The sequence below is a fragment of the Oreochromis niloticus genome, linkage group LG18 (genome assembly GCF_001858045.2).
Source record: "Oreochromis niloticus isolate F11D_XX linkage group LG18, O_niloticus_UMD_NMBU, whole genome shotgun sequence".
NCBI classification, from domain to species: domain Eukaryota; kingdom Metazoa; phylum Chordata; class Actinopteri; order Cichliformes; family Cichlidae; genus Oreochromis; species Oreochromis niloticus.
Window position 1 is genome coordinate 22,149,211 of NC_031982.2, and position 143,537 is coordinate 22,292,747.

The following is a 143,537-nucleotide window of genomic DNA, read 5'->3' on the forward strand; positions in this document are numbered from 1 at the left end:
TTTACTTACTTTGATAACCTTTATTTTGCTTAAGTATAATTTCTTGTGAGAACATGATGTGCCTGCAACCTACAGATTAAGGAACAGAAGCATGCGTAAGGAAGTTACAAAGTCACACACGCTCAGGCAGAGACAGTTCCAACCTGAAGCTGATATGACAAAAGATACTAGTTCCTCTTGTCTTATGGATAACGGCCACTCATGCGATAACCATATCTAGAGATGTTTTTCTATTACATATGCTCCACCTAGAGATGCTGTGTAATCTATTCTCTGCTATAAAATAAAGAACGGACTGAGGCTCTGCGCGACTTGCTTGTGTCTTGCCACGCAGTAAGCTTTGCCGGTGTACACAAAATAAACTGAGTTTGTGTTTCTTGCTCTCCTTCCAGGTTTTCCTTTGACAACTCATCAAACAGAAGTTTGTCCAGGACAGAAAGGATCTCACTGAGCTGATCAGCTGTGAGTTGACTCAGACTGATATTTGAAAGTGGAAGACTGCATTTCACTGAGAGGATTTCAAGAAACTCATTACCGTCACTGCCTGATTCATAGCTGGCTTCAAACTCATCCAGATGCCATATTAGAATATCTCGCTTGGACTCACATTCATCTGAGATGTGGCCACTCTGTTGTTTCTCAAGCTGCTCTTTAGCTTGTTGGTGAGATTCTTTTAGTCTTTGATTCAGTTTTTCTTTCTGTTGCTCCTCTTCTCTTCTCCTCTCCTCCTCTCTTCTCTTCCTCTCCTCCTCTCTTCTCTTCTCTTCTCTTCTCTTCTCTTCTCCTCCTCTCTTCTCTTCCTCTCCTCCTCTCTTCTCTTCTCTTCTCTTCTCTTCTCTCCTCCTCTCTTCTCTTCCTCTCCTCCTCTCTTCTCTTCCTCTCCTCTTCTCTTCTCTTCTCCTCTCCTCTCCTCCTCTCCTCTTTTCTTTTCTTTTCCTCTCCTCTTCTCTTCTCCTCTCCTCCTCTCTTCTCTTCCTCTCCTCTTCTCTTCCCCTCTCCTCTTGATCTCTGATTGGCTTATCGGCTTATCTCGACCTTCGCCATCTAATGGAGAAGGTCGGGATTGCATTCAGGTCATGTTTTTATGGCTGATGTTTAACTAAAAATGTTTGAAAATTACATTTCAGGAATTGATTGTTTCTCCAAAAATAGTTTTTATTTTAGTTGTTACTTCATAGCCTGAAAGGATGCTTAGAAATAACTAAAATGCTGTTTTCTTAAAATGAATGTATTTATATTGTATTACAGGTAATTTTTACTTCACAGCTTAAAAATGAATTGAAAAATAAGTCAGTAAACAAAACAGTATAGCACAACGTCATAAAAGTGCACTGATATCAGTCTGTCCGGTCAGCTAGCATAAACCATTGTGAATCCCTTTCATCTGCTTTGGTGTAAATGAAAGTAACAACAGGTGCACTGAAGAGGCAATAATCTTTCTATATAAGAGAAATCCTGTGTCTCTATGATCTTTCCGCTCCGTTACATGTACAGGGAAATGGCCCCCTCTGCCTTGGTCATGGATACTTCTTTAAGACACTGTGGCTAGCCTGGTCACGCCCCACAGCTTACATATAAAACAGCTGTTAAGACGTGAAACCGGTGGTGGTTTGATTGGAGGACAGTGCTTCTGTGCGTCTTACACATTAACTGTTACGCAGAGATTTCAGGATGAAGCAATAGGCTGTAATAATGCAGACCTTCTCTGGATGAGTCATGTGCTCTTCCTTCACGGTCAGATTTATCCAGACCACGTGGATTTATGCACACACAACCCACAGCAGTTATTAATAGGATCAGTTTTCCTGATATCAAAAACATGTTGATTTTCCTAAATTGTAATGCCATTTTTGAAGAGAAACATGTATAAAACCTGCACACACTGTATTATTAGTCACTCAGACTATTATCTAGTCATTGATATTTATTGAAAGAAATATGTGTTTAAAAAACGTCCATTGTTAGTATAACACTCTTCTCACATTGGCACATTGCTGGGAGTGCATCATTTCAAAATTTACCCTACTAGCCAAATATGACCCTTACACTTCACAGTAGTGACACCATAAAGTAGTGCTGGCAGTGCAATTTTTTTGTCAGTTCAGCTCCCCATGGCATTATACAGGATTTCGTTAGAAAAGAGAAGTGAAAACGGCTTCACTGAATTTCAGCAACAGTTTATTTTTTACACAAAACAGTGTGAATGCAAAGGAATGCAGTGAAATGCACATATGTTGTTGCTTTTTTTAACTGGATCAGTGAAAAACTCAAAAATAGATATTATGTAAAAGCATTTACAAATCAAATCAATATGTAAATTTAAGAAAGATTGTTTAATGGATAGTCATGCAGGTCCTCGTTGACAGCAGTACTTTGTTCTGTGAAAACAACTTTCTGGCTAATAGTTGTGTTCTGACCAGTGTCTCTCTCTCTGTTCTTCCTGCACACATTTTCACAGCGCAAAAGATTCAACAGATGCTTTCGCATCTTCTGTGAGATCATATACAGCAGAGGGTTCATACAGCAATGAGAATAGGCAAGCATTTCACAAATACAAGACATAATAGCCAACCGTTCCTGTGTCTTACAACCTTTGGGTGTATAGAGAGAATTGATTAAAAGCATAATATGGTATGGCCCCCAGCAAATGAAAAATGCTGCAACAATACACAACAGCACAACTACAGCCCTGTGCTTCTTTCTGTTTAAAGCTTGTAAAACCTTCTTGAGGATGGCAGAATAGCAGAAAATAACAATGGCAAATGGGAGGAAGAATAGCAGTGACACTTGGAGGTGTTGTCCGAGGATGTCTTCAGATGCCAGACAGTAGGTATAATTCTCCCAGTTTCCCACCTTTGTATTCACGGCTTCACTCACGGATGCAGAGATGCTGATGACCCAGGCAGCTACACAAGCACCAATTGTGTACTTCGTTCTGTCTAGTTTGTTCAGCCGGTTGTGCAGCACCACAGTAATGAAACGATCCACTGTCATTGCAGTCAGCAGAATGACACTGCTGTACAGACCAACAAAGAATGCGGCAGAAATCAATTTGCAGAAAAAGTCTCCAAAGACCCAGTGGTGTAAATGATCAACAGCCCAGAATGGAAGTGTGATGGTGAAGATCAAATCAGAGCAAGCCAGGTTCAGGATGAAAATATTTGTGATACTTTTCAGGTTCTCGTAGATGAAAAGGACACATAAGAGGAGACTGTTGCATATGACACTGAGGATGAAGATCAAGATGAACAAATTGCCAGTAAAGGTTGAAAAGTTAACCTCACATAGATAATGTTCTTCTTCAGTTGTGTAGCTGCTTTCCATTGTCAAGTTTCTATAAAACACAAACACAAAACTAGATTTTTAAAATGTAATTAAACACATTAACTGAGCAGTTTTCTTTTTGACAACTTTTTTTTTAGACTTTTTTTTTTTTAGATTTTAGTTTTTGTATGATCTGTCAACACAGAGAGTAATAAAGCACCAAATTAGGAGAACAGGCATAGCAAGCACTGATCAACTTACCCCAAGCATCAGCCGTCAATTTCTTGTGATTGAAAGGTTTTGATGTTCTTAAGTAAACTAATAGTTCCTCTTTTTAAGTTAGTCAGAGCACTGCCTTAAAGGAAAGCGCACGTTTTTTTTTTTTACATTGTTTGTCATACTTTTTTCTGACAAGCATCCTGCATCAATCATAGCAGACAGCAGAATATAATATAACCTATAAAATCTGACAAGAGCTGTGTTGAAACTTTAAAGGTTATCATTTTGAAAGCTCCAGTTTTTATTTTGCTTTTTTGTTTAGTTTTTTCACTGTTGTTGTGTTATACTATTTGTAAGGTAAACCATGAGTAGCCAGTATTAAACTGCAGTGCATAAACATTTAATATTTTAAGATGTTTAAATATTTCTCCAGCATATCAGTATATCTTATTTAAGTGTTATGTCTTCAACATTAGTCAAGAAAAATATAATGTAAATTTAAGTAAAAGGAATGAAAGTCAGACGGTGTTGACCTGACTCTCAAAATGGACTGTTTCAAATGAAATGTGTTTAAGCACAATCATACGACACCTTGTTCTGATGTCAATCTATTAGACCTACGAATAACACATAAAGCAAGTCATTGCAAGTTATTGTGAGTCAGCAAAAACAAATGCTTTTGAATCCAAAGGAAGTCTGCAGAGTCAAATTTGAGATAAACAAAAGTTCACCCTTTATTGTAGCTTAATGGCGATTAAGAATAACAAAGTCCAAAGTCACAGGTACAGCATAAAACACTCGAGGGGCAACAAATTACGAAGAAAGTTCAACAAAGTCAGGCTTTCTTTTTGTTAGCTGCCTCAACAAAACCTAAAAGAGAGATGAACAGATACCCGTCAGAGATAACAGGTATGGATGCATATCAGCTTTCTCTTTTAGACTTTCTACTTGTGATTCTGTGCACACTCACAAAAAGGGGCACTTTGTGGATCATGTGACTCTTCTTCTGTACAAAATGATCCCCATGAGCGCTACCTATTCCAAACTGGAGACATCGTCATCATCATTAAAAAAAAATGGCAGTAAAAGGCAACTTGGCTGCAAATAAGACTAAAATAAACAATTCAAGCTAATAATTTCTATTTGTAAGACAATGTAGGCTCTGAAACTATGAATATGTTTAAGCATTAAAGTTTACATCTATAAAGGAAACATCAAAATCACTTTAGTTTGTGGGCAATAAATTAATATTAATATTATATAGCAGCAGATTAGAAACATAAAAACATTTACACATTTTCTGCTTCATTAAATCAGTATCAGTATATTTCAGTGGCAATGACATGCACAGGCTGTGTTGCTGTAACGTTACAGCTGGGCTTCATTCAGTGAGTGTAGTAAGGAACGCTTTATACGGCAGAGAAGCTATATACATACAAAAAAAAAATCAGTAATCATGTGGCACCTCCAGCCAATTTTAAATCAATACTTAGAAACTTATAAAATAAACTATTCCCAACTAGGTTATGTATTCAGCATAGGCTACCAGACTTTAGGGCGGTGTTCATGCCCTTTACTCAAAGTTCAGTGCTGAGCTGAGTTGTTGCGGTGTTGTTTTTCCTCATTTAAAAAAAGAGTAGCAGATTTTTTTCCATTTCTGGTCTAGCACAGTTTAGCAAAGAAAACCACGTAAATAAGTAAAATATTACAATATTCTGACATTACCGACCTCTAGAAGTTTAGATGGAGAAAACAGTCAGTGTCACAATGTCGATATGAAGTGAAACTAAATTCTCCCGAGACATTATGCCTACCAGGACTGTTTCATGTGTGCTATCTGGGTTATTTTCTTTATTTAAAAAGAACCAACCTTGATGACACAAAATAATAGTAATGGCCTGTTTTTCCTCAAATGTAACCATTATGAACACAAACAACAAACATTGTAGATTCACTGTATGTTGAATTAGTTGCTATGTGGCGTGAGGCAAGCAATGCATTTTGAGGAAGCCAGCATATTTCTGGGTGATAAATTTAAATACCACAGTAATGCTGCTTCTACTGAAACACCGTCAGACATGGATTTCCATGTATTACAACGTCATCGGGTATATGTGTGAGACCATTACACTCTAAATTTATTCTGTGTGCTTTTAAAATGTTGCGCTGTGTTCTAGGAAAGTCAGGTTTTTTTTGTCTGTTCTAAATAAAGACGTTTGGGGGTTTTTTTTCAGTTGCTATGCAGTTTAGTAAGAATTGTCTCATGGCAAGGTTTTGAGGGTTGAAAAGTGGAGAATGTAAAGAGTGCAATTTTTTAGATGACTACCCTCACAACCACTATAGATCCAGGGGGGGAACAAGAGGGAACGAGATAAGACTTAGCTGATTATAGGGTGATAGTCAAGAAAGGCCAAAAATCAACTGTAGGCTTTCTTGTTGCCTGTCCCGTTCGGCACTGTAGCAATCAGAATTATTGTCTGAAGACCAACAAAAAATGGATTTATTTTTCCAAGTGGATTGTTATGGCTTTGTCATACTGGTCCACTTGATTGCTCTTTATTATTGTTATTTATTTATTTAAACTTTAGAGTTATTACAAATGGAACAGACATGACTGGGGGATAGGAAAGGGAAAGACATAGATAAGAGAAGTTCAAGAAAACAAGAGGGAAAGAAAAACAGAGGTAAGAGGGACAGTGAGAAAAGACACTAAAAATCCGCTGGATCACCTGCTGGAAGGGGGGAGGGGAAGGAAAACAAGCAAAAACAGAACAACAGAGTAGGGAGACCACAGCAACAACCTAGATAAGTATAAGTAACAGTAAATAATAAATATTGAATGTTACTGAGCAGCACGTAAGTCTGTGAGCTGGTGAGAGTGTCCAGGTGATACATATTGAGGGAAGATGAGAACATAGCAGGTTAATTGCATGCATGCTTACAATACACATATTAATCTAGTAGCAGGCCTGAGCGAAGGCCCCAGTGTCTTCTGCTTCTTTTTGAGACCTGCTGCAATTTAGTCTACTTAGTGATCAGGCACGTGCAGGGGGGGGGCGGAAGGGGCTTGAGCACCCGCCCCTTTCCTGATGGGTGCCCAAAGTGCCCTTTTGTTGAGGCAATTTTTAAAAAAAAATTTTAATAATTTTTTTAAAAATGTGTGTGTGCGTGTGGAGTCCTGTCTGTGCCCCTCAACAATAATATTTAACTATTAATCACATTTTTGCTAAATAAAAGGATCTGGCTTGCATCAGTCACATGATCACCATTAACCAATGATCGGCAGAACGCGCTGGTTACGAGCCGGGAACGAGCTCACAAAGTGCACGCGCATTTTTTACGGTCCGGAGCTGTAGGAGAAACACAAATTAACTCAGAGACAGACTGATGCGACAAAACCAGTAAGTAGGTCTACAGCGCACACTGTAGTCTAAAGCACACAGGAGTATTAGCTTATCACGTACACGTTGGTAAGCTGTCTTGTGGCAACTGACGAACTGAAACAAATGAGCGTGCTGTGCGTGCAACAGCGCGACAAACTTTACCTTTTATTAACTGCACAAGTAGTGCTGGTCATAGCTGCTGGCTCACTGGGTAAGGCTGTCATGGGTCTGTAGCTCTGTCCACCGTTTTAGGGAACATATTTAGTTTTAAAGTAAGTTACAGGGCTTTTCCTGCCTTTCTGGGGGGGTTATATTTCACTTAAAACGATCTAATATGCATGTCCACATAATAATGGATTATTATAATTATAATATTTTAAAAAACACGCTGTATTTTAAAGAACATACATTAAGACACAGATTATAGTAGATTTATATTTTAAAATGCTGATTTTACAGCAGCAAAATTATTGTATCTCTACAGTTTAAAAATGTAATAAGCTTTCTGCCTGCACAGAGTGGATAGTGAAACAAATGGAATCATCATAAATACATTATTATAAATTTATTACTTTTTTTCCCTCATTGCTTTATTATTGTAGCTCTAGTAATAAATAATAAGGGAAGGATTCTGGATCAGCACCATGATGGAAACTTGTGCCCACAGTATATACAGTATTCTGAAGAAGGTCTAAAATGTCACTGTGTGTGCATGCATGTGTGTGTTTTATGTATATGGATTTTTAAATTATTACTCATAATATAACATTGTCCAGACATGGCTGGTAAGGACATGAGGAGGAAACAGTAGGAGCTGTGTGAGGCTACTAAAGGCAGTGGATCCCTCAGCAGCTGGATTACAAAGAGCACAGGTAACACATGTACCAGTTGTTGGAGAGGTATTCCAGTATAAAAATAATAATAAGCACAACTGAAATGTTTTGCTTCTATAACATTTTTCTGTCATCATTTTATTATAGATTAAGTGTAAGAGTTGTTAAGTGTGGATAATTAATAGTTTATTGCAATAGCAAGTTGTGTCTTGTTCTCAGATGGACAGCAAGTGGAGAGTGATAGATGAGATGATCGGATGGAAGGAGGAAGAGAGGCAAAGAGTGATTCACAGGCAGGGTCTAGTTTATTTCTCAGTTTTTTGTTGCCTTATGGTTCCAAGTGCTGTCACCAATCTTTGCATTTTGTTATTATCTCATGACACTTGTTTAATCAGCTACCATCTCTCCTATGGACTTTTAATGTCTACAGTCTCAGATCAACACAGCCCTGCCCTCCAGCACTATCAGCAGCAGGAGCAGCAGCAACCCCTCAACAGCAACATTGTACCCATCAGGTAAAACATAGGCTACGTTTGCTTTGCCTCACAACAGTGATATAGTATGATGCGATCCCATATTAGATTCTTGTATGAATGTGTGTTGTTGTTATTCAGCCTGGTTCAATGTGCCCCTTTTTAGCTTTGAGCACCCGCCCCTATAAACGTCTCTGCACGGCCCTGTTAGTGATTGATGACGAGGGTCAATTATTAGCCCTTAGAGACCCTGAAGCTTGAAGTTTATTACCTTAAAAGGAAGGTGTTATAGAAAAGAGAAGTTACATGTCTGTTTATAGTTATTAGAGATGTACATGATGTACCCTTGTCTGTAAACAATGTATTTTTGACCTGTGTTGACGTGTATGTGTGGGCGTTAATTTTCTATGCTATAAAACCAGCATTCAATGTATTTTTGTCAGAGGAAGACATATGCTGATGGTTCCTCTCCTGTGTTAATAAACTCATCGTTTGATTGCACTTGTCTGGTGCCTCCGTCGTTTGTTGTCTGGTCTGCAGTTGATTGATCTCGCTTCAACCTGTGTGCACACAGGTGTATACGCAGACACAAACATGCATTCCCACCCTCATGCACACATATACAAATAGTCAGCATTCACCCAGTGTGGAGACAAACAGAAATGAACACTGTACACACACTCACGCTCCCCAAACATACTCTATACCCCCAGGTCCGGGTACCATCACCCCCAGAGGGGCAATCCACCCCCAGACCCAGGAGATGTTTCCCCTGGCCCTGTGGTGGAGACAAGCAGACCACCCCTGGTCCTGCAGCAGCATGGAGGCCCAGCAACCCAGACCCCAACCAGACTGCTGACTCCTCCTCCTGCTAGTTGCTCAACAGTCCTGGGTCTTCTGTGTTGTATTTTTCATTTCATTCAATGTTCCCAGTTGGTGAAAAGTTTGGACTGCAAGCATGCAGGCCGGTTCAGTAGGAAGGACTCATTGTGTGCTGTAATAGATGCAATATGCATTTTAACATAGTCAAAAGACATCATCTGGTTGTGAGCATGTTACTCTAAAACTAAAATATGATAACCTGCATTTTACGATGGCGAAATGAACTGTGTTCATAGACCGTTGCAAAATATTGAAAAAATTATTGTCTCACACATCAAAATCATTTTCAGGTGTTCAAATCAATTCCACATTTCCACAAGTTCAAATCACCTCCACAGATGTGGAAAATCAAACATTCAATATATTTTATATCTTCTTTAGGTTTCTGAAAAAATATGGACTTATGGGATTTGTATGTCATCACATTCTGATTTTATTTATATATTCAACCTGTAATATCACAGATTTTTAGGCATTTTGTTTGTTATAATATGTGGCATATTATTAGTGAAATAAGTGGTAATGAATCAGCATACTCAAATAAATGCATAACTCATACTAGTCCCACGAGTGGGTTGCTTTGTCCTTTTCTCAGTTGCACAATCTTGCGCCATCCAACGGGAAAGGTTGGAGCTGCGTGGATGACCTGGTGCATTCACTTGTTCCCCGTAATCGTGAAACTTCAATGCAGACAAGATAAGATAAGATAAGATAAGAAAGATCTTTATTGTCAGTGTTACCAGAAACACAGTTTGGCATCTCTCCATGCAGGTGTAGGTTTTTGCAACATTCTTTGGATAGAAGAGTGAGATAGACAAGGATACTCAAGTTGTTATTAACGTGAATGTAGGTGCAGGTGCAAATAGAGCAAACTCTGATAATGTCTTCTAACATTTAGAAATTTGAGTGTATGGTTGAGTTAAGTTACATCCTGGCAGTGTGTGTGATTTCTTTTGCTCTTTATCTCTGCAAGACGATTATGATATGGGACACTTTAGTCTTAATTTCGGTGCTGTTGGTTACTTTATAATACTCATGCATGCATGGATTTTTATGTATTTTTCAAACGTAATTGCAGAATTGTGCACTGTGCACATCACAGGTGAACACAGTCACAGGAATGATATAGTTAGTAGTCTAAGCCTAAGTTTTCTGTCAGTACTCTGTCTGGTTGAGATGCACAGATTTTTTTTCAAAAACATTTAGATTTATTCAAATAAAATTCAGACAAATAAAAACAAATAATTAAATTAAATCAATGAAATTACGTTTAAGATGCTGATCAATACGACAGTACCTGAATGCAACGTTTCGTGCAGCGTTGAAGTTGTTGCAGACTGAACTGATGCACAGAAGGCTTGCTGATGATGAACACCGATGGAGTTGGACATAAATATCTAACTTTGCTTCGTCTGCTTTTTCTTTTCTTTCTTTCTTTCTTTCTTTCTTTCTTTCTTTTCTCTTCAAAACACTGGACTGCATTTGTCTTTTTAAATCGAAAACTGCCACCAGTGAAAAAGTGAAGAATCTGTTGGGATAATTAATGAGCTTCTCTGCGCTCAGAAACTGGAGCCACAGGAACGATGGCGACGACAAAGACGGTTTATCTCGTCAGATGTCTGGTCTTTGTTCTCCAGCTTGAAATCAGCTTCGTGAGGCTAAAATCCGCCTACGGTGAGTCATAAAAATGTTATTGACACCAGCTACAAACATCACAGGCCCACATCGTAAAATAATTTATTAATTATATTATTCATTTTATTTAGACAATTTTTAAATCACGTTTTTTTTTTCACTTTTTAATATTTATTTGTTGTCATTAGGCTAATAATGGGTTGGCTGTCACAACGTGTAACCTTTATCTATTAATACTGTGCAATGATTTCGCCTTCAGACTCCTTGTTTAAAATATTTAAAATGTTCTGAATATGCTTATTACAGTGTCCATGTATTCCTTACCATATAGCACTGACACCCCGATGGCCTTTCAGTTATTTTAGTACCAAATCACAAATTTAACCTCCTGCTTTGAAAGCAGTGATTTATTTATTATTTTAAGACAGCAAGCTAATGAAATGTTTAATCACGCTGTTTTGTTGCTGCTGCTTTGTGTAATAGAGTTCATGTCTGTAAGAAAATCTAACACATCTTGCGTGGAAGCACCTATTGGCATTTGCTGTGGCGTGTTTTTGAGCCCCGACATTCACCGTGTGACAGATTCATGGACACATCACCCACTGATGTCTGGCCTCACATGCCAGGTCTGGTGTGAAGAATGTGAAGCATGCATTCACTGTCCGCTGTGAAAGGAAAAGTTAGGACACTGTTGTCACTGGAAGGGAAGAGTGACCACATGTTTGCCACATGGCACCCACTGACGAACTGTTTACATCCAGCCGGACATGCGTAAAAGAGCGAGTCTGCTTTCTGACGTTTTAGACATCGTGTTGTCCAGATCTAATCTCTTTAATATCTAATAATCAAAGATTATTTTAATGCTGTTAAACTAATCTTTTAATCAGTTTAAGCCTTTTAGTTTGGGGTGTTTCAGTAAAGCTGATGCACAGCAGCCTCACAGCATACAGACTGTTTTTGGCAAGGTGTTGTTACAGGATGTGATTTGTGCTACTGTCGTTTTTAAAATTTGTTAAAAGGTTCAATCAGATCAGACTTTACAGACTTTAATTAGAAAAGCAAAATAAATTTTAATTAGAAAACAACATTTTTCATTTTAAATTTTGTGTTTGTTTGTTTACTGATTTGGGGAAAATCAGTACATTAATGGAGAGAAGTAAAAGAAAAGCCTCAAGAGATCATATTTGAGAGGTACATTTAATGTTTTCGATTTTATTTAAAACTCTGTCAGTGTGGTATTTTTGTAAGTGCTCAAATTGCAGTAAGTTAGTGATCTGCTGAATATTATATTGTCAGATTTTGCTTCAGGTTTATCTACTACATCTGTTCATTGGACTCTTCAGTGAAATGTTGTCTAAAGCCTTCAGTCAATAGATGTTTAATTAGATTTGTTATGATGTTTACTTAGAACCCCTTTGTCTTTTAGAAGTATAGATTTATAAAAGTATTTTATATCAGAACAAAACAGGAAATTGCAAAAAACCCCAAAAAACCCCCAAAAAACAAAACAACAACAACAAAAACAGCAAAAAGACCGAACTAAAAGCACTGGTTTATAATAAATTAATTTATGATAAGATACCCATGAAGCCCTACAAAATGCTTCATACAACAAATGTATAATTGTTTGTATTTGGCTACATTGTTGTTGTCTCATTAAAAATTCTAATCTAATCAACCTATTTTCTTTGCTCTCATCTGTTTCTCCTTAGGACTCTACCCTGCCAACATGCAGGAGCCGTCTTCTCTCCTCCAGAGGTTATATATAATCTCTGTGAACCACCAGCCCAGAGAACGGAGGTGGGCATCTAGGCCCAGGTCTGAGGCCCCTGACAGGACTGCAGATAAACGGGGCCACTACAGAAACCAACACCAGTCAGAGGAGTCAGATCCAAATGTAATGATGGAGGATGAGCCCAGTAATTCTACACAGATTGTAGTAAGGTTATTCTACTGCAAAGACATTCAACAGCAGATAGAGTTAATGTAATATAAATAATACTGTATTACTTATTTAGTGTTTAAAAAAGAGTACATGCAAAGATGTGATAAGAACATATAATAACATATATAATAAATATCTGCTGTTGTAGGATATGGATCATGTCTACTACACATCTAAAATCTATGCTCCTGGAGATGCAGCTGGTAAAGAGTTGTGGGTCAACATCAGTAAGATGGAGGCGGATCAGCAGAAGGTCCGTGGCTTCCTGTCCAGCACTCACCGACAAGCTGAGGTAAGAGATCAGTCTGTGAAGAAATAACTAAAGTAGGAACATTTCAAATATGTGGTGAGTGAAGTGGTTTATTTTCCAGGTATGATGTCCAGACTGCCTTGTACACCTTTCATATTAGTTTTAGTTTCATCTTCTTCCTAAATAAAGACAAAAAAACCCTTTGTTTTACCTAATTTCCTGCTTTATGTTTCTGTGCCTCCAGAGAGTGAATCTTTCCTTTGACTTTCCTTTTTATGGCCATTTACTCAAAGAAATCACAGTTGCAACTGGAGGTGAGTCTTTAACTTCACTCAGTGTTGTTTCTGTGGAGGTTGTGAGCCCAAAGCTGCACATGTCAGGCAGTTTCAAAGGAAATCCCATCACCTTCTTCAAATCTAACAATAAACACACTTTTGTTAGTTGGAATTCCACCTACTTAATAAGTATATTAGTTTATTAAATGGTAATAAATAATTGTTACTTGCATATTTCTCTCTGACTTACAGGGGGAAATATTAAAAACAAAATATTTTTTTCTATATTTTTCTGTATTGGAAGTTTTATTGGGGCAGTAACAATGCCTGAGCTTTATTGATTCAAAGATCTGACCGTTGCATCGATAGGAACAAAGTACATAAGTTAAATTAATGACTGTGTCTACAAGCAATTTACATGACAGCTGTCAGTGTCAACAGATTATAATGTATAATAAATTACTGATGCCAACAGCTGCACATCTTTTCCTACCAGGTTTTATTTACACTGGAAACATAATCCATCGGATGCTCACAGCCACTCAGTACGTCGCTCCTCTGATGGCCAATTTTGATCCAAGCCTGTCGAAAAACTCATCTGTGTTTTACTTCGATAACGGTAGGAACTGTTGATTTTATTTATTTACTAGACTAAATATTTTTACTGAATATGCGCCCTAACATGTGCTGCACACAGTTGGCAGGGAACATGCAAACATGCGTATAAAACGTTACAGTATTGTGTGTGTCCATGTCCATCCATTAGGCACAGCACTGGTGGTTCAGTGGAACCGCCTTCACCTCCAGGACAACATCAGCGTGGGAGCTTTCACCTTCCAGGCCGCTCTGCACAGTGACGGGCGGATTGTCTTTGCCTACAAACAGGTGGCTTTTCTTCTCTCTTTTGCACCCATCTTATAACACGAAGTAAATTTATTCATGCAGTTTTTACCTCATAGATTCCTATTAGCATCAGCGACATCAGCTCTGAGAATCATCCTGTCAAAGTGGGCTTGTCCGATGCCTTTATGGTGCTTCATGAGCTAGAGCAGATTCCCAGTAAGCTGTAAATATTTCCTGTTAAAATTCCATCAAAATACTTTCTTTAATTATTAGCAGCTTATATGTGACATCTTTATTTTCTATCCGACATGTGTCAGATGTTCGTCGGAGAACCATCTATGAGTATCACAAAGTCGACATTCCACTGTCCAAAATCTCCCGTTTAACAGCTGTGGAGATGCTTCCTCTCCCTAGTAAGTTATTCCTATTTTTAATACTATTTGAACCAGTCAGTATTCAAAGAATGTATAAGCTTTGTGCTACAGGGTATTCTACTATTATGCTGTTTTATCTGCACAAGGCAAAGCAGTTTCTTCCTCCTCACTCTCTCTATGTTTGTCTGTCTTCTCAGCGTGTCTGCAGTTCTCCAGCTGTGGCCCATGTGTCACTTCTCAGATTGGCTTTAACTGCAGCTGGTGCAGTAAGCTACAAAGGTAACCTGGAAAAGCAGTCAAAGAGATCTTACCAGTGACTTTACCACTATTTTAGGAATAGAAAATGTTTCATGGTCTAATGTGGATCCATTAAAATTAGAGATCATTTTTAGTTGAAGGCAGTTACAGTACGATTTGTTTCCAGTGTGAAACTGAGGCATTTCTCACTTTGGATAATTATGAAAAGATAATAACTGCATTACCTCTAATTTTAATAATAATGAATTTAAAGTATTTTGTACATGAGGTCTATTCAACCTCACAGTTTATCCACGAGAGTTTTTTGTTGTTGCCCACAGTTTGTTGAGTTCAGCTCTCAGTCAGTTGCGGTTGCGCGTGCAGGAATACACTCACTCACTCACGCTCAGTAAACTTGATTCATAGGCGGTGCTTCCTGAGACTGTCTCATATCCTGTCACTGTGAGTAAACAGAGCAGGGTCGCAGAGTCATTTGTATGTCATTCACATGCAGTACAGTCAACAGGAAGCCTGCAGGATAGTAACCCCAACTACCCGAATCTGGCCTAGCGACCTTAAGAGATGAATATACAAAGTTCACTGCAGTTAGCAGGAATACGCAGTTGAATCTCCTGTCAAGCACTGAAGAATCTAATAAACTTATCTTTTAAATAAATAATTATAATACATTTAGTGATTTGTGACAATGAAAAGGTTTTTAAGCATCAGTAATGGTGGTTTAAATATTTTGTGATTATTGTCCACATCTCCAATAAATCATTTTAATTTTAATGAAAAACTAAAGCATCAGCTGCCAGCACATGGTGGATAACTTAAATCTGCTTTTGGAAACATTCATCTCCATGAATAAAGCGGGTTGCGCTCTCACAGAGTGAAAATGTAACAGCAGTCATTTCATTCTTTCTCAGATGTTCCAGTGGTTTTGATCGTAAACGGCAGGACTGGGTTGACCTTGGCTGTCCAGAGGAGGTTCTTCTGTTTTTCTACATAAAGAGTGACCACATTAGAGCTTAGCACCATTAGCGTGAGTCTGAACACACTTTTGTTTCCCAGAGGCAGAATCTGCGATGTCCCCGGATGACGGAAGTCACAAACGCCACATCACATCACCTGAGACACCGAACCACTCCAGTTACTGTGTCTGCAGGGCAGCAGAGGACCTCTGGCATCACCTCCACCCCTGAGACTCCCACTGTCACCATCCCCTCAACACACAGCAGCATCAGCAGAGAAACAAAATCACATCCACAGCGTCCCACCAACAAATCTGCAGATGGTAAACTCACAAAGCTTTTTTATCTGCTTTGATAGTTTGTTGTGACTGATTGTCTGCTCACACTCCTCATGCACATGTTTTCACTTGACTCTAATCAGAGAAACAATAAGAATACAAAAACCGGTTTTGAAATATAATTGAAATAATTTCTTTGCCTTGACTACACTTTTATTTTGTTTGCCTTATAAACAAATGTCAGTTTTCTACTAACATAGAGCGGCGTGGATGCCTTTAATGGAATCCTTTTGATTGTTAACATTCAAATAAATCATCTTGAATGTTGAATCATCTGAGATCACTCTGTCGCTGTTTGTGCAGACTGCAGCTCTGCAGCGCAGCCATCATTACAACCCCATGAATGAATGTTTGTTGTTGTTGTCGAGCAGTATCCATGCTTGGTGTGTTGTGGAACATCTGACAGGGTGGGGGTCAAGTGGCCAGCTATTTCCCAGCCCCCTGTTAGCTCATAGCTGAGCATATACAGCGCCATGTTAAATACTGCATGATGTCCTCAGTGTGCTGAAGGATGGCGTGATATACGTTCATCACTCTGGCAGAGTGAGAAGGATTCAATATCCGACTCAAGCGAAGATATTTTTGTTGATTATCACTTTTTTCTTTCTTCTGCAGACTACGTTTTAAGTCAAGTCCACTGAAGTGAAAGCTTAGGAAAAGAAAATGAAGTTTACAGATTGCTCAGAAACCGCCACTTGTGAAATTTAACCAAAATATTTTTTAATGTCATGTCACAACATGTTATGTACTGTGTGGATTTAAAAGTCTTTGGTTTTTCTTTTCTAGATGGTGCAGAGACTGCTTTTCACATCAGTGACACACGTAAGTCATTCACAGTCGAATGAAAGTGTCTCGTGCAGCTCTATTGGACCTGAAACGGTCTCTGCTTTCCAGCTCCTTAGTACAAAGTGTGTGACGTTAAATTGCACCCATGTGAGAATAGTGCACGTAATTTCCTTAACAAATTCACATCCAGTGTGTGTGTGTGTGTGTGTTGAGTCTTGCTTCCTCTGCGCTCTACCCAAGCAGTACCTCCGCCTTAGTCAAACACAGTGTTTCCCCATAGTGAGAATGTGTCTGAGGCAGAAGGCCTCCTATTGTGTTTCATGTGAAAAGGCGCCAATTCACACAATGTCACAACTTAATGAACCTGATATTGTTCAAAGCTGGTAAGATTTTTTATGTCGAGAAAAATGAAAAGTTAACGTGACTGCAGCAGCATTTACATTTAAGTCTATGAGCTGAATCTGACCATCCTCTCTGTACAGCAGGAGAGGAGGCGAGCACCCACACCTACGAAGGATCGCCGATGCGTCTGCTGGTGGGAGTCCTCGTAGTGATGGTCCTGCTGGCAGCAGCCATCCTTACATACATCTACGTGTATAACCACCCCACGTCCAGCGCCAGCATCTTCTTCATGGAGGTGCGTCAACCTAAAATCAGCCAAGGTTTCCGTAACAGACTTCCCTGAAAAAACGGCACTAGTGGTATGGCTTAATTTATTTGAACCTACACTTGCCAACATTATATTTATGCAAAATCCCGAGTTCCTAGATCCTTTTAATTCCCCCCTCTTTAAAATTAAACTTGAAATACAGTGAATTTTAATAAATTATCAGAAGCAAACCTAACACAGTAAACATTTGGTTAGATTTAATTTGGAGGAAACTACTGACATTTACTATGAAACTAGTTACTCAAACTTCCCTTTAAAACATGAGTTTAAATTAATGTCCAGACATTGCTCGACATTTGCAGACGTTACTCATCAGTTATTTCAGTGTGTTTGGAGAAGTGAATCTGCACCAATGAGTCACCTTGTTTTTACTTCCTATTGAACCTACAAGTACATCACTGAGTATGTTTTACACCACATGTGTCAAAGTCGAGGCCCGCGGGCCACATCCGGCCCGGCGTACATTTATATCCGGCCCGCAAGATCATTTTATATAGATGTACTATTATTGTTATGCATGGCCCAGCGATATGAGGCGCTAATAATATACAAACTACAGATCCCATAATGCAGCGCTGCAGCCTCCTTGCTGACCGCTAGGCTAACTGGGAACATTCCCCCGTCAATCAAGTCAAACTTCTGTTATTGCGAAGCTATCCGCTCACAATGGTGGAGAGAAAAGTTGAATCTGAAAGCAGAGCCTTTCAGCACCGGTGGGAGGCTGAATATATGTTTACAGACATTGCTGGTAAACCCGTGTGTCTTATTAGTGGAGCTAATGTGGCTGTAATTAAGAAATTTAATTTAAGACGGCACTACGAGACAACACGTCAGGATAAGCTGAAAAACCTGAATGCAGAGCAGAAACTACAGAAAGTAGAAGAGCTAAAGAAGAATCTGACATTTCAGCAGACGTTTTTCACCAGAGCAAAATCATAAAGTGAAGCTGTTGTGAAAGCAAGTTTAATTGTAGCAGAGGAGCCAAATCAGCCCGGTACCACTCTGAAGAGCTGCATGATGAAGGTGTGCGACGTCTTGTGTCCAGACAAAACGCAGATTTTGGCAAATGTGAGCCTGAGGAGAAATACGATTGCTGATCGGGTTTGTGAGATGGCCACTGATTTAAGAACACAGTTGTGTGAAAGAAGCAAAAACTTTATTGCATACTCTCTTGCTGTGGATGATAGTACAGACATGATGGACATTGCACAGCTGACCATCTTCATCCGTGGAGAGGAAATAATGAACATTAAATGACTGCACATTTTTTAAAACGTATGTCAAAGTGTAACCGACATGAAACTGCCCTGGGACAAACTTGTTGGACTCACAACAGATGGAGCGCCGGTGTTGTGCGGTGAAAAAAACGGACTAGTCAGCAGGATGCGAGTAAAGATGCAGGAGGAGAACCGGTGAGTTAACAGCATATCACTGCATCATACACCAGGAAAGGCTGTTTGGTAAAGTCCTAAAAATGGAGCATGTAATGATCACCGTAACGCAAACCGTAAATTTTATCTGAGCTAAAAGTTTAAATCACCATCAATTTCAGTCTTATGTGGGAAATAGAGTCAGAGTTTGCCGACATTCCTTATCATACAGAGGTCCGTTGGCTGAGTTGGGATAAAAATTCTCAATACAGTTTTTGAGCTCAGCAAGGAAACCTGTCAGTTCATGGACATGTATGATGTGGTGAAGGCATTTCAAGTGAAGCTGTCACTAATGCATCAGTGCAACCTGCCTCGCTTTCCCTGTTGCCAAGTAATGTTGAACCAAGTCAGCGGACTTTGCTGAACTGCACCTGTGCAGATTCAGATGGAGCTGCAGTGTAATGATCCACTCAAGGGAAAGTACGACACTGAATGGCCCGCACAGTTTATTAGTTCCATTCCTGAAGCAATGCCCCAGCTCAGTCTACATGCGGCTCCAACCTTGTGTTTGCTTTCATTTATTTTTTCTGGGGTTTTTGGCAGCATGTTCATATTTCTAACTTGCATAATTTTGACAGGATATATTTTTATGAAGAGCAAAATATTTAAAGTTAAAGTTTATTTTTTTTAAGTTTACTTAATCTGGAATAATGTTCCTGTCTGTTTTTATTCATATTTATGTTTAAAAACATTGTTTTAGTGTGTTCAATAAATGTTTATCTTGTTTGGCCCACGACCTAAAGTGTGCCTTGAGTTTTGGCCCCCTGTGCAATTGAGTTTGACACCCCTGTTTTACACTAATGTACAAAAACATGCAATCATATTCCAAACAGTGTAATTATATAAAATTAAATAATACATATCTTTTGTTTGAATAGATTCTGTCTCAAAACAGTAGTGTTGAAAGGGCTAAGTGGCACTGAGTGATGTTTTTTCGGCTCCAGTGACACAATTAAAATATTAAACTTAAGGCTTGAATACTTTTTTTTCTCGTCTGAAGGAAGAAAATGGATGTTGTAATTTGGTGCTATATAAACAAAATTGAACTGAATTGAATTGAACTGTTTTAGCAACGTGGAAATATTTCCCATTGAGAAAAATACTTGAAGTGAACTTTAACTTTTTATTGTATGGCTCTTATTTTACTTGACATTTGTTGTGAGAGCTCAGCCAGAAATTCTTCCATCAGTTCTTATAATATTCAGTGAAATATGGACTAGACAAGGACTTTACATACATTAAATAAATCTAAATACAAGTCAGTCTGATAAAAATGGGCTCTGTGTTAAAACCGAAATGAACACGTCTAACGTGGAGCATTATGTTTGCTTTAGGTGAAATGTGATGAATGTTTATGTGATCTTCATGAGTGTTTGTTGTTGGACTGTAATGACTGCAGGAAATGGGGGAATAGTATGGGCTCTATTTTTAATAGTTTTTTTCCTTGAACTGTCTGCTAATTGTGCCCCCCCTCCACCAACCCCACAGCGACGCCCAACCCATTGGCCAATCCTAAAGTTCAGGCGAGGCTCGGGTCGTCCTTCCTACGCTGAGGTGGAAGCTCCCGGTCAGGACCGAGACAGCATCGTGGTCATCGATCCCAAAAAGTGTTTTGTGATTTCCGACAGACGAGAGAGCGAACAGAAAGAAGGATTCGTCATTCCTGATCAGAGGGAGCGCTTCCTAAGTTCAGAGAGCTCCTGACCAAAACTACAAATCCCACCATCCTTTGGGAGAGATCTGGTTCTCGATGGACGTCTTCTTCCTTTTTCAGATGTTACAATTTATTTGTATTTAGCTGTTGCACTTCACTTTAAGGACAACAGCTGAGTACTCAGAAACACAAAAACACCAAACCTCTATGAGGAAAGTGTTACGATTATGTTTATGCACCAGTTTTACCTCCTGTTTGTATCCGTTAGGCCAGCCACAGCACTTTTATGAAGCATAAAGGACAAAATAATGAGTTTACTCTGCTCAGGTCATCCGCTCATCTTTACCGCAGCTCCACAGAGAGCGCGAGGTGATGCTGCTGAATGGTTTAAACCACCTCTCAAAGACGGCCTTTATTTTCCACAGCTGTCCTTCCCACACCTTCACAAAGAGGAATGTCATATTTGAGTGTCATTTCCTCATCTCAAAATTACAGACTAAATTCCTCACCGTTACACCCACATCCACCTGAGGTGGAAAACAGGATGCACAGTGTTTTCAGCCCTGTGTAACATTTAAAGACTGCAGCAACTTTTGCTTATTTCTCTTTATTTTCTATATTTAAAAGGCAGAAAACAATGTTTACTGATTGCTTTGCAGATATGTACACTTCAACATACACACTTAAATAAAATACAGGTATACATTGTAAGTTGTTTAAATTTATATTAACTGTAGACATAAAGCAGTATCACAACATTTCTCTAACATGCTATAACTGCTGCTGTGTAAATGTAATCACTGTATTTTCTATATAATGTACAGTGTAAATTGTAGGTTTTATCCAGTAACAGCAGTGAAATGAAGACTGAAACATTTTCTAAATAAAACATTAAGACTTTTTTACACCTGACGTTTAATCATTTCAGATTGCTGTTTCATTGTTTGGGAAATTAAAAAGTAAAATGATTGATTTTTTAATAGTGATCAGTGCTGATAGAAATCTGCTGGATGCATCTGATAGAATGATGCAAATCAACTATTTCCTGCATTATCTGTACATCTCATATTACACATACAGTACTAAAGTCTTATGGGTATTTTAAAATTAAATTAAGGCAAATGGTGTCTAGATGGATTGTTTAAGACTGGCCTGTAGGCTGCAGTGTGGCAAGGCACAGATGTGTTGGAGGTACTACAGATGTTCTGGTCCGGTGACTTATTTGTCTTTGTACTCTAAAACAGAATGAAAGAAAATGAGGAGAAAGACACATTAATTTGTAACCCAGGTACTGCTATAAAATACCAACTACATACACAAATAGGCCTGTTTTACAAAAATATTTTCAATAGCAAAATACACATTAAAAGACCTTCGGGTGTACCTAACCCGAACCCCTAATCCCTAACCCCCCTCCCCATTTGATTCAGTGTCACTGACACAAACTGAGTAGCAATTCTTGCTTCACCTATGCTTTTCCTGGCATGACACAAAATGAACTGCAAAACTTATATAATGTATAATTAATACATATTATTTAGTGTGCAATGAGTATAAAAGTCCATGATGTCCAAAAACAAGTGGAAGTCCTGCTACACCCACTAACACTTTGCAGTATCCAAGCAAGAAACCATCTGCACCAGCTATGCTCCTGGGGGAGGGTCACATATCAAAGTCGTGAAGAAAAAATATGTCCTATACTGGACATAGATTTGAATATTGTCTAAAAGCAGCTGCATGATGCAGTGAAATAAAAAGAATGTAATTTGGAACACAGGGAAGATGAAAAGTTACAAAATAAATAAATATAAATACAGAATCAACGAAGTATTCCTAGAAAATACTCTACGTAAATGCTGTGGTTTTGCATTTAGCTGATATTGGGTCAATATAAATGAAAAAGTCACATATTACATCATAAATCATATTCATATTCATTATGAATAACTAAAACATTTCATATGGTTTATTTTGACATAAACCATATGAAGTGAAATAAACTATTTCAAACTCTCCTGTTTGAAGTAGGACAGTGTTTCTCCACCTTTCAGTGGGGGTGCAGGTAATCGCCTTCTCATCTGTCTCGAGGAGTCCAGGGTGACGGGCTGCAGGGAGATGCGTGTGAGAAATAGTTTTGTGTACGCGTGCAAAGTTTGACTTCCTGTTCTGATGGACTCACTGCAGTGTGTTAGTGTAAACAGATACTGTACCATAACTGGAATAGTCCTGCTCTTGATCAAGCGCGACTGTGTGTCCACATTGAGACCGGCGTTCTTCAGAGCAGCGATCCTTGCTGAGATGTCGCAGATCTACAGCAGATGCAGAGAAAGGATTAAAATATTTTTTGTTTTTTTTTTAACAAACAAATCTGCACTGTTCAATATTTGAATTGTTTTTCATTTTAATCCGTCGGTGTAATTTTTATGTTTTTACAGCCAAATCTTTTTTAAAAGGAAATACCGTCTTCCATCAATCTGTGCATCCAAATCTCTCCTTCTATTTACATTTTACTAGAAATCCAAACCCCAACCTACCTGCAGTTCAGACTGTTGTACCTTGGCAGCTGCTGCTGCCACCTGCTCCTCCAGGAAGGACAGCTCCATGTCAGGCGTGGAGCTGCAGATTCCCCGGGCACACTCCTCCAGGTCACTCAGCTCGGCCTCCAGACTGTACACTGATCCCGCTGCCACGTACACCTGCAGCACATTTTAAAAATCAAGTTTAAGTGCAGTTACCTCATTTGAGCATGTTTTTGAAATCTGCGGATGTTTGAAGCAGAGTAAATGTAAGGGAAAAAGGAAGCAGCCAAAGTAACTTATTATTCAATTGGTTTTGTTTCTTTTTAATGTTTGTTGAAATATTTATGGTAATATTTAATTATACTTAGCGGACCCTTTCAAAGCCTAAATTAAAAAGCTGCATCAGTAACACAAGAGCTAACCGTGCCGCATGTGATGTAGAATATCTTTAAACTGAACTCACGTTTTCCTCCAGTCTGGAAAACTGCTGGTCCAGTTTTTTGGGGTCAGTGTTGGGGGGCAGGGAGGTGGATGGGGGTCGGGTGTTTTCTCCTCCCTCCACACCCTGCAGCAGGTCTTCAGTGGCGTTCAGCACCTTCAGCATCTCAGTAGTGATGCTGCGCAGGGACACGGCTGAGTATCTCTACAACACACAAACAGAGACGGGTGTTACTCTAAATACTGACATCTCCTGGCAGTGTGAAAATAAACATACCTTTATTTTCATTTAAATTTGAAAACTAAGTAGGAGTGCAGTAGAACAACTGTTCATACCCAGCTGACCAAAATATAGGAATTCAGTGTGAAGGATTTTTAAGCTCGCAGTTTGAATTTCCTCCACATCCTGATTTTTTTTTATATCATACTGGGATATTAAAGTTAGCCTGTACTCAGATTAATGAAACGCAGTGCCACTCCACTTACTGCTCTAAATAAAGTTCAAAATAAAAACATCCAGATGCATGAATGAATTAAAATGAATATCAGGAGGAGGGACTTCAGTCACAGTGGACAGTAATCAGCTATAAAAGCTAATAAATCATTAATATTATGGATTTTCTTTCTTGGGGGGTAACGTTGATGACATGTTGAAAAATAAGTTATGCACGACAAACATGGAAAAATATTAAAAAACAAAAACTAATCTAAGTACCCATCTTCAACCAAAACAAAGTTCATTCTCACCTGCTCCAACAGAGTCGACATAAACTCGATTGTTTTGTAGTCTCTACCCTACAGTTCACACAGCGCAGGAGGAAACGAAGCACACAGAGGAGAAAGAAGCATCAGATAGAAGTTAGTTGCATTCAAAAGGATTTTTAGGGAGTTTGCACTGGACTTTAAAGTGAGCCTATGACGTCTGCAGAGCACTGCCATGTTTATATAAATGGAGATTTCAAGAAGTTATTCAAATTCTTTAAATGTATTTAAACAGAATCGGCTGATAAAACATTTCTGGCACTTGTGTGATGCACCTTTCACTTTTTTCCACTTGTTGGAGGTCATTATGTCGTCCTGGCTGACATGTGAGAGGCCTCACAGATGTGCACAGAATCAAGAAATTACAGTTTTTGTCCTGCCAATTAACCTATTTATGAATATACTGCAAGTAAAGGAGACACAGCAGAACCTAAACTCGTAGAGAGTTCTACTGGGGCTCTTACAGCTCTATGATAAACTCTGCATTTCGCATTATCAGTATTATTTTATTATGTTATTACCATCTAGTCCAGCAGCATGAAGCACTATAAGCTGTAATAACACAAATCAAGACTTCTTCTGGCAATGTAATCAAACTCTCAAAACAAGCAAAGTTTGTAAATGAAATTTTAGCACAGGCCTGCTGGACTGAATACAAACACTTGAGCTCAAATGTACAGAAAACTTTCAGGAAGTGAGAGGAAAACAGCGATGAAGCAGGAAGTTATGTAAAGCAGGTTTACACAAACGTTTGTTTTCTTTACGACAGACAGAAAATGCAATAAAGGTTTGGCCAGCCAGGAATTAATCAGGGACCCTGTGGCAAATGAAACACACCATGCAGACTTGTTAGCACGATTATACATTCTTTGGAGGGTCTTTAATAAATCTGGTTATTGGGACAGACTATGTCTGACGCAGGATTATGAGTAATCCTGTCGCACTGATAGAAATAATGAATCCTGTGTTTTATTTCGTATGAACTGACCTTTTCATTTGTAACGGGTGAAATATGCATGTGTGTGTTTGTTTTTTGTAAGGTGCACAGGCTCACTTTACCCAGCAGACTGTTAGTAGGAAATAAGTGTCAGAAAAAAGCTTCTGAAACGGTCTCACAGCTTGAGTGCTTACACTCTGAATCTCCTCTGCTGACAGTAAACCCTCAGGCAGAGACGAAGAACTGCTTTCTTGCATGATGTCTGCACTTTTGTCTTTGACTTCCTTCATGTCTGTCTTCTCCATGTCTGCAGTATCTCCCCATGTCTCCAATGCTTGCCGCTCTGCTGCCAGACTTCCTCTTCCATCCTCTTTTTCCTCCTTGTCCTCTTCAGTTCTTTCACACATCAGGTTAGCTTCACTTGTCTCAAATATCTCGGTAAATGTCAAAGCTGCAGGTTTTTCTTCAACCAAACTTTTTTCACTTTCTTTTAGCTCATTTACATCTCTGCCTGCCTTGTCTGTGCTCTCCCGTTTTGCAGAAATATCTCTTTCAGTTTCCTCACTTCTATTTTCTTCATGATGCTTTCTCACCTCTGACTCAGACCTCTGGTGGCCTCTTTGACTTTGAAACTCCTTTGAAAGATGTCCCGTCTCCTCTGAAGCGTCTGTGCTTTGTCCAACCTTTTCTCCTTTCTCTCCTCCTCGATCACTGCTTTCAAATGTCTCTTCATCCTTTAGCTCTTTGTTTCTTCCTCCAGCATTATCCGTTATTGGTTCTGCGTCCATGTCGCCCAAAGTCATCAACAACATGCTGCTGATTATTCTGTCAAATTCTTCATCGCTGTCCTCTAAAGATTGCCTCTTCCTCTCGCTCTCTTTGCTTTCTTTCTGAAACTTGTCTTCTCTGTCTTGGTCGGGCCACTTTGCCTCGAGCCAATTCTTTTGCTGTAAGTCGCTTCCTTGTGCTTCCACCCCTGTTTTTAACTTAATCTCTTGTCTTTTCTCAGAGTCGTTTTCACTCTCATTTCCTTTCAAAACTTCTACTTTTTCAGCGCCTAAGTGCCCCTTGGCTATTGTTTCGTCCACTGTTACCCTCTCCACTGTGCAATCTTTATTTTCCGCCCTCTCATTTTCATCATGCTGGACAGCCTCGACTTGTATCTGATTAAGAAAAGCATCCTCATGTATTACTTTTCCATCCCTGTCCTCTCTCTTTGTTTTCTCAGTATCAGCCATTAACTCAAACATTTTCACGTCCAGGTCTCCAATGGACTCTGTCCTCTCCCTATCTGCTCTCTCCCAAAGCTCTTCCATCTCAATGCTGTTCTCAGTTTCTCCTTGTTTCATCTCCTCCTCCATTTCTTCCTCATTCAATCCAATTCTATCCAGCTCATCCTCAGTGGAAGAAAACTGAGAAGCCCTCACTAAACTGACCAAATCACGTAGCTGTGCTGCTTCCTCTGCTGGCAGTTTCCACAGATACTCTTCGTCCATCGTCTCCTCTCCTTCTCTGCTCACTCTGTCCAACTCGTCCTCTGTAGATGAAAACTCGGAGGCACTGACTTGATTAACTAATCTGCACACTTTCATCGCCAGCTCCTCCTCCTCCTCGTCCTCTCCCTTTTCTTCTATGCCAATTTTATCCAGTTCGTCCTCTGTGGATGAGAACTGTGAAGCTCTGACTTGTTTTTCCAACTGACATATTTTGTAAGTCAGGCCTTTTGGCTTTTTCTCGTCTTGCTCTTTATCTTCCTCCTCCATATCTTCATCTTTCTCTCTTTCCCACTCTCCTTCACTTTGCCCCGCTCTGTCAAGGTTATCTTCAGTAGACGAAAAGTATGAGAGTCTGGACTGTGCAACAAGTCTGTAAAATCTATATTTCATCTCTTCATCCAGTTCTTTCTCTTCCTCATCATCCATTCTCCTTTCATCCAAATCAATCTCCATTTTCCACAGCCTCTCATCTTCCTCCTCTACATCCTTACTTTCTTGAGTCCTTTTCTTCATCTGTCCATCATCTCCATCTCCATCTTCATCAAGCTTTTCATTTCTTGCGGTCGAGTCAGAAACTCGTGCCACTTGCTGTTGCAGATTTAACTGAAGCTCCTCGTCCACTGGATTGGATTTATTTACGGTGATGTTACCCTCAGAGTCAAACGGTTCAGGGGTCGTGGCTTCAGACGTCAGAGTGTCAGAGGTCACGTCATCAGAAGGATGTGGTGGGACGTTGTCATTTTGATTTAAATCCTGCAAAAAGAAAAAGCGTTTGACTTAGAAAATAGGATTATATTTATCAGTGCTGTTGTGTGTGAAGTGGGTTTGTTGTCTTGAAAAACAGAGACTTGACTGATTGATTTATCAGTTAGCTGAGTAATCATCTCATTTCTTTATCATCATAGCTCCATGCAAACAACTGCAGAAATTAGACAAGTTTCAGAGCAAAAGCTGTCAGCTTTGCATGTTTAATGGTCCTTGAATGACTCAGCTGGATAGTCCAGTGTCCTTTCATCTCTATTTATTTCTTACCGACACGGGAGAAGAAGCCACTGTTTCTTTTTTACTCTTTCTCCTCTTCCGTGACTTCCTCATTTTTGCCACCTTCGTCTCTCCCTGATTCCCTCCTGCTCCCTCCAGGTTAAAGTTCACATCGATGATGTTGGTCCTGTGGGACGACGAAGGTCTCCTGATCTCTGCCGGCACCTTCCGCTTTAAGAGAGCCATGAGAGGTTTTTTAGGTTTCCAGTTCCCCTCAGAGTCTGAAAACAGACCATCTTGGCTGCCTCGCTCGCCCGTTGGCGGTGACGGGATGCTGTCGCCGGCGTCAGGCAGGTGAAAGTTAGAGTCCGTCATCTTCCTGTGGATCTCCTTGAGGACGGCACCCCAGGAGCTGTCAGGCTCTGGTCTGCTTTCGTTGTCTGAGCCCAGACCTTCGTAGGCTGACACCACTCCCGACTCCCTCTCCAAGGCGCTGTAGACTAGGCTCTTCCTTTTAGTGAGTAGGCTGGGACGAGACAGCTGGGCGCTCTGCAGGGCAATCCAGTTCCCGTCGGGGCTCTTCAGCACTGCGGACACACCGACGCATACAAGTATTTACACAGACATGCACATACACACACAAGGACGCAGATATCACGCAGAGAAGCAGAGCAGTGTGCCAAACGAGGCATATAATGATGCAACAAAAACACCCACACAAGTATTACCTGACACACCTTTAACTAGAACTGAGAGCGTGACATTACAGCTCACAGTTCCCCCACAAGGCAGAGAAAATTTGGATATGAAACCAGTTTGTATGAAAACTTTGAAAAGAGATAAAGTATGAATTTTTTTTTAAAAGCATTAAATTTTGATGCAAATGTGGACTGCGTTCCTTAAAATTGCGAGACTGTAGCATTGTTTACCTTTCACTTAAATCATGTTGTTCCAGTTACAGGAGCACGCATGTTGTATATATCATATGTAAATGAACCTGTTCCAACTTTTTATGGCAATACATTCAATCATAATCATCTACAGCTAGCGTTGTTAATAAAGTTGGCTATATAGATAATTACATTAGGTATTAAAGTCAATAAATCTCAATAAATCCATTCAATCTACTAATAAAATATTAGATGGAAAAGATAATTAATGTCAAAAGAATATTAAAATATCAAGTTTTCTCATTAGTTTTTCTCAGTTTCTCAACAGAGCGCCTCAGGAATGATTATGCTTGGTTCAGGGTCCTATAAAGACATGATGGGTAAGGATTTGGATTAACCCTGACTCATCAGCTATGTGCAGGATTTTATTTGAAGTTAGAAATATGAAAACTAGGTTTTAATATACAACAAATCAATTGTAAAAATAAATCCATAAGCAGTTTGAGGAGGCTGAAAAGGTAACTGTGTCTAAATTTTAAGACAATTATAGATTTTTCTGTGACAGTCAAAATGTGAGGAGAAAAATATACATCAAATAAATCAAATTTACAACTGTGAGTTTAACATACTTGTTGAGTCTTTGAGGATCTTACCAGCGTTATCCAGCCGGTCTACACTCTTCCAAGCTGACCCAGCTCCTTCCTTCTGTAATGTCTGCGGGGAGTCTTCTATAAGACCCGGAAGGTCATTGTCCAATAGTGAGAAAGCAGACTGTGACCTCTGAGGAAAAAGATAAAAGTCATTGCATCTTTTATTTCTATAAACTGATGATAAAATAAAGGTTCCTTGTTGAATAGTTCAACCAGCAGAGGTCAGCATGTGGAAACAGAAATGATCATGTCATCCTTTGTTTCAGTGAAAGAAGAACTGATGTCTTACTGTTCAGCTGCTTCAAATGTGCGTGTGAAGAAGAACCTGAAGGTCCAGCAACATTTATTATATGAAGAACAACTTTATTACTTGACTGGCTCATTTTGGCCCATGGCCTTCATCAGGGTCATCACAGAACAGACTCTAAGTACCAAATATTCTTTTTAAAAAACACAGCCTGGGTTGTCTAATTTGTTCTTCATACTACATGTGCTCCTGGAGCTTTAACGTCTTCTAACCAACTGGTTTACTCATTAAGAATGAATACAAATATGAACTTGAATTATTTCCCACTAATTATTGGCAAAGGTAGAGTAAAGTTATTGGATCACAAAACGTGTTTCTGATTTCTTTATTTTTACCCAGAGGCTTGGTTGATGTTTCTGTGAGCTGGACGCTTGATCAGAGGGGGGCTGATGTTGATGATGAAGGTCAGGGTTGCGTTCAAGGGCCAAGTCGTGATCATATTCTGCTCTCATCTCAGCCAGAGTCTTTCTCCTACTAATGATCTTACATAAACAGAGACTAGGATTAGTGCTGCATACAGCTCAGGACTGTGCAGAAAAAAAAAAAAACTTAAATTAAATTAAATAATCAGCTCCTTTCTAATACTTGAAGATTTGAAGAGGCCTTCACATGCAAAATTATTTTTCTTATATGTTTTACTTTTTGCACAATTGTTTTGGCCAGTTCCTCAATGAGCTCTCCTCTGTGCTCCCGCAGATAGCGTGCTTCATTCTGCTTCTCCTGTTGTAAACACAAATAAAAAAGCAAACAAACACTATAAGCTGATTGCTCCTCTGAATATACACTACATATACATGTTTGCTGTGCTGCATCCAAAAGCTTTAGCATACTTTAAGAGATTAGTAAGAAGTAAATCTTTTCTAACATAGCTGTGTTTTTAAAGACGCAGCAGCATCAGAAATCTAAGTTAGAAAGGTCAAGTGACGAATTAAAACATGCACTGCACAAAATAATTCCCCCTATATGAAAAAGTATAAAATGTTAAAGTCTAGCATGTCAATGGGGTTTCTCGTGAACACATGGTGTGAACACTTTTCACCACTGAAAAACAAACAAACATTTAGACTGTATATAAATGATGGCTGTAGCTTGGGAGCCACTGCATTCTTAGACCAACAGGGGGCGCTGACTAAGGCTGGAACAAAGAAATTTAGGGAAAATTTCCCCTCAGCTCTGCTTTCTATGACCTCATTAAAGACCCAACCTCATGAATACAACATGATGTTAATTTTTTTTAATTATGATTCAAGTTAGAATAGAAAAGGATGCGGTTTCATGGCAGTCCCTCCTTGTGACTGACAAGTTATAACCATACAAGGGTCACTCAGCCAAAACACATCATCAAAAGCATTCAGCTGGAGGATTCACATCATGACCTCACTAAACCCTCGGGTTATTTCATGGAGCGCCACATGTTACATACAGTCAGCTATGAGCAAAGACAGCAATCACCCTGCCATTGTCTTATACTGTAGTATTAAACCATCTGGGTTTTGGACTGGAACATAATCCTGGTGGTTTAACTTAATCTGACTGAAAGAAAATAAAAAAACAGAAAAGTCAGATTAAAAAGAAACTTCATGTAAGGTCTCTAGAGGCTATTTATCAAAGTGCAGATTGAGGATAATCCCCAACATAATGTAGCATTTCCAGTAGAAGACTGTATGGGTGGATTAAGGTTCAAACAATAAGTAACTATTTGTATGAGAGGAAAAACATGAATAACCTGATTGGAAGTGTCAAATTCAGCCTTGGAAATGGCCTCGTCTATGGCCTCCTCTGCCACCCGCCTGGCCACAGTGAGCGTCTCCGCCATGCTGTGCTCTAAATACAAAAATAACAATCACATATTTTGTTGTTATTGGAATGACTTTTGAATCAAAAAGTTGTTTACATTGTTTACTCTGCAAAAGTTTATGAAGAAGGCGCAGTTTTTAGTTCAGTTCACTTTTAGGGTTACGTGTATCTGTCTTCATTCAGTCCCAGTTTCTGAGGCACTGCAGACTGAGACATGACCATCAGCCCAGAGCAGCTTTTCATTCATGTTTGGCCTCACTCATCCTGTTAGCGCAGTGAACTAGGCGCGTGATGACAAATGAGAGCAAGGCAGGACACAGAAGAGAACAGACTGACATGGCTGTTTGAGATGCAACTGGGAACCTGCGCCAAAAGATTACAGCTAAGATCATAAAACTACTCAATTCTTCTGCTATAAAGCATTACATGAAAGTCAACATGGGAACAAATATGGATTCATGTGGACTCATGAGAGGATTATTTTTGACCTGGATATTGTGAAATGTTTTTTTCTTATGGAAATTCACTATAACAGGAAATGGATCACCAATCAGGAGAAAAAGGCCAAATGTTCGAGTAGCCAAATCTGCTGTATGGTAAATAGATGGTGAGCATTTCACTGACCGATTTAGGTAAAAGATGGAAAAGCTCTCACATTTGAATGCAATCACTCTCATATTGGTGAAGGTTTGCAAATGTTTGCTGTCTGAGTCTGTCTGCACCAATGAGACCAACCCAGTTGCCATGGGTGTTTTTGCAATAAACGACTCAAACCAACTGTTTGCCGGGTTGTATTCTTATAGTATATAAAAACAAAGTTGCCAAGCGCAATTTTGCCATTAAATTTCTGTATTTCTGGCCAGGCTGGAACTTCATTATTATCATGGAGATAAATAAATAAAACAGGTAGCACCATAACACCTCTGTTTAAGCTATTAAATTCACTCCATAAGAGATTAAATCAAGAAACGTAAAATTAATAGGCCTAAAACTGATGCTCCAGGAAGGGCTAAAAGAAATAGGTCAGCATTGCAATACAATACATATTGGTTTTTTGCAGAGTAACACAAGATGATCATCTGAACTGTGTTAAGTTAACAAAATCCACCTTTGTGCATTTTAATATTCCTTGCAAGAAAGCAAATATTTTCCTGCAAACCCAAATTCAGCTTTAATATTTTCAATATAAAAGTTGACGTTATAATATTGTGCTGCAGATTCTTAAATTTGCATTTGCCCAACCTCAAAAATTAAAGAAAGCAGAGCTACGCTGGGACTTAAACGCAGACAGCTCCAAAGGGCTCACTGATGAGTTACCTGACCCTTGTACTTAAAGTTACTTTGGCACATTTTACAAATACCAAAAGTACAACTAAAACCAATTACATTTATAACTGCAAGCAAAACTTGAATGAAAGCTCTTTTTTTAACTTCATTGCTAACAAACGAAAACTGAAACTAATCTTTATCTTAGCTAGTTACTGGGAGAAAGCTGAACTGGGGAAAATTTGTAACTTTTGTACATTAAACAAAGCATTTATGTCACCACAAGGTGTCATATTTTTGATATGTGAAAATACAAGTGTATTCATGTGTAATTACAGCAGATGTACAGTATAATCAAGCATCAGTGAAGTCTTTATTAAATGTGTCTGCACCTTCAGTTTGTCTGTAAAACGTTGAGTCGCTCCCGCAGACGCTGTCCTCATTGCAGATGCTCTCCTCATAGGCGCTGCCCTCTGCAGACACACACGTGTTTACATGAACATGTAAACAGACTTCCACATTTTTTATCCTGGAACCTGATCACGGGAATAACCTTTAAATAAAATGAAGCACTAAAGAGATGAAGGATCATCTTTTTGGTCACTGTCATTTTTGTAATGTGAGTTATGGAAAATACATTTGTGCAATTATGAAAATTAATTTTGATATTTTATTATGACAAGAACAGTTTTTATTGCAGATACCTAAACCTCAGCTGTCTCCAGTGAGATGTTCTTCCCTGTATGAGAGCCTAATTTTTGATTTATTAAGCGTAACTTTTGATAAAAATGACACTCTACCATGTTTTTTGCTTGGTTTGATTACTTGTTTCCTCACTACATTTGCTGGAAATGCATCTGTGGTGTAAACAGATTTAACTACACACACTTATCAACAGTATCTCTGACAGATATTTGAAATACATAATCTGATTTTAATGTCGGTAACTGCTCAGTAGAGAGCACTCAGTCACTCTCTACATAGTTTCCCCTTGCAGCTCTTGAGCTCTGAGCTCTTTTCACATCATTTAAATATTCATGCAACAATGTGGCCATTTGTGGTTATATAAGTGCATTAGTTTCCTCATGCATGGCATTACCAGCCAACTGGATCTGTGCACAGCAGGGCCTGGTTCAAGGGTACAGCTGAGTACACGGGGTCACTTCAATTCATTTAAAAGGCCAAAGAGCACTTAAGTAATATGAACTGTTCAGATTTTTAAAATGTAGCAAGCACTTTACTCCACTGGTTAAAACTCCAGAGACAAGCTTGATTTCATTAATGTGAAATATCCTGAAATAGAGACAAACTGAGGATCTTTTTTGTGTTCATATGTAGGAAAAGCGATTTTGTTCTAGTGACCCCTGGTGTGTATGTCTGCAGACATCTGTGTCATAACATCTAATGAGTCAGGACACATTTGGCCCCAGCACAGACACATGCAAAAAGATGTATGACCAGAACAGCAGCTGGAGGTCACTGTAACCCTGAAGGCACCATGAATCTCTCGGGAAGGCGAGCTGACAGAGGCATGCATGAGAATATGAACTCTGCAGCAGAAAGTACTTCTCCTGTGTATCATGAATGGCAGAGTATATTCCAGTGATTTGAATAACATAAACCTACATCTATTCTACCTTTAGATCTTACAGAAATCCATAAATTCCTTCAACCACAACTACCAATGAATTTATGAATTCCTTCAAAAATAAAAATTAAACCATTAGAGAGAAAACATTTCTAACCATCTTACAGACTCATTATTATATACAGCTACTTTCAGCACTACTAATATTTACTTAACTTCAATATATACTTCCTCCAAACCCTATTCCTGCAAAACTGCTCATAGAAGTCCTACCATTATTAATTTTTCAATCTTCAGTATGATCAATATATATTAATGGGCTATGATTAAGTAATTAAACCATCATTTAAAAAGCCATCACTCGACCCATCTGTCTTTTGGCCTAATTATATGCCAATCTCAAACCTTCCTTTTATCACTTTCTTGAAAGAGTATTTGTTAAACAGCTAACTGATCATCTGCAGAGGAATGGATTATTTGAAGAGTTTCAGTTATTTTTAATATCTCTTCCACGGTGTGTCTTTTGTCCTGTGTTCGTCTCCTCACCTTCAACTGCTAACGAAAGATTGAGTCCAGTTTTTGTCAGGTTTCTTCCTGTTTAAAGGGAGTTTTTCCTTCCCACTGTCACTAAGTGCTTGGCCATAGGTAGTCATCTGTTTGCTGGGGCTTTCACTGTATTATTGCAGGGTCTTCACCTTATAATATAAAGTGCCTTGAGGCAATGTTGTTGTGATTTGGTGCTTTGTAAATAAAACTTAATTGAAATTGAATTAAAATGAAAATTAAATCAGTACTAAAGCTAACCTATTATTTTACAGTCTTAGATATCTTTAACGTGCTACCAGGGTTTAGAGCTAAATGCTAAAGCTAGCAGAACCCTAAATGTCATCATTATGCCCACAATGTTTTTTGACTTATTAGTGTGCTAATAACTAATCTTTAGCACTGAGGATGCCATTGGTTCTCCATGTTTACAGCAACAAATCAAAAAACTGAAAAATGGAAAAAAGAATTGTTCTTGTGATGGCGCTCCAAGCTACATGTACTTAAAATCCATCCATCAAAATAGCCAGTAACACATAAAATGCCTAGAAAATGTTTGATGTGGTAGTAACTTACACCTCATACACCTACCATCTCTTTGCAACCACAGGATACGCCCTCTGCTGGCCATTAGAAATACTGCAGGTTAAATGCCATGTTTTATCCAGTCTTTGACTAAATGTTTCCTCAGGCTGAAATCTATCTCAGTGAGTCACTCAGATCATATTCATAGATCTGCAACAGTTTCATTAATAAATTGATTAATCAATTGAAAAATGTAAACTTGCCTCAGCCAGCAATAACATATATGAGATGACAATTTCTGATTTTACATGATATATTAACACTTTGATGAACACTAAATTCTTATAGTAAAATCTGTTGATTCCCATATGAATCCATTAACAGTACAGTCTGACAGCAAATTACAAGAACAGTTGTAAAGATTTGTAAATGTATTTATTTTATAATCATAGTTAATTTCATCAGGATTTTGACTGTTAGTAGAAAAAACGTTACAGTAGCCTTTAGGTATTGACTTGTTTCAGAATTCTCAAATGGTGAATCACAACAGTAATCATTAGTTTAGATGATAAAAAATGCCTGTATGTCTGTACTATACAAAGCCTTGAGTAAATTACATATATATGAGTTCGCCTCACTTCCTCTGCTCCTCAGGGCCACTTTGTTCCTTTGCGTCTCTCTTCAGAGGAGAATGTCTCCAAGCTTTGTTGAATCAGTGGACTGTGTTGAAAGGTCTTAAGGGAAAATGTTTCATTGCTGCACAAATCTCACACAAGGTTCAGGATCACACAGCATTTAGTTCTCAAATGTCAGCTCCGCTAGTTCTGATGCTATTCATGTCATTCGCATTATTCATATGCAGAGTAACATCATGAGTCACGCTGAGTCGATCGCATTTTGCAACTGGAACGAGAGTTTAGTTTTCAGTGTCGGTCTGTCATAAAAGTACGAAAACGGAAGAAACAGAGTGCTAAAGAGTGCGTATGCGTGTGCGTGTGTGGAGAATAAAAAAAGCTACCTACATCAGAGGAGCGGCGGCCTGACGCCAGCCCACATCAGTCCTCCTCCCACCAGGGTCAGAGCTCTGCATCATCTGCAGCAGGTGTGACCTCTCCTCCACAAAACACACATAATTCTCTGAAATCCCTCGTCGGTTCAATCAGATCATACTCTGAACCAGTGGCTCACAGATGCTCTGGTGCTTTGTCACTGACTAGACCTAGATGCCTGAGCATATGTCACTATGAACACATTTATTCAAAGCTCTCTGTGTCTGAACCAAAACATTTTCAGTGTGAAAGCTTCTCATTTAGCTGTGAAAACACAAAAAGATTCTTATACACTGACTTTGCTTTCATTAAAGAAAAGCTCAAAGCCTTTTTTTTCTTACTGTGACTGAAATATAAACAGGTTAAAACTGAAAGATCTGGTGTAAAAACAACACTTTGAGGAAAAGATATTGCAACGTTAATAAATAATGAACTTTTTCAAAGAAAATCTTTTGAATCAAATTCCTCTGAGAACAAATTCTTCTAATCTAAAACCAGGTCCATCCCTTAAAAAAGTAAAGGGTTAAAGAGCTGCCGTCTCAAAATAGCTGGACCCAACACTGATATTAGTCATTAGGGCAGGGGAAGTACACTGTTCACAGATGATTTGCTGATGCAGTGCAAAGATTCTGTCTAGCATGACTTTCATCCCTCAGAAATTCAAGCCCACCACAAAGCTGTTGGATCAGTGAGCTGTGCTGAAAGGCTTTTAGAGGAAATGTTTCATTGCTGCACAAATCTCACACAAGCTTCAGGATCACACAGTACAAGGAAAAAACTGACAAAAAGAAGGTACCTAACCATAACTGGCCCTGCGCTAACATCAATTAAAGAAAGTCTACAGTCTGCAATACACATTACACCTATTAATAACATTAATTAAAGACTAAAGATTATAAATATAAAAACTTTGATCACTGCAGCTCTAAATTACACAAATTCTGAGGCCAAAAACAGAAGAAAACAAATTAAAAAGTGATCCACTGATTCGAATCAACATAAACTGTGCTTTTAACAGCACTGTCATGTTCACATCTACGTCTGTAAACACTTTTGAACAGTGGATCATAAAACCTGCATAAATACAGAGTCCCTGCTGAATGAAGATATGAAAGAAGCAAACAAACATTAATAGACTTGAAGTGTAGCAACAGCCTGAGTGATTTGCCAGAGTTATGTGGGATGAAAGCCAAGAGCTTAATCCTGTTTCACCCTCTTCCCAAGTTCATGTTCTCCACTGCTTTGAGATATGAAACAGCAAAAATCAGACAACTTTGAGCAGGCACACTAATTTCTCATCAGAGTAGATTCTCAATCATATGTGGGGTTTTAGTGAAGTAAAAGTTGGGAACTGTTCCCTAACTGAACATCTTAATCATCTAACACAGTAAACGTAGTTTACCTGTTAGCTCTGAAAGCGCACTGTGTTCTGCCAGGTGCTTCCTGTAAAGAGTCTTCAGCACTTTGGCGCTGCCAAACCTCTTGAAGCGTTTCTTCACATTAGTGTAAAACCACTCCAGTGACTGTGTCTTCAACAACCTGAGAAAGAAACACACACACACGCACAACTTAATTTACATTAACATAGATTATGCTAATCATCCTACCAAATGTGAAGAAAACCCAGTCCCAGAGGATAAAGCGTATTTTTTATTATCCACATTTTGGTCAAGCAACATTCAACCAGAATTTCATTAACCAGGTCAAACACAAAAAAGCAAAACCATCAGTCAGTCCTGGTGCCAATCTACATCTGACTCACAGATGAACACAACCAGCTGCTGGCAGCTGTGCAGATTCATTTCCACTATGTCTCTCACATCAATAGCCAAAAACTCTCTGGAGTTGCTTCATAAATCAGGAGGCTGAGAGAGACTCAGCGGGATATGGTTTAATCATTAGTAAAAGGCAGACAGAAGACACATAAGCATGTCACTTTGATGTTTGCAAGACAGCAAGAAATCACACGGGCCGCTATCCACTGAAGTTGGGGTGTCATGGAGGGTAACACAGTGACAACGCTGATTAAATAGCAGGATTGTCGCATTGATTTCATCTTACACCTTACCTAAAGAATAAGTGTTTTTAAAGCTGGAAGTGAGTTGGAAAAACACAGCAGCTGTTATCATTTGTGACGGGTAAGAAGTCACAGCCAACAAATCACAGTGACACCATCTGATCTGTATGAAGAAGGCAGCATTACAGAAACACTTCACACAAATTTAGCAGAGTCTTGCTGGAGTAAAGATAAGAAGCAATCTGTAGATATGAAATCACTGTTTGGTTAACTGTGAAAAGTTTGAACCACCAATAAATCTAAATGCGAAGATGGTTGGGAGCAGTCCGGTGGTGCAGTAATTAGCACTGTCACTTCACAGCAAGAAGGTCCTGGGTTCAAATCTAGCCCGGATCTTTCTGTGTGAAGCTTGAATGTTCTCCCCATGTCTGCGTGGGTTTACTCCGACTTCCTCCCACAGTCCAAAACAAAACCTGTATACCACAGCTCAGAAAGGCTTCAGCCCCTCTACAACCTTGAACTGGAAGAGGAAGACAGATGGACAGACGATAGTTGTGCAGTTATCTTCTACTGAAGACAGTCAGCCAAAAAAAGACTAAAACTAGGTGTTTAATGTCACACATCTTGTAGATACACTGTGCTAACTTTATCATATTAATTGGAGAAAACCCACACAAGCATCTAAGGCCATGCAAACCCCACACAGAAGGGCGTTTATGGACCCAAACCCAGAACACTGCTGCTGTGAACAGTGTTTCAACAATGTTAAACTTAAATGGCTCAATGTGAAGAATTTGAAGATTTCTGTAGACGTATCAGAACGACCTTCGTTAGCGAGGTGACATGAATTAGACTAATGTGAAGGTGACATGTTAGTCTGCAGAATCTGAGTACAAAGTACAAAGAAAATGTATCTCAACTACTAAACAGACCCAGTGTACGATCTAATGTGTGCATGATGTTGTTACTCTAGCTCAGTTACATGCTGCATTACCTTCAAGTATATTTAAGATTAAATTTCCTATCACTGCTGCTTTTACAATAACTGTATAATGACACGTTTATGTTTAATGAGGAACCGTCCAATCTCTGAATGGCTGTAAGTGTGTGTACACAGCGAGTGCTTTGACAGGAAGCAGAAGCAAACCATAAAATGTCACACATCATTACTGCCCTTCTACAGGCTTTGTGAGGTGCCTCCTGGTGTAGACTAAGCAGTCAGGTTTTAACTACCAGCTACTGGCAATGATGCCTCACTGGAAAGAAAGAAATACGTCTACAAAGCACTATTACATTTTTATTACGGTGCAGTTTTTTCTTTATTTTAAATCTGTTTGGATGTTCTACCTTTAGGTTCTCTGACAAAGTTAACGTAGCACCTAAATACATCGTTCAATGCATGACTGGATATCTGCAGTCACCGGTGACCCCACGGCTGATGCTATATTGAATGATCTGGAGGCAGGTGGCAGGTAGGTAAGCTTATCACAGTGATTCCTGACACCAGCACATGTCATGGCTCTCTATTCTCATATTATCTACTGAATTGATTTTGAATGTCTGGGTCAGGCAACAGCACAACCCTGATCCACTGCATACAGAGTGGCATTTAAACCAGCAACTGCTTTAAACGTTTAAAATGTACATCTACAGTGTCTTTGAAGTTTCTGGAATATATTAAAGCTTTTAAAAAGGTGCCATTGTGAAGTATATAACGTAAGCATTTAGCAGGAAAAACAGGCCTTTAATTTGGACTCTGTGCAGCAGACGTGACAGGACATGGTCACTTCAGAGTTTGACTAGAGGCTGCAGAAATACATTCCCACTAAAACCCCATAAATCTGACAGTCTGTAACTTTCAAACACCAACAATCAGAGGGTCATACTCACATGTTTAGAGGTGAGAATGGTGGCTCCATTTTTGTCTTCTACACGCAATCACTTTTGATTAGGAGCCTGTCTAGAAATGTGTTCTCCACACATTTGAATGATTATCACGTCTCGACCTTTTTTATGATTGCTGCATTTTCAGCAGGCCTTACAAGACAGCATTCAATTTGTCATAGAAACTAGTTTTTTTGCTGTGTACCCCTCAGCAATGAGAAAAACATATAACAAGCACAGTCTCGTCCTTTTAAAAGAAAATGTCAACTCCTGAAATGTCAGCGTTTCATGAACAAAGGGAATTTTAATTATGGCACACTTTCAATTTTATCCATAAGGCTTTATGGTTAGGCTTTACAATCTGAGTAAACTGCAAAAAATATAAAATTACACAAAAATATAGTGAAGTACAGCGTGTGGATTAAAAGTTCACATGCTTAATGGAGCGTTTCAGGATTTCTGTAACATTAAACAGACAAGTTGAGTTCAAGAAAAGACCTCTAAAGGGAAAATTTGGGAAAATGTCTTTGAAAATCCATTTTATGTTGCTGCACATCTCCCTACCTCATCTCCTCCTCTGTCATCTTGCATTAGTGCAAACGCTGGGGCCAAAGGAGACTTTATCCTGCACTGTATCTTAGTGTCTATGTTATGTGTAATAAGTGCTAAATCCATCTCTCCAGCAGTGGAGTAAGACCTTAATAACCTTTGACGTCACTCTCGGCCTCTCATCCTCACTTAGTCTCCTTGTATATCGCACACACACAAACACACACACAGATACACACCGCAGCACTTCCAGGCACCACCGCTGACCTTACCTGCTCTTCTGGCAGGCGGAGCAGAGCCAGGTCTTGTCCCGTTTGTTGTACACCCGGCAGGCCTTGCAGACGTTGTAGTGGCAGTCGTGGCACTGGCGTTTGGGGTTGAGCAGGAAGGTGAAGGGCGAACAGCAGCGGATGCAGCAGCGCTGGTTGAAGCAACTCTGCCGTGACAGCAGGAGGCAGCGACTGCCCTCCTCGTCCAGCTCCTGCTTCAGCTCGCTGTGGGGAGGAGGGGGGAGAGAGATAGTGAAACCAGGAATGCGTGTGTGTGTGTGTGTGTGTGTGTGTGTGTGAGTGTGAGAGAGAGAGAGAGAGAGAGAGAGAGAGAGAGAGAGAGAGAGAGATGTATAAAATCTGTTTGAAAAAAGATGCTTATGTGTCAGTGAGTAAGATAAGAAGTATAGTATTCCACAGGGATCATATGAAGTTTCTGTACATGGATAAAGCAGCAGACCAGGGTTTACTGTGTCAAATAGGATGATTATGTGAATGAGGACACAGAGTGCACATAGCCAGATGAACGCACACTGATCCTCTGCGTCCCTTTAATGAAAATGGAGCAGAAATTAAAGTGGTTTCAAAAATTCGGTCAGGTCGTTTCATCATTTTGTAAACAGAAAATAAGTAGACACGGTGAGAATTATGGAGCTACTTCACATGTTTATCGAGATGCTTGTTAACCAGAAAGCCTGTATTAAATAAATAACAGCCGTGGTGACTAAACCACAAATACGTGGGTAAAACACACACAAAGACCCAAGTGTCTTCAGTGCCCTGCATCTTCACTAAGACAAATGAATTCAGTCACTTGTCCTGATAATTAATTAATTTTGATAATTGAACAAGTGTCTTCACTAGTTATGGTGTTAATGAAGGCATGAATATATGAGAACTTGTTGAGCCTTGAAGAGAGAGGTGAAAAATCAGGTAACATTGGACTGAAGGGGGTTCATTTGAGACCCCTGATGTATTTTTTTAGGTTAATATGGATGAAAGTGCAGAAAAAGTGAGAAGAGCTCAAGCCATGGAGATTACTGCAATAATAATTAAATGGTAACTAATGTAATGTAATTTTGTAATTGTGTGCCTGGATATGACTTTTTTTACATGCCGTCTCTACTTTACACGTTTGAATGCATTTATAATGCTTTTGCAAATACAAAGCAGACTTCCAGCAGCCTGCATTTACAACCTGCAAACAGCACTTACATTAAGTGCTTTGAGTGCATCACTATATAAGGACCAGTCCATTTACCATTTTACCATCTGTTTCAGTGCTATACAAAGACAGCAGTCTGCTTCTTTTGTCGTGGAGTTAAATTAATGTTGCTGTTTGACATCATCGGCACAGTGTTTCTGTTTCTGTGCGTTTGTGAGGAAAAAATCTGTTCTGGTCAAACTGGTTAAAGTAATAGAATCAAAACTGTACGCAAATTTATTATTTGTTTTTATTAAAATGAAACGCATTAATTTAGTTACTTATTTATTTATTTACTCATCTAAATTAATTGGACTTGATTTGCACATCTCTCTTCATTTGTGGTGTTACGAGATCACATTTATCTGAATTTACATTGTTATGAATTTGTTTTAAACTGGTTGCTTTCTGCCAGGGAGCTGAATAACTGCCAGCTATTTTTTTCTGTTACATTCAGTAAATGTGACAGCAAACAAACACGGGTAATTGTGTAACAATTTAGCATTCATTTGTTCTTATCATTAGCTTTCCAGCAAAGAAATACAGACAAAAGCAGATGATTTGACAGGAGCTCCAACATGATGGAACATGAAATTAGTCAAACAAATGAAGGCAAAGCAGGAGAGGCAGAGAAAGTGTAACTGTGTAGGTGGCACTAGAAAAAAAATCCATTATTTTCACATCATCACAGCAGGAGCATCAGCCATAACTGAATCATTTATAAATTATTACAGCTCGAAACTGATGGAGTCTGACAAGATGAGGAGAGAGGCAGGAACTGCTTCTGCAGGTATGCAGGTTGGTTTCATTTCAGTTTCTGATGACATGAAATTCAAAATGTAAAGCACCAAAATAAATTCCTCATTCTGCACGTGACAATGTTTTTTAAAGTAAGTTTACAGAATGTGATTTATGGAAAATTAGGGGTTTCTTTAAAAGAGAAAAAGATAATATTATATGTGACAAAAGGTCAAAGCAAAAACTCAGACAACATATGAATATTTTCAGAGTTAAATTATGTGTCAGCTTCTCTGTTAATCAATAGTTTATCCACTGTATGTCAAAAGTAGCCTCAAAGATGTAAAGTTGCCTGTTTAATGGAAACCAGCAAAAAGTCACATCCGCGATGATGAAAAAGATGAACTTTGATTTTTTTTTTTTTTAAAGAACAATTATGATAGCAAGCTTTGGTTCTGTTGGCTAATCACTTCAGCTCTGTAGAGTTATATGACTTAGAAGTCCTTTAAAAAGGGTTAACCACAAATATTTAAATGAAACTTGTAACTTTAAAACCATAAAAATTTTACAGTCTCCCTCAGATGCCCCTCACTGCCTCACCACATCCATTAATAAAGCTCAGTGGACGATATAAATACCTCCCAGACACAACAGCATCAACCAGACTCAGACAGAGACTGTGAGGTAATAACATCAAGAAAGTGAAGAAACATGCACAAACATACCTGAAACATACAGCATCCCATGATACCCAACATAAAATGGCTGTGGACCTTTTTTGGACCTAATAAGACATGTACAGTAATGTTTCGCAGCACTCTGCAGCTTTATCCTCACACACCCTCAGCGAAAGAAGCTTTTGAGCTTCGGTCATTCAAAGAGAACAAACAAGAAGAGGCTCAGGCTGTGTCAGCTGCAGTAATCCTCACATAAAGTCTGCTTCTTGGTGATAAGCTAACTAATGTCTGCTGGCATTTGTCTGAATGGAGCTTAGTTCATTTTTCTTGTGTTTGAAGATTTGAATGGGGATCAGTTATCTTTTGTCATAAGAAGATAAAAAGACGAGTCATGTTGTTCTCTGTAAACAGTGTATCTTACCAAATGAATGTGCCTGCTGTGCTGCTTCTGAACAGCAGGGGACAGCTGTGTTTAAAGATTTAGGATTTGGGTATCTGGTGAATGGAGGTTTTCACTATTCACAATTCCAGGACAGCTAATCTCTCATATATCATCAACTTCTAGGCTGATGCATGGAAACGTCTGATACCTTATTTACATGTTAGCATCTATACGGCAACATTATAACTCATTTATAGTTGTTTTTCTCATCTACTGATCAATTTTAGTTCAGTCATTTCAATTATGGGAACCATGTCTAAGAAAAGCTTTGCAAAATCACCTTTTTTGCAATGTGCATTTAACTTGTCTCTGATCACAGCTGGGATACAATTCAGTTCATTTCTGATGTTGACATGTACAAGATGACTTACTGAAGTTCAAACTGATTATCAGAATGAGGAAGAAACAGGATTTAAGTGACCTTGAATGTGGCGTGGTTGTTGGCTGGTCAGAGTATTTCACAAACTCTCGAGGGTTTACAGAGAAAGCTTTGAAAAACAGTGAGCAGCAGTTCTGTGTGTGAAAATGCCTCATTGATGCCAGAGGTCAGAGGAGAATGTCCAGTATGCTTTCAGCTGATGGGAATAGTAACTCAAATAACCACTCACTACAACCAAGAATGCTTCTAATATTTTTTTCTGTGCTGGTATTTTGGTCCCTTTTCGATCCCTTTATAACCACACGCGATGTCACAAAACTCAAATCATGTCAAAGTAGTTTCTTGAACAGTGAGTTTGCCTCCACAGTCACCAGATGTCAATCCAGCAGAGCACCTTTGGGATGCTCTGCTGGATTGAGAATGGGAGATTTGCATTATGGATGTGCAGCCTACAAATCTGCAGCAACTGTGTCTGAGAAATGTTTCTGCCCTTCCATGCCATGAAGAATTGAGGCAGTTCTGAGGGCACAAAGGAGTCCAACTAAGTATTAGCACTGGGTTAGTGTAAAATCAACAGATGCTGTATTTAGCTTCAGAAATCCCCAGCACACTGCTTTAAAAATAAATCTCATCTGGAGTATTTATTTGTGTTTTTGTGTCTTTCTTCCTTTTCTATTATTATCTAATGAAGTAGTTATGCTTGAACATTCTTGAGAAAAACAGAATAGTATTTTTATCACACATAATATCATCTCAGATCGTTATAAAATACATGTGTGACATTTCAGTTATCCAAATCAGTCCTGAACATCTTAAAGTTCCTCCTTTCGTGAGAAAAACATGCACCAGAGGTCACAAAGAAAGTCAACAGCATCCAGATGTGTTTTCCTGTTCTTCGCTCATCTCTATTCCTTTCCTAACTTCATCTCTGCCCTCTGATTGCTGTTTCAGATGCATGAACACTCCTGGGTTTCATCTCAGGGATGTCGGTGCAGAAATTGAAAAGCAAGATGCATGAAGTGAGAGCCCACGTAACATGTTCGGGAGTGAGGAAGCAGAAAAGTGAACAATCGAAATGACATGACAGATTAAACTCATACGTGTGATGACTGAAAGCAGTACGTGACCTTTTGTGTCAAGTACTTCTGCTAAAGAGGGGATTGGCTGTGGAGATCTTTGGCGACATTTATCAGCTGTTAAAAACTGCAGTATAGATTTATTATTGTTTTGACCAAAGAAATAACTTCACTTTTGGGCAAAAGCATGTCTGTGAACTCAGACAATGTCAACAATGTCTAATCATGCCGGGTAAACAATTACAAGATTAGCTGGTGGTAAGCGCTTTGCTTAGCAACACTTGTTGAAGTTAAGGAATGTAGAAAGCTCACCAAGTAATCACTTCTGGTCATGTCATGTGGGGATTTAACAGAAAAACCACTTTCAGTTGCATATATGATTCAAGTAGAGAAACCGTTGTTGTTTCAGTGGCCTCAGATAGTGATGATGGGCCTTTTTAAACATTAATGCAGGTACAGTGAAGCAAATACACAGATTTTTGAATATGGACACAACATTGGATCGAGACTGTCACAGAGATTTAGATAGAGTTAGAGTTTTGGAGTTGGGAAAATAAGTTAAGGTGAATGTACCAAATATATATATGCAACCGAAGGGTTATAAATTTTAGTTGTATAGTTTAGTTTTTCACTATTTCTACAACTCGTGTCAGTTAAAGTATGGTACGTAACAACCACCTGCCCGTCTAATGTACTAAAGTTCACTTCTTTAAAGCATATTTTTCTTACAGTTATATTATGGTGTCTCTGTTTCCTCAACTTTACAGACACTTTCCTCTAAAATGTAACCGGAAAATAATCTGAAAAAGCATAGATTAAAAGTTTAAAGAAAAGACCACGGGCTGAAAATGTGTTTGCTGGTCCTCAAAGACTGCGTCTGAAGAGATTCAGGGATATTTTATGGTGTTTCATTGATAATTCTGTGGACCCTGTTTCATCTTCAGTATGTGGTAATGAAAAATGCATCCATCTGCTTTTTTTTTAATGTGAATGTAGCTAATGTAGCTAACTAATCTGATAGGTGGCTTATAAAGTAAAACATTTCATATTAAATATGAAATACTTTCAAAACATATGCTTAGTCTGACCTACAGGCTGAAACCTCCTGTCCTCAGTGTGTGGACAGAGTGAGACTGGAGGGTAATAGCAACAACAATAAACAGTTCTTATGGGAAGTTATAATAGACCACTGGGCTGATGAGCACACACTAGACATACTCTTAAGAATATATATATATTTTTTTTAAATCTAGCTGTGAAGTTACATTATCAAACACTACAGATAAAGACTTAATTAATCAAGCCAGATGTCCACATAAAAGGGCTTTTGCTGATAAAAATCTAAAGGAAATCCTGACGATTAGATTCATCTTGTATGTGTGGTCCTTCTCATGGGTTTTCAGACCACTGAAAGCATTTTGGTAAACAGTGGAATAATGCTGTAAGAGGTGAGAGTTTTTCTAAATAAAGCACCAGGACCAGCAAGGACTCTTTTTTTGTTAAACAGGCAAATCATTTTCCACTATTGTGTAACCCTCATTCTGAGGCTACAGGGAATGAAACCCACCTGTTTACCACGTTATTGTGCCTTTGTATCTATATATGTTGAGGTTGGGGTGAAGGAGGAAGCTGGTCTGAGTGCAGCGGAAAAAGGCTTCACTTCCTGGCTACTGTGTTTAGGACACACTTCAGAGCAAAGAGGCGGGAAAGGAAATCTCCACCAAGGTCTAAAAATTCCTCAAATTAAATTGTGCTAAAGAAAAGCAGCCTGAGAAAATTGGTGTAAAAGACCTTAAAGGTATACTGGTTACACAGTGCCTTACTTACTTATATGTTCTTCATTTTGTTTTCATAGCCATACTTTATATTTTCATCAATGGTAGAAATAGTTCATAATCTGAAACACAACATATCTGTCAAACACAGTGGAGGCAATGGTATGACATTGGAACTGGTGGAACTGGGTCATTAGTGTTTATTGATGATGTGACTGTGGATAGAAGAAGCAGTATGAACTCTGAAGTGTACAGGGCTGATCTATCTACTCAGATTCAGCCAAATGCTGCAACTGCAAAAGCAAAGAAATGAGACATAGTTCCCATTCCCAATGGCCAAGTGAGTCACCTGATCTCAGTCCAACAGAGGAGGCTTTTCAATTAATAAATAAAATACAAAACTGGATGCAGAGAAACTCACAAACAAACAGCATCTAAAGGTAACCACAGTAAAGGCCCAGCAGAGCATCTCAGGGAAGGAAACAACATTTTGTGATGTTCATGACTTCTCGGCACACAAGTGCGTCTCCGTGGTCTCTGCACAATTTTAATTTCCACAATCCCTCTTTCTGTCTAGCCCAAGATCTACTCAAATGGAAACCAAAAATAAAAGAATATCTGCAATAATAAATCCTAGGTTCTTGTTTTTTTGCAACACTAAGAACAGAAAAAGTGTACTTTTATAAACCGCTTTGATAAGCTGATTATCCAGCAGTTTCACATTTACTAGCAGACTCAAAGAAATAAGATTTCATCAGAGGTAAGGAAGTTCAAAACTGTCAAACACTCATATGAACAGTGAGAGAAACCAAGCTGCAATAGAAAAACAGCAGGATGGGGGAAAGTCAGTACGGTTCACTTCCTAAACATAAAACACCTGGAGCTCCACTTCTGCTCCATTTACAGGTCAAAACTCACCTGAGTCTCTCCTCCTCCGTCTTGCGCAGCTTCATGTCCCTCTGCACCACCTGCAGCACGTGCTCCGCCTCGTTGTCTGTCAGTCCTGTCAGATCAAGCTTTCGACCCATGGCTGATACCCCACCAGCTCTCTCAGCCTCACCGACTAAACAATCAGCTTGTTGTTTTCATCTGGAAAAGAGAAAAATAGTCAGGCCAAATAAAATACACAAAATACAAACAAAAACACCTGAGAGTGACAAAGTTTACAGCTGGATGGTTTAGTGCAAACTGGTGGAGGAAAAGAAATATATTCACTAAAGAAGAAGTACTTCACTACTTTATAGTACTTTACAGTTATAGTTACGAGTTCTAAGCCTGTGATTTTACACTTAAAAACATGGTATGACCATAAAACACAAACATTAAACTACTGTTAATCAAACATGTTTGAGCCTGATATCCAAGGAGTCATTAATTTTTTTCTCTTGGGTCTTTAATTAAGACATGATTCCTAAAATATATGCTGAGACTCTTTGGAGAGAGTGAACCAGATCCAGCTAACATGTTTTCCATTCAGGCTTCTTTATAATTCTCAGCATGTCACATATCACTCATAGGGACTAATTTATTACAATTAAAGTACTTTTACTCACTTTTGATACATTTTTATTATTAATTATACTTCACTGGGTTTTGTGTAAACTTGTAATCGAGTACTCTGACATAACTTACAGCATTCACAAGAAAAATCAGAGCTACTGACACTTCCTGTAGAAGAAATCTATTTTCTTTCCATCAGACCTGACGCTGCAGCTTACTTTTCTTTTTGTTTTTGAAACCGGAATGCGGACGTGAAACTAATAACGAACTATAACTATTCCAATCAAGTATTTTACTGGAATGTGAAGCAAATAGTACCGATTTTAACGCAAAATACGAACACGAACAGAAATGCGAACATGCAAGTTAATGGTTTTCATTCAGGCTGAAGGTGATAAAGTCATAGTTTGATTACAATAACTTACCAGAATCTGTGGCTGAAATAGAGAAACACCGTTAAAACCGCACTCCGTTTACTTCCAGAGGAAATTATCAGTGAGACGAAGCCAAACGCTTATTGTAATCCAGTGAGTCTGCGATGTTTGTTTCATCGTTTTTTGTTTTGTTTTTTTCGTATGAACGACTGAGGGGGGGAAAGGTGTTTCCAGCCTGATCTGCGCAGCCAGGCCTGGTTTCTGAGAGAAAAGCAGGATAAATCCTGATTAGGGTCTATCCGAGCGTTTCTCCGCTTGCCAAGGCGACGTGGAAGTGATGAAAGCTTGTTTATATCACTTATTGAGAGGAAATGGATTATAATAATAACCTTGGGTTCTGACTGTGTTCAATCGTAAATGAACAATAATCTTGGAGTCATATCTTGATGCTTTGCAGACACTATGTCACGATATTATTCTTAAATCCCTTCAGTAACACGTGCTGTTAACAGTGTTTAATGGGTCTAAATTCCACGGGACTTGCGGCAGAATCAAAAATGTAAAAAGCAGTACATGTTCTAGGGAGTTTTGGGTAAGACCATCTATGAATGCTGTTATAATTACATGAAATTAAAAACGATGAGTTCCATGTTAAAATGTAAAATAATAATGTTTGAAGTTCTTTTAAAAATTCTGTAATTCCTTTTAAAAGTAATACAATATGTTTAATGGGTTTAAAAGAGCATTTGAATTATATATGGTTCATTTTTACAAGCAGAGATGGGCAGTAACGCGTTACTTGTAACGCGTTACTGTAATCTGATTACTTTTTCAAGTAACGAGTAATGTAAGGGATTACTACTGCAAAAACGGTAATTAGATTACCGTTACTTTCACGTAGGAACGCTGCGTTACTGCGTTACTAAAACAGTGATTTTTTGCGAGAATGTCTCATGACAGTGACATAAGCGAGTGCGACGTTCGTGACAACAGCTGTGTGCAGATCATAATATATCAAGTGCGGGAGAGAGTGTAGCATGCAGCAAAGTGTGGAAGTACTGACCTTATTTTGAGTTTGATTCCATAAAAAGTGACAAAAACATTAGTGTCCGTTGTGCGTGGGAAGAAAACTTCTTTTTACAGCGAAAAAACCCCTAAACTTCCAAGCAAGCAGCGAGTGCGCTACGACGTAATGTGAAACTCACAGATAAACTCGCGGATTCTTCCACTGACCGCTGCGGCACACCTGCATCAGGGTAAACCTCCGCCTACCCCAGTCCTGCTTTACAGGTGAAAATAGAGCAACAGGACTGCTAGTCTTTGATTTTATTTATTTTCTGCTGTGTTTTACTTTCATCTATTTGAAAGAGTGAGTGTAAATACAAAAAAATATTTTATTTTATGTGCTGGAATGTGCAGAAAATAGGTTTAAATGTTAAACAAATTTCTTCCAGTCAGAGAATGTTGCATATAATTAAGTTTTTGCTTGATGCATAAAGTTAAAAGATTTAAAGTTTAAAGTTTTAAAAAGAGACGTTTCCATTTGATTACATTTTGTATGATGGATTATGCAGAAAAAGTAGAATTGGGCTGAAAGATCTATCGCTTTATCACCTATTCAGGTTGTAAATCGTCTTTTTAAAAAGTAACTAAGTAACTAAGTAATTAATTACTTTTGAAAATAAGTAATCAGTAAAGTAACGGGATTACTTTTTCAGGGAAGTAATCAGTAATTAGTAACTGATTACTTTTTTCAAGTAACTTGACCAACACTGTTTACAAGTATGCTGCTTTACTGTGATGAGGGAAGTGAATGTGTTTGTGATCAGTAGCTGGATTGAGAGAAGTTGTGACGGAAAGTACAAGAAGTTTGTGTATATGTAAGTGTGTATGTATGAACTGGACCATCTGTTTGACAATCTTTGTTGATGTGCATATTTTGCATATTATGTACAGAAAACATGCCCTCCACCTTTTGGAAACGTGACTACAGAGCCGATAAAAGCAGTATAAAAACATTTGATGTTGAAAAGACATCCACAACGACCACATTTGGACTATAGTTAGCCGGTACACGGAGGTCCTCTGGATGTCAACATTAGACGTTCCGTAGACACACTGCTTGGCGCGTCAGTGAATCAAAATTGTACGTCCAAAAATGAAATAGAAAAGACGTCACTCTGATGTCACTGATCGCAGTGGATCCTTACCAATGACTGTAGAAAAATGCTTCAATGTGAATGATCTCAAGCTTTACCATTCTTTTGTATGATTTTGGTTCACACTTAAATGTTACTCTAATGATATAGGCCTACACAAAGATTAATGAGTTAACAGCTTTATTGCTAAGCTTCTAAAGAAATTAAAAGCAGGTTTAGGAGCAACAACTCAAAACAATAACTTTTCTCAGATAACACACAAAAAAGGAACACAGCTCTGCGGGAGAACACAACAACCCACATAGCAAAATTGGTATGACCCGGATCTGGCCCACACAATGCGCTTACACATGGCCCACATACCGCAAAAAATGATGGCATTTTTCATTAAAACTGTGAATTTAAATGACAAGAGGCCATAAACTATGGTGGTATAATACCTAATTTAACTCAATTTTATTTGGACTTTGCTATAAGAATTGTGCTAACAGCATTTGGCTCTGTTTTTGGAACCAAACTGATTGTGTTACTGTGAAGATGAAACATTTTAATCTGTTCTATGTTTTAGAGAAAAGCCTGAAGCATTGCATTTCTGCAGTTGGCTGCACTGTAGTAGTTTGTTTGCTTATTTTTTGCAGGCTTTTGAATTCCAATTCCCTGACAACTGTAAGAGATGATGCATTCTCAGGCCTGCCACATCTGGAGTACCTGTGAGTTTCTTTGTTGTTGTTGTTTTGTTTTTTTTTAATCAAAGTACTTCGAAGACAAGAACAGAGGCTTCACAGCATGATGAAGTTATGCTGTGAAATTGAAGTTATCATACCTCAATAAAGCTCTACATCAGTTTTGTGAAAAATGATGCTGTTTTAATGGGAATGAGGCTTTTTTGTTGGATGCTGGCATTTTTCCAGTGGGGTAGGCAGTTGTTGGTTACACACCCTCTAGTGGTTCCAGTAAAACTAGAAAACAGTCTTTGTTTCTCTTTTCATTCATCACACCAAAGTACACCAGCTTCTTTACTGGTTACACCTTGTTATTACTCAGACGCCTTTTTGCCTTCAGAACTGCATTAATTATTTCTGGATTAGTTTCAAAGAGGTGCTGGAAACAGATGTTGGTCCATGTTGACATGATAGCTTTGCTGCAGTGGCTGCTGACTTGTTGTTTCACATGATGCAAAAATCCTGTTCTTCCCCCTCCCAAAGATGCTCTGTTGGACTGAGACCTTGTGACTGTGGAGACCATTTGAGAACTGTGAACTTATTGTCATGTTCAAGAAACCAGCTTGAGATCAAGTTCCTGGGTACCACCATCTCCCAGGACCTGAAGTGGGAGACCAACATCAACTTCATCCTCAAAAAGACCCAGCAGAGGATGTACTTCCTGAGACAACTGGGGAAGTACAGTCTTCCACAGGAGCTGCTAATCCAGTTCTACACTGCAGTCACTGAGTCTGTCCTGTGCTCCTCCATCACAGTCTGGTATGGTGCAGCCACTAAACAGGACAGGAGCAGACTGCAGCGGACTGTACGGGCAGCAGAAAGGATCATCGGCACCCCTCTGCCCTCCATCCAGGACCTGTACCTCTCAAGAACCAGGAAACGGGCAGGGAAAATCATCACAGACCCCTCACACCCTGGACACAGACTTTTTGACCCGCTGCCCTCTGGCAGACGGTATAGAAGCCTGCAGACCAGGACCACCCGACATAGGAACAGTTTCTTTCCCCTCGCCATCTCCCTCCTAAACAGTTGACCTGTCGTACTGCTCCCACTGCCAGACTGCAACTGCACCTTATGTACATTCTGTAGTATTCACTCCACCTCATTTCATTTCTGTCATCCTGTATTCTATGTATACAAGTTTAGATTGGTTATTTATAGTTGGTTTACACAGCTTTGTGTATGTATGTGTATGCATGTGTAATGTGTATATATAGACACGTGTGTGTGTGTGTGTGTGTGTGTGTGTGTGTGTGTGTGTGATTTACATTGCTGTGCTTGAGAGTCACCATCTACCGGAACCAAATTCCTTGTATGTGTCTGCACATATAGATGGCCAATAAACACGATTCTGATTCTGATCATTTGAGTTTTGTAACATGGCAAATGCGCATGATCAGCAACAATACTCAGGCAGGCTGTGGTGTTTAAATGATGTGGCCCAAAGTGTGCCAAGAAAATATCCTGAACCATTAATATAAGGCAGGATGGAACCATGTGCTCATCTGCTTACGCCAAATTCTGACACTAGTATCCAAACGTTGCAGCAGAAGGTGAGACTTATCAGACCAGGCATCGTTTTTCCAGTCTTCTGCTGTCCATTTTTTGGTGAGCCCCTGTCATTGTAGCCTCAGTTTCCTGTTCCTCTTAGCTGAAAGAGTGGCACCAGATGTGGTCTTCTGCAGTTGTCCGCTTCAAGGTTCAGCATCTCATGTGTTCAGAGATGGTCTTCTGCACACCTCAGTTTAACCTGTTGTTATTTGAGTTTCTATTGCCTTCCTATCAACATTAAGCAGTCTAGTCATTCTCCTCTGACCTTTGGCAGCAAAAGGGTATTTTTACCCAGAGAACTGCTGCTCACTTGATATTTCCAGGTTTTTTTGAACAGTTCTCTGTAAACCCTAGAAATGATTGTGCTTAGAAATCCCAGAAGATCAGCATTTTCTGAAATACTCCACAACCATGCCACATCGCAGGTCCCTTTCTGCAGGGACCTGCGAGGCAATGCCTTTGAATTTGACTGCAGAGCCAAGTGGCTTATGACGTGGTTAAAGAACACCAATGCCACAGTGTCGGATGTTGTGTGTGCTGGACCAGAGGACATGAAGGGCAAGCGCCTCAATGATATGACCAGCCTGCAGAATGAGTGTGTCTCCACAGGTGAGAAACACCTGAGCCAGCTGCCCTTCTCTCATGTCCAGCTGAGATCAGGATCAGAGAACTCAGCAGAGTCTTTCTAAGAAGTGTAGAGGTTATTCATTTAACGTGGCTTTGTTGGTTTGTGAAAAATATATTTCCCAATGTTCCTTTCCACAGATTTCATCCTTCATCAGTCTGTTGTCTCAGAATCGTTGTCTGTTGACACATTCAGCTATAAGAATGATGTCTACGTGGCCATTTCTGCTCCCAGCACAGAGAGCTGTATGATTTTCCAGTGGGACCACATAGAAATGAACTTCAGGACTTATGATAACATCACAGGTAAAGTTTGATTTCGCCTTCTGCAGGAAATGTGTCCTAACTTACGACATAACTGGAAACCCCTCTTGATTCTGCAGCGCAACCTTCTAACAATTTAAGTCCTTGCAGGCTGTGTCGACCCAACGTGTAGTTACATCTCTGCATGTCAGGTTACGTGGAAGGTTAGGTGGAGGGTTAAAGGGAGTTTCAAGTGACACTGTAAGTTAGGAAGTCTAAATCACACATTAGGCTAACAAACACTCCCAGAATGCTCCCAGTTTCATTCTCACGCGATTCATGTGTTTCTCTGCCCTTTAGCTCAGTCCATTGTGGGGTGCAAATCTGTTATCATCGAAAATGAGGTGTTTGTCATTGTGGCTCAGCTGTTTGGTGGTTCCCACATTTACAAGTTTGATGACGACCAAAGCAGGTTCAATAAGTTCCAGGATATCGAGGTGTCCAAGATCTCTAAGCCCAATGATATTGAGGCCTTCCAGATTGGCTCTGATTGGTTCTTTGTGATTGCTGACAGCTCAAAAGCTGGCCTCTCCACCCTCTACAAGTGGAATGATAATGGCTTTTATTCGTACCAGTCACTGCAGGAGTGGTACTGCGACACGGATGTAGAGTTTCTCGACTTGGATGGGAAAGCTCACATTATTCTAGCGAGCCGCTCACAGGTTCCAGTGATCTACCAGTGGAGCCGGAGCAACCAGAAGTTCATCCTGCAGGGTGAGAACCCCAACATGGAGGATGTAGTGGTTGTGAAACACTTTCAGATCAAGGAGGAGCTCTACCTGGCTATGACGCGGTATATCGGTGATTCCAAAGTTCTGCGTTGGGGCACCAAACAGTTTGCTGAGATCCAAGCTTTGCCCTCTCGAGGCTCCATGATTCTCCAGCCGTTCTCTTTCAAGGAACATTACTATCTGGCTCTGGGAAGCGACTACGCCTTCTCACAGATCTACCTGTGGGATGAGGACAACAAAATGTTTGAACGCTTTAAGGAGGTGTACATCCAAGCCCCACGCTCTTTCACCGTGGTATCTACCGACCGCAGGGACTTTATTTTTTCCTCCAGCTTCAAGGGAAACACGCAGATCTTTGAGCACATCATCATCGACCTGAGCTTGTGAGGGGCTGTGCCTTATCATCCCGTCTGAAATCAAATGTCTTCCACTTGAAAGACAAATTCAAGAAGGAAAAAAAAAAGAGAGAGGACCTTATAAACTGTCAAATATCCACACCTTCATAGTTTTCACTCACAAATTAGAGCGGGGTCAAGATGTATCGTGACTATTTCTGAATGGCCTTGCACTCATGGATCCTCAGACTTTCTGAAGTACTGCCCTTTCATAACTACTACTATTCTCTTAAAAATACCACTGAAGTTCATGACGGGTTAAAAAAAGAGACATTTAATTGAATCTATTTGGATTAATCTTTTTTTTTGTTTAATATCTTTCTCTCAGTAGTTTTATGCAGCTATAAAAATACATCAGGACCTGAATGAACGTAACAAATTTATTCTGATTTGCGGTGACTGTTGATGGATTGAATGATTTTGCCACCTACCTGTATCCTCATACCCTGTGGTAACGTACAGTACCTTGCCTTATCAACACTGGGGTCTTTTGTTTGATGGTTACACAGTTCCTCCTTCTGGCCGTGATGAAGAACCACACCCCTCTGCTCTTTCCATTACAGGTAATGTCTAGAAAGCACAAACCTTTAATTATCATAGCTGAGCTGTTTGTTGGAAGGTGTCTTTGTAGATGCTGTAGATTATAATGCATACAGTAGGAAGCAGTGGTTTGTTGTTACAGTTAGTAAAATATCCAGGACTTGACCTTATACAAATTCATTAACGGAGAATCGCCATTTAGATACAACTTCTAGATCTGCTGTAATATAATGTGGCAAAGTACAGAGAAACTTTATCAGTATTGCAAAGGACCTGTGTTTAGATGATGTCAGGGAAAAAAAACTCCTGATATGTTTAAAAAAAAAACAAAAAACAGTTTTGCCCAATTAACAATATTTTTTTTACTAACATCTGAAGTCAGAAGCATCAGAGGCAGAATTAGTGTGACCAAAAGGAAGGAAAATAAATGTACATGTAAATATATCTTCAAGCTTACTGAATTTTTTTTTTTCAAATTTTTATTCTGCTTTTGGAAATGCTGAATGTTGACAAGCTCCAAAATGTAGATAAACCAAGGATTGTAATGTCACCACCTGTTTGAATGAACCTTTGCACTTACAAAACTCAAATGTTACTGCAGCCTGCAAGAGCATGACATTCAAAAAAGGGTGTTTGCCAAATTCTTTTTAGAAAAACCTAACAAAGATTAAAAGTACTTCTAGGTTAACAATATGCAAGCGTTACAATTCTTTTGTATGATTTTGTTTAAGCCTAATGAATGTTCCTCTTAAAAATATGATGTAATATCAAAATAAATCTGTGAAAACATGACTTCTGAATGTGTTTTGTATTGACTGATAATCAGGATTATGGCTATAATTCAAGTTTATTTGTGTCACTGTAATGATCAATCACTGATACTGATCATTAACAATAAAACTTCCCTTCTTTCCCTAAAAAACCCCAAAACCCAAAAATGGACATTAAGATTGTAAAGTTGCACAAAGAAAGAAGAAACATTCAGTACTGTCTGGTGTTTGAATGGTCACAGATGCAAAAGTGTAAAACCTGATAATGTGCAGTGTGTATGCAATCTAACCAGCATTAAAATCTCACCATTATATTCTGGCGTTCACATGTCAGTATTTCAGACACTCAAACACTTAAACACCTCAAACCCACTGTCAAATATGCTGGTTCAAGTGTGGTGATTTGAGCTTCTTCTGCAGACACAAGCAATAAAGCACCTTGCAGTCAACGAACTCTTCTGTATGCCAAAGTTTTTTAGAGTCAAATGTGAGGCTGTCTGTCCGACAGATAAAGCTTCTTCTAAATTAGGCCATGCAACAGGATAATGACCCCAAGCACAGGAGCAAATCTACATCATGGAAGTCCAGACCTCAACCTGACTGAAATGCTGTGTATAAAGGAATGCTTGCAAATGTCATTGATTTGAAGTTATTGCTGCTAACTGCTGGTTCTGTAAACTACTCAATCACAGAATGATTACAATATCGAACTAAAACAAATGCCTGAATCCTAAATTGTGGATATCCTATCGTGGTGATCTAAAATGTAACACTAAATGTGATTAAAACACGAATAATCTGGACTCCTGGGCTGAACAACCGCGAGGATCACCAGCCCGAGGAAAACACAAAATACACATGACTCTGTGACAAAGACAATTCATTCTTGAATGAAGACATTGATCAGACACATTTAAAATGCAGCCAGTTGTGTTTATTATTAAATTATTGAGGAAATAGAAGGGGGGGGTGTCAAGGAAAGGGGTAGAAAGGAGGAAAGAGATAGAGGAGAGAAAACCCCAACAATCCCCTCTGAGCAAGCACTAGGCGACGGTGGATAGGAAAAACTCCCTTTAAAGGAAGAAACCTATGACAGAACCAGGCTCTAGAGGGGGCAGTCAACTGTCGGGACTGGTTGGGGGGTGAGGGTGAAAAGAGAGAGAGGGGGGAGGGAGATGGGACAGGTGTTAGGAGTTCAAGGGAGCTAGGGGAGGGAGAGGTGTCAAGGTGTCCGGAGAGAGGGAGAGGGCAGGAGAGGGGAGGTCAAAATTACGATGGAACAGAGGTGGAGGAAGACGAGGTGACATCAGCAGTGGAAAACCAGACAAAGCATGAGTGTCCTTCCTCCTGAAGAAGCGGAAGCGTTTCTTCTTCTTTTCCAGGAGCTTTTCCACGAGAACCGTTTTCTCTAGGATGAGGGTTCTCAGCTGATCGATTGTTTCTGTATTGTCCTTCTCAAGTCTCCTGCATGTTTTCTCCACTTCTTCTAATTCGACTTGTTTGTCTTCGAGCCTTTCTTTCAACTCATTAGAAGTTGCCTCCTGTTTTTGCACTTTCTCCTTTTCTCCTTCCAGTTCAGCTGTTGTGTACTTAATTTTGTTGCCAAGTTCTTGCAGTTTTTGCTTTGTCTTCTCAAAGTCCTGGACAAGAAGAAGTTTTTCTTCGTTCTGCTTTATGTCCTGTTGTTCTTTCTCTTCACACAGCTCTTGATATTTGTTCTGTGTTTCATAATGCATTGCCTGCAGTGCTCTGCATTTTCCCTCCATGCCTTGGAGCTGGCACTGCATTTCTCCCTGGTTTATGTCCAGTTGTTCTTTCACTTCAAGGATTTCTGTATTTTTTTGTAAAGCTTCATTGAGCTTTACTCGCAAGCCTTCATTGTTTTTCTCCATGTTCTGAATCTTGCAATCTAATTCTTTTTGTTTCATCTCCTGTTGCTTTTTCTCTTGCAGCAACTCGTCATATTTGTGCATTGTTTTTTCAAGCCTTGCCTGCAGCATCCTGTCTTTTCCCTCCATGTGTTGGAGTTGGCTCTCCATGTCTTGCTGCTTTATGTCCTGTTGGTTTTTCTCGTCGAGGATCGCTTCATTTATTTGCAGAGCTTCATCAAGCTTTACTTGCAGCTCGTCATTTTGTTTCTTGATGTTCTTAAGCTCGCGGCCCATTCGCTTTTGTTTGATCTGCTGCTGCCTTTTCTCTTGAAGAACCTCTTTATTTGTTTCCTGATTTTTTCATCCCTTGCTTTTACCACTCTGTATTTGATCTCCATCTTTTCAGTTGATCGTGCATCTGTCTTTCTCTCATGTCCTGTTGTTTCTCACTGGAGGATTTCTTTCATTTTTTCTAGAGCTTCATCCAGCTTTCCTTGGAGCTCTTGGTTCTTTCCTCCATGTCTTTGATATCCCATCTTTTTCCTCAATAATACTCTCCTTTTCTTGGAGCAGGTAGGACATTTTTTTTAATTGAGCGCTCTGTCTCTCATTTTCCTCCATCAATAAGACAATCTTCTCTCTGTTAAGAAGATTTTCCTTCTCCATTTCTTCCAAGCGCTTTTCTTCTAACTCTACTTGTTCATCCCAAGGAAGAGAGGAGAGGTAAGGGTCTTCTGGTTCATCCCAGGGAAGAGCGCGGGGTCAACTTCTTGACTTTTGGTTCTTCCTTGAGACATGTTGGAGTCTGTAGTCAGGATCCAAATGTTCTAATGGTGAACAGTTGAGGGCTGCAACAGAAATGCTGCCAGTAATGGACTAAAGTCGTTGTTTTTGACCGTTATTTGTCGGTTTTAGATCAAATGATCACGTTGGTGGTAAGACTCTAAATCTGTGTCACGAACAGTCGAAGCTGCGAACATAAATGCTGCAATAACGGACTAAAAGTTGTTGCTTCTCACCCTATTTATGGGTTTAAGGATCAAAGGTCAGAGGATCAAAGTGGTGGTAAGATTCTAAATGGGTGCGATGTCACGATTCTGGACAACATGGTTACCATAGTTATAATAATAAACTTTATGATGTGTTGCTAACATTTTGGTTGTTGTGATGATTCAAATTTGTTCAGTAAACTTCATCAAAATGAACATGTGTTGACATAAGCTTATATTTGGATCTCATATCTTCTTATTAAATGTAGCTAATGTCCAATAAACTGAACTCTGGGACTTACCTAACACTAATATTTCATATATTACTTCAACTCACTAATTTAATTAAAGGGTTTTGTATTAAATTATAATGTAATAAAAAACCACAATGCACATGTGCAAGTAACAGTAGCCAGCTGCTGCCACAAGAGGGTGACGAATTAAAGGTTCACAGAGAGATCTCTTTACTTTGGGACATTTAAACAATGTGTCTTATTACATTTGATTAAACAAGCACTGCTTTTCCTCCAGGCTTTCTAAAACTCTTTCAAAGTTTCTCTTTTCAGTCTTTTTTCAATCCAGTCCTTGTACCAAACTTTATCTCATGAAACTGGATGAATGAGGACAAAAGAAGATGTTTCAGACCTAAACCCCCACTATCTACACCAGCTGAATAGCATCTGAAAATCACATCTTTAACAGACAGACAAAGTCCAGCAAAGTTTCCACACAGGACCTGAGAGATGCATCTGAACCTTCAGTTCACTCCAAGATCACACATGTGCAGGAGAACTGAGTGCTGCTGTCAGATTGAAAAGTGCTTTAAACATGATGATACTGTCTTTGTTAAACAGCAGAATAGGTTTATAAAGTATCATTAACTAAAGTGGTGAAATAAATATCTCTAAATCTACTAAATGTAGACTTTAACATTTTGGACAGTTTAGTATTACAGCTGCTGATTAAACAATAGAGACAGATGTGCAGTAAAACTTTATTTAGTGTTTCAAGTCAAAACAAACAGAGCAGAGATACAGAGAAAGTCTTTTGATGAAAAAATGAAGATACTGAATGTTGAGTTTCCCCTAATCATGTGTGTGCAGCTGGGTGAATGAGGCTGTGTCGAGTGTTCAGACTGAGTAGAAATGCACTGTGCTTGTCCATTTACATCCTTTAGATCCAGTCTTGACTCTTTTGCCCACTAAAATAATAAACCAGTACTTTTTTCTGTATGTAATATAATCTAAAGCATCCACAGTAACATTTTCCACCATACGACTGCGCTCTAAGGTCAGCACGGTGGTGCAGTGGTTGGTACTGTTGCCTCACAGCAAGAAGGTCGTGCATGTGAATCTGCTGGCTGCTGTTTGCATGTTGTGTTCTCTGAGGGTGCTCCGGCTCCCTCTCACAGTCCAACAACTTGCTTTTTTAGGTTAATTGGTGATTCTTTTGGGAATTACAATCATCTATTGGGAATGTGATCATGAGTGGTGAACTGTAAAGTGTGTACCCTGAGTTTTACCTTGTGAAAGCTGGGATAGTCTTCAAGCCATCTCCAGCAACCCTTAAGTGCTTAAGAGGAAGGAAGAAGGAAAGGAAGGAAGGATAACTACAGTTTATGATCTCAGCTGTGATTATTAAAGGTTTGTGCTTTCTAGACATTCCCTGTAATAGAAAGAGCAGAGGGGTGTAGTACTTCATCACGGCCAGAGGGAGGCACTGTGGAACCATCAAACAAAAGACCCCAGTGCTGATAAGGCAACATGCTGTCCATTACCACCAGGTATGAGGACACAAGGTAGGTGGCAAACTCATCTGATCCATCCTCAGTCCCCCCAAATGAGAGTAAATGTGTTACTTTCCTTCAAGTCCTGTCATATTATTTTGTATCCACAAAACTATTAGAACAGAAATATTTAACTTAAAAAAACAAATCCAAATAGATGAATAGATCATTTTTTTTCTTCATGAATATTTTCAGGAGAATAGAAGTAGTACTTATATAATGTGCCTGTTGCCTGAGATCCCATGACTGTAAGGTGATTGAGAAATATTTCTAATTTAAGAAAACTATGAAGGAGTTGATATTCGAAAGTTGATAAAGTCAAGAAGTGGAAAGAAAATCCTGAGCTGAATAAACAGGTGGAGAAGAAGAAATAATTTCAGTTGTGGTAACATAAAAAACTGACAACAGATGTGAAAGAAACAGAATAACAATCACCATATAAATACAACATTAAAGAAAGTAATAATCCCCTTAAAATGAGACAAATTACATAAGTCTGTTAGAATGAAATGTAACATGTTACAATTTAGAATTAATTATGAAATAAAAACTAGAGCTGAATTTAAAATCACACTGAAAATTTACTTTATAGTCTGTATAATTTTTATATTTTAGTTCACAGACGTTTAAAGTGCAAAAAAAAACTAGGCTTCACTTCTTACTTTGTATTGTGGTGAAAAGATTTAACATTCATCAAAAAACCATGAAGGGACCCGTCCTATAGTCGCTGTTTTACAGATTTATTTACACAGGAATAAATTAACTTTTAGTTTAGTTTTAGAAACATAATGAGAAAGAAAACAAGAAATCATGTTTGTTAAATATGTTTAATGTACATGTTTACAATACTGTTCATTAGATAAAAATAAACTGTGCATGGTGTGAAACTCAAAACCTCATTATTTATTAAATTCGTTTGCTCTCAATATTAAGTACAAAGACTTGCTTGGAATTTGATGTGACTCACATGTTTGTACAGTTTGGATCTGTCATAGGCCCGAAATGCATGTCTAACGTGTCACTGGGTGTTACAACGGCCATGAAACATCAAATTTACAAAGCCTTGTTCTTATAAATGTCATATCAAAAAGCATTTTCAGAGTGAAACAAGAAAGACAACAGTTTCTCATGCTCCAAGCTGTATCACTTGCAATGTAATCAATAATTGTATTTTCCTCTTTTCTTCCTGTTTATAGGGAGTTTCTTTACAAGAAAGTAAACAGCTGGCTGATTGTTGTCCAGTGTTTGCTCACTGCCAAAAATGTAAATTCTATAACTGTCTTGGTACCTGGGTGGCTGCCAAATTGTCCCAGAGTATAGAAGAAGAAGCTTGCTGCTCATCCGACACTAAAACTGCCCACCTTACTAATTGGATGATATCGGCGGGCTGGCTCAAACTAACAGAAGGTTAAATGCTAAATAAACAGCATATAAACTTGGTATATAAAAGCAACTGTGTTCTGACGTTCCGGCCGGAACGTTCTTCCTGTCTCCGTCCCCGTCACCACTATTGAAAAATAGAGAGAAGAAGATGATCACCTTAAGCAGTCCCACCCGCCCTCTCAGCCACACCACCCTGAGAGCTCACTGTAACACCCCTCTGCTGCAGCAGGCCGGAGACCACACCCCGCCACATAGACCACATCACTACTGCGAGATAAAGTGAAAGAGCCGCTCACATCAGGAGAACATTAAGTATTTGTAGCGTGTGATTCCCTTGTGTTTTCAGTCTGTGAAACAGCTGTTTGTCCCTTCACCAGGCAGGTAAGATCAGCAAAACTGCACCATAGGATGGTTTATACCTAAGATTTCAAACAAAAAATATATTATTAACATAACAAGAGGAAACATAGATTTGATTCTTTATTTATTCATTTCTTTTATTTTATTTCATTTTCTCTTAAGCTCAAAGGCTGTTTTTATTTCCACAGTGATGGCAGCAGCAGCGTTCAGGAGCAGAGGACTGGCTGGTGTCAGAAACAGCAACGTTTTAATCCTCATCTTTCTGCTGTCCCTGGTTTATGTCACAAATTCACTGACGAAAGTAAGAACAAAGTCACTGCTGAATTAATTGTTGCTGAAGGTACTTCTATGAAACATTTATTTGCAAATTAAAACTACAGACACTATGTAAGTCATTATAAGCGTATCACAGTTGGGTGTTTTTCTCTCTATGCAGAGTTGTTAATATGTAGTGCTTAAGCAACTGACGCATCCTGGTTTTGCACATTTCAAAAAATTCTGAAAAGTTTCTTAGAACAATTTAGAAAATCAGAAAAAGCAAAAGCAGCCAGAAGGAAGGCGGATCAGTCAGGTTCATGTAGATTGCATGTTCTCAGTCAAATTTGGTCATGCAGGAAAAAACAGCTGCGTATGAATCATATCCGTGCACACTAAGAGAACTGCAACTCACTCTGACTGTAGAAGTAAATTTGACTTTTGCTAAAAATAAATGTTATTTTCTTCTTCAGGCAGAATACAAGAAGAAAGAAGCAAGTGAACTTGATGAAAAACTACAGTTTCTTCAATCTTTGGAAGAACTAATAAAGACATCGTCAGTTTTTGAGGATTTTCCTGCAATGATGGACGTAGTAAATAGTTTGAGACGCTTCTACAAGAGAACCATCATCCCATCAGACAGAGAGGAAGAAGAAAAATGGTGAAAATGGGGAAATAAAAGAGGAAAACATGAAAATCATCCTAAAACTCAACCGAATAAACTTTAAAAGTTTCTATATAATGTCTTTGAAATAAATAATAATACAAAATAAATCATAAAATAATGATAAATCTCATCATTAAATATGATGGTTTTCTGTAAGAGAAATGACAGCTGCATGTTGTTTATGCTGTTCTCACTGGGAAGCAGCTTTTATTGCATTTTGCATAATAGACTGATAATCGTGGTGTTATTAAACTCAAACTTAGAAAAAAGTAGTTTCTACTAACTTTTGATAAAAAACAAAAAAGAAACTTGTGTTCACATATTGTTATCTTAATGTGTTCCCTTTTATTTGTGTCTTTTTGGTTAATATAGATCTTCTATTTAACTTTGAATACTCAACAACAACAATGAAGGCTAGCCCTGAATACTTGTCCTATATTAAATAAATTATATCACACTGACTGCTCTGTGTGTGCTTTTCTTTTTTTTTACTCTTTTTTACTCTTTCTACATCTTCTATGCTTTATAAAAACATAGTATATATTACTTTATTTCTTCCCCAAAACTGAAAGAATTAAAAGTATGTAACTAGTATAGCAAGTTAAGAGTTACACTGATTTTTATTTTTTAATTAAAGGAAACGACTCAAATAAGTAAATATAATCCAAACTTTTCTAGTACTTATTAAACACTAATAAAAATATATAAAACATTTCACAATCCACTTATGATAAGTATTATGAAGTGTCATCCTAAAAGCTCAGTGGAAAAACGTGTTTTGTCCTGGTATGTTCTAACAATAACTGATGAGCTTCTATTCCTATAAAGCAGACGAGACAAACACAAAAGCTTTGTTGAAAACAAAAGTGAAAGGGCTGCTCACACGTGAGACGTGGGTTGAGTTAAGTCACATCGTATATAAAGCATTTGCAGCATGTTATCTCATTATGTTTTCAGTCTTTGCCTGTACGGTACAGCAGCTTTTCCTAGATTCATACAGCAGGTAAATATATATATATATTACATTTTTAACAATCTATTGTTCCAAATTTCTTTCTTTTATCAACTTTTTCTCAAACTGAGCACTTGTTCCACTTTTACAAGCGATGGCAGCAGCAGATTTTTCCAGAACCAGGGGACCAGCTAGTGCCACAGGCTTATTTCTCATCTTCTCTCTGCTGTGTCTCATTTCAGTCTCAACTTCCCTGTATACCGAAGAACAACTGGTGAATTCATTCTTGCTGAATTCCCTTTTATGATACAACCATTACAGACTTCTGTGTACATGTACAGTTACAAGCTCATTAACTGCTGTTATTTTTTTCTTTATTTGCAATGGACTATAGATGCTTGAGTACATGAAGATAGTGTTAAAAGACGCAGACAATCGGAAGGTGGGTCACTCAGGCTCCAAGTTAGTTTTTTAAGATCTGCTGTGTGTATTTACTTAATGAGTGCATTTTACATTGAACTGTTTATAGTGATCAACTGAAAGTATAGTAACTGCAGTGTACATGATGCATCTAGTAAATTTAAATGTGCTATTTTTTCTATCAGGCAGAAGACAAATATAGAAAGGAAACAATCACAAAACTGTTTGATCTCTCAAGTTCACTGAATGACAAGGAGCAACTGGTAAATGCTAATGTTTCCTTTATTTTTGTTAGTTTTACATAAATAATATGTTCTTGTTAGAATGTTCTTCTTTTGCTGTGGTTTTCAGTGTGTTCCTCAACCGGCTGTCACACTCACTATGCTCTGCTTTTTTCATTTTCAGAAACTATTCAAGGAAACCCTGCACAAAGCTATAAAGGAAGAACAAAGGGTAAAGGTGAGTCAGTCACTCTCCATGTTACTCGCACGTTGACTGAGAAAGTGTTTAATTCATTACATCAGTAACAAAAACCTCCAATAACATCAGCATACATTTACTGATCTGATAATTAGTGATCTGTTTTGGTGATTCTGCTAAAACTTTTATTTTTCTCATTCAGGCACAATTCATATACAGAATAGCAACATCAGGTGTTGAGGAAATGTTGGAGAACTACGCTCATCGGCTGGAAATGGTGAAGAGATTATTGCCTGTTTGCAAACCACTGAAGGAAATCGTTAACATCTGTTTGCACATGATGAAGAATTTAAGAACTATAATAAACAAGAAGATGAGTTTGATGCAAAAATAGAGAGCTGGGTGCGACAAGGAGCTTGTCCTCCATGAAGTTATTCATATGTAACTTTATTAAATTAATTTGGCACAATGTTGTAGTAAGCAGAGAATGTCTTTTGCTTTACTGATATTGACCAATAATTCATTAATGTTCGAATATATATTTAAACATTACACATGTGTATGTAATTTGTATGTAATTTGTATGTAACTGTATCATATGAAGATTTTCTCTTGCGCTTCTTCATCAAGCCCTAAAGTTAAAATAAATCAGAGCTGATGCTTCTTGTACAAACTGTAGCATCCTCCCCCGCCCACTTACAATGGAGACGATGACAGTCTTTCTTTGCTTCCTAACTTTTCTTGAATTTGTTCTTGAAATTAAAAATTCTGAAGTTTATGGATCCTATAAAATATAAAACTGCAAAAAAAAAAATATGTACAAAGCCAGACACAATATGTTACCAGGAAATGTACAGAGGATGAATTGAGGTGAAAATTAAATCCAAAGACTCTTAAAGCAATTAAACAATGAATAGTGGGATTTAACAGAATGTTGTGCATGGGATAGGGATTAGTAAGTATGTACATACTTCTTCCTACTCCATTTCAGACTTAATAATTGTAATTTCATGTCATTTAGACTCTATTTTATTTATTTTCTTTTTTGTTGTGGTTTTGTCTGAGCACATACATGTGTGTATTCACATATGTATTTGTACATGTAAATGCAAGCACATGTATGTGTATCAATTGGTTTGCTGTATATGTCTGAAATAAAGATACAATAACAATAACAATGACTTTTCATTAGAAATCCTGAAGGTCTTGGATTTAAGTGAAACAACCCAGTTTTAATTCAAGAAAAGAATTTTTAGTACACTATGTCATCATCACAGAATCCATCCAAACCTCCACCTTCATCTGGGGGTTCCTGTCCAAATTCTAATCACTGCTGAGATTCCATTATCCTGTGATGGGGTTTAACTTGACAAAGTCAAGGTCTTATAATTTATTGTTAATGATCATGATTGAGCTCTTGTAGTAGTTTCTCCTTGCTGGCATAAAGAATGTTTGTTTGACAACAGTATTTGGATTGGACAATACTTATAACAATCTTATGAGTCCTAGAAACCCAGTAAGGATGTAAGAAGGAGAATTTTAGATTTACACAAGTTTTTTTTAAAAGATTTATTTTAATTAAAAAAAAAGTTCTTACAGAACACTTATGGCCAATGTTCCCTCTAAGCTGCGCACGTGCGCAATTGCGCACTGCTGGCACGGTCTCTGCGCACAGAAAATCTGCATTGCGCACAAAAAAATCTAAATGAATTGAAATTAAAATTAATACTTTAACAATTCTGTTTTCCAGTGTTAGTCAGTAAGTGACTGGCTGCTCCCGTATGGGATTAGAACGACGCCACCTTATCCCATAGTACAGCCAATGATGCGATTCACATTCATGTATACGCAGCTAATCAACGTGGTTGATTATGTGCCGTCCTTATGTGCCGACACCAGTGTTTTAGCTAGCAAAGCGGCGTGGCTGATGTGCAGTGAAGCCACGTTAATGACAATGTGTACAACCATTGGAGATGTGAGCAGGACAGACGGAACAATTGACGGAAAAGTGTGGACTTTATACCAGTTTTTAAATTGTGTAGATAGGGCACGTAAAACCAGAGTTGTGATTAAAAAAATATGCAATGTTTGGTTTTCTTCCTGAATACTATCGTTGTTTATATTTACTGTGGGAAGAAAGGGTAAAAACGGCGTTTTAAAAGGAAAAAGGCTCGAAAGCACTCTCCGCCTGTGAGTAACCCCCCCACCTCTCTTTCCTATTCGTCCAAAAAAGTACCATGTCGACCAATCAAAAAAATGGTATGGCAACATGGCATCTAGTTGTTAAGAAACGGGGGGAAGTTTTAGGAGTGACGGCCAATGTTCCCTCTAATTTTTCATGTGTCTGAGCGAACACACAAACTCCCTGAGCGATCCCTTGGACCACTGTGAGCGACATCAGACGTGTGCACTGTGGTCACGCCAGCATCTAATCCATCCAAGTTACATGGTTTATTAAAATAATCAAATTACAGCATTTACATTTATATTAGACTACTTTTAAACTGCTTTAGCCCACTTACAATGAAAATGTAAAAAAAAAATCTAGTCATTGACCTGTGTAGTATGTTAACACTATTGGAAGTAAAAATAACTTGAACTCCAATTTCGAAAACACAACTTTCTTTTTTTCTTTTTTATTTTTTTTATAAAGCTCAGACTTGTATTATGAGTATGAGTCTGTGGTCTGGGAGAGAGTCCTGTAACTCTCTGTCTGCAAAATACAGTATATAATGACCAATGTTGGGCAATTAATTACATAGTTACTTCTTCAAAAAAGTAACTGAGTTATGCAAACAACAAATTTTTTTGCAGCTATTTTTTTAAATGCAGCCAATGCATTTTTAAATAAACATTTCAAACTATTTACAGAACAATCAGCTGTTCTGCATCAAATCTGATGCCACACAAATTATTTGTGCCACTCCAAAAAATAATTTCTGTCCACTATGAGATAAAGGAGAACAACAGCCTGATACCTGCAGGCCTGACAACAGGAGATGTATCACTCCTGTAACACCTGTAACATTCAGCAGTCGCCTCATTGTTCTGACACACACAACAAAACTATTGACTACACTACACACTAACTACACAAGATTTGTGTAGAAAGACCTGTACAGGTCTCTCGGTCAGCATCCTACAGCAGCGGTCCCCAACCTTTTTTGTGTAATGTGATTAAGACATGCTGTAATGTCTGCAGTCTGAATGTCTGAACATACACTCACAGATACAAATGTTAAAAATATGGAGCTTCTTTAAACCATTTACGTGTGACTATGTAATGAAATAAAAGTTGTCTGTATTTGACAAATTTTTACTTTATTACATTTTTAACTAGGTGTTTGAGGTTTCACAGTGACCAGCCTTACCCTGTTACCAGGATGACAGACAGCTAGTATGAACCTATGAACCCACAGCAGAACGGGACTTTTTGGAATTGAAATGAAAGAAGTACTTTGACACACCCACAGCTGAGCCGTGTCATAGAGGAGGGGCCACTCTGTGTGTGAGTTTGTGTGTGTCAGTCCTTCATGTCAGCATTCATCAGTTCGTTTGTCACTGGCAGGTAAGAACAGCAACATTGTACCATGAAAAAATATTGCAGGCAGATTTTCATGCAACATCTCTACTTCTACATTTCTTTACAAATCCTTATTTATACTTTTAATGTGTTTCAGAAACTTTGATGGCAGCAGCACAGTTGACCATGAGTGGTGTCACAACTACCAAAGGCTTAGTTATGATTTTGACTCTGCTGTGTGGTCTCCATCTTTCAAGTTCACTGATAAACAAGGACGAACTGGTAAACTGTTTGTTAACTTTCTTTTTTATTGTTGTTTTAAAAAAAGAATTTAACTTTTAATTAAGCACTTTTTCCATTAAATCATGACAGACCGATTAATGGTTAAGCTTTCCTCTTTACTTTTAAAATGATCATTTTGATGCATTTTTGTTGACGTTCTTTCTGGTTTTGCAGGAGGAGCTGAAGGGAAACGTTGAAAAATTACAAAAGGAAATAGCAAGAAGGAAGGTGAGTCTGTCAACGATGTTGTGGACATGGATATTGACAGACTGGTAGCAGAAAAATATGTATTGCTATAACAACTAAAACCAAACATAATTTCCCATTATTAAAGTCTTTTTGCACATAGTTACATATTTTTGTATATTTTGTTACATTAATTTGGTTTATTTTTGTCTTCCAGGCTGAAGATAATTTAGAGAGAGCTTATGCTCCTGCTATCTTTGATGATATTGGGCGTCTCATGGATGCTTTGACTGAAGTTATGAAGCCATTGTTGATTTCTACATCACTGCTTAGACCAGTGTTGGATTTAATGGATGACGCAAAGACTTTCTTGGGAGCCAGCATAGAATACATGAATAAGTACTTTGAGACAACAGCTGCAGAAATCAATGACAATGAAGAGAAACTACGCAGTGTGATGGCAACACTAACACAACTAGAAAACAATAAAGATGAACTGTAGCATGTTAGTCAGCGTCTGTCTCTGGTATTAAATGTTCTGTATCTGTAAAACTTCTCTTTCATACTGTGCTGCCTCAAAATCAAAGCTAACTGTACACTTGACTTATAAACTTTGACAAGAAAATTTTTGTCATACTTTTTCATTGTCTTTGTTATATCAGGTCTAACGCAAACACAAAACACTAAACTGAGATTTTTGTCTCTTTAGTAATTATATTAAATCTGACAGTTGTTGATTTATGTGTGGAAACACTTTAATGTGAATAAAGACATTAAAACTGTTAAAACCTAAAACTAAAAATCTAAATTAAAACTGTATATCACTGACATCAGATGCACAATTTAATGTGCACAATACAATAGTACTATGTTTTGTACATTTTCATTTTGTTATCTTTGTTTGTTTTTAAACATACTTATCTGTTCACAGGCAGAAAAAAAAATCAGATAAGAGTAGCGTGACAAATTCTTGTTGCGCAATCACACAGTTCCTCCTAATTACTTTAATAAATATGATACCAAGCAGACGGTCACATCAATGACTATTTCTTTTCAACAGTGTGCTGTCATGGAAAGAAAAGCGTCTGGACTTCTTTGAGTTGCTTGAAGACGTTTCACCTCTCATCCGAGAAGCTTCTTCAGTTCTAAGGGTCAATGGTGGAGAGTCCCAGATTTAAACCCAGTGGGAGTTTCCCCCCAAAGAGGGACAAAAGACCCTTTCTCCCTCTTTGGATGGTTAAAACACACCCTCTTAGATGAGCTCTGGCTAGGTCTAGAACAGGCACTATGCAATAATCTAGTGATTTAAGATCTACCATTTATCATCTTCAAACATCAAACTGAATGAACGCTTTAAAAGCATCAACATCAGCTCTTTGACAGCATGGTGGGAGTTTCTAAAAATGACAGTCTTCATTAATTCCATGCAAACGTACACCTATCTGGCACAACCCTGACATACAACAAAATAATAATATGATTAAATTCCCAGATTGTCTTTGTAAAGGAATTAAGTACAGGCAAAAAACCCAAAGTCCAAAGCCTTTGTTAGTCTTTGTTTGTCCAAAGCCTGCTGCTATTATGATGTAGTGTTTCTCAGTTTTCAGTTTGTAAAGGCAGCAGCAGTATATTCTGGAAAAAAGTGTTTTATTGTTTATTGTGGATATCAGTAAGAGACATAACTGTGTCAGTGAGGCTGTTCCTCTCTCCTTGTGAGAAAACTTGCATGATGTGTAGCAGCTGTAATGTTATCAGCAATTCTGTTTCCCTTATGTGTCTTGTTTCTTTGTCTGATAGCATTTCCTGCCCATGTAATGGTGGATTTCCTGTTAACAAACTAGACCCATTTCAAATAAAGCTCCACATATAGAAGTGCCTCCCAGAAAGCACAGACTTTCTTTTGCATTTGCTGCCTCAGTTCTTCCATTTCTGTGTGGAAACTAATCTATAAACAGAAATTAAAGTATCCTTTCAAGATAATGCATCATTAACACATGAAAAAGACCGAACAAACAAAAATCATGATAAGCATAATCAAGGAAGAGGCCAATTTTCTTGCAAAGATAACCCAGAGCCCCAGAAAGGCCACCAAGACCATATGTTAGACATATCCAGTTCCCAGGCCAGCCGAGAGATATAATCTCTCCAGCGTGTGCTGGGTCTGTCTACATACATTCATTTTAATAAAAATGAGAAATGTTATATTTTGCTTTAACGATTGAGTATGTTAATTGACATTGAAATTGTTTTAACTTTAATTATTTAACTTAAGAACATCCATAAGGTGCACCTGAGCGGGATATCTTTGGTTACCAGTCTTGAAGAAAACCAGCACATATCCATACATGAAAGATGCATGATCCGGATACTTATTTAACACTTAATGGAGCGCTGTGGAGGAAGGTGATTATTTCTTGTATATAAACTAAATAAGTTAAGGTTTTTTGTTGTTGTTGTTTGGTTTTTGTGTGTGTGTAGCTACATTAGGGCTTCTTGGTCAGAACGTCAGGGACACTGAGCTGTGCTGGCCCAAGTAAAATGACACCAGTGGCAGCTCCTGAAGTGTGTGGACACAACAACAATTAAAAAACCTGAATACTGGTCAGTATTTCAGTCAGTATCATTGTGATTATGAAAATAAATACACTATATAATTTCCACATCTAAAAATTTAAGCACATTATATGTCTTGATGCATGCTCAGTTATCCAGGATAGTAAATCCCAAAAGGTTGATTCTGTTCATCTGGACGTAGCTTTTTCAGTGGGAGAAACGTTTCGTCACTCATCAGTCATATGCACATTGTAGATGCATAAATAATAACATTTGTTTTAAATCTTTTGAGAAGTTGGCAAAAAGGTTTGTACAACCTTGTGACAGTATAAACCAGGGGTAGGCAACCTTTCTGATGGCGAGTGCCATTTAAAATTTCCTCAGAAGTCAGAGTGCCATATGATTGCATTAGCAATAAATTTAATAACGCTCTATATGAACAGTTACACAATATATAGAACCACTTTATAGAATTATATTTGTTTGCAGATGTTGGCAGCTATCAGCGAATAGTTATCAGCTATTTTGAAACAAAAAAACAGACACTTTTTATCCATAACAAGAACTCCATAACAGCAAATGGACTGTACAACAGAAAATACAAATGCTATTTATGGTCTCCTCACAACAATGATAAGAAAAATAAACTCAGCCAATATGGCATGTCTGTTAATACAGAGACACACATGTTAATGTGATCACTGGTCTCCCACTCAGAGACACAGGTCTCCGAGTGTCCAGCATTCAGACGGCTACCTGAGGACTCTCATGTGAGAGAAAATCTGCTCACACAGATATGTAGAGTCAAATACTGTCAATAAGGCCTCTGCAATGTGACAGTGATGTACACTATCTTGTTGGTATATGTATGATTTCTATACATCTTACATCAGATAAAAACTTTGGTTGTAAGCTTCAGATAATTATTTAATACAGCCAGACATTTTAAATGAGAATAAGAAAGTATTTCTTTGTGCCCCCCTTTCCCTGTTAATGCCCCACCTGGCCCCCTGGCATAACTTTGCTAGATCCGCCCCTGCACAGTTACCAGCTGTCAGCTACGTAAAAAAATGATCCTGGTGTTATTTGTCTCTCAGAAACAGTTCATAACTTCCCTTCAACTCATTCATGTCACCTAAAAGGTAAACCTGTTTCTCCATCACCTGTTCAGCTCTGATGATTCAGTAAGGACATCTCCTGGTTTCATCTTCATGTTTCCCTCTCACCAGATATACAAACCGATATCATGACCAGCAGGTTTTACAGCTGTGGCTCCAGCAAACCTCAGCTGATACTAGAAATTAATATTAAATAAATTCTAACAACAGCTGATCAAGCTTAAACGTGCTGCTGTTGTTTAGCGCGACATCCGGCGGTTTCCTCTTTCTGGCACAAAGTGGGCGATAAACAAACAAGAGAGAAAAGCCGATCAGCTGATCATTGATCAGTTTCATGATTGAAGTAGCAACAGGAGAGAGAGGGAGAGAATGAGAGAAGAAGAAACAGCTGTGCAGCATAATGACAGAATAAATCCACCTTTGTGTCTTTTTCCATCCTAGCTGAAGTCCGGGCCAAACTGTGTTCCTTTTCAGCTCAATACGAAACGCGTAATATTTTCTCTGAATACGAGACGATTCCGTTTGTACGGGACGTTGGCAACTCTACTAACTAACCTTATGAATAGAATAAAGTTCACCAGTCACATCATAGCACCGACCCAGCTGTATAGAAACTCCGTCATGCTAGCTAGTACGCAGTACGAGTTATTGTAACTGACTGTAAAAAGTCAGCACAACGAAAATAAACTCACCTAAACTTGGTTTATATCTGACCCAGATAGACTGCAGGTCATAACTTCGTACCTGAAGTTCAGTTCACCTGACACTCGGACCGGCGCGGCCTCGGTTCTCTGCTCCTCCTTTCCCTCATCCACCTGCTGGCCTCCACCACTTGTTAATGTTACTGAATCTGTGGAAGCTCCGCCATAGCCACCACCAAACAATGATTATTTTTACACACCGGCCAACATCTGGCCAATCCACCATCTTCCATTGTTTATACCGTTACAAAAAAAAAAAAAAAATCATCGGCCCACCGAGCAAATGCCCGGTATGCCCGATGGCCAGTCCAGCTATGGTCGTGCCATCAGTTAACCCTTCGCGTGCCAGCTGTGGCACGCGTGCCTAGGGTTGCCGACCCCTGAGTTACACAGTGATTAGTAATAAACAGAGCCAATGTGATTGAGTAGCACTTGTGAGAGTGAGTGGATTTAGGAAAGTGAGTGACTCAGGTGTGTGAGTTGGTTTGTCATCTGTTGTTGAGTGTGGAGGAGAGTTAGATTTTTTGACTTTTAAAACTAAGTTAGGAATATTCATGATTTAATTTCCAAAACTTGCATATGATCTGCAATTTGTAGCAGATCTACTGACTATCATATAGCAGCTGGAGCAGTCTCAAGTGGAGGTCAGTCCACTACTGCCACCTGTGGGCAAGTACCATAGCCTACTACTAGATTAACTTGTGATTGCAGTAGTGGCTCAGTGGCTGCTCTTACACCTGGAGCATTCAAATTGACCCACAAACATGTTGAAAGATGCAATGCCAGCAATGTGGATTGTCAAGACTAAAACCAGTCATTAAGCAAAGACAACAGGGATCATTTTTTGTCTTGCTGTCCTGTGAACAGCATCGGCGTGGTGTTAATTGTTTGCCGTTTTCATGATCGCCTCCTGCATGAGAATATCACCAGGTAAACTCGCGACATTTTTAAACATTTTGTTGTTCAACAGCAACACGACTGACGGACTGTGTTTGAGGTAACCTCACAAATGTCACCAATGAAATATTTGGTTTTTATTTGCTTTATTTGTCAGTAGCAGCTCCTGAAAAGCAAGTCTACCATACATCTGTTCGACCAACGCCAGTTGATCTGCGACGCCAGTTAATCTGGGCGCACATCAGCGGGGAAAGTGATACTCACAGATGCAGGCAGAGGTGCACCCTCGTCCTTTAACGAGTCTGGTGGCTGCCTCAGGGCACGCCCACACTTCAACAGGTGCCTGCTATTGTCCGCCCAGTGGATTAAAAGAATATCATGCTACAACACTAAAACATGCAATACAAATATCAGGGGAAACCATGCAAATAAAACCAGTACTGTATGCACCAATACACATTACAATCAAAACAACATAAACCATGAAACAAACACAAATTTCCACTGTGTGACATATGTATGAACTGGACCGTCTCTTCGACAGTCTTTGTTGATGCACATATTTTGCACACTGACTGTGAGAAGCTGGGGACATTTATGCTCCAAACCACCGTTCAGCTGCTCACTTTTGTTTTAGTTCAAGAGCCCGCGCCATCTTGGATATCTCCACTGATCACTCTGCTTTCCTTCACACATAACTGTTTATGTAGAGAAAACATGTCCTCCACCCTCTGGAAACATGTGACTACAGAGCCCATAAAAGCAGTATAACAACATTTAACATCCACAACGACCACATTTGGACTATAATTAGCCGGTACACGAGGTCCTATGGATGTCAACATTAGACGTTCCGTAGACACACCGCTTGGCGCGTCAGTGAACCAAAACTGTACGTCCAAAAATGAAATATAAAAGATGTCACCCCAATGTCACTGATCGCAGTGGGTCCTAACAAATGCCTGTAGAAAAATGCTTCAGTGTGAATGATATCGAGCTTTACAATTTTTTTGTATGATTTTGGTTTACACTTAAATGTTACTCTAATGATATAGGCCTACACTAAGATTAATCAGTTAACTATGATCGTAAATTGTGTTTTGTCATTTGTTAATCATTGGAGCTGTGAATGGGTTTATGATACAGTATCAATTAAAACTGAGAAAAAAACATGAATCACTTTTTTAAGGAAAACTACAATAGAATGTCTATAAATAAAACAGAATAGAATAGTCTTTTATTGTCTTTATTGTCACATATACAATGAAACTGTGGTTTGTTTGTTTTTTGCTTGTTTTTTTAAGAATAGAAATAATATTTATTAAACAAAGAACATGTCAAGGTGAGTTGTGTGAGAGGCAAGAATTGGACCAACAGTGCAGGAAAGCGCAAAACTCAAAAACAGCTTTATTGCTAAGCTTCTGAAGAAATAAAAGCATGTTTAGGAGCAACAACCGAAAACAATAACTATTCTCAGATAACACACGAAAGAGGAACACAGCTGAGTGGGAGAACACAACAAAGGCAAGGGAAGATTGAGACAATATATAAGACACACAGGAGACTGAGGGGAAATAGCCAACAGGTGAGAGGAGAGCTGAAACTAAAATAAAGAAACAGGGGAAGTAGAATTAAACACAAAGCACACAAGACAAGAAACTTTCAAAACACAGGAAATAACTAAGACTGAATCCTGGACTAAGACATACAAACTTGCTTTTAAATTCGATAAACAAATCAGCTCCGTAGTCAAGGGATCTTTTTATCACCTACGGATTTTAGCTAAAGTCAAGTCCTACCTGTGCAGGAATGATCTAGAAAGGGTGGTCCATGCTTTTATTACTTCACGGCTGGACTACTGTAACTCCCTTTATGTTGGTTTAGATCGTTCCTGTCTGCATCGCCTCCAGCTGGTGCAGAACGCTGCTGCTTGCATGCTGACCGGTTCCAAAAAGAGAGACCACATCACTCCGGTCCTCTGCTCTCTTCACTGGCTCCCAGTTGCTTTTAGGATTGATTTTAAAATTTTACTGCTGGTTTTTAAGGTTCTTAACGGTACTGCACCTCCTTACTTGGCAGAGCTTCTTAGCATTTACTGCCCCAGGAGATCCTTAAGGTCAGCAGACTTGATGCTTTTAGATGTTCCCAGGTACAGATTAAAGACTAGGGGAGAGAGGGCTTTTGCTGTGGCTGCACCCAGACTGTGGAACAGTTACCCCCTCATATCAGATTCTCCACAAGCCTAGGAACTTTTAAAACTGCTCTTAAAACTCACCTCTTTTCATTGGCTTTTAGCAAGGTTTAACCTATTGTTTTAGTTTGTTTTATCAGTGAGGTATTTTATGTTCCTGTGTTTTATACTATTTTATATTTGTATTTTATTGTACAGCACTTTGGTCAGCCTTGGTTGTTTTTAAATGTGCTTTATAAATAAACTTGACTTGACTTGACTTGACACAAATAGAACAGACAAGAGAGAAGGAACAGAACGGAAAAACAAAAGGAAGAGACAAATCTAACAACCAAAGCAAGCAGGGAACAAAAGGCACAGAATACAGGATCATAATAAGCACCAAGAAAGTAAACATAACTCTGTAACGGAAAAAGACTAAATAACAATACAAGATTATAAAAAACACAAACTAGAAACCCCCTCATCATCCCCAAAACTCAAAACCCTGGGTACAAGGCCAAGGGACCATGACAGAACATTGCAGGTTTACTCTTTGAAAAACATGTTACCAACTGTAGCAGGATGTTTGCTGCCAGCAAAATCTTCATATTTGATAATACCACTGTAAGGAATAAATCATTAACCTGCAGGCTAGGTTGGAAGCAGCAGTACAATAACATCCTGTGTTTAGGGTTGTCATGCCAGCGCCCTCCAGTAATATTTCTGTGTTGGTTGGTTGCCTCAAGAAAGTTCAGGATTTTGTAAGCATTGCTGAGACCCTCATTTTTACCCATTACTTATCATGATATTAACATACAATAATATTCTATGTATGGTTCCCATTTTTCAAAAGTAACTAAAATTACTAAAATAACTTAAAATTATTCTATTTTCCTTATGGTAAGTGTGTAACATATTTACCAAGAAATATTTGTTTTTATGAAAACACCTTTTATTTATACATAAAACAAACCTATGATCATTAGCCTACAAATCCTGACATGCACTCAACCCCTCCCACTCCCAGTCTAAGACGTTGGCTGTAAGTGTTGTATAAATGGGAGGAGCCAGAAGATACCTGAGATCTTGGCCTAAATGAAACAGCTGTACCGTACGTCGACACTGTAAGTTCATTTCCTTACAATCCTCTGATAGTTGTTTTAAGGGGAGGGTATTTTTTTAGCCTCTATTGAGAAAAGACAGAAAAAAACTGGGAGAGAGAGCAGGGAGCAGAGAGGCCTTGGGGAGGATTTGTTTCCGGGCCTCTGCAATAGCCGTACAGCATGTGGGTCACATGCTCAGTCAGGTCGGCTGTACTGGTGCCCATAACAGGGGTTTCTGTATATATATGATAATATTGTAAAATAACCTCTGCTTGCTAGGAAGTTCAAAGTTTAGGTGGCATGGCAACCTTTGTCTAAGATATCTTTGTTAACAATATGCTTTAGTATTTTAGGAATTTTGCGATTAAGAACCAGTATAAATTGCATACAAATGCACTACATTATATTGTAATATGACATTACGTGGGCTGCTGCCCTCGCGACCCAGCCCTGTATAAGCGGAAGAAGATGGTTGGATAATATTACATCTATTATTTGTGTCCAAATCTGTTTCTGTCTATTTCAAGTTAAAATTTTTGCACAGAATTTTGTTTAGGTTTCTGAAACCATTTGACAAACTGCTGTTAAAATAAAATGAACCAAAACCTACATTTTAATTACTTTAGATGCTTTTCTTAAGTATAAAGCAGAACCAAATTCAGTATCACTTGTGTAATATTAATACTTTCTCTCTTCCACAGGTCATGTAAAACAAAGAAATGAATGTTCAGTTTAAAGTGACACTGCCCCAACCAACAGACACACATCCTGTAGTACAGTGTATTTTTAACAATAACTGCAAAAAGCTCAAGAAGTTACTCAGGGGCAATGACATTAATGGACTTTACCCTTCTAGAGAGTGGAAGCAATGCATAACTCCGCTGATTGCTGCCATTGTAAAACACAACAGAGATATCTGTTCTTATCTTTTGAAACAGGGTGCAGACCCAAATGTACCTTCTCAATATGGCTGGTCACCTTTGCATTATGTCTCACTTTCTAAGGCTCCACTTTTTTTTGTGGAGAAACTTCTAGAAGCAAAAGCTGATTTAAATGGATGCCATGCTTTCACACCATTGCATACTGCTGCCACCAATGACAGAGAAGATGTTGTAAACGTGCTCCTTTCTGCTGGTGCACCGGTAACACTCTTACCTATATCTCCTGAGCATTCAGTTCACAACAAAAGAATATCTGAGATGATTAGTAATATTGCATCCAAAGGAAATGAACTCTGCTCCAAAATCAGATATTTTTTGGATATGGAAATAGCTATTTCTGAAAAAACACCTGAAGAAGTGTTCAGAAATTTTAATAGTCACATGCTGTTGGAAGATCCTCAGAACCATCTAACCATGATTGAACTTCTCTTTACTGTTAATGGGCCAGATCCAGAAAAATACTGCCAGGCTTGCATTAAATGGCTAAAGGAAACTGAGAATGTGAATACTTACATTGCAGGTGCAGCCAGTCGCTTTCCAAACATCCCTAAGACACATGTAAAGCTGGCAGTTGAAAGTTTAAATGCAGTTTTCTGTACAATGGATGATATAACAAATGAGCATGCAGTAGCTATAGTTCCACAACTACTTAAACTGCTTGACTCACAAGACAGTGGTGTTTATGAATCAGTGCTACAAACACTGTATGTGATAACACAGAAAACAAAAGGCACAAAGGACTGGCACTTAGACTTTTTAGAGAACTTATGCAAAACAGTTGCCCCTTTTGTAAATGAGCAACACTCCACTAACATCAGGGTGTATACATACGGTATATTCGCAAACCTGATGTCAGTTGAACAAAAGGTTAACATTTTTGCATCAGTGGGCATAACTTCAGTGCCTGAGGACATACTGACATCAGCTGATATGAAAATGAATGAAAAGCTGAAAGAGGTGCTGAGAAATCTGAAAAGTTACCTGAGTAAACCAAACTCTGAATGTGAGGGAAATGCAGCATCGTCTGTGGCCAAGAAGAAAAAGAAGAAAAAGAAGAAGAAAAAGCAGGAAAGGACAGAAAAGCAAGAAGATCCAAATGATGACGTTTCCACTGCAGCAACTGAACCAACAACAAAACATCCTGTTGTGGAATCAACTTCAAATGTAAAGCCTTTTGAATACAGCATCAATGAAAAATCAGAAAAACGAAACTGGCTTCCAGTCAGCAAGAGGTGGAAGGACAAACTGGAGAAACTTGTTGGCTCAGATGACAGTAAAATATCCAGAATCAGAAGCATTATTTATGTGAATGATGCAGAATTCAGAATAGCGAAGGGAAGCGATGGCACTGAAGTCTTCTTGGGGCTGAGAGAGGACGGCACAGAAGTTGCCATCAAGAGAATGTCTAAAAGCAACTATGAAGAGCTGAAGAATGAAGAAGTAATTCTACGACATCCAGAACTCGATCATCCTTATATCGTACGATATGTTGATGCTGCAGAGGACGAGAACTTTGGATATCTTTGTCTGCAACTTTGTGAATACACCTTGGAAGAATATATCAGGAACGATGACCATGACCCAGTGATGTTAAAGAAACTTGTAAAACAAGTTCTAGAAAGTCTAAAGGTGCTTCACTGTCAGAATCCTAAAATTCTTCACCGAGATCTCAAACCCCAGAACGTTCTGATTGGTAAGAAATGTTTAAAATTGAGGGAAATAACAACATTTTAATCAATATTGACCAGTTAGAATTTTATTTCACATGATTCCTCCTGCAGATGTTACTGGGAGGGCAAGATTAGCTGATTTTGGCATAAGCAGACGCTTACTCAAAGGCCAAACAACTTTACGTACACGCAGTGCAGGAACCAGATGCTGGATGGCCCGAGAGACTTTAGCAGAAGAAGAATCTGTCATATCATACAAGTCAAGCACTGACATCCAGGTAAAGTCTGAACACAAACTTGATTAACTGAAAAATGGCTTGGTAAACATACCTAAACTGATAATATGTGTTATTATTAAGGTTGCAGGCATGCTGATCTATTATATCCTCTCTGGAGGCCACCATCCATTTGGCAAATCCTTTGAATGTGAGTTCAACATTCACAAAGGGAACTACAGTTTGGATCATGTTCTAGATGTGGTGGCAAAGGATCTCATCGAGTGGATGATCAACAAAGAGCCAAAGTACAGACCCAAAGTAGAAGAATGCTTAAACCATCCCTTCTTCTGGACTTCTGAAAAGTGAGGGAATTGTTGACAATTAATAAAAAACATTTTTTTTTATCATTCTTGATTTCAGCCTGTCAAAGAGGGATACAGATGTTCATGTTCAAAGTGAGCCACAGTTGATCATCCTGGATCAACCTAGTTAAGCATTAATGCTAAAATGTTCTGCTAATGCTAAATCCTTTTATTACACACTTCTCCTTAAAATTTTAAATGCTCATTAATGCTGCTTTTTTGTATTTATTTATTATTATTTTTATATTTATTTTTAATAATTTCCTTTCCAGGAAAACTGAATACTTGAGAAAGATCGGTAACAGGGACGACGTCGCAAACTATCGAAAGGCTGAACAGGAGCTGATTGATTCTCTAGAAAAATGTGCTGTGGACGGATTCTTTAAGCAGTGGAAAAATAAGGTGACTGTAACATCAAATATCAAATGTCTATATTCCTAAAATCCACTTCATAACCAATGTTTTTGTTGCAGTTTTCACAAGAGCTGGTTCAGAAATTGGAAGGTAAAAAGCCCTACACTGAAAACACGCTGGGATTACTGCGCTTTATACGCAATCTCCATGAGCATTAGTGAGTTAAACTAATTGACAAGTGACTCTATCTGTCTGTCTGTCTGTCTATCTATCTATAACTCTGCTTGTCTTATTTACCATACAGTAATAAAACCTTCCTTGTTCACAGTGCCAAGGAAGCAGCCCAAAATGATGTTCTGACATTGTTTCCTGATCTCTTTGGGAGTATTTACACATTTGCAAAAAACCAAGGCTGGAATTCAGAGACACCATTAAAGAAATGTTTCAAAGAGAAGACAGCGAGGACATTAGCACAGTTTTGATGATGCCATCTAAAAGTGCGGAGGAGTCCCTGGGTGTCCCCGTTCAAGAGTCTCAACCCAGTGAAGTGAAAGTTGTCAGCAGCCATAAAAAATAAAATATTAACTGCCAGTAGTAGCAGAGATGTCATGTAGGTGTGCCTCCTGCTGCTCTGTTAGTTCTTAAGGGATCACGACAGAAGACACTGATCTGCTGTGGTGATCCACATGTTTGCACATAGTTGCTGATTTCAAACAATCAAACAATGAGGTGTACTTAAAGAGTGGAACTTGGTAAGATTGGTAGCAAACAGAGGACTAGGTGTAGAAAAAATACCATTATATCTTTATTCAGTTAATCTTCATTGTAATGTTAAATTATGTGTGTGCGTGTGGTGTGTGTGTGTGTGTGTGGGGGGGGGGGGGGGGGGGGATTAAGGAACAGATATAGAGACATTTTTGATTTCTTCCACAAATACAAAGGTAAAAAAGGAGCAGCAGTTTATTTCACTATTATAGTTTTAAATACTTCCATTTCTGATTGTAAACAGAATAAATACGTTGGACATGCATTTTGCTTTGTGGAAATCACCTCGGGCCTACGACAGATTCAAACTGTACAAACATGTATGTCACATAGTAATTGAAAAAACTTTGCACTTAATATTAAGAGCCACAAGTGGATTTAGTAAATATTAAGAGTTTGGGATTTTTTTTTCCTAGTGAATGGTACTGCAAATTTGCAAAACATATACATTACACATATTTAAGAAGCATGATTTCTTATTTTGTTTCTCATCACGTTTTCTAAAGCAAAATACAAAGTAAACTGTAGATTGATTCTTTCTGTGTAAAAACAAAAAAGAAAATCTGTAAAGCTGTGACTGGAGGACGGGTCCCTTCATGGTTTTTTGTTGAATGTTAAATCTTTTCACCACAATACAAAGTAAAAGTAAAGCCTAGCTTTCTGTTGTTTTTGCTATTTTGCACTTTAAAGGTCTGAGAACTAAAATATAAACTACACTTTAAGTTTAATTATTATTATTATTATCGTTATTTAATTGTAATTTTTTTCTTATTATTCCATAACAGTGTGTTATAAAAGGTAATGACAGACTTTATGCCGTTATTGTAAAAGAATATATTTTTATCTGTGCAGATAAAAGATTTAGTGTATTGGTCTCATTTTAAGGGGATTATTACTTTCTTTAATATTGTATTTTATATACCGATATTTTTCCTTTTTTTCTCTAGTGTCAGTGTTTTTATGTTACTGTAACTGAAATGATTTCTTCTTTTCCACCTGTTTATTCAGCTCAGGATTTTCTTTCCCATTCTTGACTTTATCAACTTTCGAATGTCAACTCGTTCATAGTTTTCTTAAATTAGAGATATTTCTTAGTCACCTTGCAATCATTGGATCTTAGGCAACAGGCACTACCATTATACCAGTGCTACTTGTATAATGGTAGCGAAAATATTCATGTAACATTCATGAAGATGAAAAAAGATCTATTCATCTATTTGGATTTATCTTTTTAAGTTAAATATTTCTGTTCTAATAGTTTTTTGGATACAAAATAATATGACAGGACTTGAAGGAAAGTAACACATTTACTCTCATTTGGGGCGACTGAGGATGGATCAGATGAGTTTGCCACCTACCTTGTGTCCTCATACCTGGTGGTAATGGACAGCATGTTGCCTTATCAGCACTGGGGTCTTCTGTTTGATGGTTACACAGTGCCTCCCTCTGGTCGTGATGAAGTATCACACCCCTCTGCTCTTTCTATTACAGGGAATGTCTAGAAAGCACAAACCTTTAATAATCACAGCTGAGATCATAAACTGTAGTTATCCTTCCTTCCTTTCCTTCTTCCTTCCTCTTAAGGACTTAAGGGTTGCTGGAGATGGCTTGAAGACTATCCCAGCTTTCACAAGGTAAAACTCAGGGTACACACTTTACAGTTCACCACTCATGATCACATTCCCAATAGATGATTGTAATTCCCAAAAGAATCACCAATTAACCTAAAAAAGCAAGTTGTTGGACTGTGAGAGGGAGCCGGAGCACCCTCAGAGAACACAACATGCAAACAGCAGCCAGCAGATTCACATGCACGACCTTCTTGCTGTGAGGCAACAGTACCAACCACTGCACCACCGTGCTGACCTTAGACTGCAGTTGTATGGCGGAAAATGTTACTGTGGATGCTTTAGATTATATTACATACAGAAAAAAGTACTGGTTTATTATTTTAGTGGGCAAGAGTCAAGATTGGATCTAAAGGATGTAAATGGACAAGCACAGTGCATTTCTACTCAGTCTGAACACTCGACACAGCCTCATTCACCCAACTGCACACACATGATTAGGGGAAACTCAACGTTCAGTATCTTCTTTTTTTCATCAAAAGACTTTCTCTGTATCTCTGCTCTGTTTGTTTTTGACTTGAAACACTAAATAAAAGTTTTACTACACATCTGTCTCTATTGTTTAATCAGCAGCTGTAATACTAAACTGTCCAAAATTTAAAGTCTACATTTAGTAGATTTAGAGATATTTATTTCACCACTTTTAGTTAATGATACTTTATAAACCTATTCTGCTGTTTAACAAAGACAGTATCATCATGTTTAAAGCACTTTTCAATCTGACAGCAGCACTCAGTTCTCCTGCACATGTGTGATCTTGGAGTGAACTGAAGGTTCAGATGCATCTCTCAGGTCCTGTGTGGAGACTTTGCTGGACTTTGTCTGTTAAAGATGTGATTTACAGATGCTATTCAGCTGGTGTAGATAGTGGGGGTTTAGGTCTGAAACATCTTCTTTTGTCCTCCATTCATCCAGTTTCATGAGATACATTTTTGGTACAAGGACTGGACTGAAAAAGACTGAAAAGAGAAAGTTTGAAAGAGCTTTAGAAAGCCTGGAGGAAAAGCAGTGCTTGTTTAATCAAATGTAATAATACACATTGTTTAAATGTCCCAAAGTAAAGAGATCTCTCTGTGAACCTTTAATTCGTCATCTTCTTGTGGCAGCAGCTGGCTACTGTTACTTGCACATGTGCATTGTGGTTTTTTATTATGTTATAATTTAATACAAAACCCTTTAATTAAATTAGTGAGTTGAAGTAATATATGAAATATTAGTGTTAGGTAAGTCCCAGAGTTCAGTTTATTGGACATTAGCTACATTTAATAAGAAGATATGAGATCCAAATATATGCTTATGTCAACACATGTTCATTTTGATGAAGTTTACTGAACAAATTTGAATCATCACAACAACCAAAATGTTAGCAACACATCATAAAGTTTATTATTCTAACTATGGTAACCATGTTTATGTTTGTAACCTGCTAACTCAAATACATTGTGTAGGTGTCACATTCTGAGGACTGTAAGTTCACACACTTTCAGACATTTGCAGAGAGAAGAAGTATTTTGTAAAAACTTTACAAGTCAGAGGGATTATTTGCTCAAACAGCAACCAGTGCAAACATGTTTTGCTGGACTCTAAAAAGGAGAAAGGTACAGCCTGATATGTCAAGTTTTTTAATATTTTTTTAAAAAAAATTGTGTTTTTGTGCAACACAGTTCTTATTTAATCACATGCTGTTTGAGTTATTTAAATCAGAAAACAAAGGAGGATACTGTGGGTGTTGGAGAGGAGAAGGCGCCACTGAAAAATTAAGATAATGATTTGTAAATGTGTATATTTGCTCAATATGTGGAGGTTCAGGTGACTGTTGTGATAATTTGTCCAAGTAAAAAATCCCAGAAATGTCATGTGACAACCTCTTTGGCTTCCATAATCGTGACATCACGCCCATTTAGAATCTTACCACCACTTTGATCCTTTGAGCCTTTGATCCTAAAACCCATAAATAGGAGTGAGAAGCAACAACTTTTAGTTCGTTGTTCGCAGCATTTATGTTGGCAGCATTGAAACGTTTGACAGAGAAGCCTTTCAAAACAATTGGATCCTTTTCAGAGTGACTTTTTACACTTTCCAACATGTCTCTGAAAAAACACACAAGAAAAGAAAAAGTAAAGCCCAGCTCTCCTCTTCTGGCTCAAGAAGACAATATTCAAGTACAGAAGATGTGCTTGAAAGAAATGCATGAGGAAAATCTCATGAACAATCGCAATACGAAACACCCGGCCCAGCCAGAGTACATCTATTACGTCTGGCAGAGTTTTTTTAAACAGCGAAAGGAGATTATCTTCCTCAGACAAGAAAATGAGAGAAAGACTGCTGAAGTAGATAAATTGTTCAGCCAGCTTCTTGAAAAGGAAGATATTCAAAAGGAGAAAGAAATGGAACTCCTAGACATGCGTGGAAGGAACTTTGAGCTCAAAGCAAAGCTTGATAAAGCAATAGAAAAACTCAAAGAAATCCTCCAGCAGAAGAAAAATGAGAAAGACAAGGACAAAAAGGATCGGGAGCTGCAATTAAAGCTTGATGAAGCTCTGCAAAAAAATACAGAAATCCTCCAAGAGAAGAAACGGCAGGACATAGAACTCCAAAACTTGGGGATAAAATACAAAGCATTGCTTCAAGAGAAAAAGCAACAACCGATCAAACAGAAAGAAAGCAAGCTTGAAGACTCGGAGGAAAACTACAGAGAGCTGAAAACAAAGCTTGATAAAGCACTGCAAAGAAATAACCAGATTCTTCAAGAAAAAGAACAACTGGAAAGAAACCAGAGAGACATGCGGTGCCAACTCCAAAGCATGGAGGAAAAATGCCGAGTCCTGGAAGCAAAACTTGATAAAACTGCAGTGCACAAGCAGAAATATCAAGAGCTGCTTCAAGAGAAAGAACAACAGGACATAAAGCAGAAAGAAGACAAACGTTTACTCCAGGGCTTTGAGAGGGAAAACCAAAAGCTGCAAGAACTTTACAAGAAAATGAACTACAAAGCAGCCGAAATGGAAGGAGAGAAGGAGAAACTGCGAAAACAGTGCTCAGCGATGCAGAGTCAGCTCAATGACATGCTGACAAAAAACACCGAACTCGAGGAACTTTCAAACACCTTGAAGTGCAAAAACACTGAGGTGCAGGTGCTAAAGCAGCAACTCCAGAAAACAAATGAAGACCTGCAGTGCAAACTTCAAGAAATGGAGAGGAAAAGTCAACAGTTAGAAGACACTCACAACAAATTACAACAGAGTTATACAGAGATGCAGGAGGCAAAGGTAATGCAGGAGGCAACTTCTAATGAGTTGAAAGAAAGGCTCGAAGACAAACAAGCCGAATTAGAAGAAGTGGAGAAAACATGCAGGAGACTTGAGAAGGAGAATACAGAAACAATCGATCAGCTGAGAAACCTGATCCTAGAGAAAAAGGTTCTCATGGAAAAGCTCCTGGAAAAGAAGAAGAAACGCTTCCGCTTCTTCTGGAGGAAGGACACTCATGCTTTGTCTGGTTTTTCCACTGCTGATGTCACCTCGTCTTCCTCCACCTCTGTTCCATCGTAATTTTGACCTCCCCTCTCCTGCCCTCTCCCTCTCTCCTGACACCTTGACACCTCTCCCTCCCCTAGCTCCCTTGAACTCCTAACACCTGTCCCATCTCCCTCCCCCCTCTCTCTCTTTTCACCCTCACCCCCCAACCAGTCCCGACAGTTGACTGCCCCCTCTAGAGCCTGGTTCTGTCATAGGTTTCTTCCTTTAAAGGGAGTTTTTCCTATCCACCGTCGCCTAGTGCTTGCTCAGAGGGGATTGTTGGGGTTTTCTCTCCTCTATCTCTTTCCTCCTTTCTACCCCTTTCCTTGACAACCCCCCCCGCCCTTTCTATTTCCCCAATAATTTCATAATAAACACAATTGGCTGCATTTTAAATGTGTCTGATCAGTGTCTTCATTCAAGAATGAATTGTCTTTGTCACAGAGTCATGTGTATTTTGTGTTTTCCTCGGGCTGGTGATCCTCGCGGTCGTTCAGCCCAGGAGTCCAGATTATTCGTGTTTTAATCACATTTAGTGTTACATTTTAGATCACCACAATAGGATATCCACAGTTTAGGATTCAGGCATTTGTTTTAGTTCGATATTGTAATCATTCTGTGATTGAGTCGTTAACAGAACCAGCAGTTAGCAGCAATAACTTCAAATCAATGACATTTGCAAGCATTCCTTTATACACAGCATTTCAGTCAGGTTGAGGTCTGGACTTCCATGCTGTAGATTTGCTGCTGTGCTTGGGGTCATTATCCTGTTGCATGGCCTAATTTAGAAGAAGCTTTATCTGTCGGACAGACAGCCTCACATTTGACTCTAAAAAACTTTGGCATACAGAGGAGTTCGTTGACTGCAAGGTGCTTATTGCTTGTGTCTGCAGAAGAAGCTCAAATCACCACACTTGAACCAGCATATTTGACAGTGGGTTTGAGGTGTTTAAGTGTTTGAGTGTCTGAAATACTGACATGTGAACGCCAGAATATAATGGTGAGATTTTAATGCTGGTTAGATTGCATACAGACTGCACATTATAAAGTTTTACACTTTTGCATCTGTGACCATTCAAACACCAGACAGTACTGAATGTTTCTTCTTTCTTTGTGCAACTTTACAATCATAATGTCCGTTTTGGGGTTTTTTTAGGCAAAGAAGGGAAGTTTGATTTTTAATGATCAGTATCAGTGATTAATCTCTACAGTGACACAAATAAACTTGAATTATAACCATAATCCTGATTATCAGTCAATACAAAACACATTCAGAAGTCATGTTTTCACAGATTTATTTTGATATTACATCATATTTTTAAGAGGAACATTCATTAGGCTTAAACAAAATCATACAAAAGAATTGTAACGCTTGCATATTGTTAACCTAGAAGCACTTTTAGTCTTTGTTAGGTTTATCTAAAAAGAATTTGGCAAACACCCTTTTTTGAATGTCATGCTCTTGCAGGCTGCAGTAACATTTGAGTTTTGTAAGTGCAAAGGTCCATTCAAACAGGTGGTGACATTACAATCCTTGGTTTATGTACATTTTGGAGCTTGTCAACATTCAGCATTTCCAAAAGCAGAATAAAAATTTGAAAAAAAAAATTCAGTAAGCTTGAAGATATATTTACATGTACATTTATTTTCCTTCCTTTTGGTCACACAAATTCTGCCTCTGATGCTTCTGACTTCAGATGTTAGTAAAAAAAATATTGTTAATTGGGCAAAACTGTTTTTTTTAAAAAACATATCAGGAGGTTTATTTTCCCTGACATCATCTAAACACAGCTCCTTTGCAATACTGATAAAGTTTCTCTGTACTTTGCCACATTATATTACAGCAGATCTAGAAGTTGTATCTAAATGGCGATTCTCCGTTAATGAATTTGTATAAGGTCAAGTCCTGAATATTTTACTAACTGTAACAACAAACCACTGCTTCCTACTGTATGCATTATAATCTACAGCATCTACAAAGACACCTTCCAACAAACAGCTACACTCTATGATCTCAGCTATGATAATTAAAGGTTTGTGCTTTCTAGACATTCCCTGTAATGGAAAGAGCAGAGGGGTGTGGTACTTCATCACGGCCAGAAGGAGGCACTGTGTAACCATCAAACAAAAGACCCCAGTGTTGATAAGGCAAGGTACTGTACGTTACCACAGGGTATGAGGATACAGGTAGGTGGCAAAATCATTCAATCCATCATCAGTCACCACAAATCAGAATAAATTTGTTACGTTCATTCAGGTCCTGATGTATTTTTATAGCTGCATAAAACTACTGAGAGAAAGATATTAAACAAAAAAAAAGATTAATCCAAATAGATTCAATTAAATGTCTCTTTTTTTAACCTGTCATGAACTTCAGTGGTATTTTTAAGAGAATAGTAGTAGTTATGAAAGGGTAGTACTTCAGAAAGTCTGAGGATCCATGAGTGCAAGGCCATTCAGAAATAGTCACGATACATCTTGACCCCGCTCTAATTTGTGAGTGAAAACTATGAAGGTGTGGATATTTGAGAGTTTATAAGGTCCTTTCTCTCTTTTTTTCCTTCTTGAATTTGTCTTTCAAGTGGAAGACATTTGATTTCAGACGGGACGATAAGGCACAGCCCCTCACAAGCTCAGGTCGATGATGATGTGCTCAAAGATCTGCGTGTTTCCCTTGAAGCTCGAGGAAAAAATAAAGTCCCTGCGGTCGGTAGATACCACGGTGAAAGAGCGTGGGGCTTGGATGTACACCTCCTTAAAGCGGTCAAAGATTTTGTGGTCCTCATCCCACAGGTAGATCTGTGAGAAGGTGTAGTCGCTTCCCAGAGCCAGATAGTAACGTTCCTTGAAAGAGAACGGCTGGAGAATCATGGAGCCTCGAGAGGGCAAAGCTTGGATCTCAGCAAACTGTTTTGTGCCCCAACGCAGAACTTTGGAATCACCGATATACCGCGTCATAGCCAGGTAGAGCTCCTCCTTGATCCGGAAGTGTTTCACAACCACTACATCCTCCATGTTGGGGATCTCACCCTGCAGGATGAACTTCTGGTTGCTCCGGCTCCACTGGTAGATCACTGGAACCTGTGAGCGGCTCGCTAGAATAAGGTGAGCTTTCCCATCCAAGTCGAGAAACTTTACATCCGTGTCGCGGTACCACTCGTGCAGTGACTGGTACGAATAAAAGCCATTATCATTCCACTTGTAGAGGGTGGAGAGGCCAGCTTTTGAGCTCTCAGCAATCACAAAGAACCAATCAGAGCCAATCTGGAAGGCCTCAATATCATTGGGCTTAGAGATCTTGGACACCTCGATATAACTTATGAACCTGCTTTGGTCGTCATCGAACTTGTAAATGTGGGAACCACCAAACAGCTGAGCCACAATGACAAACACCTCATTTTCGATGATAACAGATTTGCACCCCACAATGGACTGACCTAAAGGGCAGAGAAACACATGAATCGCGTGAGAATGAAACTGGGAGCATTCTGGGAGTGTTTGTTAGCCTAATGTGTGATTTAGACTTCCTAACTTACAGTGTCACTGGAAACTCCCTTTAACCCTCCACCTAACCTTCCACGTAACCTGACATGCAGAGATGTAACTACACGTTGGGTCGACACAGCCTGCAAGGACTTAAATGGTTAGAAGGTTGCGCTGCAGGATCAAGAGGGGTTTCCAGTTATGTCGTAAGTTAGGACACATTTCCTGCAGAAGGCGAAATCAAACTTTACCTGTGATGTTATCATAAGTCCTGAAGTTCATTTCTATGTGGTCCCACTGGAAAATCATACAGCTCTCTGTGCTGGGAGCAGACATGGCCACGTAGACATCATTCTTATAGCTGAATGTGTCAACAGACAATGATTCTGAGGCAACAGACTGATGAAGGATGAAATCTGTGGAAAGGCACATTGGGAAATGTATTTTTCACAAACCAACAAAGCCACATTAAATGAATAACCTCTACACATCTTAGAAAGACTCTGCTGAGTTCTCTCATCCTGATCTCAGCTGGACATGAGAGAAGGGCAGCTGGCTCAGGTGTTTCTCACCTGTGGAGACACACTCATTCTGCAGGCTGGTCATATCATTGAGGCGCTTGCCCTTCATGTCCTCTGGTCCAGCACACACAACATCCGACACTGTGGCATTGGTGTTCTTTAACCACGTCATAAGCCACTTGGCTCTGCAGTCACATTCAAAGGCATTGCCTCGCAGGTCCCTGCAGAAAGGGAATATTTTATTTCACGGCTAAACAGGGAGAAAGACAGACTGCAAGAATTACACAGTACACTATTTCCCTATTTAACTATGTACAAACTCACAGCTCTATAAGGGAGTCAAGGTCAATGAAGAGGTCCCTGGGCAAGGCTTTAATGTTATTGTTTGCCAAAGATCTGGAAACAAATGCAGTTGATTATGAAAAGAGACATCATTAAATCATGTATAACAGATAACAGTTGTATTTTCAGTCACTGGAACATACAAGTGAGTCAGGTCCCTGAGTCCTCTGAAGGCATATTTGGATGTAGTCTCTAGTTTGTTACTCTCAATGAATCTGTGGATCAACAAGAAGAGAAAGAAAAGTATATTTTTTGATCAATTTCAACATTTTGCCAGCTAGTAAACCAAATGGTAAATGGACTGGTTCTTGAACAGCACTTTTCTATTGTACCTGAGCACTCGAAATCCTTGAAACTTGTCTAATTCAGATCAGGACTTTTTTCTATGCTTTTTCTGCTGATGTGTTTTCTATCAAACACTGACACTCTGATAGATACAACCGAGAGGAACTTGAGTATCTTGCCCAAGAATATTTGGCATGCAGACTGGAGCTGCTCTACCTCCCTAGCTACAGCCACCAATTAAAAGAAGGTTGAAAAAGCAACTGCACACTTTATATAATGTACATATTTTCTTTTTTTACAATAATAAAACAACTTGAAAACAAACAAGATAATATTCATGTTATTTACATAGTCATATATAACTGGAGGCCTGTTGGGGGGATGTTGAGTGCACTTTCTATATTCTTGCTATTTCAGTTTCAGAAAGAATATTTCTGACATCGTACTGAATCCGGTGAGCTTTCTGGAGTCAATTTATACCATAATGTTTGTAAAAGTTGTGTAAGAGATGATTGTGATCATAGCTACCCTTGTATTTGATGTTTCTGTTAAATAGCAATGACTTGATGCTACAGTCACATGTATTTATTCTGGGGCAATGGTTCAGTGAAAGGCTTTGTTTATTTTGTAATTTGCAAGACTTTGGAATATGTGCATATAGACTCACCAGTCACGTTTTAGGTACACCTGTTCCACTATCATATGGCAGCTACTCAATACATTTATGCACGTAGACATGGTCAAGACGACTTTCTGAAAATCAAACTGAGCATCAAAATGGGGAAGAAAGGTGATTTAGGCAACTTTGAATCTGGCATGGTTGTGGAGTATTTCAGAAAATGCTGATCTGCTGGGATTTCTCAGCACAATCATTTCTAGGGTTTACAGAGAACTGTTCAAAAAAACCTGGAAATATCAAGTGAGCAGCAGTTCTCTGGGTAAAAATACCCTTTTGCTGCCAAAGGTCAGAGGAGAATGGCTAGACTGCTTAATGTTGATAGGAAGGCAATAGAAACTCAAATAACAACAGGTTAAACTGAGGTGTGCAGAAGACCATCTCTGAACACATGAGATGCTGAACCTTGAAGCGGACAACTGCAGAAGACCACATCTGGTGCCACTCTTTCAGCTAAGAGGAACAGGAAACTGGGGCTACAATGACAGGGGCTCACCAAAAAATGGACAGCAGAAGACTGGAAAAACGATGCCTGGTCTGATAAGTCTCACCTTCTGCTGCAACATTTGGATACTAGTGTCAGAATTTGGCGTAAGCAGATGAGCACATGGTTCCATCCTGCCTTATATTAATGGTTCAGGATATTTTCTTGGCACACTTTGGGCCACATCATTTAAACACCACAGCCTGCCTGAGTATTGTTGCTGATCATGCGCATTTGCCATGTTACAAAACTCAAATGATCAGAATCAGAATCGTGTTTATTGGCCATGTATATGTGCAGACACATACAAGGAATTTGGTTCCAGTAGATGGTGACTCTCAAGCACAGCAATGTAAATCACACACACACACACACACACACACACACACACACACACACACGTGTCTATATATACACATTACACATGCATACACATACATACACAAAGCTGTGTAAACCAACTATAAATAACCAATCTAAACTTATATACATAGAATACAGGATGACAGAAATGAAATGAGGTGGAGTGAATACTACAGAATGTACATAAGGTGCAGTTGCAGTCTGGCAGTGGGAGCAGTACGACAGGTCAACTGTTTAGGAGGGAGATGGCGAGGGGAAAGAAACTGTTCCTATGTCGGGTGGTCCTGGTCTGCAGGCTTCTGTACCGTCTGCCAGAGGGCAGCGGGTCAAAAAGTCTGTGTCCAGGGTGTGAGGGGTCTGTGATGATTTTCCCTGCCCGTTTCCTGGTTCTTGAGAGGTACAGGTCCTGGATGGAGGGCAGAAGCATTTTTCTACAGTCATTGGTAAGGATCCACTGCGATCAGTGACATCAGAGTGACGTCTTTTCTATTTCATTTTTGGACTGACGCGCCAAGCGGTGTGTCTACGGAACGTCTAATGTTGACATCCAGAGGACCTCCGTGTACCGGCTAATTATAGTCCAAATGTGGTCGTTGTGGATGTCTTTTCAACATCAAATGTTTTTATACTGCTTTTATCGGCTCTGTAGTCACATGTTTCCAAAAGGTGGAGGGCATGTTTTCTGTACATAATATGCAAAATATGCACATCAACAAAGATTGCCAAACAGATGGTCCAGTTCATACATACACACTTACATATACACAAACTTCTTGTACTTTCCGTCACAACTTCTGTCAATCCAGCTACTGATCACAAACACATTCACTTCCCTCATCACAGTAAAGCAGCATACTTGTAAAAATGAACCATATATAATTCAAATGCTCTTTTAAACCCATTAAACATATTGTATTACTTTTAAAAGGAATTACAGAATTTTTAAAAGAACTTCAAACATTATTATTTTACATTTTAACATGGAACTCATTGTTTTTAATTTCATGTAATTATAACAGCATTCATAGATGGTCTTACCCAAAACTCCCTAGAACATGTACAGAGTGTAATTTAATAGTTTAAACACAGTTTTAGTACAATAAGTGAAACACCAAATGAGCCTGAGCTAGCTATAGTTCTCCACCACTGAGATCTGGGAAAGAGTTGCTAACATGTGTGAACACAGAAATCAAAGGGGTCCTTTTACACATGAATACTTTAAATCACAGTTAAGGTTGTCAGTGTTTCCAAGTTATTATTTTTGCTTGAATGAATCTTTCAGTGTGGCAGCCTGAACAGAATTTTATTTTCTGAAAACATTAACAAACTCAGACTAAAAATAAAATGAAAAACTTTGTCTTTCATCTGCTCCCTTTAGCATAAAAAGAGTCAAAAAGGCAAACTCGTGTGCCTTAGTAAGGGGTGCAGAACGACAGGTGGTTGCTGTACTTCAGCATCTAGCCAGCACTACAAAAGAGGAGTGAGAGGAGGATAAAGAGGGCAATGATTTTAAGTAGCAGGTCATTTCAGATGCAACGTTTCCATCAGCTCAACAAACATCAGCAAACACAATCTTTGTGTGCAGTGTGCTGCTAGCGAAAGGTCCAGCTGCTGTTTTTCACTCAGAGATGGAGAAAGATAAGAAAGACAGGAGAGCAGAGGAAGGAGAGAGGTTCGATTTAAAGGTAAGGACTGCTGAGTGGGATTTGATAAACTGAAATTAAAATATTACATGTAAGTCCTCACGTTTTAAAATCACATATTGGATCTGTACATGTGACATTACATTTTTCTATGTATTGAAAAGTGCTGCAAAACAAACTGAGCTAGACTAACTATAAAGGTTGCATGAAAATAATCTACAGTTCAGTACAGGATAAACTGGCTTGCAGCTCGTAGTTTAAAATAAAGCAGTGTGTGTGACTGGTGCACAGTGGCTGTGGTGCTCATGGTGAGAGTTGGGTCACATCAAGTGCAGCTGAGATGATTTTGAAGTGAAGCTGATGATGCTTAGATTTATTCACTGAATACCCTTCATACTGTTTAGTATAAACACGAGACAAATAGTGTGCTGTCAGTGTAGACGATGGAAATCAGCCAGGATAACTCATAAAACACCTGCTCACATCTTGTTAAATTCAGATGTGTAAATCCACAAAGAGCAGTAAACCTCAGTGCACCAGCAGCCCAGATCAGCTGATCACAGCCTGTATACAAAGAAAATCTACTGGAGCTCTGAATAGGAATTGCAATTCTTTACCTCTTGCTGCGCCACTGCAACCGATTTTAGAGTTCCCACACCTGCTGAATCCCACTTTAACTCGTTCCTTACTCATTTTCGCTCTCTACAATGTAGAGATTCTTTAACATTTTTCTTCTCTTTCTCTGCTCATGTTCTACCAAACTGATTCAAGCTGAGTATATTTATGAGAATTAAAATTTAAGGAAGTAAAGTTTTTATTCTCATGTATTAATGTTACTTTAATAATACATTAATATAGAACAAAACCTTGTTCTATATTAATGTATTATTAGCTGTGCACAAAAATATCTTGTAGAAAAATCCTCCAAAGAGCTACTTTTTACTTTTTTTACGTTGAGTACATTTTAGACTTTCACACTTTTACTTGAGAAAACAAGTTGAATCAGTGCTTCAACTTTTACTGGAGTGGTTTTACCACTAATATCTGAGTCAGTACAGAATGTCTTTCATGTTTGAATCCATCTTTAATGGGACCACAGAGAAAATATTTGCTGGAGCACACCTCGTGTCCCCCAGAATCCTTACTTTGTCAATATGAATGTTAAACAATCAAATCTTATGAAAATGGCCACAACTTGTATATTTAACACAGACTTAATGCTTCTCCCACAGCAGAAAGGCTGTGTATGTCTTTGCTGTTGTAGATTAGATTTAAGTTCACTTCTTTGCAACACTGCAAACTGGCACAAGGCAGACACTGAGAGGGGAAGCAGGTTCAATGCTGAATGCTGTGGTAGCCGTTTTGGTTCAGGGTGCCTCTCACTCTGTACGAGTCACCGACCCTGGATTCAGCAAAACAGCCCCAGACCATCACACTTCCTCCTCCATGTTTGACAGTTAATGCCACACACTGTGGAACCGTCCTTTCACCTATTTGATGGCATACAAAGATCCTGTGTGATGAACTGGACTGTAATCCCAGCCCTACCTCGAAACCATCCATCATTTCTACTACACTGTTTCGCTGCCCTTATACATGTCCTGCACCACTCTCAATTACTCTCATGTGAAAAAGTTTTTTCCCTTTCCTGATTTCGTATTTGTTTTGTATGTTTGTCCACCTGTAAGAAGAACAAGCATACAGCACCTGGAACACAATAATTCTTGTGTGTGTGAGTGTGAGAGAGAGAATGAGAGACAGTGTCAACTGTGAGTGTGTCTTTGCCATGAAATGTACTTGAAAATGAGGCTGGGAAACAGCAATAATGCCCCCCACAAGCAAGAGACAGACAGAGATATATTCAGGATAACCGAGCCATCGGCAGCTCCACAAGAGTACCAAAGGCCTGAAGCCACACATATCTGCGCACTCATCTCTGCAGGAGCAGGAGGGAGGTCCTGACAGGGGCTCCCATGACCAAGAGTTGGGAAGCCCTGAGGCAATGGACAGCCAACCCCACTAGAGGCCGGCTAACCCGGTGCAAGCCGAGATCAAGGTCCCAGAGGTCCCAGCACCCAAGACCCGCCCCCTGAAAGACCCCGCCCCGACAGGAAAGAGGTCCAAGCCACCCCAGACACCCAGCACTTGCTGACAGCAAGAGCTTAAAAAACAGCACTTAGTTCTCCTGCAAACTGAATGTAAATTGATGATTTTGAAGGGAAATCCTCTTTCGTTCTGTTATTTAACCTCCTAGGACCTGGCGTCCACATATGTGGACATCACATTTTGGGTTATTTAGACCAAAATACTCTGTTCTATCAAAATTTTAAACGAATATCCTCATATGTGACTCTCATTTTTCTTAAAAACAAAAATCTGGTAATTCTTTGTTTTTACATTCATCGGGCCCCAATATGCCCAAATATGAAAGAGAAATTAAAAATGCATGCTGTGGAAGAGTTCGGGTCTTAGGAGGTTCAACCAGTTTACAGAAGGATGACAGGATCACATCATATATGCAGTACTGTGCAAAAGTCTTTAGCCAGACCTCGTTTCTTTACATTTTGAAAATGTATCACACGATACTTTACCACTACACAATGTAGGGAAAGTTAGGATCTTGGCCTTATGTTCTCTAGGAATCGACGAAGGAGCGAATGACACAAAGCTAAAAGAACAGTTAAGATTTATTTAAACAAAACCATAAACAGTCATTCAACAGTTCACAACAGTTCCAATAGTCTATATTTGTCAGTCCGTGTATTCAGTTTCATAGTCCAGAGTTCAGAGTTCTTTTCAGTCTTTTCAGTTCAGGTGTGTGAAGTGTGTGTGTAGTGTTAATGTTAGTGGTACTACCCGGGTAGTGTATTGTTTTGAGATCTCATAAGCTTATCTGTCAAGAAGTAACAAAGTTGTCACTTCTAAGTAGGCTGGAAACCTTCCTGCATCGCAGCTGGGGATCCTGAATCCTGGCTCGCAATTTTAGACTCCAACAAAAACACCAACCTGCACAGGGCAGTGAACACATTTCACATGAATATTATAAAACAACTTAATCAACACTAATGATCAAATACCTCTCACTCTTTGTATATAATGACGTAATGCAAAGCTGGACTTTTTCCTGTTTCTTAGAGACATGACTTTCAGATGCTATTCGGCTATTGGTGGAGACAGTGTGGGTGGTTTAGACCTGAAAAATCTTTTGTCCTCCACTCAAACAGTTTCATGAATTTCTTTTAAGGACACCCCAGTCTGAGATATGCTGCAATAAATTTTGGGTACTGAAGAGAAAAACTTTGAAAGAGCTTCAGAAAGCCTGGAGGAAAAGCAGTGCTTGTTTAATCAAATGTAATAATACACATTGATTAAAAGTCCCAAAGTAAAGCGATCTCTCTGCTTTCTTATCAAACAGCTTCTGTCATAAAGCTTTGCAGCCAACTTTTACTTCGCCGCCATCTTGTGGCAGCATCTGGCTACTGTTATTTGCACATGTGCATTGTGTTTTTCTGTTCAACTATATTTTAAAACAAACTCCTTGAATTGATTAGTGGATTGAAGTAGTATATGAAATATTAGTGTTAGGTACGTCCCCCATTTCAGTTTATTAAACTTTTATTTTGCTGACATGTCTTGGAGATTTACACTGACAGCAGGTCTGCATTACATCATTATGTTGGAGAGGCTGATGGAGCTTTAAACTCCCTCCACTACACTGTTTATCGGACATTAGCTACATTTAAGCACAGTTTTCTCATTTGTCTGAATATTTGAGCTGAATCAGTTTTCAATGTGTAAGTTGTAGATTTGTTCCCTCTGTGGAGTCCACAGCTTCATGCAGTCCTTTCAGCTGACTTTCTTGAGGCGCTGAGTGCAGTTTGAGTGCATTACAGCAGACTGATCTTCTGTGTTGTCGTTGAGTTTCCAGTGTGAGTGCACGAAAGGATCTCACAAATGAACATGTGGTCCCTGACACTCCAGCCACCTCTGCTGCCCCAGCCTCACCTCCAGCTGAGGCTCAGAGGAACACAGCAAAGAAGGCTTCCTGGTGGCGCAAGAAGTCTGAGGATGTTGTTTGTGAAGGTTCTCAGTCATCCAGGTCATCGTAGTCAAAGGAGCTTGCAAAGAAAAGCATCTGGACTTCTTTAAGTTGCTTGAAGACGTTTCACCTCTCATCCGAGAAGCTTCTTCAGTTCAGAACTGAGAAGCTTCTTCAGTTCAGCAACTTGAAGCAACTTAAAGAAGTCCAGACGCTTTTCTTTGCAAGCTCCTTTGACGAAGTCTGAGGATGTTCTGGAGAAGGACTCAGCAGGTCCGAAGCCTCCAGTCTCAGCTGTACCTGATAAAGAAGCCGTGGCACGTGAAACATTCCTGCCACCTTCTGCTACAGATCTGAGGTATAAGGTCATTTTACTGTGTTGCTGTTTAAAGCTGATTGATTGCTTTGTGTTTCTTCTCCTGTAATTTCATCACTGTAACTGCACTGTTTGTGTCTTTTTATCACGGTAACATCAGCACTGACAAATGTGAAGTCAAGGACGTTGGTGTCCAGACGGAGGTTTCGTGTTCTCCCAACTCGCTGCTGTTTTTCTGCACAGTACGTTCTACAGAGCCGAGTGTGACACGTGAACAGCTGTTATAGGAACATGTGGAGTCTGAATGTTAGGATTGACACTCACACGTTTCGATTGAACTAACTGGTGATGTGTTCCCCAAAGAAAAAGGTGACCTTCAATGATGAGCCGCTCTGTCCTGAAGTCCCTGAGAGAGGTGAGCCAGTTTCCAGGCCGTCTACCCCAGCAGGTCATGGTGGGAGCCAGGGGGCTACGTTGGACACAGAGTATGGATGCCGCTCAACGTCTCTGACCTCCTGCACAAACATCCTCTCCCAATGAGAGCTGGACTGCCTCAGGTAAGAGTCATGCACACACACTGAATATGGAGCCAGTGTTCAGATGAATATCAGGTTAAAGTCAGTGATTTGAAGAACAACAGAGGAAAATCCTCTGACTTGCTTCCTCTTTGTGCTCGTGTTTAAGATTGCCTAACCTGAAGCATACATGCTACATGGGCCCTGCTCTGCAAACTCTCCTCACACTGAGAGTCTTTACTGAGGAGCTCTGCAGCCAGCTGCAGCTGTGGAGGTTTCACCCAGAGTGCCTGCACATCAGGTACAGCGCAGACACCGTCGCTCTTTGGTTTCTCCACCAATTTGCTGATCAATGTGAAACACAAACTAACTTTGTCTCTTCTTCACTTCTGCTGTTTGCAGTCAGTTTGTGGACATCAAATTGAGCCGCTTCAACAACGACAGCTGGCACAAAAGCTCTGTCCTGACTGCCTTTAGAGACACGGTTGCTGCGTCTCATCCAGAGTTTGATGATGATGATCAGAAAGTGAGCAGCTGTCTTTTTGCACTACGCAGCACACTCATCTCTGCTATAGTTTGTACATTTGCACATGAAACTGTGTTTTGTTCTGTCTGTGTCTGTGTGCAGGACGCCCACGAGTTCCTCGTCTGTGCTCTGGACGTGCTCCAGTGTGAGTTCTCTAAGCTGCAGGCTGAAGCAGCTGCCTTGGACAAACCTTCCATCTGTCCAGTTAGAGCTCACATTGGCTTCACGATTTTGAGCAAAAAGCTGCAAAAAGTAGGAACACAGTAAACTTTGAATGTTTTCATGATGTTGCTGATATTTCTTAATCACCGTGAGTCTGTAATGTTTGAAATGATGTGATTCTGCAGATGTGGTGTGCAGTTCTTTGGGCGGGAGGACTAACTCCACCTCTCCTTGGACCTGGTACATCGAGGCTCAGTGAGCCAGTGCCTGGACTCATACCTGAAAGTAAGAGCTTGTTTAGACTCCATTCTGTGAACGGGCTTGCTCCCACAAATATATGAATTCATCTGTGAACGAGTTCAACTCTAATGAACCTTTTCCTCCTGCTCCCTGCTGCAGGGTGGCCTGTTGGACTATGAGTGCCAGTGCGGAGCCAAGAAGATGAAAGAGGAGCTGTCTTTCTTGAACCTGCCCAAGTGAGTAACATCAGATCGGTCCCCAAAAGCCTCAAACCACCACAGTTCAGTCGGTGTCGGCCTAACAGTTGCTTTCATGTCATGTCCTCCTTGTGTCTTCCTCTGAGCCTCTCCTCTCCATCTCATCTCTTCCAGTGTGCTGATCCTCCAGCTGAAGCGATTTACATTCACTCCATCCTTCACAGTGGAGAAGAAGAACAGTGCCATCGTTCTGACGCAGCAGCTGGTGATCAGCAAGGACTCAACCTTTAGTGAAGAGGTAAGGGAAAAGGCACACAGTTCATTTCAAGCACAGATGGAGCCCATTTCTAAGCTAACGGGTGGTGCCGCTGCTCTCTCCCAGGAAACCGCTCGCTATTCGTTGGTCAGCGTGATCAGCCATTTGGACTCCTCAGCTTACAGCGGTGAGTGTGTGCTTTCAGACACATGTGCTGAATGCAGGTCAGCTTGACGGCGCTCATCAGATTAGCGGAAGAGACGACGTCACAGACAGCTGGCTCTCCCAGCAAACAGTCAGCATGTCTGCGCAAATACTCAGTGTAACTTTTAGAAAAACACTCACACTCAGTTTATTTGTGTTTTCTTTGCAGCACCAAAAAAGGCTGCAGAGTCTGGACTCAGGGTCGAGTTTCATCCTGCAAAACAAAAATGAAGTTCTACAGAAGTCTAATGATAAATTTCACTTCAAGGGATCTTGGATTAAAAGAATGAAACTCAGTAGATAATGGCAACATAGTTACACCAGTTTCCAAAAATGACAAGTCCTATCAGATATTTAGATATTTATCTAGTGTAGTGTCAAAAGTCGTAAGTAAACAGTTTGGCATATGTAGAAATTGGCTTCAATGTTTCACTCAGTCTCATATCTACCTAATTTATTTTGACCCTGTATTTTAGTATTTGACACGAACAGCAACTGTGCCATGTGTTCGTTTCCAACGCCACCAGGATCAGGACCTTCGATGACAAATCAGGTGAGTTGAACACTACTTGAAGTTTGGAAAAATGTGCATCAGTGTTTGAAAAGTAATTGTATTTCATAACAGGAAAAAATAAAATAAAGGTAAAGTTTTGAAAAGTTTGTGTCTTAACTCTTTTAAGACAACAGTAATATTTAGGGAAATTGTGATATCCAAAATCAGATTGACTTGACATGGTATCTCTGTGAGGGTGTATACTGTTGATATAGACTGCAATTATCTTATGGAAACACAAATGTTCCTTTTAAGAGCATTCTGAAGTCTTTGAAAGAGTAGTTCAAAAATGAGAATTCGGAGGGCTTTTACTTTTAAAATAAATATGAGGGCTTCAAGTACATATACTGCTGCAGTCCTCACTGTTCAAACCTTTACTTTGTTCTCTGTAATACCTAAAATAAAATTGTAGGTAAACACATGTGTTACTAATTATAATAATAAAAGTTTTCTTTGGGTACAGAGATTTTATTAACATGATTAGCGACACCAGTAGAAACAGTGGGCTCTGTCTGCTTGATTAAGAAAACCACACCGATGTTATTGTTTGATCACAGCAACATAAATCTTGGTATACATGTCAGCTGGGTCATCATGAAATCAAGCAAGCCTTCTACTCGACCATCTCCAAGTTACAGAAAAATGGGAACATTATAATGATTGGTGTGAAAAATTAGCTTGACATGTCAAATACATTTGAAGATGCACACTTTCAGACCTTTCTTTCACACACTGAAAGAAATGTGTGAAATATATACATGAATATATTTCCCTAAAATAAGACAGGATCTGTAATTTGGGACACATACATCAAAAAATGTCTTAAGTTTTTCCTAATTATAACATGGGGAAAAACGGCCAGCACTTCTGCAAAATCCCATATTTGGTTACGTATTATTAAAAATCTCAAATTACAGAAGACAACTGGTGATAATTTCTGAATGCTATATAGTTTTATTACACAATTCAGTAAAATAAACAATGGAGAATACTTTTTAACAGGAAATTCAGTCACAAAGAAAATGTTATTTTCATTCAATTTTCATGTTTGATAGAACAGCTATAACTAGTTATATCACAAAAACAAAGTATCGGTAAATTGTCCTGTCCACGTAGAATAAAATACTGGCGTTTCGAGATGGAACTTGCGTCACTCCAGTCTCAAATCCTCATAACATTTAGAATATTTTGTGCTCCACTATCTCTGATTTTTATGATTCAAAGTTTGAATATCACAGTATACAGTGATTTCTGTTCATTTTACCTTTACCTGTAGATATCTTTGTTTTAAAGGCCCACCAAGCCACATTCAAGCCATTTTTCTTGCACATTGTAATTTGAGCAAATATTTGAACATGACTGTCTCAAAAACTATTAAAGATAAATGCAGAAAGTTTAGTTATAACAAAAGCAAAAGTGATGAAATTGATGAATTATAACTAAGGATGTCAGTGTTTGCATGTGAATTATATATAATATACATGAATCTTCCAGTCTGGTAGCCAAAATAGAATTATTCACTTCTGAAAACCATTATAAACTGTTAATATTCTTTAAACTCAAATTTTATTGATATTTTTTTAGCTTTTCTTAAGATTAAACTGGAACCAGATTTTGCATTACTTGGCTACTTTCAGTGATTTCTCTTTCACAGGTAATCTGAAGGAAAAAAATGAGTCTTATCCCTGACGAGCAAGTGGCAGTCGCCCCATCAACATACATTCCATTGACAATTTTAGCTGTCTGTTTCATTGCATAGTGTTACTGTTAGTATATTGGAAATTAAAGAGCATTCTAGGAGTTTATCCATTTAGAAAGTGTGGGGAATCAGAAAAAAAAAACTGGCTTCCAGTCAGCAAGAGGTGGAAGGACAAACTGGAGAAACTTGTTGGCTCAGATGACAGTAAAATATCCAGAATCAGAAGCATTATTTATGTGAATGATGCAGAATTCAGAATAGCGAAGGGAAGCGATGGCACTGAAGTCTTCTTGGGGCTGAGAGAGGACGGCACAGAAGTTGCCATCAAGAGAATGTCTAAAAGCAACTATGAAGAGCTGAAGAACGAAGAAGGAATCCTACGACTCCCTGAACTCGATCATCCTTATATCGTACGATATGTTGATTTTCAGGAGGACGAGAACTTTGGATATCTTTGTCTGCAACTTTGTGAATACACATTGGAAGAATATATCAGGAACAATGACCATGACCCAGTGATGTTAAAGAAACTTATCAAACAAATTCTTAAAAGTCTAAAGGTGCTTCACTGTGGAAATCCTAAAATTCTTCATCGAGATCTCAAACCCCAGAACGTTTTGACTGGTAAGACATGTTTGAAATTCAGGGAAAAACTAAACAAAACCTGTCTGGTAAATATAAATTAATGATTTAGTTTAATGAGTTTTGTATGTTGTTCTGACCAAATGCAAGGACTTGCAGGCTGGCTTGGAATATGAACAGTTTTATTATAGGAGCTAAGAGACCTGAACACAAATGGCTAAATTAAACAGTCACACACACGACGAGTTGACAGCAACGTGACCAGGAGCAGAGATAGAAAGGATAATGAGTGTATAAAGGCCCCAAAGTTTATAGGACAATTCTGTTCTTATACAGGTGTTTATAAGTTTATATACCAGTTTATATACTGTTCATTTAGCATTTAACCTTCTGTTAGTTTGAGCCAGCACACCGATGTCATCCAATTAGTAAGGTGGGCAGTTTTAGTGTCGGATGAGCGGTGTTGGTCCAGTGGGGGTGCAGTGATTCCTGTGGGATGTGATGTGTGCGTGAATGATAAAAAAAATCACATATACACACACACACACACACACACACACACACATGTGATTACAGCCACAGGACTTAAACTGTGAAAGAATAAACTGAACAAACTTCAAGCTTCTTCTTCTACACTCTGAGACAGTTTGGCCTTAATTGGTGTTGTGGCCGACACACCGGGGTGACCGTAGTGCTAAAGACTGAATCAGTGCCACAACCGTGTAATTAAAAATATTTCTCAGTCACCTTACAATCATGGGATCTCAGGCAATGGGCACTACCATTATATAAGTACCACTTCTATTCTCCTGAAAATATTCATGACATTCATGAAGGTAAAAACAGAACTATTCATCTATTTGGATTTATCTTTTTAATTTATTTCTAATGTTTCTGTTCTAATAGTTTTGTGGATACAAAATAATATGACAGGACTTGAAGGAAAGTAACACATTTACTCTCATTTGGGGCGACTGAGGATGGATCAGATGAGTTTGCCACCTACCTTGTGTCCTCATACCTGGTGGTAATGGACAGCATGTTGCCTTATCAGCACTGGGGTCTTTTGTTTGATGGTTCCACAGTGCCTCCCTCTGGCCGTGATGAAGTATCACACCCCTCTGCTCTCTCTATTACAGGGAATGTCTAGAAAGCACAAACCTTTAATAATCACAGCTGAGATCATAAACTGTAGTTATCCTTCCTTCCTTTCCTTCTTCCTTCCTCTTAAGCACTTAAGGGTTGCTGGAGATGGCTTGAAGACTATCCCAGCTTTCACAAGGTAAAACTCAGGGTACACACTTTACAGTTCACCTCTCATGATCACATTCCCAATAGATAATTGTAATTCCCAAAAGAATCACCAATTAACCTAAAAAAGCAAGTTGTTGGACTGTGAGAGGGAGCCGGAGCACCCTCAGAGAACACAACATGCAAACAGCAGCCAGCAGATTCACATGGACGACCTTCTTGCTGTGAGGCAACAGTACCAACCACTGCACCACCGTGCTGACCTTAGAGTGCAGTCGTATGGTGGAAAATGTTACTGTGGATGCTTTAGATTATATTACATACAGAAAAAAGTACTGGTTTATTATTTTAGTGGGCAAGAGTCAAGACTGGATCTAAAGGATGTAAATGGAGAAGCACAGTGCATTTCTACTCAGTCTGAACACTCGACACAGCCTCATTCACCCAACTGCACACACATGATTAGGGGAAACTCAACGTTCAGTATCTTCTTTTTTTCATCAAAAGACTTTCTCTGTATCTCTGCTCTGTTTGTTTTTGACTTGAAACACTAAATAAAAGTTTTACTACACATCTGTCTCTATTGTTTAATCAGCAGCTGTAATACTAAACTGTCCACATTTAGTAGATTTAGAGATATTTATTTCACCACTTTTAGTTAATGATACTTTATAAACCTATTCTGCTGTTTAACAAAGACAGTATCATCATGTTTAAAGCACTTTTAAATCTGACAGCAGCACTCAGTTCTCCTGCACATGTGTGATCTTGGAGTGAACTGAAGGTTCAGATGCATCTCTCAGGTCCTGTGTGGAGACTTTGCTGGACTTTGTCTGTCTGTTAAAGATGTGATTTACAGATGCTATTCAGCTGGTGTAGATAGTGGGGGTTTAGGTCTGAAACATCTTCTTTTGTCCTCCATTCATCCAGTTTCATGAGATAAATGTTTGGTACAAGGACTGGACTGAAAAAAGACTGAAAAGAGAAACTTTGAAAGAGCTTTAGAAAGCCTGGAGGAAACGCAGTGCTTGTTTAATCAAATGTAATAATACACATTGTTTAAATGTCCCAAAGTAAAGAGATCTCTCTGTGAATCTTTAATTCGTCACCCTCTTGTGGCAGCAGCTGGCTACTGTTACTTGCACATGTGCATTGTGTTTTTTTACTACGTTATAATTTAATACAAAACCCTTTAATTAAATTAGTGAGTTGAAGTAATATATGAAATATTAGTGTTAGGTAAGTCCCAGAGTTCAGTTTATTGGACATTAGCTACATTTAATAAGAAGATATGAGATCCAAATATAAGCTTATGTCAACACATGTTCATTTTGATGAAGTTTACTGAACAAATTTGAATCATCACAACAACCAAAATGTTAGCAACACATCATAAAGTTTATTATTATAACTATGATAACCATGTTGTTGTACACTGTTGTGATAATTTGTCCAAGTGAAAAATCCCAGAAATGTCATGTGACAACCTCTTTGGCTTCCATAATCGTGACATCACGCCCATTTAGAATCTTACCACCACTTTGATCCTCTGATCCTTTGATCCTTAAACCCATAAATAGGAGTGAGAAGCAACAACTTTTAGTCCGTTATTTGCAGCATTTATGTTCGCAGCCTTCGATTGTTCATGACAGAGATTTAGAGTCTTACCACCAACGTGATCATTTGATCCTAAAACCGCCAAATAACGGTGAAAAACAACGACTTTTAGTCCATTACTGGCAGCATTTCTGTTTGCAGCCCTCAACTGTTCACCATTTAGAAACATTTGGATCCTGACTACAGACTCCAACATGTCTCAAGGTGAAGAACCAAAAAGTCAAGAAGTTGACCCCGGCGCTCTTCCCTGGGATGAACCAGAAGACCCTTACCTCTCCTCTCTTCCTTGGGATGAACAAGTTGAATTAGAGGAGAAGCGCTTGGCAGAAATGGAGAATGAAAATCTTCTTAACAGAGAGAAGATTGCGTTATTGATGGAGGAAAATGAGAGACAGAGCGCTCAATTAAAAAAAATGTCCTACCTGCTCCAAGAAAAGGAGAGTATTGTTGAGGAAAAACAGTGGGATATCAAAGACATGGAGGAAAGGAACCAAGAGCTCCAAGGAAAGCTGGATGAAGCTCTAGAAAAAATTAAAGAAATCCTCCAAGAGAAGAAACAACAGGACATGAGAGAAAGACAGATGCACGATCAACTCGAAAAGATGGAGATCAAATACAGAGTGGTAAAAGCAAGGGATGAAAAAAATCAGGAAACAAATAAAGAGGTTCTTCAAGAGAAAAGGCAGCAGCAGATCAAACAAAAGCGAATGGGCCGCGAGCTTAAGAACATCAAGAAACAAAATGACGAGCTGCAAGTAAAGCTTGATGAAGCTCTGCAAATAAATGAAGCGATCCTCGAAGAGAAAAACCAACAGGACATAAAGCAGCGAAACATGGAGAGCCAACTCCAACACATGGAGGGAAAAGACAGGATGCTGCAGGCAAGGCTTGAAAAAACAATGCACAAATATGACGAGTTGCTGCAAGAGAAAAAGCAACAGGAGATGAAACAAAAAGAATTAGATTGCAAGCTTCAGAACATGGAGAAAAACAATGAAGGCTTGCGAGTAAAGCTCGATGAAGCTTTACAAAAAAATACAGAAATCCTTGAAGTGAAAGAACAACTGGTCATAAACCAGGGAGAAATGCAGTGCCAGCTCCAAGGCATGGAAGGAAAATACAGAGCACTGCAGGCAATGCATTATGAAACACAGAACAAATATCAAGAGCTGTGTCAAGAGAAAGAACAACAGGACATAAAGCAGAACGAAGAAAAACTTCTTCTTGTCCAGGACTTTGAGAAGACAAAGCAAAAACTGCAAGAACTTGGCAACAAAATTAAGCACACAACAGCTGAACTGGAAGGAGAAAAGGAGAAAGTGCAAAAACAGGAGGCAACAGCTAAAGAACTAAAAGAAAGGCTCAAAGAAGAACAAGCCAAATTAGAAGAAGTGGAAAAAATATGCAACAAACTTAAGAAGCAAAATACAGAAACAGTGGACGAGCTGAGATCCCTCATCCTAGAGAAAAAGGTTCTCATGGAAAAGCTCCTGGAAAAGAAGAAGAAACGCTTCCGCTTCTTCAGGAGGAAGGACACTCATGCTTTGTCTGGTTTTTCCACTGCTGATGTCACCTCGTCTTCCTCCACCTCTGTTCCATTGTAATTTTGACCTCCCCTCTCCTGCCCTCTCCCTCTCTCCTGACACCTTGACACCTCTCCCTCCCCTAGCTCCCTTGAACTCCTAACACCTGTCCCATCTCCCTCCCCCCTCTCTCTCTTTTCACCCTCACCCCCAACCAGTCCCGACAGTTGACTGCCCCCTCTAGAGCCTGGTTCTGTCATAGGTTTCTTCCTTTAAAGGGAGTTTTTCCTATCCACCGTCGCCTAGTGCTTGCTCAGAGGGGATTGTTGGGGTTTTCTCTCCTCTATCTCTTTCCTCCTTTCTACCCCTTTCCTTGACACCCCCCCCCCTTTCTATTTCCTCAATAATTTAATCCATATCCATCCATCCATCTTCATCCGCTTATCCGAGGCCGGGTCGCGGGGGCAGCAGCCTAAGCAGAGAAGCCCAGACCTCCCTCTCCCCAGCCACCTCCTCCAGCTTATCCGGGGGAACACCAAGGCGTTCCCAGGCCAGCCGAGAGATATAATCTCTCCAGCGTGTCCTGGGTCTGCCCCGGGGCCTCCTCCCGGTGGGACATGCCCGGAACACCTCACCCAGGAGGCGCCCAGGAGGCATCCTTGTCAGATGCCCGAACCACCTCAACTGGCTCCTTTCGATGTGGAGGAGCAGCGGCTCTACTCTGAGCCCCTCTCGGATGGCCGAACTTCTCACCATATCTCTAAGGGAGAGGCCAGCCACCCTTCGGAGGAAGCTCATTTCTGCCGCTTGTATCCGCGATCTCGTTCTTTCGGTCACTACCCACAGCTCGTGGCCATAGGTGAGGGTGGGGACGTAGATCGACCGGTAAATTGAGAGCTTCGCTTTTACACTCAGCTCCCTCTTCACCACGATGGACCGGTGCAGCGTCCGCATCACTGCAGCCGCAGCACCAATCCGTCTGTCGATCTCCGGCTCCCTTCTCCCATCACTCGCGAACAAGACCCCGAGATACTTGAACTCCTCCACTTGGGGCAGGAACTCATCCCCGACCCGGAGTGGGCACTCCACCCTTTTCCGGCTGAGAACCATGGCCTCAGATTTGGAGGTGCTGATCCTCATTCCCGCTGCTTCACACTCGGCTGCGAACCGTTCCAGTGTGAGCTGGAGGCCTTCACCCGATGAAGCCAACAGAACCACATCATCCGCAAAAAGCAGAGATGAGATTCTGAGGCCACCGAAGTGAAAGCCCTCCGCCACTTGGCTGCGCCTAGAAATCCTGTCCATAAAAATTATGAACAGAACCGGTGACAAAGGGCAGCCCTGGCGGAGCCCATCACCCACCGGAAACAAGTCCGACTTATTGCCGGCGATGCGAACCAAACTCTTGCAACGGTTGTATAGGGATCGAATGGCCCGTAGCAATGGGCCAGACACCCCATACTCCCGCAACACCTCCCACAGGACACCCCGAGGGACACGGTCGAATGCCTTCTCCAAGTCCACAAAACACATGTGGACTGGTTGGGCAAACTCCCATGCACCCTCAAGTATCCTTGAGAGGATAAAGAGCTGGTCCAGTGTTCCGCGACCAGGACGAAAACCGCATTGTTCCTCCTGTATCCGAGGTTCGACTAACGGACGAACTCTCCTTTCCAGCACCCTGGCATAGACTTTCCCAGGGAGGCTGAGGAGTGTGATCCCCCTGTAGTTGGAACACACCCTCCGGTCTCCCTTCTTAAAGATGGGGACCACCACCCCGGTCTGCCAGTCCAGGGATACTGCCCCTGATCTCCACGCAACATTGCAGAGGCGTGTCAACCAGGACAGCCCTACAACGTCCAGAGCCTTCAGGAACTTGGGGCGGACCTCATCAACACCAGGGGCTCTGCCACCAAGGAGTTGTTTAACTGCCTCAGTGACCTCGCCCCCGGAAATTGGCGGGTCATTCCCCTCATCCCCAGACTCTGCTTCCTCCTCGGAAGACGTGTCAGTGGGATTAAGGAGGTCCTCGAAGTATCCCTTCCACCGCCTGACAATTTTCTCAGTCGACGTCAGCAGCGCTCCGCCAGGACTATACACAGTGCAGGTAGAGCACCGCTTTCCCCTCCTGAGACGCCTGACGGTTTGCCAGAATCTCTTCGAGGCAGTCCGAAAGTCTTTTTCCATGGCCTCTCCGAACTCCTCCCACACCCGAGTTTTTGCTTCAGCCACTGCCCGAGCCGCATCCCGCTTGGCCTGTCGATACCTGTCGGCTGCCTCCGGAGTCCCACAGGCTAACCAAGCCCTATAGGACTCCTTCTTCAGCCTGGTGGCTCCCTTCACCTCTGGTGTCCACCATTTGGTTCGGGGATTACCACCACGGCAGGCACCAACCACCTTGCGGCCGCAGCTCAATGCAGCAGCTTCCGCAATGGAGACGCTGAACATGGTCCATTCGGACTCAATGTCCCCAGTCTCCCTCGGAATGCTGTTGAAGCTCTGCCGGAGGTGTGCGTTGAAGATCTCGCGGACTGGGGCCTCTGCTAGACGTTCCCAGCACACCCTCACTACACGTTTAGGTACACCGGGTCTGTCCAGCGTCCTCCCCCGCCACCTGATCCAACTCACCACCAGGTGGTGATCAGTTGACAGCTCAGCCCCTCTCTTCACCCGAGTGTCCAGAACATATGGTCGCAGGTCTGGTGATACGATTACAAAATCGATCATCGACCTGCGGCCTAGAGCGTCCTGGTGCCACGTGCACTTATGGACACTCTTATGTTCGAACAAGGTGTTCGTTATGGCCAAACTGTGATTTGCACAGAAGTCCAATAACAAAACACCGCTCGGGTTCAGATCAGGGAGGCCGTTCCTCCCAATCACGCCCCTCCAGGTCTCGCTGTCGTTACCCACGTGAGCATTGAAGTCTCCCAGCAGGACAACAGAGTCTCCAGGTGGGGCACCTTCCAGCACCCCGCCCAGAGACTCTAAGAAGGCTGGGTACTCTGAACTGCCACTCGGCGCATAAGCGCAGATGACAGTCAGGACCCGTTCCCCAACCCTGAGGCGCAGGGAACAAACCCTCTCATCCACCGGGAAAAACCCCAACGTACTGGCGGCAAGCCGGGGGGATATTAAAATACCCACCCCAGCCCGCCGCCTCTCACCAGGGGCAACTCCAGACTGAGACAGAGTCCAGCCCCTCTCCAGGAGACTGGTTCCAGAGCCCAGGCCATGCGTAGAGGTGAGCCCGACTATATCTAGCCGGTACCTCTCAACCTCACGCACTAACTCAGGCTCCTTCCCCACCAGAGAGGTGACATTCCATGTCCCTATTGCCAGTCTTGGAAGCCGGGGATCGGTCCGCCAGGGCCTCCGCTCCTGGCCGCCGCCCGACACACAATGCACCCGACCCCTATGGCGCCTCCTGCGGGTGGTGGGCCTGCAGGAGGATGGGCCCATGTCTCCTCTTCGGGCTGTGCCCGGCCGGGCCCCATGGACTAAGGCCCGGCCACCAGACGCTCGCCCTCGGGCACCCTCCCCGGGCCTGGCTCCAGGGTGGGGCCCCGGTAACCCTATCCCGGGCAGGGTAAACTGTTCCCTCGATGTTCTCTTCACAAGGGTCTTCTGAATCGCACTTTGTCTGGTCCCTCACCCAGGACCAATTTGCCATGGGAGACCCTACCAGGGGGCAAAAGCCCCAGGCAACATAGCCCCTGGGATCCCTGGGACACACAAACCCCTCCACCACGATAAGGTAGCGATTCACGGAGGAGCATTTAATAATAAACACAATTGGCTGCATTTTAAATGTGTCTGATCAGTGTCTTCATTCAAGAATGAATTGTCTTTGTCACAGAGTCATGTGTATTTTGTGTTTTCCTCGGGCTGGTGATCCTCGCGGTCGTTCAGCCCAGGAGTCCAGATTATTCATGTTTTAATCACATTTAGTGTTACATTTTAGATCACCACAATAGGATATCCACAATTTAGGATTCAGGCATTTGTTTTAGTTCAATATTGTAATCATTCTGTGATTGAGTAGTTTACAGAACCAGCAGTTAGCAGCAATAACTTCAAATCAATGACATTTGCAAGCATTCCTTTATACACAGCATTTCAGTCAGGTTGAGGTCTGGACTTCCATGCTGTAGATTTGCTGCTGTGCTTGGGGTCATTATCCTGTTGCATGGCCTAATTTAGAAGAAGCTTTATCTGTCGGACAGACAGCCTCACCTTTGACTCTAAAAAACTTTGGCATACAGAGGAGTTCGTTGACTGCAAGGTGCTCATTGCTTGTGTCTGCAGAAGAAGCTCAAATCACCACACTTGAACCAGCATATTTGACAGTGGGTTTGAGGTGTTTAAGTGTTTGAGTGTCTGAAATACTGACATGTGAACGCCAGAATATAATGGTGAGATTTTAATGCTGGTTAGATTGCATACAGACTGCACATTATAAGGTTTTACACTTTTGCATCTGTGACCATTCAAACACCAGACAGTACTGAATGTTTCTTCTTTCTTTGTGCAACTTTACAATCATAATGTCCATTTTGGGGTTTTGGGGTTTTTTTAGGCAAAGAAGGGAAGTTTGATTTTTAATGATCAGTATCAGTGATTGATCACTACAGTGACACAAATAAACTTGAATTATAACCATAATCCTGATTATCAGTCAATACAAAACACATTCAGAATTCATGTTTTCACAGATTTATTTTGATATTGCATCATATTTTTAAGAGGAACATTCATTAGGCTTAAACAAAATCATACAAAAGAATTGTAACGCTTGCATATTGTTAACCTAGAAGCACTTTTAGTCTTTGTTAGGTTTATTGAAAAAGAATTTGGCAAACACCCTTTTTTGAATGTCATGCTCTTGCAGGCTGCAGTAACATTTGAGTTTTGTAAGTGCAAAGGTCCATTCAAACAGGTGGTGACATTACAATCCTTGGTTTATGTACATTTTGGAGCTTGTCAACATTCAGCATTTCCAAAAGCAGAATAAAAACTTGAAAAAAAAATTCAGTAAGCTTGAAGATATATTTACATGTACATTTATTTTCCTTCTTTTGGTCACACAAATTCTGCCTCTGATGCTTCTGACTTCAGATGTTAGTAAAAAAAAATATTGTTAATTGGGCAAAACTGTTTTTTTAAACATATCAGGAGGTTTATTTTCCCTGACATCATCTAAACACAGGTCCTTTGCAATACTGATAAAGTTTCTCTGTACTTTGCCACATTATATTACAGCAGATCTAGAAGTTGTATCTAAATGGCGATTCTCCGTTAATGAATTTGTATAAGGTCAAGTCCTGGATATTTTACTAACTGTAACAACAAACCACTGCTTCCTACTGTATGCATTATAATCTACAGCATCTACAAAGACACCTTCCAACAAACAGCTACACTCTATGATCTCAGCTATGATAATTAAAGGTTTGTGCTTTCTAGACATTCCCTGTAATGGAAAGAGCAGAGGGGTGTGGTACTTCATCACGGCCAGAAGGAGGCACTGTGTAACCATCAAACAAAAGACCCCAGTGTTGATAAGGCAAGGTACTGTACGTTACCACAGGGTATGAGGATACAGGTAGGTGGCAAAATCATTCAATCCATCATCAGTCACCGCAAATCAGAATAAATTTGTTACGTTCATTCAGGTCCTGATGTATTTTTATAGCTGCATAAAACTACTGAGAGAAAGATATTAAACAAAAAAAAAGATTAATCCAAATAGATTCAATTAAATGTCTCTTTTTTTAACCCGTCATGAACTTCAGTGGTATTTTTAAGAGAATAGTAGTAGTTATGAAAGGGTAGTACTTCAGAAAGTCTGAGGATCCATGAGTGCAAGGCCATTCAGAAATAGTCACGATACATCTTGACCCCGCTCTAATTTGTGAGTGAAAACTATGAAGGTGTGGATATTTAACAGTTTATAAGGTCCTTTCTCTTTTTTTTTTTCCTTCTTGAATTTGTCTTTCAAGTGGAAGACATTTGATTTCAGACGGGACGATAAGGCACAGCCCCTCACAAGCTCAGGTCGATGATGATGTGCTCAAAGATCTGCGTGTTTCCCTTGAAGCTTGAGGAAAAAATAAAGTCCCTGCGGTCGGTAGATACCACGGTGAAAGAGCGTGGGGCTTGGATGTACACCTCCTTAAAGCGGTCAAAGATTTTGTGGTCCTCATCCCACAGGTAGATCTGTGAGAAGGTGTAGTCGCTTCCCAGAGCCAGATAGTAACGTTCCTTGAAAGAGAACGGCTGGAGAATCATGGAGCCTCGAGAGGGCAAAGCTTGGATCTCAGCAAACTGTTTGTGCCCCAACGCAGAACTTTGGAATCACCGATATACCGCGTCATAGCCAGGTAGAGCTCCTCCTTGATCCGGAAGTGTTTCACAACCACTACATCCTCCATGTTGGGGATCTCACCCTGCAGGATGAACTTCTGGTTGCTCCGGCTCCACTGGTAGATCACTGGAACCTGTGAGCGGCTCGCTAGAATAAGGTGAGCTTTCCCATCCAAGTCGAGAAACTCTACATCCGTGTCGCGGTACCACTCGTGCAGTGACTGGTACGAATAAAAGCCATTATCATTCCACTTGTAGAGGGTGGAGAGGCCAGCTTTTGAGCTGTCAGCAATCACAAAGAACCAATCAGAGCTAATCTGGAAGGCCTCAATATCATTGGGCTTAGAGATCTTGGACACCTCGATATCCTGGAACTTATTGAACCTGCTTTGGTCGTCATCAAATTGTAAATGTGGGAACCACCAAACAGCTGAGCCACAATGACAAACACCTCATTTTCGATGATAACAGATTTACAACCCACAATGGACTGACCTAAAGGGCAGAGAAACACATGAATCGCGTGAGAATGAAACTGGGAGCATTCTGGGAGTGTTTGTTAGCCTAATGTGTGATTTAGACTTCCTAACTTACAGTGTCACTGGAAACTCCCTTTAACCCTCCACCTAACCTTCCACGTAACCTGACATGCAGAGATGTAACTACACGTTGGGTCGACACAGCCTGCAAGGACTTAAATGGTTAGAAGGTTGCGCTGCAGGATCAAGAGGGGTTTCCAGTTATGTCGTAAGTTAGGACACATTTCCTGCAGAAGGCGAAATCAAACTTTACCTGTGATGTTATCATAAGTCCTGAAGTTCATTTCTATGTGGTCCCACTGGAAAATCATACAGCTCTCTGTGCTGGGAGCAGAAATGGCCACGTAGACATCATTCTTATAGCTGAATGTGTCAACAGACAACGATTCTGAGGCAACAGACTGATGAAGGATGAAATCTGTGGAAAGGCACATTGGGAAATGTATTTTTCACAAACCAACAAAGCCACGTTAAATGAATAACCTCTACACATCTTAGAAAGACTCTGCTGAGTTCTCTCATCCTGATCTCAGCTGGACATGAGAGAAGGGCAGCTGGCTCAGGTGTTTCTCACCTGTGGAGACACACTCATTCTGCAGGCTGGTCATATCATTGAGGCGCTTGCCCTTCATGTCCTCTGGTCCAGCACACACAACATCCGACACTGTGGCATTGGTGTTCTTTAACCACGTCATAAGCCACTTGGCTCTGCAGTCACATTCAAAGGCATTGCCTCGCAGGTCCCTGCAGAAAGGGAATATTTTATTTCACGGCTAAACAGGGAGAAAGACAGACTGCAAGAATTACACAGTACACTATTTGCCTATTTAACTATGTACAAACTCACAGCTCTATAAGGGAGTCAAGGTCAATGAAGAGGTCCCTGGGCAAGGCTTTAATGTTATTGTTTGCCAAAGACCTGGAAACAAATGCAGTTGATTATGAAAAGAGACATCATTAAATCATGTATAACAGATAACAGTTGTATTTTCAGTCACTGGAACATACAAGTGAGTCAGGTCCCTGAGTCCTCTGAAGGCATATTTGGATGTAGTCTCTAGTTTGTTACTCTCAATGAATCTGTGGATCAACAAGAAGAGAAAGAAAAGTATATTTTTTGATCAATTTCAACATTTTGCCAGCTAGTAAACCAAATGGTAAATGGACTGGTTCTTGAACAGCACTTTTCTATTGTACCTGAGCACTCGAAATCCTTGAAACTTGTCTAATTCAGATCAGGACTTTTTTCTATGCTTTTTCTACTGATGTGTTTTCTATCAAACACTGACACTCTGATAGATACAACCGAGAGGAACTTGAGTATCTTGCCCAAGAATATTTGGCATGCAGACTGGAGCTGCTCTACCTCCCTAGCTACAGCCACCAATTAAAAGAAGGTTGAAAAAGCAACTGCACACTTTATATAATGTACATATTTTCTTTTTTTACAATAATAAAACAACTTGAAAACAAACAAGATAATATTCATGTTATTTACATAGTCATATATAACTGGAGGCCTGTTGGGGGGATGTTGAGTGCACTTTCTATATTCTTGCTATTTCAGTTTCAGAAAGAATATTTCTGACATCGTACTGAATCCGGTGAGCTTTCTGGAGTCAATTTATACCATAATGTTTGTAAAAGTTGTGTAAGAGCTGATTGTGATCATAGCTACCCTTGTATTTGATGTTTCTGTTAAATAGCAATGACTTGATGCTACAGTCACATGTATTTATTCTGGGGCAATGGTTCAGTGAAAGGCTTTGTTTATTTTGTAATTTGCAAGACTTTGGAATATGTGCATATAGACTCACCAGTCACGTTTTAGGTACACCTGTTCCACTATCATATGGCAGCTACTCAATACATTTATGCACGTAGACATGGTCAAGACGACTTTCTGAAAATCAAACTGAGCATCAAAATGGGGAAGAAAGGTGATTTAGGCAACTTTGAATGTGGCATGGTTGTGGAGTATTTCAGAAAATGCTGATCTGCTGGGATTTCTCAGCACAATCATTTCTAGGGTTTACAGAGAACTGTTCAAAAAAACCTGGAAATATCAAGTGAGCAGCAGTTCTCTGGGTAAAAATACCCTTTTGCTGCCAAAGGTCAGAGGAGAATGGCTAGACTGCTTAATGTTGATAGGAAGGCAATAGAAACTCAAATAACAACAGGTTAAACTGAGGTGTGCAGAAGACCATCTCTGAACACATGAGATGCTGATGAAGCGGACAACTGCAGAAGACCACATCTGGTGCCACTCTTTCAGCTAAGAGGAACAGGAAACTGAGGCTACAATGACAGGGGCTCACCAAAAAATGGACAGCAGAAGACTGGAAAAACGATGCCTGGTCTGATAAGTCTCACCTTCTGCTGCAACATTTGGATACTAGTGTCAGAATTTGGCGTAAGCAGATGAGCACATGGTTCCATCCTGCCTTATATTAATGGTTCAGGATATTTTCTTGGCACACTTTGGGCCACATCATTTAAACACCACAGCCTGCCTGAGTATTGTTGCTGATCATGCACATTTGCCATGTTACAAAACTCAAATGATCAGAATCAGAATCGTGTTTATTGGCCATGTATATGTGCAGACACATACAAGGAATTTGGTTCCGGTAGATGGTGACTCTCAAGCACAGCAATGTAGATCACACACACACACACACACACACACACACACACACACGTGTCTATATATACACATTACACATGCATACACATACATACACAAAGCTGTGTAAACCAACTATAAATAACCAATCTAAACTTATATACATAGAATACAGGATGACAGAAATGAAATGAGGTGGAGTGAATACTACAGAATGTACATAAGGTGCAGTTGCAGTCTGGCAGTGGGAGCAGTACGACAGGTCAACTGTTTAGGAGGGAGATGGCGAGGGGAAAGAAACTGTTCCTATGTCGGGTGGTCCTGGTCTGCAGGCTTCTGTACCGTCTGCCAGAGGGCAGCGGGTCAAAAAGTCTGTGTCCAGGGTGTGAGGGGTCTGTGATGATTTTCCCTGCCCGTTTCCTGGTTCTTGAGAGGTACAGGTCCTGGATGGAGGGCAGAAGCATTTTTCTACAGTCATTGGTAAGGATCCACTGCGATCAGTGACATCAGAGTGACGTCTTTTCTATTTCATTTTTGGACTGACGCGCCAAGCGGTGTGTCTACGGAACGTCTAATGTTGACATCCAGAGGACCTCCGTGTACCGGCTAATTATAGTCCAAATGTGGTCGTTGTGGATGTCTTTTCAACATCAAATGTTTTTATACTGCTTTTATCGGCTCTGTAGTCACATGTTTCCAAAAGGTGGAGGGCATGTTTTCTGTACATAATATGCAAAATATGCACATCAACAAAGATTGTCAAACAGATGGTCCAGTTCATACATACACACTTACATATACACAAACTTCTTGTACTTTCCGTCACAACTTCTGTCAATCCAGCTACTGATCACAAACACATTCACTTCCCTCATCACAGTAAAGCAGCATACTTGTAAAAATGAACCATATATAATTCAAATGCTCTTTTAAACCCATTAAACATATTGTATTACTTTTAAAAGGAATTACAGAATTTTTAAAAGAACTTCAAACATTATTATTTTACATTTTAACATGGAACTCATCGTTTTTAATTTCATGTAATTATAACAGCATTCATAGATGGTCTTACCCAAAACTCCCTAGAACATGTACAGAGTGTAATTTAATAGTTTAAACACAGTTTTAGTACAATAAGTGAAACACCAAATGAGCCTGAGCTAGCTATAGTTCTCCACCACTGAGATCTGGGAAAGAGTTGCTAACATGTGTGAACACAGAAATCAAAGGGGTCCTTTTACACATGAATACTTTAAATCACAGTTAAGGTTGTCAGTGTTTCCAAGTTATTATTTTTGCTTGAATGAATCTTTCAGTGTGGCAGCCTGAACAGAATTTTATTTTCTGAAAACATTAACAAACTCAGACTAAAAATAAAATGAAAAACTTTGTCTTTCATCTGCTCCCTTTAGCATAAAAAGAGTCAAAAAGGCAAACTCGTGTGCCTTAGTAAGGGGTGCAGAACGACAGGTGGTTGCTGTACTTCAGCATCTAGCCAGCACTACAAAAGAGGAGTGAGAGGAGGATAAAGAGGGCAATGATTTTAAGTAGCAGGTCATTTCAGATGCAACGCTTCCATCAGCTCAACAGACATCAGCAAACACAATCTTTGTGTGCAGTGTGCTGCTAGCGAAAGGTCCAGCTGCTGTTTTTCACTCAGAGATGGAGAAAGATAAGAAAGACAGAAGAGCAGAGGAAGGAGAGAGGTTAGATTTAAAGGTAAGGACTGCTGAGTGGGATTTGATAAACTGGAAATTAAAATATTACATGTAAGTCCTCACGTTTTAAAATCACATATTGGATCTGTACATGTGACATTACATTTTTCTATGTATTGAAAAGTGCTGCAAAACAAACTAAGCTAGACTAACTATAAAGGTTGCATGAAAATAATCTACAGTTCAGTACAGGATAAACTGGCTTGCAGCTCGTAGTTTAAAATAAAGCAGTGTGTGTGACTGGTGCACAGTGGCTGTGGTGCTCATGGTGAGAGTTGGGTCACATCAAGTGCAGCTGAGATGATTTTGAAGTGAAGCTGATGATGCTTAGATTTATTCACTGAATACCCTTCATACTGTTTAGTATAAACACGAGACAAATAGTGTGCTGTCAGTGTAGATGATGGAAATCAGCCAGGACAACTCATAAAACACCTGCTCACATCTTGTTAAATTCAGATGTGTAAATCCACAAAGAGCAGTAAACCTCAGTGCACCAGCAGCCCAGATCAGCTGATCACAGCCTGTATACAAAGAAAATCTACTGGAGCTCTGAATAGGAATTGCAATTCTTTACCTCTTGCTGCGCCACTGCAACCGATTTTAGAGTTCCCCCACCTGCTGAATCCCACTTTAACTCGTTCCTTACTCATTTTCGCTCTCTACAATGTAGAGATTCTTTAACATTTTTCTTCTTTTTCTCTGCTCATGTTCTACCAAACTGATTCAAGCTGAGTATATTTATGAGAATTAAAATTTAAGGAAGTAAAGTTTTTATTCTCATGTATTAATGTTACTTTAATAATACATTAATATAGAACAAAACCTTGTTCTATATTAATGTATTATTAGCTGTGCACAAAAATATCTTGTAGAAAAATCCTCCAAAGAGCTACTTTTTACTTTTTTTACGTTGAGTACATTTTAGACTTTCACACTTTTACTTGAGAAAACAAGTTGAATCAGTGCTTCAACTTTTACTGGAGTGGTTTTACCACTAATATCTGAGTCAGTACAGAATGTCTTTTTTGCCATCTCATGCCAAGGGTATTTAAACTGAGGAATCTCTTTCATGTTTGAATCCATCTTTAATGGGACCACAGAGAAAATATTGCTGGAGCACACCTCGTGTCCCCCAGAATCCTTACTTTGTCAATATGAATGTTAAACAATCAAATCTTGTGAAAATGGCCACAACTTGTATATTTAACACAGACTTAATGCTTCTCCCACAGCAGAAAGGCTGTGTATGTCTTTGCTGTTGTAGATTAGATTTAAGTTCACTTCTTTGCAACACTGCAAACTGGCACAAGGCAGACACTGAGAGGGGAAGCAGGTTCAATGCTGAATGCTGTGGTAGCCGTTTTGGTTCAGGGTGCCTCTCACTCTGTACGAGTCACCGACCCTGGATTCAGCAAAACAGCCCCAGACCATCACACTTCCTCCTCCATGTTTGACAGTTAATGCCACACACTGTGGAACCGTCCTTTCACCTATTTGATGGCATACAAAGATCCTGTGTGATGAACTGGACTGTAATCCCAGCCCTACCTCGAAACCATCCATCATTTCTACTACACTGTTTCGCTGCCCTTATACATGTCCTGCACCACTCTCAATTACTCTCATGTGAAAAAGTTTTTTCCCTTTCCTGATTTCGTATTTGTTTTGTATGTTTGTCAGAAGAAGAAGTTTTGTAAGAAGAACAAGCATACAGCACCTGGAACACAATAATTCTTGTGTGTGTGAGTGTGAGAGAGAGAATGAGAGTCAGTGTCAACTGTGAGTGTGTCTTTGCCATGAAATGTACTTGAAAATGAGGCTGGGAAACAGCAATAATGCCCCCCACGAGCAAGAGACAGACAGAGATATATTCAGGATAACCGAGCCATCGGCAGCTCCACAAGAGTACCAAAGGCCTGAAGCCACACATATCTGCGCACTCATCTCTGCAGGAGCAGGAGGGAGGTCCTGAAAGGGGCTCCCATGACCAAGAGTTGGGAAGCCCTGAGGCAATGGACAGCCAACCCCACTAGAGGCCGGCTAACCCGGTGCAAGCCGAGATCAAGGTCCCAGAGGTCCCAGCACCCAAGACCCGCCCCCTGAAAGACCCCCGCCCCGACAGGAAAGAGGTCCAAGCCACCCCAGACACCCAGCACTTGCTGACAGCAAGAGCTTAAAAAACAGCACTTAGTTCTCCTGCAAACTGAATGTAAATTGATGATTTTGAAGGGAAATCCTCTTTCGTTCTGTTATTTAACCTCCTAGGACCTGGCGTCCACATATGTGGACATCACATTTTGGGTTATTTAGACCAAAATACTCTGTTCTATCAAAATTTTAAACGAATATCCTCATATGTGACTCTCATTTTTCTTAAAAACAAAAATATGGTAAAAAAAAAAAAATCTGGTAATTCTTTGTTTTTACATTCATCGGGCCCCAATATGCCCAAATATCAAAGAGAAATTAAAAATGCATGCTGTGGAAGAGTTCGGGTCTTAGGAGGTTCAACCAGTTTACAGAAGGATGACAGGATCACATCATATATGCAGTACTGTGCAAAAGTCTTTAGCCAGACCTCGTTTCTTTACATTTTGAAAATGTATCACACGATACTTTACCACTACACAATGTAGGGAAAGTTAGGATCTTGGCCTTATGTTCTCTAGGAATCGACGAAGGAGCGAATGACACACAGCTAAAAGAACAGTTAAGATTTATTTAAACAAAACCATAAACAGTCATTCAACAGTTCACAACAGTTCCAATAGTCTATATTTGTCAGTCTGTGTATTCAGTTTCATAGTCCAGAGTTCAGAGTTCTTTTCAGTCTTTTCAGTTCAGGTGTGTGAAGTGTGTGTGTAGTGTTAATGTTAGTGGTACTACCCGGGTAGTGTATTGTTTTGAGATCTCATAAGCTTATCTGTCAAGAAGTAACAAAGTTGTCACTTCTAAGTAGGCTGGAAACTAGGGGTGGGCGATATAAACGATATACGATAGAAACGATATAGATTTGGCCAACGATAGAGATTTTGACTATAGGGCTTTGGAGTTGACGTCACGCCGCAATGCATTGTGGGAGCGCGGCACCATTTTCGGGGTCTACGAATCAAAACAAACACACTGTGTTGGAACGACGATTACAAGATGCTTAAAAGCAGCTCAAAAGAGAATGGACTGTATAGAGACCGATTGCGTTCAAGCGGCGGTACTTGCAGAAAATAGCGTGCATTGGAAATGTGGACCCGTATGAAACACGGCTGTGGAGTAGAAACCCTGAAGACCAACCGCTATTGACGTAGCCTGACATATTTTCGTACCTTATCTGTGGAGTCAGCGAGTACAAGTCGTCATTCAAACAAAGGTAAGTCAGCTCGAGTACTGCGTGTGAAATGCGTTTGATTTCCCTGCAAACATTCAGATTAGTGCAGCATAAATTCATTCATGAGGGGAAATTACAGTGAGAACATGTGGAGGCTCTGTTAGAGGGATAACATAGTGAGTTCAGTGCATTGATGTGACATTGTCCTGAAGGATTTAGTTATTCTTTATGGTTAAAGAAATTGCAATGATTTAGTCATATTTATTATAAAGAATTCTAATTATATATCTTGCTTCAATATTTGTATCTTGTGTCACTAAAAATACATTTTATTTTAATTTTATACATTGATTAATGACCTGCAGAATCTCCTTATCATATTAAGTGATTCATAATTGTCACTTTATGCTTTCTCCATCTTGAAAGTGATTACATCCTTGCATTACATACTTTAGGTTCATTTTCTGCAGGCAGGTTTCTGAGAGAGAACAGGCAGATTTACCCTATAAAATGCAGCGTTCTATAGATGGACACATAAAGAAATGAAAAATTACATGTATGTGCTAACTTTCTAAACACTGTTACATTTATGATAAAGTAGATAAAACACACTTATGTCGGCCTTGGCTCATTAGTTCTTGTCTTTAAATTAACTTTGTCTGTGTGTGTTTCAGGTACTGCACTCTCAAAGACTGAATGAACAGCATTGCAGCCATGGTTCACTGTGAGCATCACAGGGAAGGTTGAAGCCGCCCACTGCACCTGTGTGGCCGGAGTCGCGGAGACCTGCACCCATGTCGCTGCTCTTCTGTTTAATGTAGAAGCAACAGTGCAGATCCGTGGCACAAGGACTGTTACAGATGAACCTGCATACTGGGTTTTGCTGGGTAATGTGACCAAGATACAGTCAGTGGTTGGCCATAAGATAGACTTCTCCTCTTCAGCTGCCCAAAAAAAGGCTCTTGATCAAAACATAAACAGACCATCTGTATTGAAAGGTAAAAGGAGCCGTCCTCAAAAAAGAAAAATCCCACCTGCTACTGTGGAGAAGTTGTCACTGCTATAATGCCATAATGTTTTATCTAGAGGTCTAGATTTATGCCTGTAGTGCACTGCCATGTAAATAATTTGCATTTACTGAATATGTACTGACTGAGTACCACTGTTCAAAAGTTGAATAAAGAAACAAACTAATTTTTGCCTTTTTTTATTATTAAAACCACTTTATAGAACATCACATCAGTTACAGTGTAGCATCCATGTCATTTATAGTTTACAAATGACAAAATGTTTACATAAAATCATGACAGTGTTTACATGATATCACCCACTACCAACATTATTTACTGTATCTTTTGAAAAAAAAAAATACCACTATTTATACAGCACAAGACTTAAGAATATTTAACAGGAGCAAGTTTCATTTTTCCCTGGTTTTACTACCACACTATTCACCAAACGCAGCAAACCTTCACCATCTTATCCAGAAGGGTCACCTCTTCATCCTCACATGGAAGAAGTAATCTGATTGGCATGGTGGTATGTTTGAAGCAGGTCCCTTATGTAGCGCTGGAACCCAGTCACGATGTGTTTCATCCATTTCATAGGCTGGTTTGCTGCAATAATGCCAAATAATTAGCAACTCTATAAAGAGAAGGTAGTTCTGCAAAATCAGTCAGTAGGATGTTTGTTCTAATTTGCTATGACCTCAGAGTGCATCGAAAATAAAACTAATAGGCTATAAAGAGTGATATGAACATATTTAGAACTTACCGGAATGAAACTGTCTGGAGCACCAACAGATATTTGGAGATGGAAGAGAACTGGATATCAGCTCGTCTCACAGCTGCTATCCAGGCTACACGCCTTCATTTGGTAACATCCGATACACGAGCTGCCTCATGTTGCTTCCAGGTTGGGAAAGAATGAAAAGATAAACCCTTTTCAAGCTTATTCTCTTGCCGGTCGTGCGATCGAACATTGCAGCCGACCACACAGCAAATACGAACCATGGCTGTTGTGTGTGCCTTCGCTCCCTTTTCGCTTGCGCTAGACCCCCAAAATGGCGGATCGGGCCAAAATCCTTTCCACGCCCACCCCCGTGACATCACGCTCCAAAGCCCTATATCGCTCTATCGCGATAGCGCATGTTGATGATGTCATCAAGCTGCGCCTGTTTTGGTCGAAAGTATGGCAGCGGCTACAACCATTATCATCTGTAAATTATGTTCTCCTGACTGAAGTTTGGCCCGTGTATAGCATCCTGCTCTTTGATTGCATTTGTCCCAAACCACCAGAATCCCTCATGTTAATATTTAACGAGTGGGAAAAAAGTTGCCGTTCATCCACCAGCTTCACTGTGCTAATGTTATGCTAACATAGCTGTGTCGCTAGCAATCACGTAGCACAACATTATATATCAGGTAGTCTAACTTCGGTAACCCTGCAAACGCCACTGCTGTTTAGTTTTCTGTCTTCATTTATGTTGGAAGTGATAGCAGAGCTGTACGTTTGAATTAGTTTAAAAAATCTCTCAATCAGAACATGGTATGAAATGTTTAGGTATAAACTAGCGAGCTAACTTCCTGTTAACTTCTATGTTGCATGTTCCATTCTTTAGGGCAGAAATACCGTGGTAACTTGCACATTTCATGGAGGAATGAACCACATACACGTTGTTAGAGTTTTACACCAGAGGCACACGCCTTCCTTTGCGCCCTCATTTATTGAACACACACTTCCGTATTTATACCTTTCAGATTAAGAGCACATACATATATGATAGGGCAACACCCCCACTTGCTCTTAACACTGTACATTACACATTTACATGATATACATATTTACATGACATTCACATATTAACATTTATGTTCCAAACAAAATATGCGTAAATTTATCTATTTTCACTTTACTTACAGACTTAGTCATGATGTCTGCTACCATGTCTTCTGTTGCACAATATTTAACTTGTACTTCCTTCTCAGTTATAGCAGACCTAATAAAATGGTACTTGACATCGATGTGTTTACATCTTTGACGGTTTATAGGATTTCTGGACAATGCAATTGCACCTTGATTGTCTGCAAGAACGGTAACTGGTGAATATTGCCTTTTAATGTCCATGCCATTAAGTAGCTGTGAGAGGTATAAGCTTTCTTGTACTGTGGCGGCCATCGCCATGTACTCTGCCTCGCACGTTGATAAAGCTACTGTAGCTTGCTTCCTGGTTTTCCAGCAGATGACTGGCCCATTTTTGGATAGTACAAAACAATAACCCGTTGTACTTCTCCTGTCACTCAAATCTTTGGCCCAATCTGCATCGTTGTATGCTATAAGATTTAGGTTTCCTTCTGTCCTTTTATAGCACAGCTCTTTGTTTAGTGTCCCCTTAAGGTAACGTAATACATGTTTTGCTGCTGTCCAATGATGCTCTTTTGGCTCAGACAGAGATTGTGACAGTTTGCTCACTATCCAACTCAAATCTGGTCTTGTACATGTCATTAAGTAAATCAAACTGCCCACTAATTCTCTATATTTTCCTGAATCAACTGATTCACCATGTGCATCAAAGTCATTTTTGAGTTCACAAGGAGTAGAACGTGGCTTACAGTCAGACATTTTGAACTTTTCCAGGATTTTTGTGACGTACCGTGTCTGGTTTAGTCTTATCTCATGGTTCTCTTGTATACAGTCAATACCCAAGAAATGTTTGAGCTCACCAAGATCCTTCATTTTAAATTTCTCATTCAACATTTGTTTCACGTTTCCGATAGCGTCTTCACTGTTGGCAGCTATGATTACATCATCAACCCAGATGATAAGAATCACTGTCTCACTCGGTGTCTGTCTGGAATATACACAATGGTCTACAGGATTTTGTTTGTAACCTTTTTCACATAAATGGTCATGTAACATCTTATTCCAGTTCCTGCCAGATTGTTTCAAACCATATAGTGATTTGTTTAGTTTGCAGACCAGTTTTTCACCTGTGTCTGATTTTACTTCAAAACCTTCTGGTTGCTACATATACACCTCACAATCGATTGGGGCGTGCAAATAAGCAGTCTTCACGTCCATTTGATGGAGTTTAAAGTTGTACTGTACTGCTAATTGCATCAGAGTACGCACTGATGTCATATCTGCAGTCGGTGAAAAGGTTTCTTTGTAATCAATGCCTTGAACTTGGCTATAGCCTTTAGCAACATATCTTGCTTTAAATATTTTAGTCCGATTCGGGTTCTCTTTTATCACATACACCCATCTCCCTCCCACTGCATTTTTACCTTCTGGTAGCGTGGTTAGAGTGAACGTATCATTGTCTTTCAAGGATCTCATTTCATCTTCCATAGCATCTGACCAACACTTAGAGTTCGATGACTGCATAGCGTCTTCAAATGTCTTTGGTATGTTATACATCACCCTGTAACAGTAATCTACAGTGAGCGATGTTTGGTCATCTTCTGCAGTTTGGACATAGTCTTTCAGGTAATCTGGCCTTCTCCTGTTTCGTTTAGGATATCGTTCAGACTCTGTTCTGTCACTCTGTTTGTCTGAGTTTTGTGTGTCATTTATGCCATTGTCCTGAATGTCACTTTCAGGTTCAAGGATCATACTTTCATTTGATCTCTGGTCATTCCCTGTTTTGTCCATTCTAGCGGGGTACTGCAAGATGTCCCCTGGAGTCAAATCAGTATCTCCATCATCATCATCCTGAATAGTCTGGGTTTGGTGCTCAACTACACTTTTAGTGAGGAACTTAACCAACCTATGTTTAAGAACTCGTCCTGTTTTAGGGTAGTAGATTAGATACGACGGACTGTTTTTATCGTAACCCACAAAAACTCCTTCGTCACATCTCGCATCTAACTTCTTTTTGTTGTGTCCGTAACCGTAGCAAACTGACCCAAAAATCCCCATCCTCGACATGTCTGGCTTCTTTCCTGTCAGCATGTAATAAGGGGTTTGCTTTGTACGTCTGTTGTAACACCTATTACGAATTACTACGGCAGTCATAACAGCATAAGTCCATAATCTCTTTGGCAGGTTACTTTCAATCAACATACACCGTGCCATTTCAAAAAGTGTTCGCCATTGTCTCTCGGCAGTCCCATTCTGATGAGGTGAATACGGCGCTGATGTCTCATGCTTTATCATGTTTTTATTTAACAATGTCTGAAACTCTTTAGATGTAAATTCAGTTCCATTGTCTGATCTGATTCTCTTTACTTGCCCATAGGGAGCGACGTCTGCCAAAAATCTTTCAGTTGCTTTTACAGTGTCACTTTTAGCCTTTAAAAAGTACACAAACATTGTGCCTGAGTAATCATCAGTAAATGCTAACGTGTACCTGAACCCGTCTTTAGCTTCTGGTTCTATCGGTCCAGCTAAGTCAGTGTGCACTAGCTCTAATGCTTCTTCTGCTCTTTCATCAGGCTCTCTATTCCTGGTTTGGATAAATTTCCCTTTTATACACACTTCACAATCTTGATAATGTTTAGCTTTACCTTTTATTTTCATACCCTCGGTAATGTTCTCTAGTTTAACCAAGTCTTCATAGTTACAGTGGCCGAGGATTTTGTGCCAAGTTTCTACATCATGACAGCCATTGCATTCGTCGTTGTCAACATAATGATCAGATGTCACACTGTTCAAATAGTATAGGCGTTCATATTCACTTATCTTAAACCTTGTCCCGTTCTTATGGATAAGCTGGTTGCAGCCCTTCTTGAAGGTTACTGAGGCTCCTTTGGCCGTTGCCGCCTGGACCGAGAAGATATCTTGCGGGTAAGAGGGAATGTAAAGTGCTCCCTCCGGTGTCGCCTTCACCTTTCGTCCCTCGCTGTCTTGTAGATAGACCTCCACATCTCCCCTCTTCAGTGCGACCCCACTCGTCCTCGTCCCGTCAGCTAACTCCATGAAGTGTCTTCCAGGTGTGAATGTCTCATCAAAACTTTTGAATCTCTGAATGTCCGTAATAATGTGAGAAGTAGCCCCTGTATCAACCATTAGGCCTCTCTGTTTCAGCCCTTGATTTCCACAGTCTTTAACTTTGAACGCGAAACTATGATCTTCTGCATCAGTTACGTGTTTAGCAGTAATCTTCTTTCGTCGGCGACAGTCGCTGTCCTTATGCGTTGAGCTTTTGCAGTAACCGCACCACTGCTTCTCTTTTTGTTCTTTCCTTTCGGCCTTTGTGTAACACTCACGTGCTATATGACCCTTTTTTTCACAGTTGTAACATATGATTTCTGCATTGTCTCTTTCTTTCTTCCAGTTATTTGCCTTCATCACATTATCTTCAGAACATGTGGCCTTTTCGGTGCTCTCGTAGCTTCTTAATTTAGCTTTAAATTCACTAAATGTCATTGCTTTGTCACTGTGGGTTACGTGTATGGAAAACGGCTTGAAAGATTCAGGCAACCCTTTTAACACCATTGCAATGAGCAGTCCATCACTTAATGTCTCTTCTGCATTCCTCAGAGCTGTAATGGCAGTCTCAGCCCTTATTATATAGTCTGTGACGCTCTCACTGGGCGTTTTCTGTAGCGACGTTAGCTCTGTGTACAGGCTAATCACACGTGGTGTCCCCTTACCGGCGTAGTGCTCTCTCAGAATTTTCAACGCTTTCCGTCCGTCATCCCTGGCATCTCTCATCACGAGTGAAAGACTTCTATCATCCAATACTTGGATTAGCTCTGCATAAGCTACTTCATTCTTTTCATCCAAGTCCTTGTCTTCTTCCTCCGACTCACCGGGCTCGTCCAAAATAGCAGCCTTTAGCCCAAGTAGCCGCAGGTATCCCAGGAACTTTGTTTCCCACAATTCGTAGTTTCTCTCGTCTCCGTCGAAGCACAGACGGTTCCACCGGCTTCCCACATCCCTTCTGGGCCCATAACCTGTTGCATGTTCCATTCTTTAGGGCAGAAATACCGTGGTAACTTGCACATTTCATGGAGGAATAAACCACATACACGTTGTTAGAGTTTTACACCAGAGGCACACGCCTTCCTTTGCGCCCTCATTTATTGAACACACACTTCCGTATTTATACCTTTCAGATTAAGAGCACATACATATATGATAGGGCACTACTACTCCGTTAAATTTAATAAATTCTGTTTTCATGGATGCATGGATGTTAAACTTAATTGTCACAACCGATAAAGCAACAACGCTGATGATTTAATTAAAGATGAAAGAAGTTAGACTGTTTTTAGCTCTCAGTGTTCGTATGACGTTTTGGACCCAGATTACTCCTTACTACGGCAGCCGTAATGCTCTGACAATCCATCAAGCAGTCCATCGGCAGGCTTACCAAAGTTGTACTAAAACATTTTTAACAGATTTCTGCACGCCAAAATCGGTTCAAGGTCAGTGAGCACAACCAGAATTCATACATAAGGCACACTCTCGATTTTTGAGAAAATTAAAGGATTTTAAGTGTGCCTTATTGTGTGGAAAATACGTTATACAGAAGAAAAGAATATATCGTGATATATATCGTTACCGCACGTGCTTCAAATTATATTGCGATATGAATTTTAGGCCATATCGCCCAGCCCTACTGGAAACCTTCCTGCATCGCAGCTGGGGATCCTGAATCCTGGCTCGCAATTTTAGACTCCAACAAAAACACCAACCTGCACAGGGCAGTGAACACATTTCACATGAATATTATAAAACAACTTAATCAACACTAATGATCAAATACCTCTCACTCTTTGTATATAATGACGTAATGCAAAGCTGGACTTTTTCCTGTTTCTTAAAGACATGACTTTCAGATGCTATTCGGCTATTGGTGGAGACAGTGTGGGTGGTTTAGACCTGAAAAATCTTTTGTCCTCCATTCAAACAATTTCATGAATTTCTTTTAAGGACACCCCAGTCTGAGATATGCTGCAATAAATTTTGGGTACTGAAGAGAAAAACTTTGAAAGAGCTTCAGAAAGCCTGGAGGAAAAGCAGTGCTTGTTTAATTGAATGTAATAATACACATTGATTAAACAAGCACTGCTTTTCCTCCTCCCAAAGTAAAGCGATCTCTCTGCTTTCTTATCAAACAGCTTCTGTCATAAAGCTTTGCAGCCAACTTTTACTTCGCCGCCATCTTGTGGCAGCATCTGGCTACTGTTATTTGCACATGTGCATTGTGTTTTTCTGTTCAACTATATTTTAAAACAAACTCCTTGAATTGATTAGTGGATTGAAGTAGTATATGAAATATTAGTGTTAGGTACGTCCCCCATTTCAGTTTATTAAACTTTGATTTTGCTGACATGTCCTGGAGATTTACACTGACAGCAGGTCTGCATTACATCATTATGTTGGAGAGGCTGATGGAGCTTTAAACTCCCTCCACTACACTGTTTATTGGACATTAGCTACATTTAAGCACAGTTTTCTCATTTGTCTGAATATTTGAGCTGAATCAGTTTTCAATGTGTAAGTTGTAGATTTGTTCCCTCTGTGGAGTCCACAGCTTCATGCAGTCCTTTCAGCTGAGTTTCTTGAGGCGCTGAGTGCAGTTTGAGTGCATTACAGCAGACTGATCTTCTGTGTTGTCGTTGAGTTTCCAGTGTGAGTGCACGAAAGGATCTCACAAATGAACATGTGGTCCCTGACACTCCAGCCACCTCTGCTGCCCCAGCCTCACCTCCAGCTGAGGCTCAGAGGAACACAGCAAAGAAGGCTTCCTGGTGGCGCAAGAAGTCTGAGGATGTTGTTTGTGAAGGTTCTCAGTCATCCAGGTCATCGTAGTCAAAGGAGCTTGCAAAGAAAAGCATCTGGACTTCTTTAAGTTGCTTGAAGACGTTTCACCTCTCATCCGAGAAGCTTCTTCAGTTCAGAACTGAGAAGCTTCTTCAGTTCAGCAACTTGAAGCAACTTAAAGAAGTCCAGACGCTTTTCTTTGCAAGCTCCTTTGACGAAGTCTGAGGATGTTCTGGAGAAGGACTCAGCAGGTCCGAAGCCTCCAGTCTCAGCTGTACCTGATAAAGAAGCCGTGGCACGTGAAACATTCCTGCCACCTTCTGCTACAGATCTGAGGTATAAGGTCATTTTACTGTGTTCCTGTTTAAAGCTGATTTATTGCTTTGTGTTTCTTCTCCTGTAATTTCATCACTGTAACTGCACTGTTTGTGTCTTTTTATCACGGTAACATCAACACTGACAAATGTGAAGTCAAGGATGTTGGTGTCCAGACGGAGGTTTCGTGCCCTCCCAACTCGCTGCTGTTTTTCTGCACAGTACGTTCTACAGAGCCGAGTGTGACACGTGAACAGCTGTTATAGGAACATGTGGAGTCTGAATGTTAGGATTGACACTCACACGTTTCGATTGAACTAACTGGTGATGTGTTCCCCAAAGAAAAAGGTGACCTTCAATGATGAGCCGCTCTGTCCTGAAGTCCCTGAGAGAGGTGAGCCAGTTTCCAGGCCGTCTACCCCAGCAGGTCATGGTGGGAGCCAGGGGGCTACGTTGGACACAGAGTATGGATGCCGCTCAACGTCTCTGACCTCCTGCACAAACATCCTCTCCCAATGAGAGCTGGACTGCCTCAGGTAAGAGTCATGCACACACACTGAATATGGAGCCAGTGTTCAGATGAATATCAGGTTAAAGTCAGTGATTTGAAGAACAACAGAGGAAAATCCTCTGACTTGCTTCCTCTTTGTGCTCGTGTTTAAGATTGCCTAACCTGAAGCATACATGCTACATGGGCCCTGCTCTGCAAACTCTCCTCACACTGAGAGTCTTTACTGAGGAGCTCTGCAGCCAGCTGCAGCTGTGGAGGTTTCACCCAGAGTGCCTGCACATCAGGTACAGCGCAGACACCGTCGCTCTTTGGTTTCTCCACCAATTTGCTGATCAATGTGAAACACAAACTAACTTTGTCTCTGCTTCACTTCTGCTGTTTGCAGTCAGTTTGTGGACATCAAATTGAGCCGCTTCAACAACGACAGCTGGCACAAAAGCTCTGTCCTGACTGCCTTTAGAGACACGGTTGCTGCGTCTCATCCAGAGTTTGATGATGATGATCAGAAAGTGAGCAGCTGTCTTTTTGCACTACGCAGCACACTCATCTCTGCTATAGTTTGTACATTTGCACATGAAACTGTGTTTTGTTCTGTCTGTGTCTGTGTGCAGGACGCCCACGAGTTCCTCGTCTGTGCTCTGGACGTGCTCCAGTGTGAGTTCTCTAAGCTGCAGGCTGAAGCAGCTGCCTTGGACAAACCTTCCATCTGTCCAGTTAGAGCTCACATTGGCTTCACGATTTTGAGCAAAGAGCTGCAAAAAGTAGGAACACAGTAAACTTTGAATGTTTTCATGATGTTGCTGATATTTCTTAATCACCGTGAGTCTGTAATCTTTGAAATGATGTGATTCTGCAGATGTGGTGTGCAGTTCTTTGGGCGGGAGGACTAACTCCACCTCTCCTTGGACCTGGTACATCGAGGCTCAGTGAGCCAGTGCCTGGACTCATACCTGAAAGTAAGAGCTTGTTTAGACTCCATTCTGTGAACGGGCTTGCTCCCACAAATATATGAATTCATCTGTGAAAGAGTTCAACTCTAATGAACCTTTTCCTCCTGCTCCCTGCTGCAGGGTGGCCTGTTGGACTATGAGTGCCAGTGCGGAGCCAAGAAGATGAAAGAGGAGCTGTCTTTCTTGAACCTGCCCAAGTGAGTAACATCAGATCGGTCCCCAAAAGCCTCAAACCACCACAGTTCAGTCGGTGTCGGCCTAACAGTTTCTTTCATGTCATGTCCTCCTTGTGTCTTCCTCTGAGCCTCTCCTCTCCATCTCATCTCTTCCAGTGTGCTGATCCTCCAGCTGAAGCGATTTACATTCACTCCATCCTTCACAGTGGAGAAGAAGAACAGTGCCATCGTTCTGACGCAGCAGCTGGTGATCAGCAAGGACTCAACCTTTAGTGAAGAGGTAAGGGAAAAGGCACACAGTTCATTTCAAGCACAGATGGAGCCCATTTCTAAGCTAACGGGTGGTGCCGCTGCTCTCTCCCAGGAAACCGCTCGCTATTCGTTGGTCAGCGTGATCAGCCATTTGGACTCCTCAGCTTACAGCGGTGAGTGTGTGCTTTCAGACACGTGCTGAATGCAGATCAGCTTGACGGCGCTCATCAGATTAGCGGAAGAGACGACGTCACAGACAGCTGGCTCTCCCAGCAAACAGTCAGCATGTCTGCGCAAATACTCAGTGTAACTTTTAGAAAAACACTCAGTTTATTTGTGTTTTCTTTGCAGCACCAAAAAAGGCTGCAGAGTCTGGACTCAGGGTCGAGTTTCATCCTGCAAAACAAAAATGAAGTTCTACAGAAGTCTAATGATAAATTTCACTTCAAGGGATCTTGGATTAAAAGAATGAAACTCAGTAGATAATGGCAACATAGTTACACCAGTTTCCAAAAATGACAAGTCCTATCAGATATTTAGATATTTATCTAGTGTAGTGTCAAAAGTCGTAAGTAAACAGTTTGGCATATGTAGAAATTGGCTTCAGTGTTTCACTCAGTCCAATATCTACCTAATTTATTTTGACCCTGTATTTTAGTATTTGACACGAACAGCAACTGTGCCATGTGTTCGTTTCCAGCGCCACCAGGATCAGGACCTTCGATGACAAATCAGGTGAGTTGAACACTACTTGAAGTTTGGAAAAATGTGCATCAGTGTTTGAAAAGTAATTGTATTTCATAACAGGAAAAAATAAAATAAAGGTAAAGTTTTGAAAAGTTTGTGTCTTAACTCTTTTAAGACAACAGTAATATTGTCACGGTTTGCGGGTGCAAGCCGTGTGGGAATTATTAGGACCAGAAGCAGCAGCTCAGGTGCAGGTGAATATTTATTGACAGGAGTGCAAATCAACAGAAATGGCAGGTGACATGAACAGGAAAACCTAAACTGGGTAAAACTAACAAAACCAACCAGAAACGAGGATGCAGGGAGGTCCGGGGAAATACACATGAAGAGACGCAGGGAGACCGAGGGGAGACAACACAGACGAAACAGCAACTAACAGAGGCAGACACGAGGTTTAAATACACAGAAGGATAACGAGGGAATGAGACACAAAAGGAGGGCACAGCTGGGAGTAATCCGACCTGACGAGACAGGGGAAAAGTAAACTGAACACACTGAGATAAGACAGAGACTTTTAAAGTAAAACAGGAAACACATACACGTAATGACACAGACTCAAAAACGCAGATTTAACACAGGGATACACGGGTAGAAAAGAATGAACACTAACCGAGGAAGAACAGAACCAAAATTACAATAATAGAAAACACAAAACGCTGGGTCAAAAGGACCCAGGATCATGACAGTACCCCCCCCTCAAGGGCTGGCCCCAGACAGCCCAAAACAAGAAAACCAAGAAACGCCCAAAAACAGAAAACAACCCGACCAGGGCGGGCGGTGGGGGTCCAGGAAGGAGGGCTCGAAGCCAAAACAAAACAGGAGCACCAGAAAACACAACACGAGTCCAAAACCAAAAGACGACAAAAGGAAACACATCAGAGCACAGGAAAACAGTCCAAAACAGAACACCTCAGGGGGCCGGCCGTGAGGACGGCAACGTGGACACAGTTCAGGGGGACGGCCAGGGGGCCGACAGCACCGGAGCCCAAACAGTTCAGGGGGCCGGCCGTGCGGAAGGCAGCGGCGGCCACGGGGAAGCAGTTCAGGGGGTCGGCCGTGCGGAAGGCAACGGCGGCGACGTGGAAACAGTTCAGGGGGTCGGCCAGGGGGCCAACAGCACCGGAGCCCAAACAGTTCAGGAGGCCGGCCGTGCGGAAGGCAGCGGCGGCCACGTGGAAGCAGTTCAGGGGGCCGACCGTGAGGACGGCAATGGCGTCGTCGTTGGCGAACGAGGTGATGGAGCTGGTCCGGAGGCCGACCGTGCGGAAGGCAACGGTGGCGACTCAGGCGAAAAGAGTCTGGGGGCCGCCCACGACGGCGATGGCGCCTGGCCAGTGGCCTGGAAGATGGCCGGTTAGCTGCAGACCCAGACGGGGCTGGCGATGCTGAAGCGGAAGACACGGAGGCCGCAGGCGACGGCGTGGAAGCCGGAGACGGAGGCGCTGCAGCTGGCGTGGATGATGAGGCTGCAGCTGGCGTGGGAGCCGGAGGCGCTGCAGGCGGCGGCGTGGGAGCCGGAGACGGAGACGCTGCAGGCGGCGGCGTGGGAGCCGGAGACGGAGGCGCTGCAGGCGGCGGCGTGGGAGCCGGAGGCGCTGCAGGCTGGACGGGTCCCTTGGATCCTCCAGCGAAGACTGACGACGAAGGCCGGAGCGGTCCCCCGGACCCTCCAGCGGAGACACGAGACGAAGGCCGGAGCGGTCCCTCGGACCCTCCAGCGGAGACACGAGACAAAGGCCGGAGCGGTCCCTCGGACCCTCCAGCAGAAGCCATGACCAAGCCAGCAGTCATGGAGGCCACTAGCTGACACAGTGGCGACTGACAATGCACTGAGCACTGGCTCTGCCCAGGCAACGCTGACATGAAGTGGTTCTCAGGGGGCTGCTTAATCTTCAGGGGTCCAGAATCGGCTGGGGACAGAGACCCAGCCTCTGGGGAAGCCCTGGAGTGGCTAACTGTGCCAACGGCGGCTAGACCCTGAAAAGTACACTGCGTAGACAGAAAGCCTTCTCCCTGCATGGAGTGAACGGGTGAATCTGGTAATACTGGAACCTGAACTGCAAGTAACGGTGACACTGGAGGCACAGGGGCCTGACCTACAGGGGGCACAGGGGCCTGACCTACAGGGGGCACAGGAGACTGACCTACAGGGGGCACTGGAGACTGACCTACAGGGGGCACTGGAGACTGACCTACAGGGGGCACTGGAGACTGACCTACAGGGGGCACTGGAGACTGACCTACAGGGGGCACTGGGGACTGAACTGAAAGTGACACTGGAGGCACTGGAGACTGAACTACTGGAGGCACTGGAGAATGAACTGAAAGTGACACTGGAGGCACTGGAGACTGAACTACTGGTGACACTGGAGACTGAACTGAAAGTGACACTGGAGGCACTGGAGACTGAACTGAAAGTGACACTGGAGGCACTGGAGACTGAACTGAAAGTGACACTGGAGGCACTGGAGACTGAACTGAAAGTGACACTGGAGACTGAACTACTGGTGACACTGGAGGCACTGGAGACTGAACTACTGGTGACACTGGTGACACTGGAGGCACTGGAGACCTCCAGTGCCTCCAGTGCCGCCTGCGCCTCCAGTGCCTCCAGTGCCTCCAGTGCCTCCAGTGCCGCCTGCGCCTCCAGTGCCTCCAGTGTCGCCTGCGCCTCCAGTGCCTCCAGTGCCTCCAGTGCCTCCAGTGCCGCCTGCGCCTCCAGTGCCTCCAGTGCCTCCAGTGCCTCCAGTGCCTCCAGCGCCTCCAGTGCCTCCAGTGTTGCCTGCGCCTCCAGTGTCGCCTGCGCCTCCAGTGTCGCCTGCGCCTCCAGTGCCTCCAGTGTCGCCTGCGCCTCCAGTGCCTCCAGTGTCGCCTGCGCCTCCAGTGCCTCCAGTGTCGCCTGCGTCTCCAGTGCCTCCAGTGTCGCCAGTAGTTCAGTCTCCAGTGCCTCCAGTGTCACCAGTAGTTCAGTCTCCAGTGCCTCCAGTGCCTCCAGTGTCACCAGTAGTTCAGTCTCCAGTGCCTGCAGTGTCACCAGTGTCACCAGTAGTTCAGTCTCCAGTGCCTCCAGTGTCACCAGTGTCACCAGTAGTTCAGTCTCCAGTGCCTCCAGTGTCACCAGTGTCACCAGTAGTTCAGTCTCCAGTGTCACTTTCAGTTCAGTCTCCAGTGCCTCCAGTGTCACTTTCAGTTCAGTCTCCAGTGTCACTTTCAGTTCAGTCTCCAGTGCCTCCAGTGTCACTTTCAGTTCAGTCTCCAGTGCCTCCAGTGTCACCAGTAGTTCAGTCTCCAGTGCCTCCAGTGTCACCAGTGTCACCAGTAGTTCAGTCTCCAGTGCCTCCAGTGTCACCAGTAGTTCAGTCTCCAGTGCCTCCAGTGTCACCAGTGTCACCAGTAGTTCAGTCTCCAGTGCCTCCAGTGTCACCAGTAGTTCAGTCTCCAGTGTCACTTTCAGTTCAGTCTCCAGTGCCTCCAGTGTCACTTTCAGTTCAGTCTCCAGTGCCTCCAGTGTCACTTTCAGTTCAGTCTCCAGTGCCACCAGTAGTTCAGTCTCCAGTGCCTCCAGTGTCACTTTCAGTTCATTCTCCAGTGCCTCCAGTAGTTCAGTCTCCAGTGCCTCCAGTGTCACTTTCAGTTCAGTCCCCAGTGCCACCCGTAGCTCAGTTTCCAGGGCTCCCTCCGGCTCAGTCTCCAGTGCCCCCTGTAGGTTAGTCTCCAGTGCCCCCTGTAGGTCAGTCTCCAGTGCCCCCTGTAGGTCAGTCCAAGTTCGGAGCTACACAAACTTCCCACCTCCTCGTCCCAGCCTCCAGTAGCTGCCCAGCCTCCAGTAGCTCAGTTAGCTGCCCCGCAGCCGCTCTCAGCTCAGTTAGCTGCCCCGCAGCAGTCTCCAGTGCTCTCAGCTCAGTTAGCTGCCCCGCAGCAGTCTCCAGTGCTCTCAGCTTCACCCTCAGTGCAGTCTCCAGTGCCGCCTGTAGTCCAGGCCCCAGTGCCGCCTGTAGTCCAGGCCCCAGTGCCGCCTGCGCCTCCAGTGCCTCCAGTGTCACCAGTAGTTCAGTCTCCAGTGCCTCCAGTGTCACCAGTAGTTCAGTCTCCAGTGCCTCCAGTGTCACCAGTAGTTCAGTCTCCAGTGCCTCCAGTGTCACCAGTAGTTCAGTCTCCAGTGCCTCCAGTGTCACTTTCAGTTCAGTCTCCAGTGCCTCCAGTGTCACTTTCAGTTCAGTCTCCAGTGCCTCCAGTGTCACTTTCAGTTCAGTCTCCAGTGCCTCCAGTGTCACTTTCAGTTCAGTCTCCAGTGCCTCCAGTGCCGCCTGCGCCTCCAGTGCCTCCAGTGCCTCCAGTGCCGCCTGCGCCTCCAGTGCCTCCAGTGCCGCCTGCGCCTCCAGTGCCTCCAGTGCCGCCTGCGCCTCCAGTGCCGCCTGCGCCTCCAGTGCCTCCAGTGCCGCCTGCGCCTCCTGCGCCTCCAGTGCCGCCTGCGCCTCCAGTGCCTCCAGTGCCTCCAGTGCCGCCTGCGCCTCCAGTGCCTCCAGTGCCTCCAGTGCCTCCAGTGCCGCCTGCGCCTCCAGTGCCTCCAGTGCCTCCAGTGCCTCCAGTGTCGCCTGCGCCTCCAGTGCCTCCAGTGCCGCCTGCGCCTCCAGTGCCTCCAGTGCCGCCTGCGCCTCCAGTGCCTCCACGTCGTCAGTCTTCGCTGGAGGATCCAAGGGACCCGTCCAGCCTGCAGCGCCTCCGGCTCCCACGCCGCCGCCTGCAGCGCCTCCGTCTCCGGCTCCCACGCCGCCGCCTGCAGCGTCTCCGTCTCCGGCTCCCACGCCGCCGCCTGCAGCGCCTCCGGCTCCCACGCCAGCTGCAGCCTCATCATCCACGCCAGCTGCAGCGCCTCCGTCTCCGGCTTCCACGCCGTCGCCTGCGGCCTCCGTGTCTTCCGCTTTAGCATCGCCAGCCCCGTCTGGGTCTGCAGCTAACCGGCCATCTTCCAGGCCACTGGCCAGGCGCCATCGCCGTCGTGGGCGGCCCCCAGACTCTTTTCGCCTGAGTCGCCACCGTTGCCTTCCGCACGGTCGGCCTCCGGACCAGCTCCATCACCTCGTTCGCCAACGACGACGCCATTGCCGTCCTCACGGTCGGCCCCCTGAACTGCTTCCACGTGGCCGCCGCTGCCTTCCGCACGGCCGGCCTCCTGAACTGTTTGGGCTCCGGTGCTGTTGGCCCCCTGGCCGACCCCCTGAACTGTTTCCACGTCGCCGCCGTTGCCTTCCGCACGGCCGACCCCTGAACTGCTTCCCCGTGGCCGCCGCTGCCTTCCGCACGGCCGGCCCCCTGAACTGTTTGGGCTCCGGTGCTGTCGGCCCCCTGGCCGTCCCCCTGAACTGTGTCCACGTTGCCGTCCTCACGGCCGGCCCCCTGAGGTGTTCTGTTTTGGACTGTTTTCCTGTGCTCTGATGTGTTTCCTTTTTGTCGTCTTTTGGTTTTGGACTCGTGTTGTGTTTTCTGGTGCTCCTGTTTTGTTTTGGCTTCGAGCCCTCCTTCCTGGACCCCCACCGCCCGCCCTGGTTGGGTTGTTTTCTGTTTTTGGGCGTTTCTTGGTTTTCTTGTTTTGGGCTGTCTGGGGCCAGCCCTTGAGGGGGGGGTACTGTCATGATCCTGGGTCCTTTTGACCCAGCGTTTTGTGTTTTCTATTATTGTAATTTTGGTTCTGTTCTTCCTCGGTTAGTGTTCATTCTTTTCTACCCGTGTATCCCTGTGTTAAATCTGCGTTTTTGAGTCTGTGTCATTACGTGTATGTGTTTCCTGTTTTACTTTAAAAGTCTCTGTCTTATCTCAGTGTGTTCAGTTTACTTTTCCCCTGTCTCGTCAGGTCGGATTACTCCCAGCTGTGCCCTCCTTTTGTGTCTCATTCCCTCGTTATCCTTCTGTGTATTTAAACCTCGTGTCTGCCTCTGTTAGTTGCTGTTTCGTCTGTGTTGTCTCCCCTCGGTCTCCCTGCGTCTCTTCATGTGTATTTCCCCGGACCTCCCTGCATCCTCGTTTCTGATTGGTTTTGTTAGTTTTACCCAGTTTAGGTTTTCCTGTTCATGTCACCTGCCATTTCTGTTGATTTGCACTCCTGTCAATAAATATTCACCTGCACCTGAGCTGCTGCTTCTGGTCCTAATAATTCCCACACGGCTTGCACCCGCAAACCGTGACAATATTACTGTTGTCTTAAAAGAGTTAAGACACAAACTTTTCAAAACTTTACCTTTATTTTATTTTTTCCTGTTATGAAATACAATTACTTTTCAAACACTGATGCACATTTTTCCAAACTTCAAGTAGTGTTCAACTCACCTGATTTGTCATCGAAGGTCCCGATCCTGGTGGCGCTGGAAACGAACACATGGCACAGTTGCTGTTCGTGTCAAATACTAAAATACAGGGTCAAAATAAATTAGGTAGATATTGGACTGAGTGAAACACTGAAGCCAATTTCTACATATGCCAAACTGTTTACTTACGACTTTTGACACTACACTAGATAAATATCTAAATATCTGATAGGACTTGTCATTTTTGGAAACTGGTGTAACTATGTTGCCATTATCTACTGAGTTTCATTCTTTTAATCCAAGATCCCTTGAAGTGAAATTTATCATTAGACTTCTGTAGAACTTCATTTTTGTTTTGCAGGATGAAACTCGACCCTGAGTCCAGACTCTGCAGCCTTTTTTGGTGCTGCAAAGAAAACACAAATAAACTGAGTGTTTTTCTAAAAGTTACACTGAGTATTTGCGCAGACATGCTGACTGTTTGCTGGGAGAGCCAGCTGTCTGTGACGTCGTCTCTTCCGCTAATCTGATGAGCGCCGTCAAGCTGATCTGCATTCAGCACGTGTCTGAAAGCACACACTCACCGCTGTAAGCTGAGGAGTCCAAATGGCTGATCACGCTGACCAACGAATAGCGAGCGGTTTCCTGGGAGAGAGCAGCGGCACCACCCGTTAGCTTAGAAATGGGCTCCATCTGTGCTTGAAATGAACTGTGTGCCTTTTCCCTTACCTCTTCACTAAAGGTTGAGTCCTTGCTGATCACCAGCTGCTGCGTCAGAACGATGGCACTGTTCTTCTTCTCCACTGTGAAGGATGGAGTGAATGTAAATCGCTTCAGCTGGAGGATCAGCACACTGGAAGAGATGAGATGGAGAGGAGAGGCTCAGAGGAAGACACAAGGAGGACATGACATGAAAGAAACTGTTAGGCCGACACCGACTGAACTGTGGTGGTTTGAGGCTTTTGGGGACCGATCTGATGTTACTCACTTGGGCAGGTTCAAGAAAGACAGCTCCTCTTTCATCTTCTTGGCTCCGCACTGGCACTCATAGTCCAACAGGCCACCCTGCAGCAGGGAGCAGGAGGAAAAGGTTCATTAGAGTTGAACTCTTTCACAGATGAATTCATATATTTGTGAGAGCAAGCCCGTTCACAGAATGGAGTCTAAACAAGCTCTTACTTTCAGGTATGAGTCCAGGCACTGGCTCACTGAGCCTCGATGTACCAGGTCCAAGGAGAGGTGGAGTTAGTCCTCCCGCCCAAAGAACTGCACACCACATCTGCAGAATCACATCATTTCAAACATTACAGACTCACGGTGATTAAGAAATATCAGCAACATCATGAAAACATTCAAAGTTTACTGTGTTCCTACTTTTTGCAGCTCTTTGCTCAAAATCGTGAAGCCAATGTGAGCTCTAACTGGACAGATGGAAGGTTTGTCCAAGGCAGCTGCTTCAGCCTGCAGCTTAGAGAACTCACACTGGAGCACGTCCAGAGCACAGACGAGGAACTCGTGGGCGTCCTGC

The 143,537-nt window shown here is 40.7% G+C and overlaps 7 protein-coding genes, 1 long non-coding RNA gene and 1 pseudogene across 13 annotated transcripts; 5 read left to right on the forward strand and 4 right to left on the reverse strand.

Annotated features, from left to right (window-relative positions):
* Positions 1-2,111: 2,111 nt before the first annotated feature.
* On the reverse strand, positions 2,112-10,554 carry LOC100711803 (chemokine XC receptor 1-like). 2 transcript variants are annotated; one of them, XM_025900539.1, is made up of 2 exons: positions 10,352-10,554; positions 2,112-3,334 (listed from the first exon to the last, which is right to left on the reverse strand). In XM_025900539.1, exons 1-2 carry the CDS (start codon positions 10,534-10,536, stop codon positions 2,320-2,322), a joined length of 1,200 nt encoding a protein of 399 aa, XP_025756324.1. In that variant the 5' UTR covers positions 10,537-10,554; the 3' UTR covers positions 2,112-2,319. The 2 variants fall into 2 exon arrangements, with proteins under 2 accessions (XP_025756324.1, XP_003459843.1); XM_003459795.4 differs by lacking the exon at positions 10,352-10,554 and adding an exon at positions 3,526-3,583.
* On the forward strand, positions 10,513-20,919 carry LOC100711532 (plexin domain-containing protein 2). Of its 3 annotated transcripts, none has more exons than XM_019348366.2 (14): positions 10,513-10,728; positions 12,402-12,628; positions 12,783-12,926; positions 13,129-13,198; positions 13,656-13,778; positions 13,926-14,044; positions 14,119-14,218; positions 14,320-14,415; positions 14,574-14,655; positions 15,543-15,603; positions 15,688-15,910; positions 16,712-16,747; positions 17,194-17,348; positions 20,300-20,919. In XM_019348366.2, the coding sequence occupies exons 1-14, from the start codon at positions 10,638-10,640 to the stop codon at positions 20,513-20,515; spliced, it is 1,743 nt and encodes a 580-aa protein (XP_019203911.1). In that variant the 5' UTR covers positions 10,513-10,637; the 3' UTR covers positions 20,516-20,919. The 3 variants fall into 3 exon arrangements, with proteins under 3 accessions (XP_019203911.1, XP_013122873.1, XP_019203912.1); XM_013267419.3 differs by having other exon boundaries at positions 17,197-17,348; XM_019348367.2 differs by having other exon boundaries at positions 12,402-12,586.
* A 137-nt stretch (positions 20,920-21,056) lies between these two features.
* myripa (myosin VIIA and Rab interacting protein a) lies at positions 21,057-50,206 on the reverse strand. 3 transcript variants are annotated; one of them, XM_019348361.2, is made up of 17 exons: positions 50,161-50,206; positions 48,142-48,312; positions 40,936-41,157; positions 37,616-37,752; positions 32,901-32,981; positions 31,172-31,269; positions 30,085-30,165; positions 29,781-29,927; positions 29,142-29,268; positions 27,650-28,185; positions 25,316-27,370; positions 24,170-24,217; positions 23,448-23,627; positions 23,000-23,161; positions 22,676-22,774; positions 22,510-22,570; positions 21,057-21,700 (listed from the first exon to the last, which is right to left on the reverse strand). In XM_019348361.2, exons 2-17 carry the CDS (start codon positions 48,249-48,251, stop codon positions 21,684-21,686), a joined length of 4,161 nt encoding a protein of 1,386 aa, XP_019203906.1. In that variant the 5' UTR covers positions 48,252-48,312; positions 50,161-50,206; the 3' UTR covers positions 21,057-21,683. The 3 variants fall into 3 exon arrangements, with proteins under 3 accessions (XP_019203906.1, XP_019203905.1, XP_019203908.1); XM_019348360.2 differs by lacking the exon at positions 50,161-50,206 and adding an exon at positions 49,149-49,575; XM_019348363.2 differs by lacking the exons at positions 24,170-24,217; positions 50,161-50,206 and adding an exon at positions 49,149-49,575.
* Positions 50,207-53,465: 3,259 nt separating this feature from the next.
* LOC109194255 (leucine-rich repeat LGI family member 2-like) lies at positions 53,466-55,608 on the forward strand. Its single transcript, XM_019347484.2, has 4 exons — positions 53,466-53,531; positions 53,955-54,138; positions 54,295-54,459; positions 54,757-55,608. Exons 1-4 carry the CDS (start codon positions 53,466-53,468, stop codon positions 55,572-55,574), a joined length of 1,233 nt encoding a protein of 410 aa, XP_019203029.1. The 3' UTR covers positions 55,575-55,608.
* Positions 55,609-63,202: 7,594 nt separating this feature from the next.
* LOC109195483 (uncharacterized) lies at positions 63,203-64,249 on the forward strand. Its single transcript, XR_002057083.2, has 3 exons — positions 63,203-63,302; positions 63,470-63,582; positions 64,010-64,249. It is a non-coding gene; the product is annotated as an uncharacterized LOC109195483 (long non-coding RNA).
* A 14,246-nt stretch (positions 64,250-78,495) lies between these two features.
* LOC102081836 (uncharacterized) lies at positions 78,496-82,941 on the forward strand. Its single transcript, XM_019347607.2, has 7 exons — positions 78,496-78,552; positions 79,233-81,165; positions 81,254-81,420; positions 81,502-81,722; positions 81,995-82,124; positions 82,196-82,293; positions 82,405-82,941. The coding sequence occupies exons 2-7, from the start codon at positions 79,251-79,253 to the stop codon at positions 82,556-82,558; spliced, it is 2,685 nt and encodes an 894-aa protein (XP_019203152.1). The 5' UTR covers positions 78,496-78,552; positions 79,233-79,250; the 3' UTR covers positions 82,559-82,941.
* A 3,531-nt stretch (positions 82,942-86,472) lies between these two features.
* Positions 86,473-88,366, forward strand: LOC109195477 (trichohyalin-like). The gene has a single exon (XM_019347614.2). The coding sequence runs from the start codon at positions 86,554-86,556 to the stop codon at positions 88,018-88,020; it is 1,467 nt and encodes a 488-aa protein (XP_019203159.1). The 5' UTR covers positions 86,473-86,553; the 3' UTR covers positions 88,021-88,366.
* A 2,179-nt stretch (positions 88,367-90,545) lies between these two features.
* Positions 90,546-96,477, reverse strand: LOC109195440 (leucine-rich repeat LGI family member 2-like). The gene is made up of 6 exons (XM_019347485.2): positions 96,443-96,477; positions 92,477-92,548; positions 92,316-92,387; positions 92,043-92,212; positions 91,722-91,886; positions 90,546-91,424 (listed from the first exon to the last, which is right to left on the reverse strand). The coding sequence occupies exons 1-6, from the start codon at positions 96,475-96,477 to the stop codon at positions 90,613-90,615; spliced, it is 1,326 nt and encodes a 441-aa protein (XP_019203030.1). The 3' UTR covers positions 90,546-90,612.
* Positions 96,478-114,625: 18,148 nt separating this feature from the next.
* The window catches only part of LOC109195478 (leucine-rich repeat LGI family member 2-like), a 401,007-nt pseudogene continuing 372,095 nt past the window's right edge, over positions 114,626-143,537 (reverse strand).

Coding starts and splice junctions, on each gene's coding strand:
- LOC102081836 (XM_019347607.2), top strand. CDS start 79,251: ATGAATGTTCAGTTTAAAGTGACACTGCCCCAACCAACAGACACACAT. Junction 81,166..81,253: donor ACCCCAGAACGTTCTGATTG/GTAAGAAATGTT, acceptor TTCCTCCTGCAG/ATGTTACTGGGAGGGCAAGA. Junction 82,125..82,195: donor TTAAGCAGTGGAAAAATAAG/GTGACTGTAACA, acceptor TTTTTGTTGCAG/TTTTCACAAGAGCTGGTTCA.
- myripa (XM_019348361.2), bottom strand. CDS start 48,251: ATGGGTCGAAAGCTTGATCTGACAGGACTGACAGACAACGAGGCGGAG. Junction 41,158..48,141: donor ACGGAGGAGGAGAGACTCAG/GTGAGTTTTGAC, acceptor TCCTCCCCACAG/CGAGCTGAAGCAGGAGCTGG. Junction 23,162..23,447: donor TTTCCAGACTGGAGGAAAAC/GTGAGTTCAGTT, acceptor AATGTGCTGCAG/GTGTACGTGGCAGCGGGATC.
- LOC109195440 (XM_019347485.2), bottom strand. CDS start 96,477: ATGAGTAAGGAACGAGTTAAAGTGGGATTCAGCAG. Junction 92,388..92,476: donor CTCAGGGACCTGACTCACTT/GTATGTTCCAGT, acceptor ATTTGTTTCCAG/ATCTTTGGCAAACAATAACA. Junction 91,887..92,042: donor GAATGAGTGTGTCTCCACAG/GTGAGAAACACC, acceptor GCCTTTCCACAG/ATTTCATCCTTCATCAGTCT.
- LOC100711803 (XM_025900539.1), bottom strand. CDS start 10,536: ATGCAGTCCAGTGTTTTGAAGAGAAAAGAAAGAAAGAAAGAAAGAAAG. Junction 3,335..10,351: donor GCACGAAACGTTGCATTCAG/GTACTGTCGTAT, acceptor TGTGTTTTATAG/AAACTTGACAATGGAAAGCA.
- LOC109195477 (XM_019347614.2), top strand. CDS start 86,554: ATGTCTCTGAAAAAACACACAAGAAAAGAAAAAGTAAAGCCCAGCTCT.
- LOC100711532 (XM_019348366.2), top strand. CDS start 10,638: ATGGCGACGACAAAGACGGTTTATCTCGTCAGATGTCTGGTCTTTGTT. Junction 13,199..13,655: donor AATCACAGTTGCAACTGGAG/GTGAGTCTTTAA, acceptor TTTTCCTACCAG/GTTTTATTTACACTGGAAAC. Junction 14,656..15,542: donor TGGTGCAGTAAGCTACAAAG/GTAACCTGGAAA, acceptor ATTCTTTCTCAG/ATGTTCCAGTGGTTTTGATC.
- LOC109194255 (XM_019347484.2), top strand. CDS start 53,466: ATGGAACCATGTGCTCATCTGCTTACGCCAAATTCTGACACTAGTATC. Junction 54,139..54,294: donor GAATGAGTGTGTCTCCACAG/GTGAGAAACACC, acceptor TCCTTTCCACAG/ATTTCATCCTTCATCAGTCT. Junction 54,460..54,756: donor GACTTATGATAACATCACAG/GTAAAGTTTGAT, acceptor TCTGCCCTTTAG/CTCAGTCCATTGTGGGGTGC.